This window comes from Dreissena polymorpha, chromosome 16, assembly GCF_020536995.1.
Source record: "Dreissena polymorpha isolate Duluth1 chromosome 16, UMN_Dpol_1.0, whole genome shotgun sequence".
NCBI lineage: Eukaryota > Metazoa > Mollusca > Bivalvia > Myida > Dreissenidae > Dreissena > Dreissena polymorpha.
In genome coordinates, this window is record NC_068370.1 from 10078105 (window position 1) to 10201121 (window position 123017).

At 35.4% G+C, this 123017-nt stretch overlaps 2 protein-coding genes across 2 annotated transcripts; one reads left to right on the plus strand and one right to left on the minus strand.

The window, feature by feature from the left end:
* Window positions 1–69959: 69959 nt before the first annotated feature.
* Window positions 69960–85361, plus strand: LOC127861886 (prolactin regulatory element-binding protein-like). The gene is made up of 9 exons (XM_052400601.1): window positions 69960–70100; window positions 73130–73322; window positions 73964–74214; window positions 75713–75796; window positions 76156–76271; window positions 78130–78306; window positions 78778–78850; window positions 80743–80902; window positions 81598–85361. The coding sequence occupies exons 1-9, from the start codon at window positions 69969–69971 to the stop codon at window positions 81681–81683; spliced, it is 1272 nt and encodes a 423-aa protein (XP_052256561.1). The 5' UTR covers window positions 69960–69968; the 3' UTR covers window positions 81684–85361.
* An 834-nt stretch (window positions 85362–86195) lies between these two features.
* LOC127862836 (tubulointerstitial nephritis antigen-like) lies at window positions 86196–117965 on the minus strand. Its single transcript, XM_052402094.1, has 11 exons — window positions 117647–117965; window positions 100632–100698; window positions 99166–99282; window positions 95085–95199; window positions 94446–94563; window positions 93058–93208; window positions 91813–91975; window positions 90159–90204; window positions 88941–89067; window positions 87215–87257; window positions 86196–86870 (listed from the first exon to the last, which is right to left on the minus strand). Exons 1-11 carry the CDS (start codon window positions 117963–117965, stop codon window positions 86613–86615), a joined length of 1524 nt encoding a protein of 507 aa, XP_052258054.1. The 3' UTR covers window positions 86196–86612.
* Window positions 117966–123017: the final 5052 nt, after the last annotated feature.

Below are 123017 nucleotides of genomic sequence, written 5' to 3' on the forward strand. Positions count from 1 at the left end.
GTAAATAACTGATCTGAAAAAGGGAGGTAATTCAAATATTAAAAAATGGCTATTTTCAGCTCGAATCCGAAAAAAGCTCTTACAGTGATTTCGCTGTCCGACATCCAGTTTGTTATTATTTTATCACGTTACTCTTACTGTAACATGTTATTTGAGTGTTTCTCATGTTCTTATTGTCTTATGTATACTTAAACAGTTGTATTAATGTAGGAAAAGGAGCCAAATAGACAAAAATCAAGGAAATTAGCACTCCGAAGGCTGAAAAATCAACTATTTTTCTCACAAATTAGGTCCAGACATGTTGGGAAAGGTATTGGCGGTGCAAGTAAGATGTATATAAGCATGAGCAGAGTGTTTAAATGGTTTCCAAAAGGTTCCAGGAGACATTTAAAGTGTGTCTCTCTTGGAACTCTGAAAGCATGAATTATCAGTGAAATAGGAGTAAAGTGTCACTTTGGGTTAAGTGTTTGGTGTGAAGAAAGACAGTTTTTTTTGCAAAACAGTTGATTGAAAACAGTCTGTTTTTGTTAGAAATTGTCTAAAATACTAGAAATAGATGCTTTAACAGTTATGAAAAAGAGTACTTGGTGTCCTTAATTGGTAAATGACAAAACAAATTTACCCTGGGAAATGTATTTTTTAAAGATTTTTCACCACCGTCCAGTCAAAAAATGGGCTTGGATGAGCTAAGTTTTCATAATTTGGATGTAAATAACAGATCTAAATAAGGGAGATGATTCAAATATTGAAAAATGGCTATTTATGTTCCCCAGACTATACTGGGGGACATATTGTGTTTGCCCTGTCTGTTGGTTCGTTAGTTGGTTTGTTTGTTAGCATCGAACTTTTACATTAACCATAACTTATGCAATATTCAAGATAGCAACTTGATATTTGGCATGCATGTGTTTCTCATGGAACTGCACATTTTGAGTGGTAAAAGATCAATGTCAAAGTCATCCTTCAAGGTCAAAGTTCAAGGTCAAAGGTCAAATTTTGCAATATTGAACATAGCAACTTGATATTTGGCATGCATGTGTACCTCATGGAGCTGCACATTTTGAGTGGTGAAAGGTCAAGGTCATCCGTCAAGGTCAAAGGTCAAGTACAAAGGTCATAAATATGTGGTGGGTGTACATAGTGTTTCACAAACACATCTTGTTTCAGCTGGAATCCGAAAAAAAGCTCGTAACAGTGATATGGCTGTCCGACATTTAGTTTGTTATTATTTTATCAGGTTATTCTTACTGTTTCATGTTATTTGCTAAAACAGTTGTATTAATGTAGGAGAAGGAGCAAAATAGACAAAAGTCAAGGAAATTGGCACTTCGCGAGCTGAAAAATCAACTATTTTTCTCAAAAATTAGGTCCAGACATGTTTGAAAAGGTATCTGCTGTGCAAGTAAGATGTATATAAGCATGAGTAGAGTGTTTATAAAAAGTAAACATGTTTGAAAGGTGTCTTAAAGGTTCCAGAGGAGATTTAAAGAGTGTCTCACTCAGAACTCTGAATGCATGAATTCTTCGTGAAATAGGAGTAAAGTTTGCACTTTGGTTTAAGTGTTTGATATGACTAAAGACAGTCTATTTTGCAGTACAGTTGAGTGAAAACAGTGTGTGTTTGTCAGGAATAGTCTACAATACTTGAAAAAGCTGCTTTTGTAGTAATGAAAAAGAATAATTGGTGTCCTTAAGGTAGCAGTACACGGTAGGAAGCAGAAATATGCGAATTGGCCCCGGTCAAAAAGTGATATATTGGGAAAGGGTAGGTTTCCATGTCAAATTCGAGGGTAATAGGTCCCCAAATTGCATTTAATCCTGAGAATATGACCATTTTCAAATGGAAAACTGTGGGGTCATGACCTCTTGTTGTTGTTGTGTTCTTTGTTACTCAGGAAGGAAAGCTGCGGTAGGCATCTTGTATTTTGGGTTCTTTTAAAGCTGGAATCGCTAGTAAGGTCACGCTGCTAAGTGTTGCGCGAAAACCACCTGGTAACGTGGTATTTATTCATGGTTTTATGGGTTGTGCTATGTTTTGCGTGTAAAAATATCATTCCAAAGGCAGGCTATCATTTCCATTTCATTCGTCCCCAGCCACTTTCGTACATGGTAAAACGTTTATTTTGAAGCCACTGTTTGCGGCCTTGCAAATCTTTCACTTTTGTCAATAGTATCACCTGTACAGGTTCCATATGCCTTTTTTTATCTTAAATGTAAGTTTCAGACTACTTGTGTGCAGTGAATGTGTTTTTATGTCTCCCACTATAGTAGTGGGGGACATATTGTTTTTGCCCTGTCTGTTGGTCTGTTGGTTGGTCTGTTGGTTGGTTGGTTGGTTGGTTTGCGCCAACTTTAACATTTGCAATAACTTTTGCAATATTGAAGATAGCAACTTGATATTTGGCATGCATATGTATCTCATGGAGCTGCGCATTTTCAGTGGTGAAAGGTCAAGGTCAAGGTCATCCTTCAAGGTCAAAGGTCAAATATATGGGTCAAAATCGCTCATTTAATATACACTATTGCAGTATTTCAATATTCAAGATAGCAACTTGATATTTGGCATGCATGTGTATCTCATGGAGATGCACATTTTGAGTGGTGAAAGGACAAGGTCATCCTTCAAGGTCAGATGTCAAATATATGTGGCCAAAATCGCTCATTTTATGAGTACTTTTGCAATATTGAAGATAGCAACTTGATATTTTGCATGCATGTGTATCTCATGGAGCTGCACATTTTGAGTGGTGAAAGGTCAAGGTCATCCTTCAAGGTCAGAGGTCAAATATATGTGGCCCAAATGGCTTATTTTATGAATACTTTTGCAATATTGAAGATAGCAACTTTATATTTGGCATGCTTGTGTATCTCAATGAGCTGCACATTTTGAGTGGTGAAAGGTCAAGGTCATCCTTCTAGGTCAAATATATGGGTCAAAATTGCTCATGTTGTGTAACTTCTGCAATATTGAAGCTAGCAATTTTATATTTGACATGCATGTGTATCTCATCGAGCTGCACATTTGGAGTGGTGAAGGGTCAAGGTTAAGGTCATCTTTCAAGGTCAAACGTCATATAGGGGAACATTGTGTTTCACAAACACATCTTGTTATGATTGCAGGTTCATTGTTTTCTGAATTGAGCGTGGTGGAGATCAAGAAGGCGTCCGCGGCTCCGAGAGAGTGTGTGTCTACCGTGGTCTGCTACCGAAACAGTACACAATGCATAAAGCGATCGTTTACATCTGGGAATCTAATAAAAAAGATCAGGCGTTGGGGCATGCCTCAATGTCTCTCAGCAACGGGACTCACACAAGCTGGTGGCCAAACCGTGAGATTGGAAAATGGGAATTATTGAAAAGTTTTTTTGTGGACGTAGATATCCCTGCGAATCCTCGACAAACATTGGCAGACGACATCTCTGGTGAAGAGGACAACCTACCAACAACATATGTTCTTAATTTGAGTAACAAGCAGTTGGACAATATTCAGACTTGGTGGATTGGTTTTAAAGCTACAAATAGCAACTGGAGTCTGAAAAAAATGAACTGCTCTACAGTTGTTTCTTTAGCGTTAGATATTGCGTTTCCGGGGATGTCGCGATCCCCCTTTAAAGTTTGGACGCCGTCATTGATTGAGATGCTGATGTGGGCAATGAACGCTAGTCCTACTATGAGAAAGTTGCTCGTCGCTAAAGTTCAGTTCCCGATGGACCTCTTAAGGCAAGGCGAAATTGATAAATTGTTCGAGCATTTAAAAAATCAATTGGAACCTAATTTGCGTTAGATAAGTTAGGCATGGACATTATGTGCACTACAAAGTTTAGATGAATGTTTTCAACGTATCGGGTATATTTAAGAATTGTTGTTTTCTTACCTATTTTAAAATTAATTTACAATAATTAACTGCATAGAGGAAATATAACTCATGTAAACAAAATAATGATTTGTATGTGTATTAAAAAAAGAAATTCAAGAAATAAAGTTGTCCCTGAATGCCACACGGGTTTGCAATGATCACGTTGCTTGACGTCATTGGCGGAACTTGTTTATATTTTCTTTGATCGCAAAATATTGCTTTATAAAACATCAATATATCTCAAGAGTCCTCAAACATATTTCTTATAAGATTTTTTAATTTTAATATTATCCTTAATGTACAATACTTGATGTCATGTTTTGTGAAACATTAAAGAATGAACTGAGTATGTTTAAAATGTATAATTTCAACTAATGTCAAAATGCAGTCGTATTTTATTGATATTGTAATTTGTAATAAACTTTATATAAGTTGTCGCAGTTCTTATCATAAAAACCATACAAACGAAGTCGTCTCTATACCTTGAGACTGATGAATAAAAAATGAAACTATAAGTTAAATTTAAAGAAATGTATTTTGATTTCAAACTAAAACAAGAGATGTGTTTGTGAGAAACACAATGCCCCCTAATGCGCCGTTTTTGTTGTTGTTTTTTTACCTTTGATCTTGAAGGATGACCTTGACCTTGACCTGTCACTACTCAAAATGTGCAGCTCTATGAGATACACATGCATGCCAAATATCAAGTTGCGATGTTCAATATTTCAAAAGTCATTGCAAAACTTTATTGTAAGGTTCAAGTTTTGGGACAGAATGACAGAATGACGGAATGACAGACAGAAAGAAAGACAGGCCAAAAACAATATATCCCCGATCATTCGATCCGGGGGCATAAAAAGCAGCGGTCATTGCTTGACACGCTACGTATCATTTAAAGATCCCAGAAATGTACTTCCCGATTATATGGTGTTCGTATTGTACTATTATTATTTAAACACTATTCATGGCTTTTCATTTTGTCATATCTTCGTCTCTTCTATCTCTGCCTGTCTTATCTGTTGACCAGCAATAACACTCATGATAAGTCGCCACTTTGAAATTGCTTTTTTTGTCATTGGCCGCCCTTTCATATGGAACACTTTCAACCTCGGCAGTACTAACAGGTACAAAACAAGATGTGTGACATACTTTTTTAATTACTGGAAATATCGTTCTAATAGTAGCATTTTACTCAATGAATGCGTTATACCAAATTATAATAAGTTTATATAATGTAGAAAAACAAGAGGGTCGTGGTGGCCCTGGTCGCTCACCTGAGAAGTATTAATAATGAGTAAGGGTTGTAAAACATCAATTTGTCAAATTCAATGGTTTTTCATTGATTTGTAAACGGTAAAATTTGATATGATTAGTAATGGAGGAGCAAGAATAAGAAATTAAGACTTTTTCAGAAAGTGAATTGAACGCAGAACACAATGAAGTTGTATACATTTTATGAATAAAAGAAATGACACTGCATTATAGTACCGTGCTTAACTATGTTGAATATTTAAGGCATTTCGAAGAATTTCTGGATATATTGCACATACAGCAAGTTCTGTTCAAACAGAAACTTGTTTGAACTTTTAAGCATACTACATGTGTAGTAGCAAAATGTTTTTGTTGTTGAACGTATATATCCATGAATATCAACCCCAGAGACGTTAGACCTTGTACATTTCCAATAAATATTGTTGAGGTCTGTTATAGTTTCCTAAACTGAAGGTAGAATGTACTCGTGTCCAGTATAAATCGATGTTTAGAAATGTATGTTTTGCAACATGAAAACCAAACCATATACTTGTCAGATAACAACTGATTTCATTTTTTTGACACCAATATGGCAAATAACATTAAAATAGAATGATTTGTATAATCAGTAAAGCGCATTTGGGATCCAATTGTGGTGCAAGATAGAATTAGGATTTTGTATTGGTCCATAGGATCAAAATACAAAAGCTTTTTCCAGCCTATTATACAAATGTATATTGATTGTAGGGAATCATGCAATATTGGCTCCTTCCCTGAACCTGTCAACATCCAAAGCGAAAGTTTTGATCTTAAAGGAATATGCCACTAGTTCTGAAGTGATATTCAGAAAAAAAATCAAAGTACTGTTGCTAAATAACCCTACATATTTTTATCAAATAGTATCATGATAATAAACTTTCATTTTGTTACAATTAGAATTGCGTATAACCATTTGCATTGTATAAACGGCATGTCCTATTATTTGATTAGGGATGGCATGTCCTATTATATGATTACGGAAAATTTAAATATAATCCAATAAGGTCCTAAAAATACGAAAACAACTACAGGACTGTATGTTTGTCCATGAATTGATAAATATGCAGAATGATGGGTATTGAAATAAGAATGTGTAGAAATTTTAGCAACAGCACAAGTGGAGAAAAAAACACTATAAGAAATAACAAATGGAACATTTTTATTTTACATATGTACATATGCTACCAATAAATGTTAAATAATGAAAAAACTTTTTTTTGAATTCAACAAATATTTTCAACAATAAAAACATAATGTAACAAAATAATTTCATAAACTTCAAAATACACAAACTCAAACACACTCATACACACACACACATGCAAACACGCATAGTTTATTTGCATTGGAGAAAGTGAAAACAGTATATAGTGTTGGCTTAATGGAAAATTGTTTGTTTTCAAAGCTGACAATTATATTACATCTTGGTATCAAATTGTTTGTTTTGTTGAATCTGATTCGACTTAACTAAAAATGATTATTGTATTGTTGATTTCGAGTAATTTGACCCTCCTCCACACATGACTGATATAAGAACTTCCAGCTGTTGACCATGATATAAATCAAAGTACTGACAGTACTGGTGTGACGATGCTTTTAAAGAGGATGGATATAAAACATCAATTTAAGTCTATCTATATCACCACAATTGTGTATGTTGATACGAACATTTGGGTACGATAAAAAAATTGGGTACGAAACTTTTGGGTACGAAAAAAAATTTGGTACGAAAAAAAATTGCGTACGAAACTTTTTTGGTACGAAAAAAGTTTAGGGGTACGGGGAAGTAGTACCCGTGGGTAACTTGACCCATTGAGCGAAACTGGGAGGCGGGGCACATTCTTGTTCATTAAGTATGGCAATACCTTCATGATGATTCTCGAAAGTAGGTATGAGCACATAGCCGGACCATGTGAGCTCAATCGTATGAGCACTTGACTATCCGAGTTCGCCCACGAACATATGGATAAGTTAACTAATAGCGAAATGACCTTATACATGTATATGCTGAAATCTAACAATCGAACGAAATATCAAACATTATATGTACAGTTAGGTGGTTGTGTAATTTCTGTTAGAATATCGTATTCAATATGTAAATTTTAAATGATTGTGCCCGCACTTGAGTGTGTTGCCTTGTTTGAGTCTATACGCGCCTAGGCTGCACCCAGTCTGTGTCTTTGTGTTTTCCAAGGTAATGAGATACCTCCGCGCTGAGGCTGCATAATGTTGGGACCCGGAGTGTGTCCAGCACTCATACCTAATAAGATTAGATTGACGACAGTTGGGACGAATTTTGAATGATAGCTGCAATTTCCAGCTATTTGTTTTGTACTGAAATACTTTTTAATTTTTTATATGGTCAAATGCTCCGGGGGGGATGAGATTATCCGGAAAAAAACACCTGTCCGGAATGGTGACCACAAAACAGACAAAATATAACATTGCGCCGGGAGCGGGAATCGAACCGGTGTCGTAAAGGTGAAAAAGCGAATGTCCTTACCACTGCGCTAGCGGGACGGACAATTACGCAAAGAAATGTTGTTATATCTATATATATCATAGCAGTGCAGCGTTTACAATTTGCAGGTTCGAAATTGTTCGCATTCTTTAGTTTTGTGATCACGTAAAAAGTTAATATTACATGTTTTATTCGCAATTTATTTACTAAATCGAGAACAAATATCAAACAAAATAGAGAAAATATATAGTTGTTTCATTGGTCCATAAAAATAAAATGGATGTAAAATTACTAATTTTAAATTAACGTTCTGATACACTTATTGAATCTGTTTCCCCAGGATATGCTGTTCTATTAATATTTACCTTTATCAACACGAACGACAACTCTGCTAGGAGAATGTTATCAATGAAAAATCCTACGCAGTGGCGAATGCCAAGGGAAGTAACTGAAAAATCGAGTTATCTCAATCGGACTGGCTCGGTCTTTTACATAGGTTCCCGTTGCGAAGAATTTTTTTACTGGTTATCAAACCTTAGACGACGCTGTTCCAGCATCGTCAAAAATATATCAGGCAACGTTATATCAGGCAGATATCAATGCGGTGGTATGATCAATTTTCTATATCAGGTCAACAAGAAGTTTATGTATAAGTCATTTTTTTAGGTAGGTCATTCTACACGCAATCAACTATAAAGTCATCATTTTTGGTTGTTTATAATCAGTTAAAAAAACACAACAAAAATAGGTTACTGCCCTATCGTTGTAAAAAATATCAGGCTAATGGCATGAATATAGCAATGGCTCAGCAAGTCATTATATTGTAAGACTCACATGATATATTACACAATGATAGGGCAGTAACCTGTTTTTCTCTATATTTATTAATCTTGCTTATTTGATTGCAATGCAGTTACACGGTTTCTGGTTATAACATCTTCTAGCTCATCGATGGTGAGCTCATTATTGTTTGGTATAGCCTTATCCATAACAGCTGAAGGAACGACAAATTCCTTTCCTTTGCATGTCACTTTTAGATTTCTGTTCCTGATTAAGGATGAAACTTTATTTTTTTGACACATCTTACAGTAGGAACAGCAGCATTGATTACATCAATCCTTTTGTTGCAAACAGGGCAGTTCGTTCCTTCATCAACTGCTACCGCGTCAATGGGAACTTGGGTGTCATCGTCCTCAGGGATGACGACCTGGCCGATGTCTGTTGTGGGACATACAACTGTGTTCAGTGAAGCAGATAGCATCACCTAATTGCCAAAAACTCGTGTCGTGACGTTCTTAAACAGAAAGGTTGAGCCTACCTCTATTAAGTGTTTTTGTTCATTCCACAGTATCAGAGTCATTAAGCCTGTTAAGTCAGCCACCGTGACTTCCGTTTTGTCTAAGTTTTTTACTTTTTCTGTAAAGTGCATTTTAACAATCTTGCAGGAAACAGACGCCTGGAATGAGAAGACAAAAAGTGTTGTTAAGTTCTGGATGGTCAATGATGTTTCAGGAGTTTCTTTGTGAAAAAACCTGATGAGCTTGTGTAAAATGACAGGCATGGTCCAGAACTGCTAATGGAGCATGATGAGTTGTGGCTTATATTAAAAAGCCACAAACTATAAAGTTGGTTCCAAATTGTAGTTTGACAGATAAGATAGCATTATTTGTACATGGTAGACAATAGAAAAAACAAATTATGAATCTCTGCAAATGACAGAAAGACTTGAACATGACAGAGATTACAAACAAATATAAACAGACATCATACAATTGAAAGGGAACATTGAAATAATTATTTGTCCATTCAGTGATCGTTTTGTGCCAATTTTGGGAAAACAATTGTCTCATTGCCCTGCTTAAAGGTATATATTTTCTCCTATAATGTTTTTAAATTTCTTTCCATGCAGTGCTTTTGTTGAAAAAAAAACTAAGATAGAGTCATATGAGTACATAAGGAAAATTGATATACCTGTTGAAAATTTTGCAGGGAGTCCAGTATTTCCTTCAAAGTCTTGGATGTCGCTGTTTCCTCCAGCTGTGCCATGTAGGAGAAGTTCAGTTTTTTGGGGCGCCTGATAAGGTGGATGTGCCAGAAAATTGACATCAAAGCGTCCAGGTATTAACTTGACATTTTTTAATGTCACTGGTGTCCTGAAAAAAAATATTCAGTTATTGCAACTTTATAGAATTGCACTTTTGATGTTTAAAAAACGTGTCATTTTGTGTAAGTTCAAAAATAAAGAAATATCCCTCAATTCATTCAAAATTGTAATTTATATGTTTATTTTTTTCACATTATTAGTTTAATTGGCATTGCAATGATTAGCAGCAGTATTTTGTTGTCATACGCATGACATTTTAAAAAAGGGAACCATTCCATATACAGTAGGGGAAATGTCAATTTTAAATAAAATAATTGCTTGCAAAGTGGGAAAATGATTTTGTTTTGAAGGGGGAAAAAAGTAAAAATAGACAAATAATATGCTTAATAGTAGAAAACAAATAGCCAAAGGAAAATACAATATTATTGTAGCCTATTTAATTGATATACATGTTTTCTTAATGAAACTGTGCATGGTCATTAATGTGTTAACACAAATATTAAGCAAAGTTCTGTACATAAAAATGTTAACAAAAGCATGCGACTGCTATATATTTATAAATACTTGTTTGATACACATACAAATTTACAGCATTTACAGACATACTGCCTTGCAACAAAGTTTAAGCTTATTTGACATGATAAAAGAAAATGTCACTAATATTAATTATATTACACAGTTGTTGTTTTTTGGTTTGAACTTTTCCTTTTCTATTGATTAGTATAAAGTAAATCAATTAGTGTCATTCAAATAAATGACATTAAATATATTTAAATTTGTATTTCACAGTACTTTATTGACTGATTTTGTGTTTTACCAGAATTGAGTTGTTTCCCTTGTAAAAATCAATTATAGCATCTAATGGGAAGAAATTCCATGCACAATAAACTGCCACAAATTTGGAATCATTATAGGAACCATTTTACATATAAAACTTTCTCAGATTAAACAATTTCCAAACGTTCAGAGGATAAACCTACTGTTTAGCAATTAAATTATTAATATTTATAAATGGGAACTTACTTGGCTTCAGCCATGCTGCCAAAGTGTCCGTTCATATCCGCCTTGAAGCAGACAATTTTCTGGTATTCCGTTGCTGTCTGGATGAGCGCATTAAAGTATTCTGTGTTCGATTTCATTCCCCGCTTTGTGAGACTCACGTTTTGAAGATAACCTTCCAACTCTAAATGTTCAGCCATTTCACTTTATCAATTTTAATTCCAGAACAAGTAAATAATTCAAGTTTATGTGGTCCTGTGGGAAGTCTGACTCTTATATACCTTGTCCTTGTCACGTAATTACGCATCGTTCGTGGAAAACACACAGTAACAACCAAAGTTCATTTCTGTTTTCATCGAGATTTATTTCTGTTAAATAATTTCTAACACAACGCTTCTAATGTTCATGAAGTACGATTTTACAGCGCGGCGGCCAATTGGTCGCCACGTCAAGAAAGCGTGACTGCTCTACTCGATTGTCAAACTAGGACTCTAGAATTTCTTCTTACAACAAAGCACAGCATTTTATTCCAAGGTACAAAAACATAAAATTTAGATATTTCCTATCTCATTCTTGGTTGGTTAACTGTTCTCTTCCCCCGATATTCTAAACCCACCCCTTTGAATAACCCTTGTTGATTGGATGGATCGCTTATACACCTACCACATGTCACAGCAGAAGAGTGCAATATACAATTATCACTTTGGGAACAGGAGTGTGCATACCTGTCACAAATTTTCTGATAGCACGTACGTAAACTACCGAGAGGTTGTTTAATGTTTACGGGAGTGATTCGATAGTAATCGGGTAATAAAGGTTGTATTTACTTAGACTTCATAGTAAGTTGTCATGACGATATTTAAGAGGAACTTAAGGGGATATTTATAAATGTTTGCCATGATACTTGTATCACCACAACGCAGATAAAATATCGAGATTTGGAGACAACGCAAAAGAAGAAGACATCGCGAAACAACGCCTTTCACAACGAATTGAATAAACAATCAACGTGGTGAGCATGGGACATCACGGCGTTTACTCTCAAAGTGAATACCTGATTCTATCGCTAAAAGAAGACCAACGCAAAAAGTTTTCAAAGGACAACAAGTGACGCAACACTGGACAAAATACTTGTGACGTTTAACACTATAGAGCTAGATGCAGCCGTTCAACTGTTTGACATGCGTAGATAACGTATTCGGAATGGTACTTCCGAGGCTTAAGACATCAAATGGAACACTGCTATAGTTAATACCTTGTGAGCATTATGGCCAATAGAAGATCTTAATGTCCCGAGAGAAAAGAAGAAGACGCTGGAACCAACAACGAAAATACAACAACAACGGAAACGAAAATAGATGACGCAATATGAACAGCAGAAATAAAATCAGGAACACCAAACGCACGCGTATCGCCAAGGACGACCTAACGATCGGCTTATATTAATCATCACAGCAACAGGGATAGACCCGATTCGCCTACACGACTTGAAGACGGATCGATCTTAATCTCCGCGACGGCAGTAACCGGTCCGACTGCAAGCGACTTCATTCGCCGCGAGCCGCAACTTCAATACTACATGGACGACAACAGATGTACTTAAGACCAACGATCAACAGATGATGTGCTCCAATACATCCCGATTGACATTGACATTGTATAACAATAACTAATATATCTATTTCAGCCGAGACGCTTGTAAAAAAAAATATTATTGTTATCCGCATATTTGCCATCATAGATGTGTTTATATGAATTATGTTTTCAAGTACTTCGTAATTCGATAATTAAATTTCAAAGATTTTTTTGGATCATAAAATGAAAAAAAATCAAAATAAGAGGGAGGGTTGTGTGACATAACCATATTGTTTATTCTTATGATAGAAATTTAAGCACAGATAGATTTAATAATAGGGAAATATTTTAATAATATGTTTGAGTAATTCATTAATAACTGTTATAATTACTGATATGTAAGAAAATGTTGAAAGGTTATTTACATCAATATTTCTATCTTATACGTAAACAGAAGTTAAAAGTTTAAAGTGATCAAACTATTTGAGAGTTCATCTTGTAAAGTAGCTGTATGTTGTGGGCATTTAGGAATAAACATAACAGATGTCTTTGGATGGGGGGGTATGTAATGAAGTTTGAAAAATTGATTATGGAAGTATGGTTTCATTTCTCCAATGTAGTTCATTTATCGGAAACACATGTTGATTTGTCTTGAGTCCTTGATTAACAATTCGGCTCGTACAAAACAAGCCCCAATTCAGATATGGTATATAATGAAATTTAAATAATTGAAATATCCAATTTCCCAATGTACATAACAAATGTAAGTTCGGATTTAGTGTGTATCTTATGGGTATCGGGGTTTACGTAATCGATTATAGGAGTGTTAGGTTTCACACTACTAATGTGGTTTGTCCATAGAGAGCATCTGTTTGTATGATCAAGTATGCAAATGAAATGAGGTGTCCTGTTCCCAAAGTGATAATTGTATATTGCACTCTTCTGCTGTGACATGTGGTAGGTGTTTAAGCGATCCATCCAATCAACAAGGGTTATTCAAAGGGGTGGGTTTAGAATATCGGGGGAAGAGAACAGTTAACCAACCAAGAATGAGATAGGAAATATCTAAATTTTATGTTCATGTACCTTGGAATAAAATGCTGTGCTTTGTTGTTAGAAGAAATTTTAGAGTCCTAGTTTGACAATCGAGTAGAGCAGTCACGCTTTCTTGACGTGGCGGCCAATTGGCCGCCGCGCTGTAAAATCGTACTTCATGAACATTAGAAGCGTTGTGTTAGAAATTATTTAACAGAAATAAATCTCGATGAAAACAGAAATGAACTTTGGTTGTTACTGTGTGTTTTCCATGAACGATGCGTAATTACGTGACATCCTTTCCCCTAAAATGCTGTTATATGCCTTATCGACAATGCTTACATTGTTCAGGTTATAGTGTTTGATGCATTGTTTCATGGTCTTGAGATAATTGTTTCATATTACATTTACATCTACTAATTGCTTAAAAATCATAAATTAGGTATCAGTGATGGTCAATACACACTGGGTCTGAACATGATGCAGCTCAGGCGTGAATGGACCTCATAAACTTAGTAATACACACACGTTGAGATCAAAAAGATCAAACAGACACATTGAGATCAAAAAGATCAAAGGCTTTTGATGCCAACTGCACAATTGATTTACTTTCCACCAAAATGCTTATTAATTAACGGATTAATGGACAGTGCTTGAAATATAAAGGTGTTAGCGACTGATGCATTTTCAATGCACATGTGATACTTGTGTTACATCATACAACTACAAACTTCTATAAAGTGGTTCCAGCATTCTATTGTGATGCAACAGATCAAAGGCTTTTGATGGTAAATCCACAATCTTATATGGACGATTGTTTGACAATTTTAGATATTGCTGCAGACTCATTTTCATGTTTTTGTTTATCAACACATTTTTAACTCGGCCCAGATATCATAACAAGAGTATTAACATGTTTTTTCAGCCGAGATTTCATTGGAACAAATGTTCCGACTCATGAAGATTGGCAAATAAATGTGGCTTATAAAGTGTCAACAGCCCCCAGCATCCATGTTTTTCAACAAAGCAGAAGCATTTTCATGTTCTGATCAAGTTTCATAAAGATTGCATAATAAATGTGAGTTCTAGAGTTTTAACAAGGTTTTACTATATAGCCATATAAGGAAAAATGACACGCCCCCTTGCAGCCATGTTTTTTTTTACGGATCTCAACCATTTTCGAACTCAGCCCAGATATCATTAGTACAAATATTCTGACCAAGTTTCATGAGCATTGGACCACAATTGTGACTTCTAGAGTGTTAACAAGGTTTTACTATAGCCATATATGGAAAACTGCCCCGACCCCTGGCAGCCATGTTTTTCAACAGACCAGAACCATTTTCAAACTCATCCAAGATATCGTAGGAAAAAATGTTCTGACTAAGTTTCATGAAGATTGGACAATAAATGTGACTTCTAGAGTGTTAACAAGGTTTTACTATACACTAAAGCCATATTAGGTAAACTGCCACGCCCCCTGGCGGCCATGTTTTTCATTCAACTGGAACCATTTTCGAACTATTCCAAGATATTATTGGGACACATGTTCTGACCAAGTTTCATGAAGATTGAACTAAAAATGTGACTTCTAGAGTGTTCACAAGGTTTTACTATAGCCATATTAGGAAACTGCCACGCCCCCTGGCAGCCATGTTTTTCAACCAACCAGAACCATTTTCTAACTCGTTCAAGATATCATTATAACAAATGTTCTGACTAAGTTTCATGAAGATTGGACAATAAATCTGACTTCTAGAGTGTTAACAAGGTTTAACTATAGCCATATTAGGAAAACTGCCCCGCCCCCTGGTGGCCATGTTTTTCATCCAACCGGAACAATTTTTGAATTTGTCCAAGATTTTATTGGGACACATGTTCCCACCAAGTTTCATGCAGATTGGACTAAAAATGTGACTTCTAGAGTGTTAACAAGGTTTTACTATAGCCATATAAGGAAAACTGCCACGCCCCCTGGCAGCCATGTTTTTCAACCAACCGGAACCATTTTCGAACTCGTCCAAGATATTATTGAGACACATGTTCTAACCAAGTTTCATAAAGATTGGACAATAAATGTGACCTTTAGAGTGATAACAAGGTAAATGTTGACGACGCACGACTCACGACGGACAAAAGGCGATCACAATTGCTCAACATGAGGACGTTGTGCTCAGGTGAGCTAAAAATGTGCTCGTGCGTGCGCGCGCGTATACTGTTTTTTTTAGAAATCGTGATAACAAATCAAAATTTACAGACGATTAGGATTTATTCAGGTCGAGGCTTTACACAAGTTACATAACAATGACTAACTTAAAATTACTGACTTAAGTATCCTCCCCACAAGTGGTTCATTTAATGGACCCTGCCACTTGGCGTTCGTCATCTTAACACATTACAAGGAGAGGATAATACATATGATTTTAATCGAGATAGAAACGGGGATTTGCCAATAATAATTAACTGCCCAAAACGACCAACTGCAAATTCTACAAAGAAACGTTACACATAAATTATATCTGTTAATAAGAGTGCATCATATGATAACGTTTCAAAACTACATGTAAGTTATGAATTGAAAAAACGCATATTGCCAGTGTCAGTGTGTTGTGCGTTCTTAGGTGTTTCTTATTACTTTGGTCTTCCGTAGACTTCGAATTACTGCGGTTCGAATGTATGCATATTATGAAAACACCGGAATTAATAATAAAAAAAATCAAGTATTCGCGGACAAGGCCCTAATAATTTGAGCATGTACATGCATCTGTTAACTATTATAGATCAATCGTAATATATTGCTTCCCTCGATATTTTAAGATGCATACGTTTAAATAAGTATGACAAATAAACAATCTCACTATACAAAGTACGGCCCAGCAAACAATCTATATGGGTCCGATGTGGGCACCTATATGGGCCCCATGTGAGCTGCCAACATGGGACCCAGATGCGAAGTGCAACCGGGCTCCACATGGGTCCCATCTGGGCTGCCCCATGAAAGTATATGGGGCAGCCCAGATGGGACCCATATGGAGCCCGGTTGCACTTCCGATCTGGGTCCCATGTTGGCAGCCCACATGGGGCCCATATAGGTGCCCACATGGGACCCATATAGGTCCAACATGGGCAGCCCTTTTACTTAATATGGGCTACATACAGGCAGCCTTTTTACTCAATATGGGCTACATAAAGGCAGCCCTTTTACTCAATATGGGCTTCATACGGGCAGCATTGTACTAAATATGGGCTACAAACTGGTAGCATTGTATTCAATATGGGTACACAGTGCCTGTAAAATTTTGGACAAAGCCTTAATAGAAATTCAGGTTATGTTAGAAATAATATGTAAGCTGCAAACATGAAATACTGTGTGTTCAAATTGAACATCAGACAAAAGATTCTTCTACATGTACTTCCATTTTCATTTTTTTAAATTTTTGTATATATTTCTTCTTGCTGGAACAGAGTAATATCAAAGGGTTTAAGCGCTAAATAGCATTATCCTGCAAGAAATACAAGGTTTGTGTTAGAAGACTTAACAATTTATTAAAGTACTCTCAACTTTTATTCACATATAGTATTACACACATATACATAAGACATAACTTCAAACAATAAGACGTTTTTCTATAACATTATATATGTTGACCAGTTATACGACTATAGAATTAAGAATATTATTTTGATATAAAATATATGTTACATATACAGAATACCTTCAAGTATTTTCCTGATGTACTACACATTACTCAAAAGCATACCCATGCATATTAAATCTTTAACCAGTACAAATAAGACATCATGTACTCAAAGAACATTCGTAAAAAACATACTTGCAAGACTAAACAAAACGAACAAAATATTTTATAAACTACAAATTTAAAACCCTGCAGAAAAATCCAAAACTCAAATAAATGGCAAATCCTTTTTCGAGAACAAGTCCATATTATTATCTTTGATATCTTCATACATTCTAGTTTGTTTCGTAATTGCACATGATATATATATATGTGTGTCTTTTAAAACCTGCGAAAACTGGAATGCTGTTTCTTCTTTTGCAAAGGAATATATACCATTTCATTTCAAAATATAAAATATTGTATGCTTTCTTAGAAGATGAGCCTTAAAGGAATGGTAAAGGATCAATGGAGAAAGAACTATCAATTACATTTACAACATTGCTTAATATATTTGACAAAAAAGCTTGAACTATGCAGCAGTCCTGGAAAAGATGGATCGTAGCTTCATCACCAAGATGCTCTTCAAACTCATCCATTTGCTCAAATGTTCAAATTGGAAGACTGATGTTCTCTGGCAGTTGCATTGTCTCGCCATCAGTAGCTGACCTAGCCAAGAGCCGTTGCAGCATCAGCTTCATTTCGCTGTTTAATCTGTGTAACTGCATCTGACTACAGAGTAAAAAAAAACAAATGTACCTAATACAAATAACCTAAAATTATGTTGACAATAATATATATCACAGCTGGATCGGATATAATTATATCGGATGTGTGCCGATATAACGGAGGCGGGCCCGATTTGTCCCAACAGCTGTTGTACGGCTAGGGCTGATTATAGACGTCTTGCACCGCTATGCCTGCCAAAGTCAATTTGTTTCTTTTATTATTAGAAGTATGTATTATTATAGATTACTAAATGACTTGTGTATTTTATATTTTTAAAGTTGGATTATCTGTTTACATCAATTATTAATGTAATTATCCATCGGGCATTTTATAAGCAGTAATTCCAAAACTGAAATTATTTTAAGTTTAAAGTTTCAAGCACAAAAATTAGTTACTTTGTCCTTAGTTGCAATAATCCAAATCCCAGCTATTGACCCTCCGGGTATGAGCTGTACGTATGTACTCATAAAAGCTCAGAGCATTCAAGAAGAACTAACTTTGTCCTATGAAATGTTTTTGGGAAGGCTCTTCAGCTGGACTTAATGGGAGTGACCGGCCTCTGCCATGCACTGCTGGACATTCCTTGTAAAGACGATGTTGGCAAACGAGGCAGTGGTGAATACTTTATTTTCTGAAATAAATTTGTACAATAAACATTACGAATTTAATTATTTCTTAATAGTTATACACAAACTTTTTTAATTGTCTGCAAACATGTGTTTAAATAACCATTAAAATTTGTCCACGGGCAAACAACCTTGGCTTGAGTGCACGTAATCAAAGACCTATAAAAAAAAACATTATATTATACGTCTTTGATGTAATACGTTTAAATTAATATTATCAATGTATGAGATAAGTAAGATTCTCGTGCATTAGCATGATTACTAATTTAGTGTTCCATTTTTTCAGACATGCGCCTGTCTGCTATAAATAGTTTGTATTGAATTTTAGGCAGAATCAAGTTGAATTAAGCAGTTTAACTAAGAGATTGATCTATGGTGACAAACGAACGTAACGACTTACGTCGCGAAAATACATTGTTTTTCCTTAGAATTCCTAAGATGAGTTCTTGAAGAAGGCCCTCAGCCTCTGACTCAAGCTCTTCATGTTCTTTATCTCTTCCGGTCGAGATTTTAGCTTCAAATTTGTTAACAATTTCTTGGTTTTTCCAATATTTATCAAGTCTTGCCTCAAATGACTTTATAGATGTAGCTGTAATAACGCTGTTTGGTAATGAGTTCCAGGTCTCAACAACTCGGTGGCTGAATGAGAACTTTCTGATGTCCAAACGAGGTCTTGTCTTATGTAATTTCTTATTGTTTCCCCTAGTTACGCTTTCTTGATTCAGTTTTAACAATTCCTTTTCATCAAAATAATATTTTCCATTCAGTAGTTTATAAAATTCTATCAAATCCCCTCTTACTCTTCCATAACTCAATGTTGGTATGTTCAATTTCTTTAATCGTTCTTCATATGATAGGTTGTTTAGTCCAGGAATCATTCTAGTAGCCCTAATCTGCATGTTTTCAACTGTAATAATGTCTTTTTTCTTGTAGGGGCACCATATGGGATGGGCATATTCAACGTGAGGTCTGATCAGTGCAGTATATAACTTTTTGAATGTTGGGATGTCAAGGTATTTAAAGGATCTTCTCATTGCACCTAATACTGAGTTTGCCTTATTTACTTTTTCAGTTAAATGTTGTCCAAATGTAAGCTTATCGTCTATGGTGACCCCTATATCTTTCTCTGCATGGCTTATCTCCATAGGTTTCAAGTCTGGTCTTAATTTGTATGTTCTTTCGCACAATTTCTTATTACTTATAGTCATTGTTTTACATTTGTCTGGATGGAATCGGAGCAGCCACTTGTGATACCATTTACTCATGCTAAATATGTCTTGCTGGAGCATTTCTTTGTCTTTTTCCGAGGCAATTTCCCTGAATATTTTTGTGTCATCTGCATATAAATACAGCTGGCTATCATTTTCTATGTTTTCAGTGATGTCGTTAATGGAAATTACGAAGAGCATCGGTCCGAGCACTGAGCCCTGGGGTATTCCGCTCGTAACTGGTTGCCACTTTGACTCACTTCCATTAACTATGACTTTCTGTCTTCTGTATGAGAGAAAGTTTTCGATCCAGTTTATAAACTTATTTCCGAAGCGATATATTTTCAGTTTGTGCACGAGACGCCGGTGTGAAACTTTATCGAAGGCTTTCATGTAATCACAGTATGCCACGTCGATGGAGCCTCCTCGATCAAGTATCTCTGTCCATTTATCGAGCACAGCTAGTAACTGTAAAACTGTTGATCGACCAGATATGAAACCAAATTGATTTTCACTAAACAGGTTATAGTTCTTCATATGTTTTACCATTTTCTCATTTACTATCTTTTCGAGCAGTTTACACAGAATGCATGTTAAGCTGACTGGCCTATAGTTACCGGCATCTTTTTTGTCTCCCTTTTTATAAATAGCAGTAGTGTGTGCAGTTTGCCATTCATCAGGCAGGGTACTTGTGTCTATGCTATTTTTAAAGATGATACAGATTGGTAATGATAATGTGCTACTAAGCTCTTTCAGTATTCTTGGGCTCAGCTGGTCAGGACATGGGGATTTATTGATAACCAGTTCCTCTAGTTTCTTTTGTACTAGTTCAACTGTGATGCCAATCTCATCTCCATAGGACAATCTTTCAACTGAATATCTGGTAGTTCATCATTGGGTTCTTGCGTGAATACTGACGAGAAGAATTCCCCGAGAACATTTGCCTTTTCGTAGTCTGTTTCAGTTAAAGACTCCTTCTTGTCATCTTTGTATAAATCTGAGATTGTGGACTGAGTCTTTGATTTTGATTTAACGTAGGCCCAAAACCGTTTTGGATTATCATTAGCCGACAAAGCTATATCTTCTTCATACTTTTTTACTGATTGTCTTGTTAATTTTCTAACCTGATTTCTTACTCTCTTGTACTGTTCAAAAGCTATTTCATCTCCAGTATTTCTATACCTATTCCATAATCTTTCTTTTCTTCTCATTTTACTTTTTAACTTTTTTGATAATTGTATTCCATGTTTCTTACTTGGTTTGTTAGCACTCGACTTTTTTCTTGGTATATGCTTTTGGATAGCCTCATTTACTTTCCGTGTGAAAAATTTCCACTGTTCATCTAATTTTTTATTTCTCAAGGCACTTTCCCAATCTATGCTAAGTGTCTCTTTCATTGCATCAAAATCGGCTTTTGCAAAGTTAAGTCTCTCTTTTGCATGATGATTTTGAGAATAACCGCAAAAGTTAAATGTTATAACAGAGTGGTCACTCTTCCCTAGTGGGTTTTCAATGCTTACACTATTTATCATTCCTTCCTCATTGCTGAATACAACGTCTAGAAGTGATGGATCTGCGTCTCCCCTTCCACGCGTTGGCTCATGTACGTGTTGATACCAGAAGCTGTCTCTGATGCACTCCACAAATTCAAAACTGAAGTCACCTGGTCCCTTGTCTGTAGACATATCACCCCAGTTGATATTTGGCATGTTCAGATCACCTACTGTAACAAAGTGTGTGTATTTCATAGCAGTGATTTCATTGATCAAACTACAAAGCTTTTGACATTCTTCTGTGTTCATACAAGGGCTACGATATACTGATGTGAAGAGTAACTTGTCACATTTATTCAGGCTAATTTCAACACTTAGATATTCCTTGTAGACTGTCTTAAATGATACCTCGGTGAATTTCAATTCTTGATTGACATAAATCAGTAGACCTCTTCCCTCAGAGTCTTTACTAAGGTTTTTATACACAGTTTTATACCCGTCCAGGTTATACTCTGCAATCAGTCTTTCATATCTGTAGTTTTTAGCGTTTACCTCTTGTAATGCAATTATTTTAGGCTTTTCTTTCATGTCTATTAACTTCATTTTCAGTTCATAAAACTTATCATTTGTGAACGTATCTACATTTGTGAACAGAACTGGAAAACTATCTACAATGTTAAAAACATTTCTACACTGGTCACTTTTTTCATTTTCTAACCCGGGCTGAGCGTTGGAGAGCCTAGTATGGGCTCGTTCGCCTCCATCCCTTTGGCCTTGAATGACTTTACCCTTACAATTTTTCTGTCCCACTGAGGGCCTCTGACCAGATACCGAAAATTTGGATCTTTTTCTGCCTCGGTTTTATCCTTCGCTTCTTTTCTCAGTTCATTTTCCTTTTGTCGTTCATCGTAACTCATGTCATGTTTCACACCAACTTTTTTAATATATGCTACTTCTGAAAATTGAAGTTTATAACAGTTTTTCATAATCGTTGCTTTAATGTTTTCGGTGAAAGTTGCGACTAGGATTCTTGGGACTTCAACATCTTCACCATGAACTTTTCTCCGTAAACCAGTTTTACCTATGCGCCGAACAACCAAAATGTCTTCAGCAAGAATCATGACACCCATTTCCTTTGCAATTTGTCTGATCTCGTGTTAATCATGTTCGATTTTTTCATTTTTGATATTGCCGGATCCTTCAGGTATGTTATAAAACGCTATATTGTTTTTCCTATCAATTCTTTCTTGAATTGAATTCATTATCTGCTCATCAGATTTTCCTACGATTTTCTTAGCACTAACCTTACTTACTCCAGCATCTGTCTCTGCACTGCTTACCGCTTCATCTGCACTGATCACCTTAGTGTCCTTAATCTCTTTCATTAGTTCTTCCCGCATAACTCCCATATCATCACGTATGCCAACCATGTCAGCCTCCATCTTTGTCAGCCTTTCTTCAATCTTACGTGAGAAGTCTGAAAGATAATCTGAACATCGATCCTCAATACTTTTTTGATCTTTGAGAGTTTTCAAAGTTTTTTCAAGGCACACTGTACAAAACCATGGCATATCAATTCTATTACCAACAGCTTTGTATGCAGTCGTTGGTATTCCGAGACATTTCAAACACCTATGGTTAACATCACAGTACTGACAGGTAAAAAGGCAGTCATTTTCATTTGAGAATTTTTCATTACATGTATCACAAGTCCAAACCGCAGATTTACTAGGGGAAACATTTCTGGAAGAGCTTTTCATGCTGTCCCTTGATGCTGATCTTTCCCTGTCCGCAGTGTTAACTGAGGCCTTCCTCCTTGCTCCCTTGTTTACAACTTTAGTGGGTGGGGGGTGGCCGGTGGCCGCCATCTTGTCCTTTGTGTTGCTTGAGTCAGATTGTTTATCGGACATTTCTCTGTGTTTTTGCAAAAAAATCTTTGCAATGGATCTTTACTAGTGGGTTTTATTGTCAATATAAACAAGGTTTACCTATAGTTTACAAGCTACTATTAACATAATTAATAATTTTCTTCTGCAGTTTTTCGTTTTACCAACCGGAAGTACGGGTTACACACCAAATGTCTCATGACAAAGGCAAAGCGAAAAAAGAAATCTAATGATTTGTAATTCAAATTATTAAACACACAAACATTCATTAAAGTAACAGATAAATAAATAATGCGTGATCAGCAATATATATCTGATTTCAAAAGAAATATATAATTACGTGTATAATATCACAATTTAACAAATTACCGTTTCGAGTATTTTTGTTTTGAATGTTTTCGCGAGGCGGAATTAACATCTGCGCATGCGCATATTATTCAAATGCTTTATTTTTCTGCGCGATTATTTAAATTTAAATTATCTCTTGAAAATAACTTCATATTAATCATAGTATATACATTATTTAAAACAAAGCCATATCAAAAACAGAATTTTCAAAATCTGTGCGCCCAATAGTTGATTTTGTCCTTTGTTGGGCGGCCCAAATGAGACCCGTAAGGGACCCATATGGGTTGCATATTATTTGCTTATGCATTGATTTTATATTTTTGGGTAAACTATTAGCAATTTAGATCAAGTTTGTCATACATATATTTTAAGAAATTAGTTTTAAATCAAATAAATAAAAGTTTATATCTTTTTCCTGATAGCGCAGTAATATGGGACCTATATGGGACCCTTATCGGCATTCCCACATGGGCAAGCCCATATAGGTCCCAAAAGACTTCCATGCTATGGGCTAACCCATATCGGTTTGCCCAGAAACAGCCCGGTAGCTGAGTTTGTTCTTTGTTGGGCGGCCCCAATGGGACCCGTATGGGACCTATATGGGCTGCATATTATTTGCTAATGCATTTATTTTCTACTTTTGGGTAAAATATTAGCAGTTTATATAAATAAGTCCAGCATATGTTTTGAGAAATGAGTTTTTAATAAAATAAATACAAGTTTACATCCCTTTCCTGATAGCGCAATAATATGGGACCTATATGGGACCCTTAAGGGCATTCCCATATGGGCTAACCCATATAGGTCCCAAATGACTCCCATATGGGCTTACCCATATGGGTTTGCCCAGAAACAGCCCGGTAGCTGATTTTGTCCTTTGTTGGGCGGCCAAAATGGGACCTATATGGACTGCATATTATTTGCTTATGCATTGATTTTCTATTTTTGGGTAAAATATTAGAAGTTTAGATCAAGTTAGTCCAGCATACGTTTTAAGAAATGAGTTTTTAATCAAATAAATACAAGTTTACATCTTTTTCGTGATAGCGCAATAATATGGGACCTATATGGGACCCTTATCGGCATTCCCACATGGGAAAGCCCATATAGGTCCCAAATGACTCCCATATGGGACACATTTGGGCTGCATATTATTTGCTTATGCATTGATTTTCTATTTTGGGGTAAGATATAAGCAGTTTAGATCAAGTTAGTCCTACATACGTTTTAAGAAACGAGTTTTTAATCAAATAAATACAAGTTTATATATTTTTCCTGATAGCACAATAATATGGGACCTATATGGGACCCTTGTGGGCATTCCCATATGGGCTAGCCCATATTGGTCCCAAATGACTCCCATATGGGCTTACCCATATGGGTTTGCCCAGAAACAGCCCATATGGGACCCACATGTGCATGTTTGCTGGGGGGTGTTAAGTGCACCCTTGCCCATTTGATAATTTGGAAGACAATAGCCATGAGTTCCGTTAACCTTCAGTGAATGATTGTTTAAAAAACAAATTTATCATAATAATAAAGTATGATATGGTTAAAAATGATTTTAATAATGATATTGCAATATAAATGAAGATATTGCAATATAAATGACAAAAGTGTCATTGTAAATCCTCTGATTTGGCGCTCTCTGTTAAGGTTCATGTAGAGGCTTCATTTTGAAAAATGTGGGACCCCAAGCATTGAACTCAAATTTGGCTAAAGGAAGAGTGCCAAATTGAAAATGTATACATATATGCTTTAAAGGATGTTTTTCCTTCAAACTGCTACCAATTTTGTACATCAACGTATCATACCATCCACAAAATCAATCAAAATACAAAGCGATTTTAACACTAAAATATACATTATTTTCAAAAATCTAAATCATGTTTATTCCACGTATTTCGGCGGAAAATTATATAACTAGTGAATAATATCGACATTGACGAGGGCAAGTTACGCTTAAATAGTAAAACAAGTTTACATATCTAGAAATATCAAAACTCGAACACATGTCATTTCATCACCATGGGGGCAGCCATTTGTAAATTCATAACATAGAAAGAAACATGCTAAAAACTAACTCATCGCCTAATTGACATTCCAAACGGTTGACGATGACAAATGCATTGGATTGTAATCTTTCCGTTGATGTTTGCAAACTGCACGATCAGACCTCATAAACTCTCAAAAGAATAACTATGTAAGAAGCATTTCACCAATGTTTACAATTGTTGTCGAATCACCATACTTATATTATTGCGCATAAAATAGTACGCTTACAGACTGACAGAAAGATCGATACGTAACTCCGTTAAATTCATCACGGTATACTATTCTATTGATAATATATAATAACACATCGCTTTAACAATCTAAAAAGAGAAATAATTCTTTTAAACAAAGTTTTTAATAACGAACGTGAAAACAACGGAAGTTAGATGGATATTCTGTGAGATGCACTTCGGCTCCAGAAAAAACAATACAAATAAACTAAAAAAGACGTGTGGAGGACAATTTTCAGCTGGAAAATATTTGAAATAGGGTAAGTGATGATATCTCTACGTGGTCATTTCTGTTATTGAGTGCGATCTCTTGCTGATTAATGTTAATAGTTGTTTTACTAGTTGCGAACCAACTGTCAAAATATGTTTGTGTTTTCTCAGGTATGTGTATACACATACCCGGTTTTCTCACTACTGAACGTGGTTTCGACCGATTTGTTTTGCACGTTTTTCTACGGAGCACAGCGAGGGCCACGCTTTCAAAATGGGTAGAAGTAATCGAAATATAAAATCAATCGGTTTGCCAATTTCTTTATAATTTTTTACAATTTTATATGTCGTCTGCAATCTATTTCAATTTTAGATGGTTTAAATTTGCAATTTGGTTGAGAGGTAAATAACAAAATTGTTAAGCCTTTGAAGAAGAATTGTGACTCTTACTATCCACCATACCTGGATTTTTAAAAAGTAGTTACGTTTTAGTTATTTTTAGAACTTTGTTTAGGAAATTTATCCAAAATAGGCAGTTGAATAAAAACTCATTTGTTGTTTTATGACAATAATTTTCTGTGAAATGTTGCTAACTTGACCTTGTATATGTATATAGCTTTGTATTTATTCAACTTAAGGTAGTGCATATCCTTCCTAACTTTAGATTGAGATTTTGTAAATTAGTGTAAAAATGTATTGGTTTTAAACCAAAATATGAATAAAGCACACAAATATTGAATGTCAAAAATGTGTTTATGTTATTCTATCCGTCTTTAGCTTTAAAATGATATATAGTTTGACCATATTGTACCACATTGAATGAAGAAAAACCAAAGCGAATTTTTAATGAATTTTATCCCCCCCCATGAACCTTAAATACGCCTGTAGGTCTTTTAAACTTAAAGGTCGGTCCTTCACGACTTATAAGGAGACTCGACTATTAAGCACGTATGCATGCTTACAATTTTCTCTATTCCATTAACAATTTGTTGATTGTTTGTTTATTATTATTATTATCTTCCTTTACAAAGTAGTCAAAGTGTTAGATGCGCGTACAGAAACGTATTGGTGTTTTTGGTAAAAGTATAGCGGTACAAAATATTTTCTATTAACAGAGACGTATTAAACTGGTTTCGTTAAAAGTTTACCATTTTGTGGACTTCATCAAATAGTGTAAACACTAAAACAAATTGCGAAGAAAACCTAATTACCAATTACATTGAATGCCCTACTCAATATAGGTCTTTTGTAAAGATATGTAACTAATAAAAAATGCTTGAAATGTGTGTTAAGGTGAATAAATGATAGCCTACTAGCGGTACAACTTATAATTATCCTATGTATGACAAAACTATATGTATCGCGTAACTCGATTTAGGAGTGGACACATATACCTGGAAGACGAGATACTCACCTATTAGTGTCCAATAAACATACATATTTTTGCAGCCACCAAGTGGCAATTGCCACTACACACCTGCACACATTTAAAGAGCATAACCTTAATCAAAATATGTACACTTTTAAATTGATGTACACATGTGCAATGTAACATCAAGGTCTTAATAACACGAGTGGCGGTTTTTACATTTTATTTTTAATTTAATATGTAACAAGAGGGCCCAAAGTCGTTCACCTGAGATTCAAAGGAACTGACCTGTTCTATGCAGCCCAAGATGTCATAAGAACAAATTTTCTCACCAACTTTAATGACTAGTGAACACTCTGGCAGCTACGTTTTTCTACAGGCAATAACCATTTTCATACACATCCAAGATATCATTTAAACAAACATTCTGACAAAGTTTCATAAAAATTCATGAAGCCATATTAGGAAAAATGCCCAACCCCCTGGTGGCCATATTTTTCAAGCAACTGGAACCATTTTCGAACTTGGGACAAATCTTCTGAAAATGTTTCCTGATGATCGGACAATACTTTTGGCTTCTAGAGTGTTAACAAGGTTTTACTATAGCTATATAAGGAAAATGCCACGCCCCATTGACGGCCATGTTTTTCCACCAACTGGAACCATTTTCGTACTCATCCAAGATATCATTGGGAAAAATTGTCTGACCAAGTTTCATGATGATCGGAAAACAAATGTGGCCTCTAGAGTGTTAATAAGGTTTTACTAAAACAATATATAGCCATATTAGGAAAAATGCCCCACCCCCTGGTGGCCATGTTTTTTTTGCAACCGAAACCATTTTCGAACTCATCCAAGATATAATGGGGACACATTTTTTCTGACTAAGTTTCATGAAGATCGGTAAATAAATGTGGCGTTTCGAGTGTTAACAAGGTTTTACTATAGCCATATAAGGAAAAATCCCCCATCCCCAGGCGGCCATATTTTTTAACCAACCGGCATCATTTTTTAACACGTCCAAGATATTGTTGGGATGAATCTTCTGACAAAGTTTAATGAAGATCAGATAATAAATGTGGCCCCTATAGTGTTAACAAGATTTTACTATAGCCATATTAGGAAAAATGTCCCGCCTCTTGGCAGCAATGTTTTTCAAGCAAACGCAACCATTTTTGAACTCGTCTAATATATTATTGGGATGAATCACTTGACCAAGTTTCATCAAGATTGGACAATAAATGTGGCCTCTAGACTGTTAACAAGGTTTACTAAAGCCATATAAAGCCATAAAAGGGAAAAGTCCCCGCCCCGTGGTGGCCATGTTTTTCAAACAACCGAAGCCTTTTTTTAACTCGTCCATGATATTATTGGGATAAATCTTCTGACCAAGTTTCATGAAGATCTGACAATATATGTGGTGTCTAGAGTGATAACAAGATTTTACTATAGCCATTCATATATATATATAGAATATAGAAATTCAAGACATAAAGTTGTCCCTGAATGCTACACGGGTTTGCAATGATCACGTTGCTTGACGTCAGTGGCGAAACTTGTTTATATTTTCTTTGATCGCAAAATATTGCTTTATAAAACATCAATATATCTCAAGAGTCCTCAAACATATTTCTTATATGATTTTTTAATTTTAATATTATCCTTAACGTACCATACTTGATATCATGTTTAGTGAAACATTAAAGAGTGAACTGAGTATGTTTTAAATGTATAATTTCAACTAATGTCAAAATGCAGTCGTATTTAATTGATATTGTAATTTGTAATAAACTTTATATTAGTTGTCGCAGTTCTCATCATAAAAAACATACAAACGAAGTCGTCTCTATACCTTGAGACTGATGAATAAGAAACGTGATTATTAAAGAGCAAATCAAATTTGAACAATCTTAAAATGAAACTATAAGTTAAATTTAAAGAAATGTATTTTGATTTCAAACTAAAACAAGAGATGTGTTTGTAAGAAACACAATGACCCCCTAATGCACCGTTTTTTTTGTTGTTGTTTTCGGCGTAAGCTGTATTAAGCCAGCTTTTCACCCTGACTTGACCTTTGTAAGTATCCAATAATATTCAAATAAAATTTCCCGCGGCTAGGTACGAATGAATACACTTCATTTATTCCATTGGCTGATTTGAGTATAACACCAGAACATTGGAAACATATCCGCGTCTTTGTAACACTGTTTTACTGCATGAAACAATTTTATCTCTAATGAAAAGGCTCAATAGATAGAACAGTTTTGCAATCAATTTTCGACATAAATACAGTTCACCTTTTATTTTCCGAGAATTACCAGCGCAAAAGCGTTTATACTAAAGGCTATATTCTCATATTTAGTACTTACTTGCATTGCATTTCAACCCGCGAGGTTTCGGGTCAATTCGCGGCCAGTGTGTGAAAGTCAGAGTTTATATACAGTTCATCACCGGAGTTCGCAGAAGGGGTTGCGATCTTTTCATTGAAGGAAAAAATTGGAATCTATGCTATTTTTGTCTGATGGAGTAAATAGTTCGTTTAGTCGCTTTGTCGATATATCAATATTTTAGGCACAGCTGTTGCCTTGGTCGTGTACAGTTGGCGTAAACAAGCCGTCGTTTCAGCAGCAGAATTGTTACCTAACTTAAATGCATTGCATTCCAATCCGCAAGATATCAAGGTCAGTTTGCGGTCAGTTGCAGAAATCTTTATACAAACGCCGTCTCGTAAACTTTGTGCACTTGAAGTCTGTTTTGATCAGAAAGATACTAAATAAAGATATTCGGCGATATTATTGTGGTATGTCAATCATCGATTTTTAATATGTTTTCAACATTTGCATGATAAGGACCAATTTTGATAAAATTAATTAGAAATATTTATCCATTTAGACCAGTTTATTAAGCATGAGAATAATAATTCACTATACTATAATTATGCAATTAAATAACATTCGAGTATTGCCGGCTGACCTATATGCACTCGTTTATTTTCATGTTTCTTGTGTTTTTCTATTCTGTAAATATAGATATCTGAGTAATAATATCACATAAAGCAAAATAAGCCACGAAATCTGGCGCAACACCCCGTAATTGATTTGCTTGTGATGTAGCTAAGAACTGCGCAGAAAAACGGCATCCGCTACTTTTTATCTCATAGAGATAACTTTTAATCGTTCATAAACATCGACCACAATCAACGCCGTATATCTTTTTTAAAAATATTTCTTGTTACCTTTGATCTTGAAGGATGACCTTGACTTTGACCTGTCACCACTCAAAATGTGCTGCTCCATGAGATACACATGCATGTCAAATATCAAGGTGCTATGTTCAATATTTCAAAAGTTATTGCAAAACTTTACTGTAAGGTTAAAGTTTTGGGACAGAATGACAGACAGAAAGAAAGACAGGCCAAAAACAATATACCCTCGATCATTTCATCCGGGGGCATAAAAAGTAGCGGTCATTGCTTGACACGCTACATATCATTTAAAGATCCCAGAAATTTACTTCCCGATTATATGGTGTTCGTATTGTACTATTATTATTTAAACACTATTCATGGCTTTTCATTTTGTCATATCTTCGTCTCTTCTATCTCTGCCTGTCTTTTCTGTTTACCAGCAATGACACTCATGATTAGTCGCCACTGTTTTTTCTGTCATTGGCCGCACTATCATATGAAACACTTTCAACCTCGGCAGTACTAACAGGTACAATACAAGATGTGTGAAATACTTTTTTAATAACTAGAAATATCGTTCTAATAGTAGCATTTTACTCAATGAATGCGTTATACCAAATTATAATAAGTTTATATAATGTAGAAAAAAATGTGCTTCTGCGTGCGCGCGCGTATACATACTGTTTGTTTTTTTAGAAATCGTGATAACAAATCAAAATTTACAGACGATAAGGATTTATTCAGGTCGAGTCTTTACACAAGTTACATAACAATGACTAACTTAAAATTACTGACTTAAGTATCCTCTCCACAAGTGGTTCATTTAATGGACCCTGCCACTTGGCGTTCGTCATCTTAACATATTACAAGGAGAGGATAATACATATGATTTTAATCGAGATAGAAACGGGGATTTGCCAATAATAATTAACTGCCCAAAACGACCAACTGCAAATTCTACAAAGAAACGTTACACATAAATTATATCTATTAATAAGAGTGCATCATATGATAACGTTTCAAAACTACATGTAAGTTATGAATTGAAAAAAAACGCATATTGCCAGTGTCAGTGTGTTGTGCGTTCTTAGGTGTTTCTTATTACTTTGGTCTTCCGTAGACTTCGAAATACAGTGGTTCGAATATATGCATATTATGAAAACACCGGAATTAATAATAAAAAAAATCAAGTATTCGCGGACAAGGCCCTAATAATTTGAGCATGTACATGCATCTGTTAACTATTATAGATCAATCGTAATATATTGCTTCCCTCGAAATTTTAAGATGCATACGTTTAAATAAGTATGACAAATAAACAATCTTACTACAATGTATACAAACTACGAGTGTTAAGTGCACACTTGCCCATTTGATAATTTGGAAGACAATAGCCATGAGTTCCGTTAACTTTCAGTGTTTGATTGTTTAAAAACAAATTTATTATAATAATAAAGTATGATATGGTTAAAAATGATTTTAATGATGTTTGCAATATAAATGAAGATGTTGCAATATAAATGACAAAAGTGTCCTCGTAAATCCTCTGATTTGGCGCCCTCTGTTAAATACGCCTGTAGGTCTTTTAAACTTAAAGGTCGGGCCTTCACGAATTATAAGGAGACTCGACTATTAAGCACGTATGCATGCTTACAATTTTCTCTATTTCATTAACAATTTGTTGATTGTTTGTTTATTATTATTATTATCTTCCTTTACAAAGTAGTCTAAGTGTTAGATGCGCGTACAGAAACGTATTGGTGTTTTAGGTAAAAGTATAGCGGTACAAAATATTTTCTATTAACAGAGAAATATTAAACTGGTTTCGTTAAAAGTTTACCATTTTGTGGACTTCATCAAATAGTGTAAACACTAAAACAAATTGCGAATAAAAATTAATTACCAATTACATTGAATGCCCTACTCAATATAGGTCTTTTGAAAGATATGTAACTAATAAAAAATGCTTGAATACTTAGAATTATCCTATATATGACAAAACTATATGTATCGCGTACTCGATTTAGGAGTAGACATATATACCTGGAAGACGAGATACTCACCTATTTGTGTCCAATAAACAGACATATTTTTGCAGCCACCAAGTGGCAATTGCCACTACACACCTGCACACATTTAAAGAGCATAACCTTAATCAAAATATGTACACTTTTAAATTGATGTACACATGTGCAATGTAACATCAAGGTCTTAATAACACGAGTGGCGGTTTTTTACATTTTATTTTTGATTTAATATGTAACGAGAGGGCCCAGTCGCTCACCTGAGATTCAAAGGAACTGACCTGTTCTATGCAGCCCAAGATGTCATAAGAACGAATTTTCTCACCAACTTTAATGACTAGTGAACACTCTGGCAGCTACGTTTTTCTACAGGCCAGAACCATTTTCATACACATCCAAGATATAATTTAAACAAACATTCTGACAAAGTTTCATGAAAATTCATGAAGCCATATTAGGAAAAATGCCCAGCCCCCTGGTGGCCATATTTTTCAAGCAACTGGAACCATTTTCGAACTTGGGACAAATCTTCTGACAATGTTTCCTGATGATCGGACAATACTTTTGGCTTCTAGAGTGTTAACAAGGTTTTACTAGCTATATAAGGAAAATGCCACGCCCCATTGACGGCCATGTTTTTCCACCAACCGGAACCATTTTCGTACTCATCCAACATATCATTAGGAAAAATCGTCTGACCAAGTTACATGATGATCGGAAAACAAATGTGGCCTCTAGAGTGTTAATAAGGTTTTACTAAAGCAATATATAGCCATATTAGGAACAATGCCCCACCCCCTGGTGGTCATGTTTTTATAGCAACCGAAACCATTTTCGAACTCATCCAAGATATAATGGGGACACATTTTTTCTGACCAAGTTTCATGAAGATCGGTAAATAAATGTGGCGTTTCGATTGTTAACAAGGTTTTTCTATAGCCATATAAGGAAAAATCCCCCGTCCCCAGGCGGCCATATTTTTTAACCAACCGGCATCATTGTTTAACACGTCCAAGATATTGTTGGGATGAATCCTCTGACAAAGTTTAATGAAGATCAGGTAATAAATGTGGCCCCTATAGTGTTAACAAGATTTTACTATAGCCATATAAGGAAAAATGCCCCGCCTCTTGGCAGCAATGTTTTTCAAGCAAACGCAACCATTTTTGAACTCGTCTAATATATTATTGGGATGAATCACTTGACCAAGTTTCATCAAGATTGGACAATAAATGTGGCCTCTAGACTGTTAACAAGGTTTACTAAAGCCATATAAGGGAAAATTCCCCGCCCCCTGGTGGCCATGTTTTTCAAACAACCGAAGCCTTTTTCAACTCGTCCATGATATTATTGGGATACATCTTCTGACCAAGTTTCATGAAGATCTGACAATATAATTATGTGGTCTCTAGAGTGATAACAAGATTTTACTATAGCCATATAAGGAAAAATACCCCGCCCCCTGGCACCCATGTTTTTCAAGCAAACATAACAATTTTCGAACTCATCGAAGATACTGTTGAGTCTTATCTTCTGACCAAATTCCATGAAGATTGGACAATAAATGTGGCCTCTTGAGTGTTAACAAGAGTGTTGACGCCGCACAACACACGACGGACAAAAGGCGGTCACAAAAGCTCACCATGAGCACATTGTGCTCATGTGAGCTAAAAAGCTATTATAAACAAGAGGGCCTAAAAGTCCCAAAATCGCTCACCTGAGACTCAAAGGAACTGACCTGTTCTGTGCAGTCCAAGATGTCTTAAGAACAAAATGTTCTTACCAACTTTCATGACTAGTGAACAACCTGGCAGCCACGTTTTTCTACAGACCAGAACCATTTTCATACACATCCAAGATATCATTTAAACAAATATTCTGACAATGTTTTATGAAGAATCATAAAGCCATATAAGGCAAAATGCCCAGTGGCCTGGTGGCCATATTTTTCAAGCAACTGGAACCATTTTCGAACTTGTCTAAGATTGACAATAATTATGGCTTTAAAAGTGTTATCAAGGTTTTACTATAGATATATGCGGAAAAATGCCCTTTGGCGGCCATGTTTTTTCACCAACCGGCAACCGGAAACATTTTCGAGGTCATCTAAGATATCATTGAGACAAATCGTCTGGCCAAGTTTCATGATGATCGGACAATAAATGTGGCCTCTAGAGTATTTATAAGGATTTACTAAAACAATATAAAGCCATATTAGGAAAAATGCCCCGCGTCTTGGCAGCTATGTTTTTCAAACAAACGTAGCCATTTTCGAACTCACCCAAAGATATCATTGAGACCAATCTTCTGACCAAAGTCCATGGACAATAAATATGGCCTCTAGAATGTTAACTATGTTTTACTACAGCCGTGTAAAGAATTTTTTTTAAAGCAACCAAAAACATTTTGTAACTCACCCAAGATATCATTGGGACAAATCTGACCAAGTTTCATGAAGATCGGAAAATAGTGGTTAATAGTGTTAAAAAGGTTTTACTATAGCCATATTAAGAAAAATGCCCTGCCCCCTGGCGGCCATGTTTTTGACCAACCCGAATTATTTTTGAACTCGTCCAACATATGATTGGGATGAATCTTCTGACCAGGTTTCGTGAAGATTGGACAATAAATGGGCCTCTATAGCGTTAACAAGATTGTACTATAGCCATATAAGGAAAAATTCCACGCCCCCCTGGCAGCATTTTTTTTTAAGCAAACGCCTCTAGAGTGTTACCAACGCAAATTTTGACGCCGCACAACACACGACAGACAAAAGGTGATCACAAAAGCTCACCAAGAGCACATTGTGCTCAGGTGAGCTAAAAAGAGAAAATACTTCCACTTTAACGTCCCTCTCTTGTGTCTCCATGTGTTATTCATATATGTTCATGTTTATATCTATTAATATACAGATTTAAACGTTTTTTTAGCAATTTTCTAATAATTTTTTTCTTCTTCCGAGTTACTACTTCTTTAAGAAGCGGATACGGTGTTTTTATCGCTCTCAAATGCTGGGGCCACTGGATGCTGATGTTCGGTAGTTTCCGCTTAGATTGTTGACGCACTTGTACACACCATTACCCAGTTAGTTTAGTTTAAACCTATTTATTTTAGCTCGATTGCATCGAAAGCCTAAGGCTTATATAAATGCTCTCGAGTTCGTTTCCTGGGCCTAGAACCAGTACTTGGTGTCTTTGGGGGAGATCTAAAGAACGCTCCCACGGTGGGGATCGAACCCATGACCTCCCGGTCGCTAGGCGGACACCATATCCATTACACCACGGCGACCCAGTTGATACATGTACCTATTGCAGGATCACAGTTGGTACCCACCTTATGGCCCTTTTGTGGATACGATATTTCCATGTTAGAACAAATGCAGTTGCACCGTCGGTTCGCACTTAATTACCCCAGTAGGCACACATTGCAGATCCAAAGTTGATGATCAAAATTTTAATATGAAATGAATGTTTTGGGAGCTAACATGGACAGTTTTCTCTCGCTTTTAGATTTCTAGAATGTCTGGAAATTATGGTCACCGGTATTTGCGTTCGTTCGTGTGGGAATTATAAGTGATTTTCAACTTGTCGAAGGCTTGATTGCATCTTACAAAACATTCACCATGTAAACAGTTGCAAAGTATAACGTTTGTCATGAAGACCGTGCGCTGATGAAACTGCACCTTAAGACACTTTATACTTGTCGCCTTCAGTACAAATGCTCGTCGAGTATTAATCGTGAAAATATAGCATCCTCTTAAGATTACATGAAATGATTTCATTTTCATCACAATAAATGATCAAATAAAATAATCGTTTTTTTTTTTGTTTTTTAAACATTGCTTTAAAAGTGCATGGGGGTCTGTTACAACAAGGTGATGCGCTCTGCCATATAGACCTTCCTGAAGCACTGCGGTACTTAACACGGACAGTCAGACCGCAGTCAGACCGAACCTTTGTAGACTATCCATTTGTATATTTTCTAGATATGAATTACCAATTCACATGGGGATTTCTGTCACTATATCATTTAAATCATACAATACAGTTATGATGGCCCTTTAGCGCTCACCAGAATTCATGAACACGAATTGTTGAAGACATGACCTGAAAATCTTGTCTTTGCCGAGATTCAAACATGGCCTTTATTTTGTCCAGATAAATTCTGACTATGTCTCATCCATACATAGTCGTCAATGTGGCATCTAGAGTGGCTACAAGGTGTTAAATAATTGATCATTTGACTATGTTTTGGATACACCTGACATGGATTTAAACTTGGGGTGGATATTGACGAGATACATTTTCTAAAAGTTTTATCAAGTTGATCTTGTTTGCCTCTTAAGTGGAAAGAAAATCAAAGATTTGACCACGTGAACTACTTCAAAGACTAACATGACCAAGATCCAAACTTGGTCTCGATATTATCAAGATAAACATTCTGACTTAGTCAATAGGTTTAAAAGATTTTACCTGGTGACCAATGTTTTGGACCCGCATGACTAAGATTTAAATTAAGCCAAGATTTTGCCAAAAATTACATCCTGAACAACTTGAATTAAGGTGAAGTCATGCATTTTAATGTGGTCTCTAGATGGGCAACACAATTCTTCTAATATTTGACATTAGGACCCAGTTTTTTAACACAAGATCCAGATTTGAACTTGGCCTAGAAATTTTCCAAACAATCAATCTGAACAAGTTTCATCAAGAATGGATGCAGTATATGACCTCTAGAGAGGTAATGAGCTTAAAGTCTTTGATGCATACCTGCAACTAAGGGGCGTGATGTATGAATCACCTCAGGGGAGGAAAATGCGGTATTTCCTCTTTCAGGTTTCAAATAAACTCTTCATTAGTAAATATATCCAGGAAAGTCAATAACTATTTGCAAAATTATTTTGACTTTAAACAAACATTAAAATGAAGGAAATCATCTGGAAGGAAGAGAAAACACACCCCTGAAACAGCAAGACACCGGACAAAAGAGATCACAAAAGCTCGCCTTTCGGTGAGCTTAAATGCATAAACTTCATTAAAGATGCAATGTAAATGAAAACAGCATTTAAAATAAAAGAAACACAACAAGCTGACGGATGTTTATTTAGGCATTTAAACAAGAAATGTCACTTTTCTGCTGCCTCCACAAACTTCTGCCAACCTGAAATAAAAAAAGATATAAGCATTTTATTCCTTCAATAAAAACAAGAAAATGTCTATGTACCTTAATTAAGCTAAGTTCAGACAATAAAATAATTTTCATTTGAAAAATCATGTGTAAACTAAAACCTTAAATTTAAACATTAATAGTTTTTGGAGGCACAAATGAAAACACAACCATGGTCAAATGCCAGCAGCTTGCATCAAATTACATATTTTATAACAGACATATAAAACCTCTCATGAGAAAAAATTATACAGAGACAGGGCTGGACTTGATTCCAATAGCCATGTGTAAGAAATTACCCATCTGTTCACATTGCTAAGAGTTGGTCAGATATAGTTATCACCACGCTTTTTGAAAAGCGTGGGGATATTGTGGTTATCCCCGCCGTCCGTCTGTCAGTCATGGCCACTATCTCCTCCTACACTATAAGCACTAGAACCTTGAAACTTACACACATTGTAGCTATGAGCAAATGTGCGACCCTGCACTATTCAGAATTTTGATCTGACCCCTGGGTCAAAATTTATGGGGGTTCGGGTGGGGCCGGGTAAGAGATTTTCACTTATTTTTATGCCCCCGGTATGGTGCATTGGCCATAACTTTTGCAATATTGATGATAGCAACTTGATATTTGGCATGCATGTGTATCTCATGGAGCTGCACATTTTGAGTGGTTAAAGGTTAAGGTCAAGGTCATCCTTCATGGTCAAAGGTAAAAAAAACAATCCAAGGGAAGTAATAAGCTTTTAAGGAAGGTAAGTAAATAACCTGCCAAATGATATAAAAAAATTAATAAATCAAAGTGGCGCATAGATTACACAGAAGTGGCGCAGAGATGTATTAAGTATTCAATTGTTTGTGTTAACTCATTTGTGAAATGGTTTAGCTCATCCATCTAATGTTTATACAAGGGATTATTAAAAATTGGTGCAAAGGGACACTTGTATATGAGAGTGAGAGAAGAGATAGAATGCAGTCAAGCATAAAAAGCATGAGAAACTCATGGAATAGTCTTAAGAATCTATAAAAGGGCTGAAACTTTTAACTTGTCCAATTAAAATTTAAGACTCATTACTGAAAATCTGTCAAAATGTTCAAGTGGGAAAAATGTGAGAAACAATTTAAAGCAAGATGGACATTGTTGTGTACAAGATTGCGATAGAAAATTTCTGAGACGCTACTATTTAGTCAACCATTTAACCTCAAAGATAACTTTTTCAAAACAGGAGCAAGAAGATTGGCTATAAGATAGCATGTTCAGCCATCTCATAAGTCATTCCAATTAGGATGACATGTACATAATTGAGTACAGTGAAGTTGATTCATTATTAGATTTGTAAGGAGAGCAGGATGAGGAGGAGAAATTAAGGAAGAAGATTGGCTATAAGAGAGCATGTTCAGCCATCTCATGCCATTCCAATTAGGATGACATGTACATAATTGACTACAGTGAAGTTGATTCATTATTAGATTTGTAAGGAGAGCAGGATGAGGAGAAAATTAAGGTATAGATTTTCACTCATTTTTTAGGTTATTTTATATTAACTTCTTCATTTCTACATTGAATTACTTCAAATTTATACTGAACATCACTTATGACAATACAGTCAATCTCAAGTATGCATGGCCCCATAACCAACCCTGGGGCGTCCCTGTGTCAAACATGCGGCGTTGGGATACGCGTCGGCCTCTGCAGCGCCATTTCTAGTTATTTTTGTTTTTGCTTCACATTGTTTGACTCACAACATAAAGAATAGTCAAACACCACATTTCTAAAAATCCTAGAGTCACAGGGTCAAAATTATAATAGAGGCCATCTTCAATATGATACTTGCCATGCTAGGAAAGCTATCGAAGTCGCCTGGCTTCTCTTTCAGACTCCAGGAGGGTGAGGATGTCTCCCTCTCTCACTGGACCCTTCACATTGCGGATGATGGATCGGTTGCTGTCGTCAATGAACTCAACACGTACCTATAATACAAAACAAAAGGAATGGTCACTGTAAAACCAATATTGTTTGTAATATTTTAATTTTCAATTGTCTTTTCACTGTTTTTAACCAACCTTTAAGCGTAATGCAATTCAAATTGGGGCACGTTTATTTCAACCATGTTCAATCGATTGACGTACAAACGTGAATAGACAAAACATCAATACCTTGATGTTGATATGCAGTCAAATACGTTTTAATTAAAAAAAATATTTGTTAAAAACACCATGGGCTTTCTCCCCATGTAAACAACAATTTTTGGCTTGATTCAAACATTTTTATAATCAGAATTAATCATGCATTCAGCATCAGAGAGAAATTCATAACATTTCATAAGTAGAATAATAACGTGATAGTAAAAACAAATTAACTTAAACTAGGTTGGCATGCTTCATCATAAAAATTCTGCTACTGGTACACTTTGTTTAACAGGGGTGTGATTGAGGCAAATTCAGAGGGGAGGAAAATTCTGTCGACTGATTTTGACTACGCGAATGGCACGCATAACACAATGACATACCTTAAAACAGACATTAAAATAAACAACTTCTTGAACTTCATAACAATATTTCTTTATAAAAACATGTTAAACTTTACATTTAACATACTGAGGATGCAAAGTAAACAGTATTTATTGTGATCAATAGCAGCAGTTTTTCAATGTATTGAATAACAGTAAATTGACTAAATATAAATAAACACACTTGAGTGTTCTCCTTGTGTTAAACTGAGTTAAATTAACATATTTATTTTGTTTACCTTTCAATATCTTGCATTTCACATCTTCAGTTCAATTATGCTATTTCAGTTAACTGAACAGTGTGACAAACATAATAAAGCAGAATATGCATATAATTATACACCGATTCACTAACATATAAATCAAATCATGTTTGTCTATTTCCATGTTCAAACGATACTCTTCTAAATTGTTTTACTTTGCGAGTAGACTGAACTCCAATTTGCAAACACTGGTTTCCGTGACACAAATTCACAGTGCACATTTCTAAACAAAATATGTGTTGCTTATTGTTTTTAATGAAAATTCAATACTGCTCCAGCAGCTGGAGTTTCACTTCTTTATATTGTATATAAAACGTAGTCTTTTTCGTTGCCAAACACATTTCATTATTAATATCAAACTATATGATGTCAGTCGTTAATTCGATTGCTATTTGTCCAGGGCTTTCCTTAGACCACAAATCTCAAGAGTCAAGGACTCTTGGAACCATATTTTCAAGAGTCAAAATCAAACTTCTGAGAGTCCTAATAATAACGCAGTAGAGTCAATGATTTTTTGCAATTTAAGCAAATTACTGAGATATAATATATAAAAAGCAACAACTGAAAAGATACATGTATGTTAACATTTATTTCTTGCATTTTACTGTCACTACAACACTATGCATTTAAACACAATATTTCAATGATTAATAAATACAAAACATGTATTCTAATACAACATTAACTTCATGCATACAGCAGAGTAATATGTCATATGTTCTTCTTTCGCACGTTTGGGGGTGTTAGGAGCACTGTCATTTAGATCTAAAGTACGCTTTGTCGTTGGCGTCTTACACACACTTTCAGAGTTACTACCGATTCCGAATTCGAAAAGGTTTCTCTGCGACATTTTCCGAATGCGCAAGCACAGTTACACTTTATCCAATAACTTTGTTTGACCGTTTCGCGTGGCTATTAAATTAAGAATGAAATACAAAATGTGAAAAAAAAAACATTTCCGCTGGCTATCACAAAAAAAACAACAAAAAAACATACGGGTGGTACCTAAACACAATAGCCTATATAAATCGGTAAACTATAAAAGGAAATTATTTCTACTCGCCGATAAAGGTGCCTCCGTATTTAATCCAATCAAAAATTCCGACGCCCTTAAATTATTTCAAATTGTGCCATCTTCACTGAAGACGTGCGACAAACACGCTGTTTTCTATGCCTTCTCAAACGGTCAATTATTACGCCTACATGTATTTTGTAATCAATTAGCTCATGCAAAAATTGTCACTTTGCCACAAGGTCAGTAATATCGGTTCTATAGTTATTTTTAGCAACTTTGATGCAAAGCGTGTAATTTGACGTTGTAGACAGTACATATGCCAGCATAACTTTCGCTCGTCTTTGAACTGAGCAATCATGAAGTAAAACAGTGATGGGTGCATTCAGCTTTGGAAATACATTCTGCCATTCTCTAGAAATATCTCAAAATATGCTTTACGGTGTTCTGTGGATATGGATGTTATTATTTTATATTGAATATTATTAACACTGACGCGGATGAGTCCATTCTGTTTTGCTGGGTTTATAGTTCTTCTTAAATGCTCTGAGCTTTAATGAGTACATACGTACAGCTCAGAGGGTCAATAGCTGGGAGTTGGATTATTGCAACTAGGTGGGTTTAATACACGTCTTTTCCGCAAACAGCTGATAACAAACGCTATGATAGATAACGGAAAGTTAATACACGCGTCATCGAACCAGCAGGGTTTTAATTGGTCAATACTAGATTTCTTTATAAACCAAACTCCGCCTACTGGGTGGACTTGTGCTTCGATGATTGGAAACAGGCGTTAACGATTAGCGTGTACTAAATGAGATACTCCGCCCCGAGCCAATTATCGTTTAGTCTTAACCAGGGTTCGCCAAAACTTGAAAACTCTGTCAGTCATTTGGACTGACAGACTTGACATTTTTGTCAGTCCGAATCAGTTTCTGTCAGTCCCACTGTCCGACTAAACTATAACAGCAAAACACAACAAAAGAGAGTACCTTTTAGGTGTTAATTGGTTTTTATCAAATTAAAATACAATAAAAACATGTCCAAAGTCGATATAATGAAACAATTATTATATTATTAATAACCCGCATATAAACCGAAGGCATGTCAAACTGTTTTTAGCCTCCACAGCTCTACAAATCCGTGTTCTTGAAAAGTTAGGGTGACATCCAATCAAGTTTGCCTTAATTGCACACACCCATTCGCACTTCTTTGGATGACTTCAATTTCTGTTTATTAGCCAATTTCCCAAGTTCTAAAACAACACCTATTGTTAAAATATTTTCTCTTAGCTGAGGTGGTTGATATCCAGGTTCATTTAAATTAATGTCTTTCACACCTATCACTTGATAGAAAGGCCCATGATAATTACCACCATCCATTCTTGTTGTCTGAAATAACACAAAACATAATGCTACAATCTATCAACAACAAATTAACACGTGTCCGAATTTTTAATTATCCGAAATATAGTACATTGGGTGGAAAAACTTCTTTTGATTTCAGAAATTGTTGGTTTGTCAATTAAATATGTTCTTCCCAGAACAATATAATAATGAAACTATTTAACAGAAATGCTCACAAATGCCTGTTGAAACAAGTTTTCATGCGGTTTTTGTTGCGGAGAAATTCAATAGACGAGTTAATTGTTATTGTTTACATTCGGGATTTTCCGCGCATGCGCACTGACTGGTTGGCAAAAACACTGGTTACAGTCACGTTAAACATGTATAAAGGGCTTTTGTTTAGTCAATTAAACGACAAAAAATCCGAAATAAACATTACAACTCTTAAACAATAGTGCAAATATATCATATTTAGTACCAAAAAATGTATATTCATATAATTTCCTCTTTATAAAAATACAAATTAGTTGTTAGCATCAGAGTAAACGTGGTCGGAAGACTAAATACTGACAATACCACACAACAAAACAATACATTAGCCGTATTCTTTTTTATAGTAAGACTTTAAAAAAGGATATTTCAAAACTTATAAAACATATATTAATTTGATTGTAACTATAAACGGTGTTGATATTGTTATTGTTCATCGGCGATCGAAAGTGTATTATAAGAGGCGCATTTAATCAATTATAAAACAAAGCCATAAAAAACGAAATACATGTACATTACAATCGTTAAATGTTGTGGTAATTTCTTTTCCATAGAATGAATTTTCGTTTCGTTTCCATTGAATTACACATGAAACCAAGCAACCAAGTACTGGTTCTAGGCCCAGGAAACGGACTCGAGAGCGTTTATATAAGCCTTGGGCTTTCGATGCAATCGAGCTAAAATAAATAGGTTTAAACTAAAAAACTAAACCAAGCAATCACAATGGATAAACAATATTTGCGTAAAATAAATTAAATATATATATTTATCATAAAATGCTAGATTGTTACATTTATCTATCCTTATTACTTGTTAAGAGATTTCAATATACATGCAAAGACAGTTCAATTTGCACAAGATGCAGGTTTTATTCCATTTGTATATTATTTTTTTAATATTGTTACGTGCACTGCGAGAACGTACAATCTTTACTCTAAATTGCCGAGTTTACATTTGCCGGTACCCGCGTTAAATACATCAATTGTTAGCAGTAATATTGCACAAATTTTAATTTAAAGTTGTAAAGCACTGTATTATTATGATTAAACTGGCTAACATATAAATACACATGTTCCTGTTAATCCGTTTCGGACAAATATCTTCTTTTTTTAATATTTTAAATTATTTATTAAAGCAAATGTTACGTATTTTGGCTTTAATATTTGGCTTGCTCAATATGACCTCTCAATATGCCAAGATATGACATGGAGGTATCATAAAGTCTGCCACATGTGGTCTATGCAGGGACCCAATTAAAGTATAGGTCCCTATGTTTATGACATCGGCATGTTTTCTGTGTAATTGTCTGGGCAGTCTCCGATCATAACGAGATAATATGCTTGTGACGAACAACGGTGCAATTAAACACCAGGTTAAAAATGCTGAAACAAAAGTGTCAACATTGGTGTGCACAATTAAATAAAACAATTAGATTTATGAATTTATTTGTTGTGTAACAAGGTAAGTTTGTACAGATATATTAAGGTTAAAATCAGTTACTATATGTTGCGAACAAAAAGCGATCTATTTGTTGTTTGTTTTCATCCTTATTTGTGTTCTTTCATTAAATTTAATTTATACTAAAAGTATTTCCATTTCTGAAATTGTGTATCTAAAATGGACGTGAAGGGGCGTTTAGTATAGATTATTGTGGTAACCACATACAGAGCTCGTTACGTAGATAGTGTTCCACTCCTGAGCTCGTTTTTAGTAAAAACAAATAATAACAACAATATAATCGTTTCAAAAATGAATTTCCACGCATGCTTATGTTTTATTCAGACATAAATAGTAAAATTATATTTGATACAGTTTATGATTATCAATAAAAACGATGATTATGTCAACCTTCTCTATATGCGCTTATATGGATTCCACCTCTTTTTGCCAACCAGTGGGCGGAGTCTAAACTTTGCAGGTGCGTGTGACGTCACGCGTTAACTCGTCTATGGAACAAACAAAATGGCGGACGCACCTGGTTGCTTTTTTAACAAAGACCGTTGATTTTGGACTCGCATGTGATAGTCAATTCTAATCCAACTTTAAACATCAAAACATCAAAATGAAGGTAACAAAAAAGGATTTTGACAGAAGTTGAACAAAACTCATTTACCTTCTATTAATTCAAAAGCACATTATACACTTTGAGTGATCTTTTCAGGGATCATCCTAGCCCAAAATTTTAGGGAGAAGTGACTTTTCCTTCCAATGGTATTGGGGAGAGTGAGCGGACCTTTGATCACACGCGTAAAGGTACTTTAATACTAATGTTTTACAATAATTATTAATAACCATACATATATCTGAAATAAAATATGCTGAAACACTAACTAAAACTAAACATTTTATTTTAAACTGCCATGATGTTAAAAAGATATTGCTCTCTAAAAAAACTGTAAAACGTGTGTTTAATTTGGCCAAAATACACATTTCATTCATATGTAATTACTACTTAAGCCAAGAGCCTGGGGATGTAGGATAAAGGGAATATAGGGCAGAGCCCTAGCATTTTGTTCTTTTTTTTAGTCCTTCTAGGTGCAATTTCTGGTTAGTACATTGCGAAATATTGTCAACAAGACCATCTGTAACATTGCATGTTTATTCGTCATTCTATTAAAATGTTATCACTGGGGGCTGACGAGGTCAAATCGTAGTCCGTTTCGCTACGACGTCGGGTATAGGTTTTACTACGAAAACATTGTGTAAATACACTACTTAATCAGGCGAGTTTCATCTTTTCTGGTGTTTATGGATTAGAGAACGGAACATCCAGTAATAGTAGGTACTTATTTTCAATAACAAACTAATAACAAATACGCGTAATTGCAACCTTTAAGTTTATTTTAAGCTAAAATCGAAATATTTTGATTTGAAGCAATGCATAAGGTGGTCATTCTGTTAAAATAGCTAATTACGGTTACTTAAATAAAATAAAACTACATGTTACTTTGATTCAGTGTACATAACACATTTTAAAGTGCAAAACAGGTTACGAACATATATTTTAATTATTCAAATGCTTTTTTTCGAAGGAAATTACAAGTCACTTTATGTATAGGTTTCGCACAGAGTAGGTATTGGTTGCGCAACGAAGTACAAATATAATGTATAGGTTGCTCAACGAAGTTTCTGTATCCATTTCAGGACAAATCACATGCAGTTTGCAGTTACTGCAGACTGCCATTTCCCAGTGCAAAAGATGCCGTGCTTCACTGTGCGCATGAACATCCAAACGAAAAGGTTGAACCCGGTAAAAGCCGGCAGAGTCCCGGCAGAGTCCTGGTATACCGTCACTACGCCGGCACTCACCGGGACTATACCGGCATTAGACCCCGGCAGAGCTGCGGCAACGCCCCGGTTTAACCGGGGACAACCGGGACTCCACCGGGAAAGTATTCAAATGTTTCATACCGGTTGTTCCCGGTACAGTCCCGGTTGTTCCCGGTGCCAAGCCGGTCGTTGCCGGTCCTACCCGGTGACTCCCGGTTCATCCCGGAGGTATTAAACATTTTAATACTTTCCCGGTGGAGCCCTGGTGGAGCCCCGGTTGTCCCCGGTCGTCCACGGTTCATCCCGGTGGAGCACCGGTTCATCCCGGTAGGGCCCCGGTTCAACCCGGTAGATGCCTGATCACGCACTGGGGCTCCGCCGGCATCATAGTGAGACTGGGCCTTAACCGCATTGTAACACGAGGTAAATTTACCGGCTGTCATGTACGCAGTAAACAATAACCTGTGACAGAACCCACTGCCACACCTTTACAACAATATATTGGTTATGCAATTGCGGATTTGTGCCATTGGGGTCCTACTTTCCACACCTTACGGCTGTTACAGGTGTGGATTTTACAGGTAAAATCATGTATACGAACATGAAATTCATCTCAAAATTAGTTGACGATAACCGATTTTCAAGAAAATCGCTTTGATATATATACAATGTAAAAATCAAATTCCGTATGAGATAAATAATGATCGAAGTTGGGACATGGGATTTACTTTGACATAAGCAGAGTTTTGAGATAAGCGAGTTGGGGATAACGAGAATCGAATGTTATTTGATAAAGAGTACCGTATGCTGAAAACCTATCGTCGGTCTGTATCAAAATGAACGTATAAGGGATTGTCACGAGGTAAAGATGCGTCATTTTTATTGAGACCGACGACATTAGGTTATCGACTCTCAACTGTCATCTTATATTATATGGATTTTCGAGTTTAATCGTTACATTTGGCCTAGTCGTGAATTTAATTATATCATAATAATGTGCAATACAATGTCGACTGTGCGCTTCGAATCATTTTGTGCCGTTGTTACTACCTCTTCCTCAAAGGAAACATCCAGCCACTCCATGACTCTGTATTAACTTTTTTTTCTTTATTTTGCCTTCGAGAGATAACCAATACGTCTTCTGTGAGAAACGCATACACGCTAAAGCGTTGTCGTAGCGAGGCTTATACGTATACTGTCAGAGACATGATCATGCTTAATAATAATATTTAGCCTTTATTTCTGATAACTGAGTCACCCTATACATTTCTAAACACACCAGTGGCTTAACGATACATAGATCAATATGGAAATTGTAAAATTGTGTCAATTAAACACAGTTGTAAACCTTAATTGCATTTTTAAAAGTGAAACTTGACTTTGCTTTGAAAATCAGCGGTATATTTCATGTTTAACCGCATAAACCAGACACATCTTTGATTATAATTTGATGTAACAAACCTATGAAATGTCATTATGCTTAAATTCAGAGTTTTGTTATTAGAAAAGCATGATCTTACATGTTTAAAACACAATTTTCGACTAATACTTTCTCGATGTCATATGTTTTTAAACAATGTTTTCGTAGTAAAACATATACCCGACGTCGTAGCGAAACGGACTACGCTTTGACCTCGTCAGCCCCCAGTGGTTATAAAGGAGGTAAAAAAATAATTAAAATCGACGAACCATTCGTATCCGAAAACGACTGTCCGAAAACATGTCTATATACGTCTTCTGCACATGCATATCGTTTGACAGCAGAAAATTAAAAGTTAAACCAGTAACCTGTAACCTAGCAAATACGCAATCAATATATTATTTGGTTGACATATTGCTTTAAAATACAATATCAGTCATTGAAATTGAGATGTTAATCTACAAGCAAGTGGGGCTAGTAATATGGGAATTTGAACTAGCCCGAGTCAGATTTTACTAGCCCAAACAATTTTGTTAAAAATGCAGATAAACATAACATAAAACATCCAAAGAAGCATTTATTTATTCAATCTTTAGAACACAATACAACTCTCTTATTAATTTCATCCTCATCCAAGTCAGCTTCCTCTTCATCTGAGCCAGCCTTTTTCGGATCCTGAAATAAGAAGAAATTAATTTCACACACGGATTTCAATTTAATCACAATTATTAATATATACATTAAGTTTAGGTAAAAAATTAGCAGAAATGTATCCCATATATCCATCTGAAAGAGAGAGCAAACCTGAACCACCAGATAATATATAAGCAATTTAGTGCTAGGTTATTCTACAAAAAGCCAGTTGACAAATGCGTCAATCACACTTACCTCAGATTTGCATTCCTCAACGACGTACTTCAATGACAACTGTTCGACCATTACTCTCTGTGTCCCGAACGAAACGCAAAAGATTTATTTTACATAATAATAATCCGGGAACCACAAAACCATGCGCTTTATGCGCAGTAATCCAATTATCGGCTGATTGCCCAGCACGTGCGCGCAGTGTGTTCAAACATAAGCAGCTGTTGATTTAAGCGGCTCAAAACTTCGTTTACAAATATTGAAAATGAAATTCGAACTTGTTTTGTTAAATGAATTGTACAAGCAAGTCGGGCTTGTAATATTGGATTTCCTACAAGCCCGAATTTTAAAAAACTAGTTTTTTGCTGTCGGACTAGTGCGAATTTCGACGACTGCAATATTGCAGTGCTTTACTTTGCTAATAGATAGTTTAAAATAGCAAGATTATGGACATTAGCAACATCCATAGATTGTACGGGTTTCGGACAGTACCGAAGAGGTTTCATCAGTTACTGCTCATGTCAGTACCAATCAGAAATCAATATAAAGAAGTGAAACTCCAGCTGCTGGAGCAGTATTGAATTTTAATTAAAAACAATTAGTTGGTCCTTTATTTAAGGCAAGTGACCGATTGCCCAAACAGTACAAAACAGCACAATACAGCACAATACAAACCAACATAAACACAAAATATGAATAAAGCTGGGGTCACCGCCTTGGAACGGTCAATGCAAAGCATTGGGGGTTTAAACCTGGTTATAGAGCGCTCAACCTCACACTTGGCCCAGCAATATTCATAATACATTTAAGTGTAAATAAAATTTAACGTCATAGCATTGTAACTCAAATTAAACAATAATAAAAGGGAATTAAAACGCATTCAATTTAATTACTATTTAATTACTCAATTGCATTGAAGATACAAGAGTAACAGAATTACAACTTTTTGACGAACGATCAAATAAAACTATTAACAATTGTCAACTACATTCCTTCTTTATAGAAAAGATTTGAGAATGTAGAATCATAGAGTTAATATCTCAGATAATCATCGCGCAAATACAGGAAGAAGCAGCAATAATGGGTGTAAAAATTCCATATTACATAGCTTGGTTGTTTATGTGACTGCTAAACAAATTAAAAATAATTAAATCAAACAAGAAACGCCTATCAGAGAGAAAATATAAACAAGAGCACCGCCTTGCGGGTGCAGACCGCTCATCTATTTTCTTTTTAAAGGTGAAGGGACTCTCATTTTCAATCACAAAGGAGGGAGGAGTGGAGTGAAGAGGGGTGTATAGTGTGGGGTTGTGGACATTTATTACATTATCTTCCAAAAAAAAGCGAAAAAAAAAAAAAAAAAAAAAAAAATCCGGGGGGGGGGGGGTGGGGGGGTTGGTGGGGGGGGGGGGGGGGCGATGGGGGGGGGGGTTTTGGGTGCGATGGTTGGACGGTATTTCAAACATAACCATTTTTAAAAAAAAAAATGGGGGGGGGGTATAGTGGTGAGGGTGTGGTGGTAATTTGTGAGGATGATCTTAAAAAAAAAAAAAAAAAAAAAAAAAAAAAAAAAAAAAAAAATTAGAGGGGGGGGGGGGGTGGGGTGGGGGGGGGGGGGTATAGTGTGAGGGTGTGGTGGTCATTTGTGAGATGATCTTAAAAAAAAAAAAAAAAAAAAAAAAAAAATAGGGGGGGGGGAGGGGGGGGAGGGGGGGAGGGGGGGAGGGGACGGCACGGGGGATGGTTTGGGTGGAGTCTATTGTGGTATGTCAGGTAAGAGTAGTTTCATCAAAGTATCAATCAAATCTAATCATAAATAAAGAAGTTATGGCAATTTTAGCAAAATTTAATAATTTGACCTTGAGAGTCAAGGTCATTCAAAGGTCAAAGTAAAATTAAAGTTGCCAGGTACAGTAACCTCATGATAGCATGTAAGTATTTGAAGTTTGAAAGCAATAGCCTTGATACTTAAGAAGTAAAGTGGATCGAAACACAAAATTTAACCATATATTAAAAGTTACTAAGTCAAAAAAGGGCCATAATTCCGTAACAATGACAACCAGAGTTATGCAACTTGTCCTTTTACTGTACCCTTATGATAGTTTGTGAGTGTTCCAAGTATGAAAGCAATATCTATGATACTTTAGGGGTAAAGTGGACCAAAACATAAATCTTAACCAAATTTTCAATTTTCTAAGTATAAAGGGCCCATAATTCCGTTCAAATGCCAGTCAGAGTTACATAACTTTGCCTGCACGGTCCCCTTATGATAGTTCATAAATCTTGCAAGTATGAAAGCAATAGCTTTGATACTGTAGGAATAAAGTGGACCTAAACACAAAACTTAATCAAATTTTCAATTTTCTAAGTATAAAAAGGGCACATAATTCTGTCAAAATGCCAGTCAGAGTTACATTACTTTGCCTGCACAGTCCCCTTATGATAGTTAGTAAGTGTTGCAAGTATGAAAGCAATAGCTTTAATGCTTAAGGAATAAAATGGACCTAAACACAAAACTTAACCAAAATTGTCAATTTTCTAAGTATAAAAAGGGCACATAATTCTGTCAAAATGCATGCCAGAGTTATCTAAATTTGCCTGCCCAGTCCCCTCATGATAGTAAGTAAGTGTACCAAGTTTGAATGCAATAGCATTGATACTTACTGAGAAAAGTGGAACTAAACGCAAAACTTAACCAAAATTTTCAATTTTTTAAGTATAAAAAGGGCACATAATTCTGTCAAAATGCACGCCAGAGTTATCTAACTTTGCCTGCCCAGTCCCCTCATGATAGTAAGTAAGTGTACCAAGTTTGAATGCAATAGCATTGATACTTTCTGAGAAAAGTGGACCTAAACGCAAAACTTAACCGGACGCCGACGCCAACGCCAACGCCAACGCCAACGCCAACGCCGACGCCGAGGTGATGACAATAGCTCATAATTTTTTTTCAAAAAATAGATGAGCTAATAAAATGGAACGTTATAAACCCAATGACCTATGCATGTAGATTACAACTGGGAAAGTCGGTCGTATGACGTCACAAAAATCATTAATGACATAATGACGTGAACAAATTACAAGGGCAGTACTAAATAAAAATATTAATGGGGCTGTGCTACTAATAAAACAAGTTTACGTGATTTAATATTAAGAAGCAAATGTATACAAATGGTAATTCCATTAAAGCGACATTATTGGAATCAAACAGTATATAGGTGTTTTGACAACTGAAGACAGAAATGATTTGATGTACGATTTGAGTCCAAATGTAGTTTACATGCAGATTTGTTCATACGACACAATGACACAATTTTATTCAACAGTGAAAAATGCCTATAATGTAGTATTCATGCAGATTTGTTCATACGACACAATGACACAATTTTATTCAACAGTGAAACTGCCTATAATATCACTAATGATTCCAAATTTTAAGGGAAGAAAGATATAGTGAATCGAAAACCATCAAACACATGTTTTTAAGTACATAAGCATCGTATCCTTTTGATAAAAACAAGTTAATTAAATTGAAAAGTTTAATATGAACATTTGGTTTAACATATTTTAATTTGCGGACACGCTTCAAAACATCTCCGTAAAATGATGGATGGGAGATTCCATTATTTAAATGCCATTTTAAAGAAACATTATATTTTGAAATTAAATCACCATACTTAGAGTAAAATCTAGCAAATTTATTTCTTAGGTTATGATACAAAAAGCCTTGTTTTAGCAATTTTTTAGTTAATATTAGATTACGATCATTAAAATCTTTAATACACGAACATGCTCTGGCATAACGTACCAACTGTGAAATGTAAATACCATAGGAAGGTCCTTTAGGGATGTTGCCATCTAGAAACGGATAATTTACAATTTCAAAGTTAAAATCGTATAAACTAGTTTTTATCAAATTATTATTAATAGTTAAATGTAAGTCTAAATACGCAGCGTCTGTATTGGATATACACGATCTATTTAAGACTAGTTCTTTTGGGTAGATTTTGTGAATATATTGTTCAAATAATGGATTATCTAAATTAAGTATGTCATCAATGTACCTACTAGTAAGGTTAAAACAATTAATCAAATCTACTTGCTTAGTTTTAGATAATTCTAACATAAATTCGCTTTCATAACAATATAAAACAAGAGCACCGCCTTGCGGGTGCAGACCGCTCATCTATTTTCTTTTTAAAGGTGAAGGGACTCTCATTTTCAATCACAAAGGAGGGAGGAGTGGAGTGAAGAGGGGTGTATAGTGTGGGGTTGTGGACATTTATTACATTATCTTCCAAAAAAGCGAAAAAAAAAAAAAAAAAAAAAAAAAATTGGGGGGGGGGGGGGGGGTTGGGGGGGCGATGGGGGGGGGGGGGGGTGGGGGTTTGGGTGCGATGGTTGGACGGTATTTCAACATAACCGTTTTTAAAAAAAAAATGGGGGGGGGGGGGGTAAAGTGTGAGGGTGTGGTGGTAATTTGTGAGATGATCTTAAAAAAAAAAAAAAAAAAAAAAAAATTGGGGGGGGTGGGGTGGGTGGGGGGGTGGGGTGGGGGTATAGTGTGAGGGTATAGTGTGAGGGTGTGGTGGTCATTTGTGAGATGATCTTAAAAAAAAAAATAATAATAAAAAAAAATTAGGGGGGGGAGGTGGGAGGGGGGGGAGGGGGAGGGGGGGGAGGGCACGGGGTTTGGTTTGGGTGGAGTCTATTGTGGTATGTCAGGTAAGAGTAGTTTCATCAAAGTATCAATCAAATCTAATCATAAATAAAGAAGTTATGGCAATTTTAGCAAAATTTAATAATTTGACCTTGAGAGTCAAGGTCATTCAAAGGTAAAAGTAAAATTCAAGTCGCCAGGTACAGTAACCTCATGATAGCATGTAAGTATTTGAAGTTTGAAAGCAATAGCCTTGATACTTAAGAAGTAAAGTGGATCGAAACACAAAATTTAACCATATATTAAAAGTTACTAAGTCAAAAAAGGGCCATAATTCCGTAACAATGACAACCAGAGTTATGCAACTTTTCCTTTTACTGTACCCTTATGATAGTTTGTGAGTGTTCCAAGTATGAAAGCAATATCTATGATACTTTAGGGGTAAAGTGGACCAAAACATAAATCTTAACCAAATTTTCAATTTTTCTAAGTATAAAGGGCCCATAATTCCGTCCAAATGCCAGTCAGAGTTACATAACTTTGCCTGCACGGTCCCCTTAGGATAGTTCATAAATCTTGCAAGTATGAAAGCAATAGCTTTGATACTGTAGGAATAAAGTGGACCTAAACACAAAACTTAATAAAATTTTCAAATTTTTAAGTATAAAAAGGGCACATAATTCTGTCAAAATGCCAGTCAGAGTTACATTACTTTGCCTGCACAGTCCCCTTATGATAGTAAGTAAGTGTTGCAAGTATGAAAGCAATAGCTTTGATGCTTAAGGAATAAAATGGACCTAAACACAAAACTTAACCAAAATTTTCAATTTTCTAAGTATAAAAAGGGCACATAATTCTGTCAAAATGCATGCCAGAGTTATCTAACTTTGCCTGCCCAGTCCCCTAATGATAGTAAGTAAGTGTACCAAGTTTGAATGCAATAGCATTGATACTTACTGAGAAAAGTGGAACTAAACGCAAAAGATTTATTTTTTTTTCAAAAAATAGATGAGCTAAAAAGGTCAGCTATAAGTGGCGCACAATTAGTACCCATAGGAACGCCAATAATTTGTTTAACTATTTTACTATTAAATTCAACAAACAAGTTATCCACAAGAAAAGTAAGTGCTGCACAAAAGTCAAGACCAGTCCAAATGATGTAATTATCTAATATCTGATTAGTAAAAAAAGCTGTTTTAGTGTTTAAAGCTAGATACAAACATTTCTCTCTAGCAAAAGTTTTTTCAATCAAAGAAACAAGTTTGGATTTTATTAAAGCGTGAGGAAGCGTTGTATATAGTGTCGAAAAATCATAAGTACTTACCTGTGACACCTTATATTTTTTATTTTCAATTTTATCAATAACTTCTAAGGTGTTTTTTATTGACCAAAATAGGTTAATATTACTATTTTCATAAACTTTATTACAAAATTTAGCTATATGATATCTAATACTAGCACTCAATGCAGATGTAAGATACACTGATAATTGTTTGGTGGTACAAGACACTGAATTAGCGATAAAACGACTTTTATATGGCGTCTTATGTAATTTAGGTATCCAGTAAAGTGATGGCAATTTCTTGTCAGTAATATTGACTATTACATTTAACTTTATGCATTGGGCAATATGGTCGGTAATAATTTCATTAGGTTGCTTATTGTACTCACAATATGATGTGGTTTGTGAAAGTTCTTGTGAAATAGTTTGAACATAAAACACTCGTCATATTATGATAACATTATTAGCAGCCTTATCAGCAGGAACTAAGACGAATTTAGATTTTAAGTCTTCAAGCAATTTACAGAGATTTTGTTTATTAAATTTATGTGAATGTGGTAGGGCCAAAGGATGTGTATCATAAAAACATATTTTATTCATGGCCATACTAAATATTAATGTTTTCCAATCATTGAGTGCAGTAATTTCAGCATTTTCCTTCCTGCACCATTTAGTGCAATAATCATGTAAGGATGTTACGATATTCTTAATGCAGTCATCAAAATCAACAGGAATAGGCAGTCTGTTAAGACCAGACAATGTCTCATGGCGATATAATAAACGCATAACAATAACAATACAAATAGTATATATTCGTAATGCTATATTTTATCCCCTTTGCGCACAATAAGTCACTGTTTAGCATTTGGTTATTTCTATTCGATTTTTATCGCATATGCATATTTTTAACTGAATATAAATTGGCAATTTATCCCAATTAATTCCGCATTATGCAGCAGTCTTAATTTGCAATTTGACTAACAACAGAGAGTAACTTGTACACTTAAAAACCTTCCAAACATTTCGTGGGAGATTCTTCAACAATACATGTTTATGTTCTATGCCGGCCATAGCTTAATTATTTCAAGATTTGTTGTGTTTTATTCGAGTATAAATACATAAATTGATGTAACACACCCGTACATTCTGAAATACCCCCAAATTGTAATTCTCCCAACTGAGTGTCGCGTGCAGGTAATTATTATGTTTAAATGGCGTCATTGACTTTTAATGGAATGTTCCCATGTGCTTGACTGCGTTTTTGGATTAAACTTTTAATGTGTAAGTCTGTTTCTCTGTTTGTGATATTTGTTAAGCTCAGTACTCATACATATTATGACTGAAATTTAGCAGTGAGATTCCGACTGTTTTAAGTTGTACAAATTGTCAAGCATAACAATAAATGACTATCATGTGAACAATGGCTGTTTTGGTTCCCGGCAGCCTTGACAAATAACAAGAGCCAATTGAAAAACTGTAAACGAGGTCGGGAGCCTGGCATTCTATACATAGATGGTTACGTCAATTACACTATTGTCGGTAAGACCGGCGTGTACACAATGCCTCAACTGGAATAAACCAAGGCAACTTGCATCAGCGGTTAGTGAAGCGTAGCAAATCCTCACGCTATCAGTAGATCAGATAACCGATAATTGCACACAGCAAACAATGGCAGTATTAGTGACGGCATTGCGCACACATGCGGCAGATTATCAAAGGATAAAATATAAGAAATGTCGGCGATTTTGTTTTCGCTTTGATGTAATCAGAAAGCGATATCGATATAAAGAAGTGAAACTCCAGCTGCTGGAGCAGTATTGAATTTTCATTAAAAACAATTAGTTGGTCCTTTATTTAAGGCAAGTGACCGATTGCCCAAACAGTACAAAACAGCACAATACAGCACAATACAAACCAACATAAACACAAAATATGAATAAAGCTGGGGTCACCGCCTTGGAACAGTCAATGCAAAGCATTAGTAAGGCGACAAAGTCGCCTACGTCGCCCTCTAGGATGATCCCTGCTTTTTGAAACCATTTTTCATCCAATTGTGTCGGTCAGTCGGACCAATTATCTTAAATCACTTGTCGGTCCTGAGAAAAAAATTGCCCGTCAGGACCGGCGGACCGACGGTTTTGGCGAACCCCGAGTCTTAACAACTTTTGATCTCGTTGACGCAAGTCGGTATATTCCCCCGGGTCAAATGTGACGCATGACGTAATTTTCTCAAGAGTCAAAAAGGGGTCTTCTGTAATTTTCAAGCATCAAAACCCGGGAGCTCGGGTCAAAGGAAAGCCCTGTTGTCATTTCAAGAATCTTAATTTTCGCTTCGCAATGGCGCCATTTGCAAGCGAATCAGCTTAGAAATACCAAACACATTTTAAGAAACCGATTTTAATTGGAAGATTGGGAAACAACAGCCAATTGTATCGCTCGTTTTAAAAATGATTAGGCAGAATCTACCAGTGTAAAATGCGGAGATAAGTCCGCCGAATCAGTGGTACCACCCACCCCCACACACACACACATTTTTTAAACGAATTCACGCGAATCTCTGAAGTGACCCCCGGGACAACCGGATCCGCGGAAATCCGCGGAAAAATTACACCCCTGGTTAAAGGTTTCCTCTGATAACCTTGTATCTAGCGGTTAGGGAAATAAGTAAAAGAATTTCTGAATTAATGCAAACAATGCAGTAATCAACGATTAACCTTTTAAGATTTATTTAATTCCCGTAATATCCGTGCCAAAATTGTTTAACCACCCTTAACCAATAGTTCCATACACACCCGCGCATTACATCCACTACGCCTGTTATTCACCAGGTATCAATAGGTCACATCCAAAAAGCGAGAGTACTCGATTGCAATAGGCATTAGGCAATAAAACTTCTAAGTTCGATTCAATAAACATATTTTTAAATCCAAAACAGTAATTTAACTTTTTTATTCCTTCTATTTTCAATTTAACAAGTTGCTGTTTTATCGATCAATCTAATTTTGAGCATCATTGAAACATGAAAGTGCTCAAGAATAGCGAAAACACAAACATTCGCAATTAGTCAGGGTTCGACATTAAAGGTAGTCTGACTGTCCGGGACAACCAAATTGTAAGTCCGGACAAGTAAATAAAGAAATTTGCTAGTCCGACAGGACAAGTGGTCATTATAATCGTTTAACTTAGAAAAAATGCCTTTAAAGCCATTATTTCTGTGGAGATATCACTCAACTTTTCCGAGTATATTTTGTATACGTTTAATCGTCGAAGCCCGAGATATTCTGATAGTTCCATGTGAAACATGTACTACACTGAACTGTTCACAAGGGAAGCAACCCTTAACATTTTTTTCTTTGCCAAGATAACAAGAATATTCTCCCTTGTAAAGAATATGCATTTTACGACATCGGTACACACCAATCTTACAGACAATTAACGTAGTGACGTCCTCCCTATGTATAGAATGATTTTTTTTTTAAATATCAGTTAAGTACTGTACATATACATCACTTTTAACATTTTCTGTTTGATGTTGGCAACACACAAGTTTTTGTCAGGTATTATGGCTTTGTATAATGTTTAAAAATCAATAATCTTGAGTTTTCCTGTTATTCTAGTCAGTTCTTTTTGTATTGAAATTGCCTACAATTATGTTTACATGTAATTTGAACCAGGGGTGGCAAAATCAAATGTCCGAGTTGCCCGAGTCGTACATTTGCTTGTCTGGGCAACTGATTTTGTTCAATTAAGTTGTCCTTGGACAACCAGTCGGGTCGAGGAATACAAAAAATACATTGTATTAAAGCTGTTATTAAGATTTACAAAACCGAATGTTGACACGCGATAACATTGTCAGTGCTATTTGCAGATCAATCAAGCTCAAATACGGGCACTCTCCTGCACAGTGATCTCCCATATTCTATAAGTGACCATGAGCATGCTGCATTTTCAACATTCGGCCAGACTGTTAGACAGTGTACAGGCTAGATTGCTCGTTCATTCGGTATCTAAATATTGAAAGTTCGTCTTAAATTTTAAAATGCATTAATAATACCGAATGTTTGCTAAATTCTAGCATCATTTTTTCCTCATGTTTTAATTCATAAAAATTTGAGCAAAGCCGGATAGTTACGTTGCATATGGCAATGGTTGTCATTAAAATTTGGAAGTGTTTGTCGGATTTGCCTATGCTCATTTGAGAATAAACAAAACTTTTACAGTTAAGCTGTGTGTAATTAATTCAACGAGTCTTTGTTAAAACGCTTAAAGTGATGAAAAAATGTTTTGACAATCTTACGCATGAAGTGCACAATTTCAACGATGATTACACAGTTGCCATCATCAGTTTTCTAAGTAACTGGCCATGATTTTATCGTGGAGGTGTACACCGTAGGTTCTGATTATAATGGTACATGTGTAGGTATAACAATAAATGCGTTTAAATTTATATAAACATAAATGGACAAGTGTAGTTCAGCAGCGGACAAGTTAAATTTCCTAAATGGTTGTCCGTGGACAAGTATTGTTTTTTGAGATTTCGCCACCCCTGTGAACGATTCAAGTCTTTATGATTTTAGCATTTTGTATTATTTCATTATTTTGCAAAGGACTGAGCAGAATAAAGATATAATGGTCAGGACAAGTTGCTTTTTGGTCAGGACAAGTGAAATTATGGTCTACTTGTCCGACTGGACAAGTGGCTTCAAAAGTTAATGTCGAGCACTGACTTAGTTCAAATAGATTTTAGGCATATATGTTACTATGAAAAGATTTGATAAAATTAGCATCCAATCGGAACAGGGCTTATCCACTTAACATGTGTATATGGTCATGTCACCTATTTTCGCGATGTGCGCACACATACGGTCCGTCTAAAATGTGTATATGACTCATTTCCGCAAATAAGAACAAAAAGTGCGAATATGAACGAAAAATTCACAATATGTGATAAATATGTTAAGACTGCCTCAAAATAGAGCAATTTAATAAAAAAGGTGGTCTGACTGGTCGTTCATACTCGCGGATATTAATTTGGAGTTACTGAAATTAAAATGCCAATAAAAAGCGCTTTTAAATTCATTAGATTGTAACATTACACATTAGCGATGTGTATTTTTGTCACAGAACGATTTTCATTTAACAAAAATAAAGGAAAATACATTGAAAAAGCCATTATCTGTTCATATCCGCACTTTTCAGTCATAAATAATTTTCTTTAAAATAAATCAAATACACAAGAGTGTTGTGTTTACACTAACGCAGTTGTCTGCCTCACTTTGCAAGTTATTTGGAATTTAAATGAATTTGACCGGTAAATTTGAATTGCACAGGTATTCATTTGGAATATTTCAGTTGATTTCAGATTTTGAAATGCAATTATACTTGTTTTTTCCTCAGGTTGTGTATTTATTTTCAAGCTAAGTATTGTGAAACAAAATCCTTGGAGCGCATGGCATCATTACGAGAGCCGCATTCTTGTTGTAAATAAAGTGATCGAAATAAGGCTACGCTAGATTTAAGGTTCATGTAGAGGCTTCATTTTGCAAAATGTGGGACCCCAAGCATTGAACTCAAATTTGACTAAAGGAAGAGTGCTTCATTGAAAATGTATACATATATGCTTTAAAGGATGTTATTCCTTCAAACTGCTACCAATTTTGTACATCAACGTATCATACCATCCACAAAATCAATCAAAATACAAAGCGATTTTAACACTAAAATATACATTATTTTCAAAAATCTGAATCATGTTTATTCCACGTATTTCGGCAGAAAATTATATAACTAGTGAATAATAACGACATTGACTAGGGCAAGTTACGCTTAAATAGTAAAAAAAAGTTTACATATCTAGAAATATCAAAACTCGAACACATGTCATTTCATCACCATGGGGGCAGCCATTTGTAAATTCATAAAATAGAAAGAAACATGCTTAAAACTCACCCTTTCGCCTAATTGACATTCCAAACGGTTGACGATTACAAATGCATTGGATTGTAATCTTTCCGTTGATGTTTGCAAACTGCACGATCAGACCTCATAAACACTCAAAAGAATAACTATGTAAGAAGCATTTCACCAATGTTTACAATTGTTGTCGAATCACCATACTTTTATTATTGCGCATAAAATAGTACGCTTACAGACTGACAGAAAGATTGATACGTAACTTCCAGGCTTTTTCCGCTCCATTTTGGGAAAACGCCACACTGGAATTTTGGGAATTTCGCGTCGTGAAAACCCCCATTTTGGGGAAAAAATTAATCGCAAAATTGGCTCAATTGGGAAAAATTATCGCATGTAAATTATTTAAAATAGTGTTTCTTATATTTCAAAGAAGCCGTTAACTGGTCAATAACGACTATTTTGATAACTTATTATTAAAATTTTACAAAATATTATGAACATGTGTGATTAGTGCAGGTTTTTTAATCTGAATTTGGGGAAAAGGCTTGGCCTTTTTGAGGTGAAAAAAATCGCGGGAAGCGCAGGATTTTGAGGATAAAAAGTTAAGTCTTAAATAATCATTAACATATTTTACAGTTCTTAAAACAAATTCAAGGCAACAGATAATTTAATTATGCAATACTTTCTATTTTCTACACCAGATCAGGTCAACTTATATATTTAAAGGTTAAAAAAAAAAAAAAAAATTTTTTTTTTTTTTTTTTTTTTTAATTGGGAATTTTTTTTTCAATTGGGAAAAAAACAACCAGATTTGCATTGGGAATGGGGCCGAATTTCGGACCCGTGGCATAGGGCGGAAAAAGCCTGACTCCGTTAAATTCATCACGGTATACTATTCTATGGATAATATATAATAACACATCGCTTTGACAATCTAAAAGGAGAAATAATTCTTTTAAACAAAGTTTTTAATAACGAAAGTGAAAACAACGGAAGTTAGATGGATATTCTGTGAGATGCACTTCGGCTCCAGAAAAACAATACAAATAAACTAAAAAAGAAGTGTGGGGGACAATTTTCAGCTGGAAAGTATTTGAAATAGGGTAAGTGATGATATCTCTACGTGGTCATTTCCGTTATTGAGTGCGATCTCTTGCTGATTTATGTTCATAGCAGGGTCTTCCACAGGCCATTTAAGCGCCCCTTGCCGGGGCGCTTGAATTTCGAAATCAGAGTCCCCGGGGCGCTTGAAATTTTCCGATCAGTGTATTCTTCAGTAAAAGAAAGTGGAGATTGTCCAAAAAAATCAAGGTTTCCCTATCAGTGTATCAATATTCCCTGTTTTAAAAGAGCACTCGGTACCTACTTTCACAAGTAATCGCCATAAACACCACATGGGGTAATCCACTGATAAGAGAATAGCATGACGCGCGTATCGATTATTCTAGCCACATTACACGGTCATTTAAATGCTGACAAGGCTGTATCTGGTACTTTCCAGTTGTCAAACTGTGAAGTTCATCGTCCAATCGGTTACGCGAATGCTTATGAGGGCGGGGTTAACTATCGTACCATTATTTTTGATTGACGTCGGGCATGAAGTAAGAGTTTATCGCAGCTTGATTAGTAAGAAGTTGTACCATTTGAGTAATATAAACCGGTAATTAGTACAGTACAGAACATTAAAGACGGTTTCGGGCATCATCATCACACCTTTTTACTGTAAACAAGTGTTACCTATGACTCATAATTAATACGAGAAATTAATTGCAAGTGGTAAACAATTAATTATTATAGCGAGTAAGTTGTGCAAATGACTCCCGGTTACAATTATGTGATAACAATTTATTTAATTCCAGTACATGTATATTTCAACATGTCCATTTATAGAACTGATTAACCTCGTTTTTCTGACATTTATTCGACCCGTAATGCGCTTTAACAAATTTTCGTTGAATAAATTACGCACACTTGTAAATGTTTCGTCCGATAATCGATAGTTAGAAGACTGATGATGGCAACCGGCCGTGATCCTCGTGGACAACGTGAATTTCATGCATAATTCCGTCAAAACATTTATTCGACTCGTAAAGTGTTTAAACAAATTATCGTTTAATTTATAACGCAACTGTTAATATTTGTTGAAATCACAAATGGGAATAATTAAATTTGTAATCCGAAACCCATTCCCGTAAGTCGATGTTAACGCGTTTTTAATCCGAAACACACTTCCGAATGTAAATGTTACCGCAACGTTAAATATTTTTGCTTCAAATTAGCAGTGCAAATTTATTTTGTGTCGAATCTTTTTCTCAATTAAAAAGAGCGCGAAAATTATGCAGCATGTACAACGTCGCGTCTATTGCATACAAATGGCGTGTATTGAGCGTTTTAACAAGCACACAACAGGTCAGGGGATTGACGCATATTCAGAGGCAATATTTCATCAAATCTATAAATAGTCACTTAAAAAATGGCATGGTTTGTGTTAAAGAAATAACTGAAAGCCTTTATCGTAAATATTTAGCAGAAAGAGATTGATAAAAACGGAATAAACGGGATTATCGGATAATAAATAGAAACTTGAAAAATAGTAGTATACAGTAATAGAGTCGGGTTGAAACGGATGTATTGGGGAATCGTTCGAGTCGGGATTTTACTATCTGTACTAAAGTTTTAAAACAATTAAACAATATAAAAAAATATCTTTATATGACTGGGGGATTTTTTTGAAGAGTCATAGCGCACCAAATGACGTCTTTTGACGCTGTTTTGCTTTGAGTTATAAGGCACCACAGAACGTGAATTGACACGTTAAATTAAAAAAAAAATCAACCACCCCCGATCGGCCCCGGGGCGCCTGAAAAAAATCCTGGGGAAGGCACTGCATAGTTGTTTTACTAGTTGCGAACCAACTGTCAAAATAACTTTGTGTATTCTCAGGTATGTGTATACACATACCCGGTTTTCTCACCACTGCACGTGGTTTCGACCGATTTGTTTTGCACGTTTTTCTACGGAGCACAGCCATGGCCACGCTTTCAAAATGGGTAGAAGGAATCGAAATATAAAATCAATCGGTTTGCCAATTTCTTTATATTCCTTTACAATTGTATATGTTGTCTGCAATCTATTTCAATTTGAGATGGTTTAAATTTGCAATTTGGTTGAGAGGTAAATAACAAAATTGTTAAGCCTTTGAAATAGAATTGTGACTCTTATTATCCACCATACCTGGATTTTTAAAAAGTAGTTACGTTTTAATTATTTTTAGAACTTTGTTTAGGAAATTTATCCAAAAACAGCATTTGTTGTTTAATGACAATAATTTTCTGTGAAATGTTGCTAACTTGACCTTGTATATGTATGTAGCTTTGTATTTATTCAACTTAAGGTAGTGCATATCCTTTCTAACTTTAGATTGAGATTTTGTAAATTAGTGTAAAAATGTATTGGTTTTAAACCAAAATATGAAAAAAGCACACAAATATTGAATGTCAAAAATGTGTTTATGTTATTCTATCTGTCTTTAGCTTTAAAATGATATATAGTTTGACCATATTGTACCACATTGAATGAAGAAAAACCAAAGCGAAGTTTTAATGAATTTTATCCCCCCCATGAACCTTAAGGGAATCGTTTGATACCCTTTTTTCTGCACTTGATAAAGCTTTTATCTTCCAGAACATAATTATTGACACATTTATCGAATAACTAACCTGTGTACATTGTCCTTGTGAGCCTGTTCGGCCAAGGATTTTCACAACCTGAAAATAAACAAGATAATCGATGAATAAATGAATGTTATTAAATATTACGGGCAAAAGCCCGCGAAGCGGGCGTTGACCGTTCATACATATGGGAATTTAGACATAAAAATACATAGGAATACCACATATGGATACGTCTCAAAAAAATTTGCCACGCGACATATATTTTCGCGATGCTATTTATGAACTTTAACAAATCAAAAACACTTTGACATATGCTAAATCACATGTAAATACATACCTCAGGAAAAGTTATATCAATGAAATCATAATTGTGTAGCGAATCGCACTAAATATTCTCGCATTATTTGTTTTTCTTCACAACCGTTCCAGAATTAAGTCATTACTAAATTATCTCCCCTGAATGCTCTTCTTCAGTGGGTATAAGCCGAAGACTGGTTCACTACATATAGTGACAGTCTTTACCAAACACAATTTAGGTGAACATAACCCGTCTTTCATCCGAATCTCAGATTTCTGTCGAATTTATTTGCTTTGATCTTTTCGATATCTTATTGTTATTATTATCCTGACAAATCACAAAAGCTTGTTAAAAAATTATTTGTTTTAAACATTATAGTTTGCATCTCTATTCTTCCAGTATTCTCGCGGTATTTCAATAACGACACCCTACTGTTTATTTGTCACGCATTTTCCATTCGCTCTCAGAAAGCATTCTATACATAGATGGTGACGTCACTTCGTTATTGTCAGTAAGACCGGTGTGTACACAATGTCTCAGAAAGAAGTTTTACGTGTGATTATGAGCAATATTCTGGCAAGTTGTCGTTGTTATCCACCAGAAACATATTTATTCACAAAATTTAAAGATATTCCGATATAACTTTTTAGTCTTTTAGCTTTAATTTTTAACGTATTAACACCTCGTCTGCTCGCACTTTACCGAAATCCCCGAATGGTTACATATCACTATAATAAGTTCATGCCTAAAACCACAAAATCCGATACCGTTAGAGGTTCGTACCACAATCTTACGTAAAAATTCTCCCAGATTCGAAATCAACAAAAAACAAGACATTTATAAATTGTCTGCATTATTGATCAAATTTTAAGATATTTGTTGGTTTTCCGTTTTTAGAAGCTGTTCTGCGAAGGCAAGAGCTGGGCATCATACAAGCCATTCTATCCAGCAAAACTGACAGTTTTGGTTTACAGAAATCAACAAAGGAGGGATTCCTGAACTATCAAATTTCCAAGCTATACACACAGTTATTATCTGTGGTGATCTTTATTGGTTCTGTTTGTTTACTTGGATGGAACATGTGTGAACTTTTATAGAACTTTGAAAAGTCTATATATGTCTATCTATAAACAAAAATCAGCTATTGTATAATAAGATCAGATGTGCAAACAATGTCAAAGGGTTGTTAAATTATTAAATTGAAGGCAATTATGCTGAAAAAAATATGAGAGTTCCCATGCAAATTTTGTCTGTGCCGATAATTGTCAAACTAGTAATACAAAACTTACCACAAGTATGTAAAAGCACTAAGTACCTGTGATCATTTTTAGTAAGATAGTGTAATTCTAAACAGTAGCAAATAGCTTGTTTAGTAAATGCATAATGCAATTAATATGATTTCCGTTCTATTGTGTAATTAATTAATTGGTTGTTACTTGTTAATCCATGATAAATGTTTTATGGCTAGTACAAAACCAGCAATGTTAATTTAGTAAAACGTAATACAATAACACCACTTTGTAATTTCATATACGTAAATATTCTTGAAATGTAGGTTGATGACAGTGTTTTAGTTTTACTTATTTTGTAACTATTATTTTATGTGCAAATAAATGATGTGAAGTGTTTTGTATCTCCACACAATACCACATACCTTTTTATATATGTACTGTGTTATGTGTTATTTGAATGTTCAAATAAAAAAAATATGGATGATATAACATGATGCATTCTAATATTTGCATTCAAATTGTAACTATAGAGCTAAGTGTATGCAGTTTAGACTGTGATTTTAGAATTGCTACAAAATGGCTATTTTTTTAGCGGCGACAAAATTTAAACTATTCAACAATAGTTTGCGAAAGAAAATTAGAAACCTGCAAGATACCTGTATTTATTAAATATTTTAATTGCGAATCAAGTATGTTGTTATGCTGTTACACATAATTATACATTGATAATAAATAAGAAGACAATTAGTGGTGTTAACGTTTCCCAACAGTAGAAATCATTCTTCTGATGAAGTCAGTGATATACAGACGAAAGCTCCAGGTATGGCTTTCAATACGTAGTGTGTGTTATTTGACAGTCAAAAACTTATTGGATTAAAAAAAAAATCCTGTCAAATTTGTCAATCAAAATTGATTTGACACATCACATAATTTTGATTATGTTAAATCAGTGTATTGTATGCTAAATGCAACTGCTTTAGCAAGCTGTCAAGTTGAATTGAGACATTTGATGAAACAAACTGTTTCCTGGGTAGGACCAGTACTTAGTGTCTATATGACGTACCATGATGTCGAAAGAGTACAAGACCTACTAAGTAGAACGAGAAATGAACTTCGACGTACAATTTTCACCGACCCTTGAGTGTTAGCCAATCAGGGGACACATTACGTCTGTTGCTTTTAGAGATTTTTGACATTGAACATTACTGTTATTATTATTTATACCGAATTATGCGACTATCGACCGCTTACTCATAGATATTGTGCGTATTTATTAAACATTATTATTATTATAATTTATAACAAATTATGCGACTATCGACCGCTAACTCATAGATATTGTGCGTATTTATTGACCTGGCGTGGCGGAATTAACCTCTGACTTATGCTAGTTATGGTTATCACAAAATACGACCAACGGGGAGTTTATAATAAATTATTTATCCCATTAATGCTTGGTAACTGGTTACCGTTGGGAATTTCCTACACAGTAATGCGCTGGACAGTCGTGATACTCCGCCCCGCATGATCATTTCATACACACAATATGCTGAATAATTTTAATTTTAAAAAGGTAACAATTGAATCTTCCTCAAATTTGTATATAATCTATTTCAATGGATTAAATACTTGAAACTTCTATGTGTTGTTTTTTTTCCATTCTGATATTTTTATTCATTTTTTCCTCAACTAAAAAAGAGATTTTAAACATTTATTATGAATAAATCTGAAGGAAAAGCGGCTCAAGAGACTAGTGTTTTGATTGGCTGTTCAGAAAATGTGTACGTAGAAGTACAAACATGTATGTCGAAGTACAAAATGTACTTTGACGTACAAATATATACTTCGAAGTGTATTTTATATTCATGTCGACGTACAATTATTGTACTTCGACGTACATTTCTCTTTTTAACGTGTAGGTCTTCTTGACTTTCAACCCAAATGGTACGCCAAAGTATGTCTTTAGGGTTATTTAAAGAATGCTCCCACTTAAAGGATCAATACAGAGACCTCCCAGTGACTAAGCCAGTTAGCAGACACCCCATCCACTATACGACAGACACCGAACCAGCTATAAATTCCTGTGGCTAGAAAAAAAATATAAGATGCTAGATCTTTAAGCTTGGAGCATGTAACTCGTTTTAAGATTGATTTGTTTGGATGCATTACTCAATTATTGCAACAATTATCATATTTTGAACACAATCATGTCCATATATTTATTACAAATACATGGTTATCAAAAAAACTTAAACAGCTTTTGCCCGTAAATTAGGTAGCACCTATAATCATATTAAATAACATGTCGCGAAATCTTATTAAATGTTCAAAATATTCATTTAATACCGATTGAAAAAGCGCGACGGAACAGCTCAATTTTATATATTTAATAAAGAAATAACTTTTGCAACATAAGGCGCAATATATATCGTCTGAATGCTTACTTTAGCCAATTTTATGGGTTGAAGTTTATCCATGGCGAATACTTAACGGAAAAGGAAGTGCTACGGGGCCTACACGAGGACATCGATTAATGGCTACATTATAGTAAATTATCAAGCTTGATGATGGCGATTGAGAAACTAAGCATATCTCAGAAAGCTGTTTCTTAGAGCTTGTATGAGATGTGGTCGTTAATAGATTTTATTTATACTTGACTTAGACTCTTGTGCATTGCTGTTTGTCAATATATTTAAGAGCCAAAATGTATAGTAAGCTTCACACCTGAATGTTAACTATGTGTATATTTGTACCAACAACCAACAAATTTATATAAATGCAAGAAGCGTGGAACGATTGTTTGAAAACATAAATCATCGCACTAATTTTAAACAATTTGCTTTGATCTAGACCCGTCGACATTATTGTGGTTGTCATAATATTTAGCCATAAGATGTTTACTAACGTGTTAAAATGGTTAAGATGCCAGAACTATGCTCATTAAAAATCATTAAGCTAAATGGAGTGCAATTGAGTCAATTCGTGATTGTTCAAACTTGGATGAAAGCATAATTTATAACGCATATAAGAGCATAAATTATTCCTGATAACAATTCAATATACAAAGACGCTCGTGCGAAAAAAATCCAGACTGAGGCTTTATCACACAATTTCAATGAACTCAGTAACGTACGAACAATAACATATTACAAACTAAATTTGTTTACACACGTAGAATTTCATCAACATTACACGACCTTATGACTGTACAACAGATTCATGACAAAAATTTCGCTGGGACGAGCATCTTTGAAATAATGGTCGAGGGGCGAGTCATTAAGGGTCCACCTTTTAATGGGGCGAATTATTACATTACCAGTGCAATTATTCACATATATGTTACTTCATATTCCGTTTTAAGTAAATAAAACTGACAAGGAAATTTAAAATAACATATTAAAGGCGCCAGTATAGTATTGAATCGACCATAATGTGATTTTTATATAGTGGGATATGGGTCTGATAATCTATGTTTGCAACTACCGGTAGTTACATTAATGTATATTCAACTCAATGTCCATACCACATAATTGGTATTGAACATTCAAGACGCACGGATGCAGTGGTCCTGATCAAATCCATCTGGCTCCAAACTCATACACGTTGCGAATAAAAATCCAATAGAGCGTCACGCTGATTAGCTGATTAATAGTAAATAATTTGAAGACAACACACTGAGGCAATTTGTAGGCTTACATTGACTACCAGAACTTTAGGTGTTCATTGAAGTTTGCAGACTGTATTAATATCAGTGATAGGGACAATTTTATGAACAACTACTATAAAAATACTATATTCAAAATTTCAATGTATTTTAAAAATCATCTGACTAGAGTCATAGATGTCAGCAACCGACTCCAAGGATATTATGTAAGGCCTTTCGCGACCTGTTAGCACAGTTGCATGTGCAATGTGTCTTCAAGAATTCTTTCGTAGAGAAGATTTCGACATACATGTTGTATGCATTAATTAATTTTCGTAATCGAGGCTTTTTAATTAACTTTTAGTAAATACTGGTAGTTTAGTCACTATTCCAATTTGTTAAATCATCTACGAATGGGTAAATCTGGAATTGATAAAAAAAACGCTTTACTTAAACACATGCATAGGAGCTATACGAAGAAACAACAGATGGCATCACATTAACCAAGAGCCAGTTAAGTTAAGGTTAATTAGAACACTCACAATAATGACATCAACCGTGCGATACAAATCGGAAAAAAATATAACGAGTTGCATACATTATTGTTTGCCATTATTCATTTTTTTAAATTCAGACGGTTAAAAGAAGTCGAACAGTTTAGCTTTTAAACATTGCCAAGTCCAAACTGATCTTTTTTGCAACTTTGAGTCGGTGTAACCGCAATTAATAAGTGTTTTTTAACCTTTTGTTACTTTTATAATCAAGCCTGTCAAATCTGCCAACATGGCTCCGAAAACGGGAATGTTGCTAGCAAAATCTGATTTTCCGATGTATACTGTAAAATCTTTAGATGAGAGACATTTTGTCGTTGCTGGTGGTGGTGGGCAAGCAAAAACCGGAGTGGCAAACTCAATTGTAAGCGCGTCTTATTGTTGGCTGGTCTCAAACAGTTGACATCTGTCTAAATGATGCCTGTGTACTTTTGCTTAAGTTAAGTTCTTAAAAATATCGCGGTTGCTCATATGTATAATACAAAGCACCACGTTTATGGGAAATACGCTTAAAGGTGACAGGTCATACAGAGTGGAAATTTTTAGTATATTCATGTAATGATGTATCTTTGGTAGTAGCCTGTAACACAGTAGTCTCACGGTTCTTAAGGAGTATTCACTTGCGTCTAGAAACTATTTTAATATATCAGATAAATAATTTAAAGACAATCATATTCAAATTAACTTTATTGGATGATTGCCTTTTTCTGTACCCCAGTTACTTTGTAATACACATTTAACTTTAAAGCTTCAATGAACCTAAAAAAGTCAAAACGGCCCCAAGTCATAACGGCCCCTAGTTAAAATGACCGAAAACTTGGTCAAAACAGCCCCAAATTTGGTCAAAACGGCCCCACTTTGGTCAAAACGGCCTCAAAGACAGTTTTTAAGTTGGTCAAAACGGCCCACATTTGGTCAAAACGGCCCCACATTTAGTCAAAACGGCCCCACAGATAGGCAAAACGGCCCCACATTTAGTCAAAACGGCCCCACAGGTAGTCAAAACGAAATAGAAAATCAGAAGAAAAAATATATACGAAATGTACTTCTGTTATTTTCTTAGTTAAATCTGCAATTACAACTTTAAAGGATTTCGTTAATTTTACGTACATACAAACATATCATACAAATATTGATTGCGCCTTATTATATAATAATTCTAAATTGTTCAACTCACAAATAACTGATTGCGTCGGTTCTTAATTGAAAATAATTTGTTTGCCGGCGATAATGAGCGTAAGTTAATTATGACAATAAATTATGTTTATTTGAGAAATTAGACTAATTGTAAATATACTATAATTATCACATGTTTATCACAATCAAAAGGTTATTGATAACTTGTGATCTTATTTGAAGTCGTAATTGAAGTTAACTAAAAAGGAATTAAAGGTGCTTTAAATGTATTGTTTAAAGCAAACTGTTGAGCATAATCTGCACAAGTGTCATGTTCATTGTATCAGTATTGGTATAGACCAGTGGTACCCAAGAGACCAGAGGAAGTTGAAATGAATGAGTGATGAACTTATTAATGACAGAAATCAATCAAGATATTGATTTAGCTGGGCGTTTGTGCGTTTGTTTTACAGTGTTGCTAGTGTGAAACACTGAAACATTTTCGTTATTTCTTGTCAATTATTATGTTCGACAACTATTAGAATGTAATTGATACAAATAGAACATTTTTTCACAGAAATCATACTTATATATCTCTTTTTTTCTTCCTGTCAATTATAATGTTTGACAACTATTAGAAACTATTTGATAATTATTATGTTTTACTATAAAAAAAATACTCATATTCTTACTCATAAATATCTTTCTTGTCAATTGTTATGTTAGAATGTACTTGATACAAATAGAATTAACTCATTTTTTTAAAGAAATCTTACTTATATATCTCATTTTTCATACTTTCTTGACTATTATTATAATCTATTTGATACTTATTATGTTTAACAACAATTGTTATGTTTGATTATTCAACATGCATATCTTCAAATAAACACAATGTTGAACAAAGTTCTTTGTTACACAGTGGGGCCGTTTTGACCAACTTAAAAACTGTCTTTGGGGCCGTTTTGACCAAAGTGGGGCCGTTTTGACTATTTTTGACTAGGGGCCGTTTTGACTGGGGCCGTTTTGACTAGCTCCCGATTACAAGACTGAGGTATTAAACTTATAATAAAAAATAATAAAACTTAATGGTGTATATTTATAGTCTGCAATATTTCTCCCACCAAACTGCCCCTAATGCGCTTTAATTTCCCCCTAAACAGGCTTTTTGTGCTATTTTTGCTCTTTTTTTATTAATCAACCACATGTAAAAAAAATTTCTAAGAGTTGACTTCACTATGCCCCTATGCCCGTATGAGTAAAAAACAATAGTATATTATGTACTTTCATGCATATGCCAATATGTCAATGATATGAGTGTGTTGTTTTTTTCTTTATACTCATACTTGATGGTTCTTTTCTTAAACACTTAGATAATTCAATGCACATAATTTATTATTTACATTTTGTATACAATATTTAAAAGTGGCAAATTGTTACAAGATATATGTATCATATAACCCAAATCATCACTTCTCCTTAATTTCTTCCCACTTCTCCTTAACAAAAGACATGGGAGAAGTGACCTCTCAAAAATGTGACACTAGACTGACCCTTGTCCTGTAACCCACTGTTTGCCACACCTTGATTATGTTTGTATTATTATATGTGATTCCTGAATTAGAATGAATAAAGATGTGTGTTTTCCCAATGTCAACTTTCACCTTACCCCCAGGAGATTGTTAAAAACTTAATTGATATTACAGTGTAGTCTTTGAATGATTTTCAGGAAACGTCAGCTTTACAAGCCCCAAAATTTAAAATTGCTAAAATTCATCTGAACTTGCTCAACGGGGACAAAATTTTTTACTGATAAAGAAATTGTAATTAAAAAAATAAAAAATCATCTGTTTAGTACCTTTCCTTTTGGCAGTCAGGAATTTTGTCATCTTGCCCAAATCAATATATTCTCATCACAGCCTTTTGGCATTTGGGCCAGTTTAAAAGCAGTACATGTAAGTGAAATAATGTATTTTTGTAAATTTTTGCAAGCAAAACAATACAATAATCATGATGTATTGACATAAAAAAGATTAGTGTATGATTCAAAGAACACGATGTGTATTGACATAAAAATATTAGTGTATGATTCAAAGAACACGATGTGTAATGACATAAAAATATTAGTGTATGATTCAAAGAACACGAGTCATAATCTCATAACTGCTTTAGTTTTTCATGTCTTTGTCTCAGTAAAGCAAACTTTAGTTGGCACGAGTGCTATGAAGTAAATTAAATTGCATAAAACGTTCTGATGCATGTACTTCTTTTTGATAGGAAATATACGAATTAAGAGCAACAGAAGATGGATACATGGTAAGCAGTGTGTGTCGACATGATGTGGGTCCCCAGGCTCCCATGAACAGCGCTTGTGCCTTTGATGGACGAAACCATTTGTTAGCTGCTGGCATGGATGATGAATGCCATCTGTTCTCAATAAAATATAAAGTCATAAGCCCTTCTAAGAAAGGTACTGTGCAAAATTTACTTTTTATACCCCCGGTAGGGTGGCATATAGCAGTTGAACTGTCTGTGCGTCAGTCCGTCTGTGCGTCCGTCCGAAAACTTTAACATTGGCCATAACTTTTGCAATATTGAAGATAGCAACTTGATATTTGGCATGCATGTGTATCTCATGGAGCTGCACATTTTGAGTGGTGAAAGGTCATCCTTCAAGGTCAAAGGTAAAAAAACAAATCCAAGGGAAGTAATAAGCTTTAAAGGGAGATAATTATCTGTATCTGCAAAATGATAAAAAAATGAAAATAAATCAAAGCGGCGCAGTAGGGGGCATTGTGTTTTGAATGTTTTGTCAATTTATCATATAGAATGGCTTTGATTTTTTCGATAGGTCAAGTATATTATAGAATTTCAGGTCAGTGAACCTGTCTGTAAGTAATAAATAGGATATTATAGGTTCTGTACATGATTCAAAGGTTTAAAAATTCCATAAATGACTATAACTGCTTAACAGTAAAAAAACAAGAAGTCACACAATTTAGAGAAACGTGATGTTTGCTTCAGAGAAATGTTATTATACAGTTGCTTACTTTAACCACATGATTGTAAACAGGTGTTCAGCCTTTGTTTTTTTTCATATCTTTTTTTCAGACCAAAAGACAACAATAGACTCTTTAAAAAGAAGAAATCAACCTGATGATAAAAGTGAGACACAACCTAATGGAACAGACACAAACACTGAGTCGGATAGTGCCAAGCATATCTCGTTTGAAGTTCTTAATTTACGGACAGTAACAACAGATTTTTTAAAAGGCGGAGGTTTTCAGAAGTGTGTTCAGTTTAGTCCTGATAGAAGCATTCTGGCCACAGGAGGCGGGGATGGACATCTCAGGGTGTGGAAGGTACATGGGCTGCTTTTATGAAGATTTAAAGGCTTTTAAATGAGTCGGTCTGTTGGTCCCTTTGTTGGTTGGTTTTGTTGGTTGGTTTAAGGGATTTTGTGGGTGTATTTTTTGTTTGTGTTGTTTGTATTGGTTTGTTTGTTGGCTTTTTTCGAATACATAAAAAGTAAGGGGAACGAACTTCTTAAGAATGTTTCAATCCATTAAATTGAAACTGAAAATGTGTAAGCACAATTTAGTGAAGATTAGGAAACATAATTTTCCATCACAATCCACATATTTCTGAGTTAAAGAACATAATAACTCAAAATCAACCAATATTTCGTACAATATTTCAAAAAATAAAGTTGACACATACAAAATCAATGTTTTCTATAGCAATAGCCAAAATTTAAACGGTAGACGTGGTCTGGTAACAAAGATTTAACGAGAAACAAAATGCTCGTTTATATTTTTTGTTCAACAATATATTTCATGTGAATTTCCGGCTACGATATCTGAACATTTTCAGGTGAATGCGACATTGGCTTCGGGCAGCTTTGGGAGCGCGACGTAGTTCTTATGAATTTTTTTTATGTGTTAACTTAATTTTTTTAAATGTACGAAATATTCGTTTACTTTGAGTGTTAATGAGCTTTTAATGGCACTTGGACTGAGTCATTTTTTATGCTGAACATGTTTAAACTTTGAGGAGCCACCTACTTTTATATTTTTTAAGGTATTCAATTGGAACTTGAAATATGCCATCACCATAAAATGTAGATATGCTTTCATATGCAGTGATCAACACTTTCCTGCGTTTTGTTGACTTGTTGTGCAAAACACATTTTTCATGAGTTATGTGCCCTTGAACATGGCCCATTCTATGGCAGAGGCATAAAATATTCTAAGCTTTCACATTTCTCAAGTGATTCAATTAAAATTTAAAATATGTCATTACCATCAAGTGTAAATATGCAAGACTCAATTTGGATGTGCAATCAACCATACGCTATGGAGTTATGTGCCCTTCAATGTAGCCTTTTTATGATAAAGGCATACAATTGTCTAAGTTTTTAGACTTTCACATTTCCAAGGCAGTTTAATTCAAACTTACAACATGTTATATCCATGAATTGCACATGTACGAGAGTCAATTTTCACAGGCAGTGATCCATTTATTTCTGTGTTAAAACTTATACTAAGCCTAACAGCCATTGGCAGTGCTGATAATCATATGACGAAGCAGTGTGGGTTAAGTTTTAGTCACGTTTGTGACTAAGGTCTTTTTAAACTTATTCTTAAATTGAATTTTTAAGTTAAGTTCAAACTTTCTGAAAACTAAAATTAAAACGTATGTTTGAACTTCTACATGACAAATAATAAGCCTTTATACTCACACATTTTGGTTGCAGCTTTTGTGTTAATGTCTTTGAAATTGCTTTTAACTGTCTTTTTTTGTTAACATGTTATATGCCTGTTATTTGTGAAGTGTCTATTTTATTGATGGGGTTTTCAGGTCGACGATTTTACAAAACTTCACGACATTGAAGCTCATAAAACAGAAATAGATGACATAGCATTTTGTCCAAAGGGTAAAAGGGTAAGTTTTTAACTGTTAAGGAATTTCTAGATATTGAAAAACACTTTATACAAGAAAAATGTCAGTGGTATGTTGTAAAGAATTAAAAGAGGATAAGACAAATAAAATATTTGAACACATCTTTTATTAGACTTTAACAATAAAGTTCAGAGAAAATGACAACCTATTGTAACTAAACATGTTAGTAATCAATATCGAGTGCTTTTGAAAGAAAATACTTGTTCAACTAATCAATTGATATCTCATTTGTCAGAACATTGACAAGAAATATTATCTCTGTTTGTTGTGAAGAAATACTACAGAACCTACATGTGCTGTATTTTATCCCAGTATTAGTTTTTGTTCCTGTTTTCTCATAGATAGTCACAGTATCACGTGGCAACACGTTCTCTGTGTGGAACACTGCTGATGGCAAGAGGCACATGGATGTGGAATGGCCCGGCAAGGCAGGCATGCATAGGTTCAGGGCCTGCAGGTACACGCACCTTCTAGTTGCATCAATGTGTCTATGTAACATGTGCTTTACATCAATGTGTCCATGTAACATGTGCTTTACATCAATGTGTCCATGTAACATGTGCTTTACATCAATGTGTCCATGTAACATGTGCTTTACATCAATGTGTCCATGTAACATGTGCTTTACATCAATGTGTCCATGTAACATGTGCTTTACATCAATGTGTCCATGTAACATGTGCTTTACATCAATGTGTCCATGTAACATGTGCTTTACATCAATGTGTCCATGTAACATGTGCTTTACATCAATGTGTCCATGTAACATGTGCTTTACATCAATGTGTCCATGTAACATGTGCTTTACATCAATGTGTCCATGTAACATGTGCTTTACATCAATGTGTCCATGTAACATGTGCTTTACATCAATGTGTCCATGTAACATGTGCTTTACATCAATGTGTCCATGTAACATGTGCTTTACATCAATGTGTCCATGTAACATGTGCTTTACATCAATGTGTCCATGTAACATGTGCTTTACATTAATGTGTCCATGTAACATGTGCTTTACATCAACTCTAAATTGAGTCTTGCTTTGGGAAAATGAAGCCTTATGCATGTATAAAAAGTGTCGTGCCTAATTAGCCTTAGCAGACAACAATTCACCTTTGGCAGGGGATAAACTGTCTTTGATAGCTTTATGCTATACCACCGCAAACAAAGTTTGCAATATGGTTTATAGGTTGTCATAATGTTATTTGGAGCGAACCTCTTCCACATTTCATAAGGTAATGAATTTATTTGAACTTTGATATCACCATGAAGTATAGATATGCAAGACACGCTTTTCATGTGCAGTGATCTACACATTATTGTCACCTGCCGGTGAAACCGGAGGGGACATGGTTTGCGCTCTGTCTGTCAGTCAGTCTGTCACACTTTTCTGGATTCTGCAATCCTTTAAAAGTTCTTCATATATTTTTCATGAAACTTGAAGCACAGACAATATGGACATTATGCACATCATTTCATTTTGTTCCTACGTCAAGAATTCTGGTTGCTATGGGAACAAATATATATTTTTTTAAATCTGAAAATGGTTGAGTTTCACCTTTAGGGGTCTTGGCAATAGTCTTGTTGAGTTATGTCCCCTTGTGGTTACCATGTGTCCAGCATCCATCATCTTGTGTGGTTCATTGTGCATTGTCAACCTTTAGTTAATTAACACTTTAAAGGCCACTTATTTTCCAATGTTAATGAAAAAAGATCATTATGTTTATTTTTACAATTTCTATGCTGAGTTCCAACTTTGGTGATATGACATGCGTCCTAATCTAAGTCAACAGGTTAAATCTTAGAAAGACCATGTTAATACTCCAGAAGCCACTTAAATAACTTAATCTTAATAAACTTGGTCATAAGCTAATCTTAACATAACTAGGCTGAGTTTAAATCTGGTTTATGTTTGTCAAAAAATAAGGTCACGAGGTTAACCCTTACAGTGCGGGAACCGAGTTGTGAAGGCCTTTGCAAACAGTTTGGATCCAGATGAGACGCCACAGAACGTGGCGTCTCATCTGGATCCAAACTGTTTGCTATTCTGATAGTATTCTTTGAAAAAAAATCGAAGAAAATGCTAATTTTAGAAATTTAGCAGACGACATTTTAGCAGACGACAAATTTCCCAGCATGCAAAGGGTTAAATCTTAGACTTTGAATCTGGATCACAATGCTCTATTCAAGTATGAGCAAATGTACAATTATGTAATATTTTCCATGTTAAGTAATATAACTGTTGTCAATATAAACCATTCTTGAATAAAAAAAGTCAGCTGAGTGGCATCATATCGTGCCTATTGTGGTTACAGATTTGGTGTGCGAGATGGGAGCTTAGAGAAGGGACACAACCTGTACACCATTAACATTCCTGTGCAGCGTAGCAGCAAACCAGACCCGTGCTTCCTGGCCCAGTGGGATGGCGAAACGTTCAAGCCACGTCTTATCATGAACGCTGGAACTGAGGTCCTCTCAGCCATGGCCGTCAGGTTGGCGTAATTTTTACAGTGATTGCCAATAAGTTCCAATTCTAAATTGAAATTGAAACACGTTATAGCTTCACTAGAAAGAGAACCAGTTTATATTTTCCAAAACGCTTGTCTTGTCAGTTTGGTATTTCTTCAGGGATTGCTTTTTTAATTGTTTTTATGATTTCTGTTTGTTATTTTTATGAGAGATTTATTAACATGATTTATTTCTAGAGCTATCATTAATTTTCTTTAATAATTAAATTTTTGAACCATGGATGAATATTTCAGTTATTTTAATATTTTTTGCATTGCCATTTGACAGATACTAAAAAGTGAACTCTTGGTTTAAGCCCTAATTCACTTGTAGACAAGAATGAACACTTACTTAGGATAAGTTCTCAAATAGACCTGGAATTGACATAGGATTTTATTTCACTTTGCCATCCTGTTGACTGTTGAAAACAATTGTTTAACCTTTTGTTGTTTCAGTCCAGATGGTGTGTATGTTGGAGTTGGGATGATGTCAGGCAGTGTGGCAGTGTACATCTCATTCAGTCTCCAGGTATGGGCTTAACTGAGCCTATATCAGGGAAAACTGGGCTCGATACATGTGTGTTAAGTGTTGTTCAAGACTAGCCTGTGCAGTCTCCCAAGGCTAATCAGTGATGACACTTCGGTTTTTTATGAAATGCTTTGTTTAACGGAAGTCCCTTCTAAACAAAAATCCAGTTACGGCTGAAAGTGTAGAATCTGATGGGCCTGTGTGGACTGCACTAGGCCATTCTGGGACTACACTTTACACACATGTATTAAGCCCAGTTTTCTCAGAACAAGACTATTCAGTAACAAAGATTACTTGGTGTATAATCTTGAGAACACAAATAACTTTCAAGGTCAAAGTAGGATGCAGGCAACTTTATTGCCCTGTAATAACCATATTCGTTATAATGAATGATATGTATAAGATGTGTCATTGGATAAGATAGCTCATTGATCATTTTCTTGACAATAAAACCCAATGCTCTTTAAGTTTCAAGTGATAGGCATTCTTCAAGATGTGCTGATATTTCACATTCAGAAATTTGTTCAATGCCGTTTATAAAATGGTCCATGCTGTGTGAATAAGGGGTTTAATGCATGTTTGTTAAGTGCTGTCCGTGATGATATTTTTCGTTCAAAGAAAGTATCTTTTTAGAAAAAATCAAGTTTAGGCAGAAAGTGTCGTCGCTGATTACTATGTGCAGACTGCACAGGCTTATCTGGGAAGACATTCTACGCACATGCATTTAACTACTTTTTCACAGAGCGTGTCTCAGATATTTTACATGTGATAATACCCCACTCCCTTGCTTCAAAGAAGAGTTTTTATGCTCCCCCAAATTTTTTGGGGTAAGCATATAGTCGCCGCTTCGTCTGTCCGTGCGTCCGTCTGTGCACAATTTTTGTCCAGGCTATTTCTCAGCAATTAATGACCGGAATTCAATTAAACTTTATGGGAAGCTTCACTACCAACAGGAGATGTGCATATAATCAGCCTGTTATGGTCGGATTATTTTTCACAGAGTTACGGCCCTTTGAAATTTTCCATTAACTGTACATATAGTGCAATTCTTGTCCGGGCTATTTCTCAGCAACTAAAGACTGGAATTCAATGAAACTTTATGGGAAGCTTCACTACCAAGAGGAGATGTGCATATTATTAGTGCATATTATCAGCCGGTTCTCGTCGGATGATTTTTCACAGAGTTTTGGCCCTTTGAAATTTTCCATTGTACATATAGTGCAATTCTTGTCCGAGCTATTTCTCAGCAACTTATTACGATATTCAATGAAACTTTATTGGAAGCTTCACTACCAACAGGAGATGTGCATATTATCAGCCGATTATGGTCGGATGATTTTTCACAGAGTTATGGCCCTTTGAAATTTTCTATAAACTGTACATATAATGCAATTCTTGTCCGGGCTATTTCTCCCCAACTACTGACTGGAATTCAATGAAGCATTATGGGAAGCTTAACTATCTTGAGGAGATGCGCATGTTATTTGTTGGTTCTGGTTAGATTATTTATTTAGAGAGTTATGGCCCTTTGAAATTTTTTAAGATGCTAAACCATCCATCGTATTATTTTGTCCAAAGTTATGCCCCTCAAGACGTTTCCTTTTATCTGAATATATTGTGTAATATTGTGAAAAAAAAATCTTTGGGGAGCATCACCCGTCTCCGACGGTTTCTTGTTTGTTTTGAAATCATAATGAACACCTGTCTGTCCATAGAAGCACCTTTTAAGTAGCAGCCCTGTCCAAAAAAGTTCTTGCACACTTTTCATTATAAAAGGCTTGTGCATTTATATAAGTAAATCTTGGAGGATGCTGCATGCACATGGATTAAGCACCATTTTCCCAGAGAGTGGCCCATATAATAATTCCTGCTTGTTTTGTTCCCTCTCTCAGAAATTGTACTACGTGAAGGAGGCCCACAACATCTTCGTGACAGGGTTGTCGTTCCTGCCGGTGTCGGAGAGCGTGGCTGCTGTCAGTGACGCCCAGGACTTCAGCCTGCTCAGCATCTCCGCTGACAACACCGTACGCCTGCACCAGGAGCCTACCAGAGGTGAGACTTAGAGAGCATACGGTACCTGCTCTACATTTCTCTCACGAGGCTTATTCAATCTGAAAGTTTTGAAGTAATTTTGTGCATGTTAAATAGGGACAGTGAGTCATTTGTTATCATTATTGTTCCAATAATCATTATGCAATCTATTATTTCAAACACCAATTATGTCCAGTTTTTATAACTCGCCATGCTAATGTTAATGATAATGTTTATAGTGAGAGTATAAGTTGCCCTCACCACCCATAATAGTTCAGGCAATATATGATTCTTAAATAAATCGGCACAAATTATCATTATATCAAGATGTCTTGTTGCTAGAAAACAGCAGTTTTGCTTGTTAAAGGTCAAGGTCACATTTGACATTTGAAATTATGATTAGTTCTTTTATGGTAATTATGATTTTATGTGAACATCAGTTCTGTATCTTTGAGTTAATTTGCACAATTGTTATCATTTCAAGACTCCATGTTGTATGCACCAGCTATGGTGCCGGCTTGAAGGTCACTGTCTTAATTGTGAAATAATATATGTGTGGAGAAACAGTCGGGCCCATTATGCTTGGTTAACTGTTCACATTGAGTCCGTCACTCATTTCTGTGTCATATCAGGGTAAGGAGGTAATTAATTATGATGTCATTGTAAACATGCATGTTAATGCTCTTAAACTGTGTGATGGCCTTGTGTCATTTCAGCTTCCTACAGTGCAGTTGTTCTCATAGTGGGGTTGCTGTTCATGATAGCTGCACTCTTCTGGATATTGGCTCACATGGGGTTATGACCTCTGGGATTTCATGATAGACCTTTTCTTTATATGATGTCCAAGAAATATGCATGGCAAGTAGCACAGTGCTGGAAATTAGTGCTTTCTGATAAGATGCAAAAATTGTCTTGCTCCAAAATTTCTGAAGAAAGATGTAAATGAGATTGTGATTAGTTGTCATTTTAGTGTGAATTTAGAATTGAAAAGATGGTTATTAATTGTTAATAATTGGAATTTTGTAAATAATTTTTGATTGGTTGTTATTGAACATGATATACCGGTATCTGTACAGATATAAGTGGGGTTAGTTTTTCTGAAAATATTTTTTTCTTCACAATATGATGTTATCAAAGCTAATGCAATTATCGATACATAAACCGGTATTTGGGGTCTGTAATATGTTTTTGTTCTATGTTTTCAATTTTGTGGAATGTGAATCAACACTCAGTTTTCTGAGCCAACAAAGTTTGTTTCTGCCTAAAATTATAAGGACTAATGCAAATATCATACTCTTATTAAGTAGAAACTGTTCTCTACAAGCCATGCGAAAGACTTTCCTCGAACATATCTGATAAAATTTGCTGAGGTCCAATAATATCTCCAAAACTGTCGGACACGAGAAATTGACGGACCTTGTGTCCGACAATAAAAAACAATATGTAAAACTTTGGTTTAAAATGAACACAACACTAGGAATATGTAATTAAATAACTGTTTCACGTTCCTTTTACTTCGATAAATTTTTTAACTTTAAAATAAAATGAATTCGAACGGCAATCTTTGCTAGTACATAACAAACTCCAAGCGCAATTCTAAAATTACAGCTGCCGCTTAGAACATATGTACAGAGTAACGTCGAGATATAACGAGAATATTAATACGACATAAACACTAAACACGTTCTTTCTGGTATGGCTGGAAAGTGAACAGCAATTAAAAGTAAACAAAAGTAACAAAGGGTATGCAACGGGGAAAAGTACCTGTTTCAACACGGACGTGGCCATATTGATCATCACTATGAGAGTACTAGTGTTTTATATTTCTGTATAAAATTACTTGTAACGTATACACACAATTTTCTTCACTTTTAACTGAAAGTTGTACCATATGTTTTCATACAATAGGTTTAAATTAAGTTTTAATTTTATTGTATTTAGAATTGTTAAATATTGTGAACGTCATAATAATAATAATAAAATCTATAAATTTTATTTTATTTTGTTTGGTCAAAGAAGAACGAGGTCCAGTAAAAAGCCGCTTATGTCCGAAAATTTTATAAGTTTTTATTTTATATCGCACTTTATGTCCGGTAAGATTTTTTTGTCTTTCGCATGGGTTAGTTGTCTATATTTATTTATTTCAGGACCACTTTTGTAAGTCTAACCAGGTCTTGGTATATATTTTCAACATTTGAAATATCAGTATATATCAATTGAACTCTTTTTGGCTCACCTGAGCACAATGTGCTAAATGGTGAGCTTTTGTGATCGCCCTTTGTCAGCCATCTGTCGTGCGTTGTGCGGCGTCAACATTTGCCTTGTTAACACTTTTGAAGCCACATTTATTGTCCCTTATTCATGAAATTTGTTCAGAAGATTTTTGCCTATGATATCTTTGGCGAGTTTGATCATGGTTTCAATTGGTTGAAAAAACATTACCACCCTAAATTCACATTTATTGTCCACTCTTCATGAAACATGGTCAGAACATTTGTTTTAATGATGTATTGGATGAGTTTGAAAATGGTTTCGGTTGCTTGAAAAACATGGCTTCCAGGGGGAGGGGCATTTTTCCTTATATGGCAATATATAGCTATAGTAAAACTTTGTTAAAACTCTAGAGGCCACATTTATTGTCAGATCTTCATGAAACATGGTCAGAAGATTTGTCTCAATGATATCTTGGAAAGGTTTGAAAATGGTTTTGGTTGAAAAACATGGCTGCCAGGAGGGGGGCATTTTTCCTTATATGGCTATAGTAAAAACTTGATCACACTCTAAAAGTCACATTTAATGTCCAGTCTTCATGAAACTTGGTCAGAACATTGTTTAAATGATATCTTGTATGAGATTAAAAATGGTTCTGGACTGTTGAAAAACATGGTGGCCAGGGGGTGGTAAATGTATCCTTTTATGGCTATATTAAAACCTTGTTAGCACTCTGAAAGTTACATTTATAGTTCACTCCTCATGAAACTTGGTCAGAACATTTGTTCTAATTATAGCTTGGGCTGCACATAACAGGTTAGTTCATTTGTATCTCAGGTGAGAGACTTTGGGCCTTTGAGGCCCTCTTGTTTATTTAATTTCTTACAAAGACACTTAGTTGTGAGGCCTTCATATAATTGAATATTGGCTGGTTATTCAAGTCGTTCTCAAGTTAAAGAGTGGAAACCCAGAGTTTCCCCTTGCCTGCTGGGACAATGGCATACCCCAGTTGTAGAAATGAAATTGACTTAAAAGCCCACTGGCAAATATGTTATTGATAGGTGCTTCTGGGACTAAGAATTATTTTACAGATTGCAATGTTAATCTACAGATGTTAAACCAATGTAAAATGATGATTTATTTATTATTTTTACATTAAGGGTATCTGCTGTATTCATTATATAAAATGGGATTATAAATTACAATGGTTAAATTTAATTTTGTCAATTGTTACTCAGATATGATTATTGCGAATAAAATATGCACATTCATTAAACTAGAAATGTTTCTATAATTGCAGTCATTGTGCTTTGTATTTAGCTTATCCTTGGTTGTGGTGATAAACGCTATGAAGGTCACATTTATTGACTAATTTTCGTGAAACTTGGTTACAAAATTTGTGACAATAATATCTCAGCCAAAGTTTGAAACTGGGTCACTTGGGGTAAAAACAAGATCACTGTCATAAATTTAAAAAAAAGCTTGTGAACATACTCTAGGCCACATTAATTTACCAAACTTCATGAAAAAGTGTCAAAAGATTTGTTCCATTGAAATCTTGTGTGGGTTTAAAAACTGGGTCAGTAGGTCAAATTAATAAAAAGGTTTTTAACACTCTGGAAACCACATTTATTGCCCAATCTTCTGGAAAGTTATGTTTTGACCAACTAATGATTTTATGAATATTGTTTGGAATAAGTTTTTTTGTTGTTATGATATATGGAATGGGTTTAAAAATGATTGAAGTGTCTTCAAAAGCATGTCTGCCACGTATTGGGGGACGTTTTCTTTTTAAGTCTATTCTGAAAACTTGTGAACGCTAATTCCTTCTTAGAACATTCTAGTTCCTTGAGTTCTTTGGTGAGCGTCTTCAGGCATTTAGACCTCTTGTCCCAATACATTAATTAACTTTTTATCCTAATCCACGTAAGCAAACCTTTAAATGTACATGGTCTTGGTATAGACTATTTGATAGCTCTGGACATTCCAAATGGCCTTCTTTAACTTTCTTGTGTCTTGTTCAAGTCGTATACATGTATAATTATGTACAACATATGTTTGTTGATGCAATTCCTTTATGCTAGTGTCAGAAATCTTTTTAATTGTACCAGGGGATGTATATTATTCCTGATGCATGTCGCACATGTAAAGAAAGATGTACGCATGCACTATTTATTAATTTATTTGTTACATATTACATTTGTTGCATATATACATGTATGTATGTAATGCATTAATAACTAAATAAAATATACTAAGCTATAAAACAGTCAGTATTTTCTATCATTTTTCGGCTCATCAACATTTTCCAGTTTTCAGAAATATATTTTCCAAGATTCCAAGAGCTTTTCTGGAATCCAAAATGAAAATGAGTTCCAGGGGATATTCATGGGAAAATCTTAGGAAGTGCTTAATGGATGGACCATTGTAATCCCTTTACAAAATAATGACTATGTCGGATAACGCCTAACAAATATATTTTCTCCTATTATCAAAATGGTTCTATACCTCCTTAATCTTCCACAATCAAGGCCACTTAGGTAACATTGGAAAAGTGCTTACCGTAACATGTACGCGACAAGGAAAAAAAGTGGAATAAGGAACAAAAAATATGACATTAATTGCTTAAAAGGGTAGTTGCAATTAAGTGTGAATGTTACATTTGATAAAAAAATATGGTAAAAAGCTTGTTAAAATGCGTTTAACTGTTTGAAAATTTCTGAAAGAACGAGTAAATGAAAACACGCGATCAGAGATTAAACCTGAACAAATTGATCACATATTCGTCAGATTTGCCGCACATAAAATTCGTCAAATGCCATACCCGTATGCACATTTTTATTGCGACCGCATGGTCCATTGTTCCCCACAACCGTATTTTTAAGCAGAGTTTTTTGTAATTGTGTGTGTCACTTTGTAATTACACATATTATACGACATATACTGTTTATTTTTTATTAAACAGTTAATAAGACAAAATGGCATATTTAACAAGCTAAATGCGGTAGGCAGAATGTTTATTAAATATTTTCACATTTTGACGCATTGCGCTCGCCGCTGATTATAAGAAAAATGGAATAAAATATTTTTATATGAATTGCTCCTTTGCACAACTGATCACTGTTTTGTGGCCTTTACTAAGCTTCATTGCAATAACAAATATTCACTACTAAAAACTTTTGCTCAATCAGCACTCTTTGCTTCTAATTGCTTGTGATTACACTAAAATCGCTTTCTCGCCATTAATTGGGGGTAAACTGGATGCGACCATTTGAATACATTATTTGGTTAGTTAAAAAGCTTTCCCTTACTTGAGTTTCCGACCACGAAGATGATGCTTTATTTAGAATCATATTGGGTACACACTGGATTTATGTTTCAGTTTCGTTGAAAATAATGTTATGTAACTCTGTCATCTGACAACATTATAAATCAGGAATTAAGGTATAATAGTTCTCGTTTAGTAATGACGGCATGAATTGCCATTTGTATTGTCTTGAACCAAGCCGTATGCAGATTTTCACTTCTGCTTTTTGTGATTGTTCCGTCGCCTGCGATGACGTCTCAAGTGTCGTCTGCCCCTACTTCTGCCTTGTTCAGTGCTCACGCGTACGCGTTCTGCGCGGAATAAGTTGAGCAGTTCCCGTAGCTCCATGTCCGCTTCCACCTTACCCCAGACACCGAGCACGAAGGACTCGATCTCGCACTCGTTTGACCCCCTCTCGATCCGGAAGTAGCCACCTTCGCCCCAGGCCGTACCCCACGAGTTTGCACATAGCTGCAGACAAAGGTAAAATCTCGGGACTTCATTCCGCAATGTTATGTTATGTTCTTTGTTTTATTAACGGTTTAATTAAGTTTATACGTAATTTCTTTTCTGGTTCACAATAACAATACTTTTGCTTTACTAAATATAAATAATTATGTGCGATAATGAAGATAGGAAATTGAAGAAAATGATATAAATTATGTTAATATCTGAAAAACGACTTTACTGAGACCATGATAACGCTCGCTATCTGTATAATATTTTTGACAAAATATGTATGCAATTATGAAAGTATTTTCTACTAATACATTCCCCACCATATTGTCTGTTTTATTCATTTGATCACAGCTTACCCAGTATTTCACGAGTCGCTGACCTATAACTTCCTCGCCCCACCTGAAAACGTAAGAGCATGATGACCGTGTAACATTAACACTTTCGTGTCATTTATGATCAACAACAGACAGACAGACAGACAGAATGTTTTATTGACGTAAACTTTAAAGTTTTTTGTCATTCACAAATAGTTAGTCATACATCTACCTATACTTATATATATTTAATAATACATTATTTTTCTGTGATTTTACACAAATAACAAAATATGCAACTGTCATAAAGAGTTTGGTCCGACTAAATAATGATTTAAAAATTTAATATAAATAATAAATTCGACAAACACGTCTTTGCAAATTACAAAATATGCAACTACAATACTAACGTTTTTCGCGACAGATATATATATATAATTTAATTATTAAATTGTACATAAAATTTGGATGGTGAAACCATAAACATAGTACAAAAGTAAAAATGAGTTATGCAGCGTTTTGTTAGACAAACAAGCACGTGATAAATAAATTGAATTGAAATGTTAGAAAGTACAAATATTTGTGCTGATTTTTATGCATCTATACTATTAGAGACACGCTCGCTTAACATACAGACAATGAATAGAATGAATTGAATTGTTTAATTTCACAGAAATGTCGGAGGATGAAAACCATCAGCAAAATACAGTTATTAGAACGTTATAAAAGAGGAGTTGGTGAGAAAAAAAAAATCACTTACAGATGACGACTAATAGATCAATTAACATTTGAACAACTATGTCCAGGGTGAGTAATGTTGGGACATGTGTTAAGGCTATACATGTACACTTTCTCAGGTTTTTCATTTGTTTTTGTTTGACGTACCCATTATTTCAACACATTTAAACATACTTGGTTTTTTATAGTAGTACATTGATGCCTTGATACACTCTTTTCACAGTGAATGAAGGCTGGGCATATCATAATGAAGTCCTCGTCTACAATATCTCTGACATTACATTTTGTGTACAAGCGCTGAGGTCTTTCTATATTGTTATGTCTACCTGTTTCCAGAGGGGGTAATCACGTGATAGTCAAGATGGCGACGTCCACACCGAGACAGTTATTTTTCGCCGTTTTATACCCTTTATTACTTCTGATTATTTTTTTAAATGACGCTCACTTTCCTGCCATATCAGTAAAAAGTTGATTAGCATTTATTTCGTATTAAAATTCGCTTTAAATCTCGACTTAACTCCCCGCATATTTTCTTAGTGGAGCCTTAATTAGGTCATCCCGCAAAGAAATTTCGCACTGAGTAAAGTCGAGATATAGAACGAATATTACTATGAAATAAAAGCCAGTAACTTTCTTCCTAATATGGCTGGAAAGTGAGCGGAATACAAAATAATAGTTCATGTAATAAAGGGTATAAAACGACGAAAAATACCTGCCTCGGCATGGACGTCGCCATCTTGTCTGTCACGTGATTACCCCCTCTTCGTTTCAATAGCTAATTTATTGGACGAAAGTCGTACATGTGAGCGGCAAATTCGCATACAATTTCTTTGGCAAATACTACAGATAAGGCTCGAATTCCAACGTGCATTTAAATAATTTGTAGGTCATTAATGAGCTGCTATTATTTTAATTGAGTTGTACCAAAATTGTTTAAAAACATCTACATGTAGACGTCAAGTAGATGAAAGAAACGTTACAGAAGATATCAATATGTCGACAAAAAACAAACTCTGACAAGAGAACACACCCGATGATCCGGACGGAATGGTTCAGCCTTCTATCGTCCTCCCGGGAGGCGGAGACCGAGCCCGTGCGCGAGTACTTGTAAACCCCAGAGCGGTACATAAAGAAGTCGTCCTGAACACGGAACGTCGCTGTGGCAAGACACAATCATAGCTGTATACATGAACAGGACAGTGTATGAGTGCATGTAGTCAAAGCAATTCAGTGTAAATAACGGCTATATCCCCGCAAAGATTCTTTCAACTTGAAGCTGTCGCCTTGACTTAGGGCCCTGTGATATCGGCTCATGACTTTTCCTTCCTTTTACTAAATCAGATTAGTTTTGCATGAGAATTCTTCATTTGTTTTGGGATATTCAAAGACGATACAAAAGAAATAATGCTAAACGATTGAACTTCAAGTGTTGAGCCGGCTACTCGTTCCTCCTGCACATCGTCTCAATACCCAATCATTGTACAAATTTAATGAAAATACTTCAAGGGGTAAAGAATATCATAATGGGGACACGAACATGACTCAAAACTCAAATTGTAGAGATTAAATTGCGAACTTGACTTTGAGCAAGCGTAACTGAATAATGCCTGAGTGACTTTTGTCTTCTCCATGTTTAACCACGTTACATGAAAATCCTTTATCGAGTATAGGAGCTTTGGACCGGACACGAAAATAGCGGCTCAAACTTATGACTTTAAGTATAACCTTGATATTGAGCCGATGTGAATGATCATTGGTTCCACACATCGTGTTAATGACTTTAACATATTTTGCCTAGTTTCATGAACATGTTTCAAATGTTTAAAGAGAAATTGAGCTTGCACGAAAACGAGCCTCAAACGTTTGACATGAAGAATGACCTTAACACTGAGCCGACATGAATCACTCATGGCCTCTATTCATTGCCTAAATTCCCTTCATTTTTGCGGCACGTTTAATGAAAAGACTGAAAAAGATGTAGGAGATAAGAAGCGGACACGAACATATTAAGGACAGACTGAGAGACGGACGGACTTACGGACGCTGGGCCTTTCTATAAGCCACGTCCGATTTGCGTTGGAGTATTAAAATGACAAAAATAAGCCATCGATAACTTGTATTAGGGACAGCCAACGCTCCGAATAGGACTTGTTTTATACTATTATGCCTATGCGATTCACGTGCTATATATGTGGTATTTAATGTTCATCATACCATTGTTGAGACCTTCAAACAAAAAGATGTGTACCTTGTACTGGTCCATTCATTTGTATTTCTGACATAATATCCTTTTCCTGAAAAATAATATATCAAAATACTATCATAAGATTTATTTGTATTTACTTCCGTTATGATCAACAGAAGAAAAAACGCTATGTAAAGTTGTCTTAATAATCGTTTACTGAAGAAGGCCTTTGGCCGAAATATTTAATAAAAGAGTAAATGTATGAAGTTTAAATAATTTCCTCCCTCTCGTGATCCAATACATAGAGTATTAACTATCATAAGCTGTTTTATTATTAAAAAACTAATTTTTATGTTGACCCAGTTTAAATAATGATAAAATAAAATATAATAACTTTGCTTTTTATGTCTTTATAAAAAACGGAACATGTGAACAGAGTTTTAAGAACGGTAATTCCGAACTATTCCTATACTCATCTCAGTTCATACAGTAACTGAATAAAACACTATAAACGAAGCAAGGTGAAATAATAATGATAATAATTGCATTCCTATCAGGAAGTCATTACTTTAACCTTCTTATAATGCCAACGCCCCGTCGAAGAAGTAGGGCTATATGGCTTGGCATTTGTCTATTGGTCGATCTGTTTATCGGTCTTTAGAAGTTTTGTTCTTTTTAGCTACATGTACAGCCATGCAATATTGATATGAAAGTTATTCGGGTGAAAAATAAGACGCCTATCGAGTTTGATGTCAATGGAACAGCGGCTTTTAAAAGTTAATTGAGTCGCGTTCTGAGAAAACTGGGCATAATGCATGTGCGTAAAGTGTCATCCCAGATTAGCCTGTTCAGTCCGCACAGGCTCATCTGGGACGACACTTTCCACTTTTATGACATTTTTCGTTTAAATGAAGTCTCTTCGTAGCAAAAATCCAATTTAGGGGAAAGTGTCGTCCCTGTTTAGCCTGTGCGGATCGCACAGGCTAATCTGGGACGACACTTTACACACATGCATTATGCCCAGTTTTATCAGAAAGCGACTCGTATGACAATTTGTATACTGGTTATTGCAAAGAAAGGGAAGAGGACTATCCATTTCTTCATTTCATCGGATATAATGTTAAGGTCGCATGGTCATGTAACCGGAAATTTGTGTTGTCAGTTTTAAAAAGAAAAACTAAACTTTTTCACGTGCAATCGTGAAATTTGTATATTTGTTACATGGGCAGACATGAAACGACGCATTTAGTTGTCATGTTCACCAGGTCAAAGATCAAGGTCAAGCAAGTAATGTGTCTCTTCGTGATGTACAGAGAATGCGTTGACCACCGATAATCTAAGATGGTATACATATACTTTGAGGTAAACATGTCAATGATAAAGGTAGCAAAGGATCGTTACAGGAAATTCGTTCCCAAGCAATAACTTGAGGATAATTTGATCTATGATCATGCAAATGGATTTAGTGGTTACTTTGGTGGAAAGACGGTATTTCGCAAATGTATTTTTTATATTGCTTCATTGCTGAGAGTTGATTACCCCGGTATATGTCGCTAAATATCAGTATTATAGATAGCATAAATCATTCAAGACTAATTCGTTAATAGTCTGTATAGTTTAGAATGTCAGTATGGGAGAAGTCAATCGTCAAAATAAATTGATAGTTCCTGTATCCAATATAAGGACGGAATTACGATTTATGACACGCGGCGGTTACCGAGGATGAGATTCTGTATGGGGGCGTAGCCTGATAAATAAGCTTTTCACGGCTCTGTCGCCCGGCCGGGCACAAGCGATCCCGCTGCAGGTCCCGTGCAAGACATGTGCCGTTATTGCCGGTTGCACCACTGGTGTAGGGGTAGCATGCCTCCGTCGTCACCCTGGTAAATACAGGCCGTACTAATTTACATACACAACTTAAAAACTATATAACAAACCACAATCCCAACCTCAAAAAAGTGAAAAAAAGCATCATACTTGAACTCTTAAAATGCAAACGTTCCATTTTGTACGCCAATTGGCTTTTTAACACTAAATGTTTCTCCTTTTATGCATTATCCTATTCTCCTTTTTGCCCAATTTTTAGTACGCCTTTTAAGCGTTATAATGCCTTTTTAGCGTAATTACGCCTTTTGTAGCGTTAATACGCCATTTTAAGCGTTTTAACGCCTTTATTCGGGTTTGCACGCCTTAAAATTTGGATTAATAACCCTTTTTAACGTTAGTTCGCTTTTTTACACAGGAGGAAATTCTGTGGTTTATAGCGTTATTACGCGTTTATTAGCGTTTTATTTTATGCTTTCCGGTGGTTTGTAGAGAAATATCAGTGAATTTCAAACAGTGAAAATTATCAGTGAAAATTATCGATTATTTTCACTGTTTACTGTGAAATGACGTCATTTTTTGAAGAAATGACGTCATTATCCCAGCGAAATTCTTTAGTTAAACTCTTTAAAAATGTATAGACTCTATAAACTGTGAAAAAAAGCATAAAATAAAAAGAAAATTTGTTTGATTCGGTGGAATATCTATTTTAATTCACTCGTGATCATAGAAAATATTAATTTTCACTCGTGGCTGCGCCACTCGTGAAAATATTATTTTCTATGATCACGAGTGAATTAAAATCGATAATCCACCGAATCCAACAAATACCCTCTATAAAATGCGTTTGTTTTTGTTATTGGTGTTTATTTGCGTAGAAACGCCTTTTACACGTTAAAACGATTTCCAACTGTTTTATGAACAGTTTCAGTGGTACTAATAGGCTTTCGTAGATATGTTAACATGAAGATAATGCGCTTTTTTAAAAAGAAATTTACGCAACTTTAATTCCCTTTGTGTTTTTTTTCGGACGGCAATTTGGCATTTGATTATTTTCCCGATTTGAAAAAAAGGTCTTTACGGGTACTATACATAAAAAAAGAAAATACAAAATGTAATCGCTCAGTAATAAAGTTACCCTCGATGTCTAAGGAACCACCAGGCCCTATCCAAGCTGCCGCCTAGACACCCTTCCTGGTTGTTAAGACTACACGAGAGCAGGTTCTGGGGGGACAGGTTCAACAGCATGGCGCCCCGCGACTCGATAGACAATCTGTCAGCTGCCAGTGCTAAGGCGGTTCAATGATTTATACAATTTTATTGATGGTGTTTGATCATATGAAAACAAAATTGTATGAATATATACTAAAATACGCACAATTGACTCTGGAGTCAAATGTTTGATGAAGAAAAGCACCAATGCAATATTGTGAAAAAGTTTCACAGCATTCTGTTACCCACCTAACCTGACATGTTCGGTCATACCGAACTGTTCTCTACTCTTTAAATGGGAATATCAATACTAATAAAAATAGCAAACATGTAAGAAGTACTTATTTGAAGGTATGATATGAACTGTTTACATTCCCATAGATTCAAAAGAAGAACGTGCGAAATATCACACAAATATATTCGTCTATAATAAAGATAATAATTATTCGGAATATACACAATACTAAAATTGTAACGCTTTTGTAAATTCTGGAAAATGCATGCATTACTTAAAGGGACTGTCAACCACGACGACGAAGAAAAGAAAAGTTGTTAAATACCGTATTTTTTACAATTATTAGTTTATATTGATTAAAATATCACGACTGGTATATTGCATTACTTGAAAAAAGTTGTTAAGATTTCATATTTTCAGTATATTCGGTAATAAATTTTACTGGGTATGTCTACCAGGTTACTACCAGTTAACTATAAATAACGCCAGTAGATTGATCATCATCGTCACGTGGTAAACCCATGAATGCAAATTATGCATGCGTAGTTAATTTTATATATTTTGTATATAAAATGATCAATCTACTTGCGTTATTCATCGTGTGTATATCGTTATGTCACCTATTTACGCGATGTAATTTCGATTTCACATCGCAAAATTTTATTTCCGAATATACTGAAAATATGAACTTTGTTCAAGTAATGTAATATACCAGTCGTGATATTTTAATCAATATAAACTAATGATTGTAAAAAATACGGTATTTTAGAACTTTTCTTTTTTCGTCATTCGTGGTTGACAGTCCCTTTAAGGTACATTTAAAATACGCTGCGACTGCTAAAGCCTGAATGGCCCAATTGTTACCAGCTTTATTCAACCATAAAAGGTCCCGGGTTCGAATCCTCTGTTAAAGCAAAGATATTATTATTCCAATATATGTCTTTATATTAATCGTATAATCATCATTAATAACTAAAACAAGTATAGCTTTCTTGTTAAATATACGCCAATATTGACTTTTTCAGAATACGACCACATGTGAGCAAGCAGTAAAGCTTGTATTTCTGTTGTTTCCTGACCGGTTGTAGAGAATGCCCAAGATGCTGCACAGTTTCCTTGGTCACGGATCCCGTGTACCCAACCAGGCCACTTCTTCCGGGAGTCGAACTCGCGAGGCAGACTTTCCTCGTTCAGTACCTGCATTTTGTATCCATTAGAACCCGACGTTACCATTTGGGGTAAATTGACTATTCTTGTTAATTTTGTATATATCCAACAGTTAAATGAAATTATAGAAAGGCAATCGCGAAATCGGATAAACTTGCGCTTTACATGCCTACAAGCATTTACATTGCTAATGCATGTACCTAGCGGATTACTTTTTGGTCTTTCTTTTTCGGAAAAAGGTCAAAAAGAGGCAAGACTTGTAGACGGTTTAAGTCGTTAAAAAGTATTAACATGTACAATCATTTGTTTTTACATTCCAACAGAATGAAAATACATTAATTTTAATGTCACTTTAATATATCAAAAAGTTAACACAAAAACATTAACTGCAATTATTCACATGTTTATGCGTTTTTCATAGAACAAAAAACACAATTTTAAACGCACTTCGTGTTCATAATCATATCAGTAGGACATTAGATCACTTGTGCAATGATTTTAGTGTACTACATAAGTATATCCATTGTTTTACTTGTCCTGAACCATCTCACCTCAAGGTTCGACATCTTCATGACGAGCTCATCCGGTTTGTTGGTTCCCAGCCGATATCTTCGCCCCTCTTCCAGCGTGAGGCCCCAAAACTGAGAGTAGTTGCTCGCCTGCCATCTGCAAAAGCAAACTCAATTCAGAGTTTACCTCCCTAGCGATACGTGCAAACTCGATTCAGCGGGTACTTCTAGACAAAGGTGCAAACTCGATTCAGCGGGTACTTCTAGACAAAGGTGCAAACTCGATTCAGCGGGTACTTCTAGACAAAGGTGCAAACTCGATTCAGCGGGTACTTCTAGACAAAGGTGCAAACTCGATTCAGCGGGTACTTCTAGACAAAGGTGCAAACTCGATTCAGCGGGTACTTCTAGACAAAGGTGCAAACTCGATTCAGCGGGTACTTCAAGAGAAAGCTGCAAACTCGATTCAGCGGGTACTTCTAGACAAAGGTGCAAACTCAATACAGCGGGTACTTCTAGACAAAGGTGCAAACTCGATTCAGCGGGATCTTCTAGATAAAGGAGCAAACTCAATACAGCGGGTACTTCTATACAAAGGTTCAAACTCGATTTAGCGGGTACTTCTAGACAAAGGTGCAAACTCAATAAAGCGGGTACTTCTAGACAAAGGTGCAAACTCAATACAGCGGTAACCTCCCTAGCCATAGGAGAAAACTCAATACAGCGGCAACCTCCCTAGCGATACGTGCAAGCTCAATACAGCGGCAACCTCCCTAGCGATACGTACAAACGAAAAAAAGCGGCAACCTCCCTAGCGATACGTACAAACTCAATACAGCGGCAACCTCCCTAGCTATACGTGCACACTCAATACAGCGGCAACCTCCCTAGCGTTACGTGCAAACTCAATACAGCGGCAACCTCCCTAGTGATACGTACAAACTCAATACAGCGGCAACCTCCCTAGCGATACGTACAAACTCAATACAGTAGCAACCTCCCTTGCGATACGTACAAACTCAAGACAGCGGCAGCCTCCTAGACAAAGGTGCAAACTCAATACAGCGGCAACCTCCCTAGCGATAAGTCCAAACTCAAGACAGCGGCAACCTCCCTAGCAATACTTGCAAACTCACTACAGCGGAAACCTCCCTAGTGATACGTGCACAATCAATTCAGCGTGTACGTCCTAGACAAAGATGCAAACTCAATACAGCGGTTACTTCCTTATCGATACGATCAATCTCAATACAGTGGCGATCTCCCTTGCGATACGTGCAAACTCAATACAGCGGCAACTTCACAGGCAAAGGTGCAAACTCAATTCAGTTGCAACCTCCCTTGCGATACGAGCAAACTCAATAAAGCTGTAACCTCCATAGCGGTACGTGCAGATTCAATGCAGCAATAACCTCCCAAACGATACGAGCAAACTCAATACAGCGGCAACCTCCCTAGACATACGTGCAAACTCAATACAGAGACAACCTCCCTAGCGATACGAGCAAACTCAATACAGCGGCAACCTCCTTAGCGATACGATCAAAATCAATACAGCGACAACCTCCCAAGCGATACGAGCAAACTCAATACAGCGGCAACCTCCCTAGCGATACGAGCAAACTCAATACAGCGGCAACCTCCTTAGCGATACGTGCAAATTCAATGCAGCGGCAACCTCCCAAGCGATACGAGTAAACTCAATACAGCGGCAACTTCACAGGCAAAGGTGCAAACTCAATTCAGTTGCAACCTCCCTTGCGATACGAGCAAACTCAATAAAGCTGTAACCTCCATAGCGGTACGTGCAGATTCAATGCAGAAATAACCTCCCAAACGATACGAGCAAACTCAATACAGCGGCAACCTCCCTAGACATACGTGCAAACTCAATACAGAGACAACCTCCCTAGCGATACGAGCAAACTCAATACAGCGGCAACCTCCTTAGCGATACGATCAAAATCAATACAGCGACAACCTCCCAAGCGATACGAGCAAACTCAATACAGCGGCAACCTCCCTAGCGATACGAGCAAACTCAATACAGCGGCAACCTCCTTAGCGATACGTGCAAATTCAATGCAGCGGCAACCTCCCAAGCGATACGAGCAAAATCAATACAGCGGCAACCTCCCTAGCGATGCGTGCAAACTCAATACAGCGACAACCTGCCCTTGCGATACGAGCAAACTCATTACAGCGGCAACCTCCTTAGCGATACGAGCAAACTCAATACAGCGCCAATCTCCCTAGCGATACGAGCAAACTCAGTACAGCGGCAATCTCCCTAGCGATACCAGCAAACTCAATACAGCGGCAACCTCCCAAGCGATACGAGCAAACTCAATACATTGGCAACCTCCCTAGCGATACGTGCAAACTCAAAACAGCGACAACCTCCCTAGCAATACGAGGAAACTCAATGCAGCGGCAACCTCCTTAGTGATATGAGCAAACTCAATACAGCGACAACCTCCCCAGCGATACGAGCAAACTCAATACAGCGGCAACATCCTTAGCGATACGAGCAAACTCAATACAGCGGCAACCTCCATAACGGTACGAGCAAACTTAATACAGCGGCAACCTCCCTAGCGATACGAGCAAACTCAAAACAGCGACAACCTCCCTAACGATACGTTCAAACTCAAAACAGCGGCAACCTCCCTAGCGATACGTTCAAACTCAAAACAGCGACAACCTCCCTTGCGATACGTTCAAACTCAATGCAGCGGCAACCTCCCTAGCGATACGTTCAAACTCAATACAGCGGCAACCTCCCTAGCGATACGTGTAAACTAAATACAGCGGCAACCTCCCTAGCGATACGAGCAAACTCAATACAGCGGCAACCTCCCTAGCGATACGTGCAAACTCAATACAGCGGCAACCTACCTACCGATACGAGCACACTCAAAACAGCGGAAACCTCCCTTACGGTACGTGCAAACTCATTACAGCGGCAACCTCCCTAGCGATACGAGCTAGTTCCATACAGCGATTAATCTCCTAGCGATAAGTGAAAACTCAATACAGCAGTTACCTTCCTAGTGATAAGTGGAAATCAATACATCGGTTGCTTCCATAGCGATAAGTGCAAACTTGATGCAGCGCTTACATCGCAAGCAATAAGAGAAAACGCAATCCAGCGGTTACCGCAATAGCGATAAGGGCACACTAAATACAGCGGGTACCTCCCTAGCGATACAGGCCAACTAAATGCAGCGGTTACTTCCATAGCGATACGAGCAGCAAACTCAATCCAGCGGTTAATACCCTAGCGATACGAGCAAACTCAAATCAAGCGTTACCCATATCCCTATTGATGCGAGAAAACTCAATGCAGCGGTTACTTCATTTCCAATGCGAGCGGTTACCTCCTTAGCGATGTGAGCAAACTCAAATTCAATGCAGCGGTTACTACATTAGCGAAACGAAATCGCAGTGGTTGTTTAACCAGCGTTTACCTCCTAACGATACGAATAAAGTTAATACAGAGGTTACCTTCCTATCGATACAAGAAAACTCAATCCATCGGTTACCTCCCTAGCGGTACGTACAGACTCAATGCAGAGATAACCTAATAGTGCAAACGTAATTCAGCGATTACCTTCCTAGCGGTAAGAGTTATCTCAATGCAGCGGTTACCACACTTGCGATACGATCAAACTCAATGCAGCTGTTACCAAGCGATGCGTGAAAATTCAATGCAGCGATTACTGTGCTAGCAATACGAGCAAACTAAATGCAGCAGTTACCGCCCAAGCGATACCAGCAAACACACTGCAGCGATTACAACGATAGCGATACAAATATGCATATTGATTTGTTTTAGTTCCGACACAAAAACAGTCGAATCTGTGTATCAAATACGCGGGACTTATAAACAATTCACATACTTGTTTTATTTTAACAATTATGATCAAATATCGTGTTAGAGTTTTACGTAATTGTAACAAAATGACATGGGCTTTCCACAAAGAGAAAATTATAATTCGATATCCGGCAGTAGGGTTAATATCAAGAGATTTGCTTTATTGAGCAGAAATATAAAATTACTTGCAAACCACATTCCAATATCTCGGATATCTTTACTAAGGTAAAATTACTTAATACCTACCCGTACCTGTTTGAGTTTTTGTTGATGGTGTTTATCACATTCTCTTGTATCAGGCATACGTTGTTTTCACACTGAAACGAATAGCCGCTGGCACTGCGGATGTCGCTCACACATCGACTGAAAGATAAACCAAAAGGCATTCGTGATGCATGCGATGTCATCTTGGAGGGCATTAGATCCATTAGATTAGTTATCCAAGTCCACTTGGATAACAAACCATTTGAAAAGGAGGTGTCATCTGGCCGGAAATTTTTACATTCGCCTTTTTATTAAAAAAAGTCAACTGTACGACTGGATAACACATACTTTAGAATGACAAATAAAGAAGTACGGCGAAAATCGCGGAGGAGGTGGTATAAAATACTAGCTACTCTTTATGTTGCAGTATGCTGTCCGGTGGTTTATAGATAAATATCAGTGGATTAATCTCGTGATCTGCCACTTGTGAAAACAATATTTTCTATGATCACTCGTGCATAAACATCGCTATTCCACCGAATCCAACAAATATCCTTCATCTCTATTTTCAAATACTGTTGTTCTTTCAATATAATATTCGAGTTCTCTCATATGTATAAATTTATTTTGTTGCACAAACGGACACATAAAAATAACTTCGTTATATATTTATCGTCGCATATTCGTTAACAAGGTGTGCTTGTTATTTTTAGATTTTATATTTTATGCTTTTCGGTGGTTTAAAGAGAAATATCAGTGAATTAAAACTGATAATTCACTGTTTAAACAGAGAAATTTTTTGGATACGGTTGAATATCGATTTTAATTCACGAGTAAACATAGAAAAAAGTGTTATCGATCGAGGTCGCAGGTGTTTAGTGGATGTGATGTCCGCCTAGCGATCAGGAGGTCATGGGTTCGGTTTACGGCTCCCCACTGTGTGAGCACTCTTTAGATTTATCCTATACACACCAAGTACTGGTTCTAGTCCCAGGAAACGGACTCGAAAGCGTTGCACTTGAGCCTAGGGCTTTGTATGCAATCGAGCGAAAATAAATAGCTTTAAAGTTAAACTAAACAGTGAAAAATTATCATAATTGTCATTGTTTTACCGCACCTATTTTTAGATATGTTTGGTTTCCTAATTGTGAACGACAATTTTACCAAGGGGGAGGGGGGCTACTCTGCATTTAACATTTCGGGACCCCCAACAGGGAATATCATTGTCCACAATTGCAAAAATACAAAATTAATCATTTGTAAGCATAAAATAACAAGAACATGCATAAGATTCGATGATGATTTAAAAAAAAAAATCTATGTTCACTCATGAATTAAAATCGATATTCCAGCGTATCCAACAAATATCCTCTATTTATTTAAGATGCTAAACACAGTTTGAATACAATTCTAAAGTGCTATAACATTTATGTGAAACAAATTGAGAGTTAGCTCATTAATACACTTTTACATTTTATCTTTTCTCACGTAATTAGTATATAGCTCACCACAGGTTACAGTTAATCTTCACCTGGTCATTCTGTTGGAAGTATCTTCCATTGTACTCGCAGTGAGCTGAAACGATATAAACAACATTGCATGATGGAAATGTTGACCACTAAATGCTTTTACTACTACAACAACAACAACAACTACTACTACTACCAATTCTACTACTACTACTACTTCTACTACTACTACTACTACTACTACTACTACTACTACTACTACTACTACTACTACTACTACTACTACTACTACTACTACTACTACTACTACGACTACTACTACTAATATACTACTACTACTACTACTACTACTACTACTACTACTACTACTACTACTACTACTACTACTATACTACTACTACTACTACTACTACTACTACTACTACTACTACTACTACTACTACTACTACTACTACTACTACTACTACTACTACTACTACTACTACTACTACTACTACTACTACTACTACTACTACTACTACTACTACTACTACTACTACTACTACTACTACTACTACTACTACTACTACTACTACTACTACTACTACTACTACTACTACTACTACTACTACTACTACTACTACTACTACAACTCCTACTACTACTACTACTACTACTACTACTACTACTACTACTACTACTACTACTACTACTACTACTACTACTACTACTACTACTACTACTACTACTACTTCTACTACAACAACAACAGCCCGCCACCAAACTCCGCCTATGATGTTTAAATGCATGATTGCTAACAAACGAGACCAGTTGGATGGAAAATCAAACGTGCCAATTTAAGGTCATACGGATTTTGAAAATGTGCGAAGGATTGCTTTCACAAATGTCATGGTTGACGTATACATATAAACTACGCTTGAGTTTAGAGATTAACACGACTTCGACACTAATACCCATAATTAATCGTCATTCAAATATTGTGACCTCTTAAACTTTCCGGTTAGCCCCAATTATGGCTTCCTCGACCACCGTGAGTGTCCATTGAGAAGCCATGTAATGCATTCATTTTAAGTAATTATGCACCTCTCCCGCTGCTTAAACTGATCGTTAACCTCTGCAGTGGACTTGTTTTATTCCTACGAACATGTTCTGCCTAATGTATGCTATCTAAGGTCAGCAAACGGTCTCAGTACGTTTTGCCTTTTTTTTGGTATATTTTATTTTATTTCAGTCTCATCCATTTACAGCATGTACAACATAGTATATACAAGATATAAAGACACATGTATAACAACATCTGTAAATGGCCATTCAAATTTGAATTATAAGAGACTATAAAAATAGTCTATATAATACAGAGAACACATTTATGGTAAAAGATAGTACATGTATTCCGTGAGTGAATGAGTGAGTGTGATTGTGTAAATAAGAGTTTTATGAGTGGGGCTTAGGTAGGTGATATGAATACGAATAAATGAGTGAGTGAGTATAAGTTAGTAATGGCAGTAGAGGGTTTATTGAGCTATAATGAATACGTTTTATTCAGTGACAAAGCCAGTGGTTGACCACTTAAGAAGTTAAGTTGAGAATGAGTGTGTTGATTCAATTGTCTTGTTGGTAACCTAGTGTATTGGTAGATCAACTATCATGTAACCTATGTATGCAATATAAATGTTTTCATCTTGATATATGTATATGTATCTGACATTTAAACAAAATGATTACTGAATTACTGAAGAGATTATAAACATAATGCATTCAAAAATGCAACAACTGTACAGTTAACTAAAAGCCGTATCAGTAGTGCTAATCTTAACTTTCATTTTATATATGATTAAACACTGCCTTAAAAACAAACAAAAAATAAGATACTAAAATGAAATATTGTGACTATTGCCAAAATTGTAAAATGTAGATAAAACACATATCACCTCAGATATGTATGTAAAACAGTAGTATCAAGTAAGACTAACAGAAAGAAGGTCGCCGTGGTGTAATAGATATGGTGTCCGCCTTGCGACCGGGAGGTCACGGGTTCGATCCCCACCGTGGGAGCGTTCTTTAGATCTCCCCCAGAGACACCAAGTACTGGTTCTAGGCCCAGGAAACGGACTCGAGAGCGTTTATATAAGCCTAAGGCTTTCGACGCAATCGAGCTAAAATAAATAGGTTTAAACTAAACTAACAGAAAGAATAATCTAAATATCTGATAGTATGCCAGTAATCAAGAAATAAAGGCATAATCCATGGCATGTACACTGGTGGTGATCACAGGGGGTTGCAACACAGACCAATTTACCAAGACCAATACACTGCCAGTGTACGTACAACAGACCACCCCTACTGTCCAACTACACTATCTATACAAATAGTTATTTCTAGACTGAAGTATTTTGTAACAGGTTTGACAGTCTCACACATAACACTTTAATTGGAAAAAAAGAAATATACGTTTATCCTGGTCTGACATATAATAAAGTAGTTGTCTATATCTGTGGCCTTACGTAATAAGACATTTCTATCGTCAATATACGCAGAACATTTACGTATTACATGAATCTCATTTTCGATTGATAAATTGCAAATTTCATATCTTCCTGTTTCTAGTCGAATAAGTGCCACACGCACCGGAATTTAGCAAAAGCAGATCTATATTTTATGGTCATTTAAGATTTAACCTAACTTTCTGTATCAAAATCATGCTTAAAAATACGATATGTTCTAAGTTTGTTTCTACCAGTAAGGAATGGACCTTGTTCACTATGTATTGAATCTTTCCAATGTTCTATGTATTTATTCATGGTTACATATTCTACAAGATAAAATAATTGCTTGGATGTAATTGTTGCACATTCATCAAGATAATTCAACATATCAATACTTTTGAAATAAGATTTAACATACAATTGCCAATTTCTGCAGTTATTATTACTTCTATGACAGAATATTGAGAACACTTAACTATTAATTATATTGTCATCCATACGTTTCAATCTATGCCATTGCTGTACAACAGATATCCATTGTTTCACATGTGGTGGTTGGTTTCCATGATAATTCACCATAGAGAGCACTGTTTGGTGTATATTTGCCCAAGCCCCCCCCCCCCCAAAAAAAAAGAACAAAAAAGCGCATCGCTCGACTCTGGACTGCATTTATGCAAGAGAATGATCGTATGTACCCCACACTGAGGCCCTATAGGATATGACTGGCCAAACAGTGCTATCGTATTGTTTCTTTAAAACGTTGTATTGCACTCCGCCTATAGATTTACATTTGGCAATGAGAACCCTTGGGCCCTGCCTGCACTTTGGGAGACACTTTTAGCATTAAGATCATAATCAAGGAACTCATTTAATAACAGCCCCAAGTAAGTATACCTGTCAACCACTCTCAACTCATGGGGTCCACATGTGAAATTATATGAAGCTCTGCTGACAGATTGTGATCTGAAGTGTATACTATTACTCTTTTAAGGGTTAACATTCATATGATTCTCAGTACACCATTGATATAAATTATCAAGCATAAATTGCAAATCTTCTTCCTTTTCTGCTAATAGAACAATATCATCTGCATATAATATAATACATATTTTACTACTATCAAGAGTAACACCTTTATCTAGGTCTTTAATACGTACAACTAAATCATTTATGTACAGATTGAATAAATGGGGAGATAACGAGCACCCCTGCCTCAAGCCACACTCAACATTAAAACTATCTGTACATAAACCATTTATTCTAACACATGATGTAACATTACCATAAAGAGACTTTAAAGCATCTTAAATCTTTCCTCCTATACCAATATCTGGCTGAGATAGTTTAGTCCATAAACTATTTTTATCAATAAAATCATACGCCTTTTTGAAATCAATTAAAACACAAAACGTTGATAACTTTAACTGCTTTCGTGTCTCAATAATATTAGTAAGGGTCGTTTTGGTCGTTTATGTTTGGCTTGACCATAGACGGCTGCTGTGTATACGTTTTTGCGAAAACAAGAAACAGTAGCGGGCATCGCCCGCGTGTATTGTTATACACTTCCAGTCAGTATCAAGCAATGTGCCTATAGTCAATACAATTTAATAATATATTTATGTTATATTTTCAACTTATAAATAATACAGCGTTTCAAATAGGTTAAATCGTGTACAGTTTTTGACATTTTATTTGAATAAAGACAAAGTTCAGCAAATATTACTTATAATGGTTAGTGTTCGACTTATTGTTCTACCTTAAAATTGTTTTTAACAGAAAGAAAAAAAAATCTGTGCACATTGCACCAACTCTTTTCTTGTAAACGTTTAGTTTCATGTGAGGCAAATAATTATGCCATTTAAAAACAATATGGTATCGCAATTTAATAACGAATACTACAAAACCAAGAACCATCTCTGAAGTATGGTACAGTCACTGGTTATGGAAAATATAATCAGGTCACCTACTTAGTAAGTACATGACTATTAGAAAGTGAGTGGCAGAAATATGCCACTAGATACGGCAGATAAAATATAAAAATACACACGAAAGTATCATGTGCAGGCAATCTAAACAGGTGCATCGATTTGTTAGGAGGTGTTTCATTCCCTATTTTATTATGATCACCGAATTGTTGTCGAGTAGAGTTCATGCAAGAGTTATTCGAATTGTAAATGCTAGTTCTCGAAACGAAAACCATTCATGAAAGATGGACTGTATGCCATAATGCTGCTGTGGTAATTTAGGGTACTCACGGTTATCAGTATAAGCATCTGTAGGAGTCATGAGAATTGTGTTCATTATATTATGTACATAGTTATCCTAATGAATAATGAAAAATATTGCACAATAGAGTTGCAATTCGGAATCTAACCATAAACCTGGCCACACCAGAGAACATCTGATACAAAATGATTACTGCTTTGACAACACAGATGTAATAAAACCAAATTTTCTCGCTGAGCAAAACACATTTATCATAAATCAACGCTTCTATGTATGAAATGTTTGACATTTCAAAGCACCGCCTACAATGAAGCCTAAAATGTCGTGCACAGCATGCAATTCGCAAATTATAAGCAATTTACGAATAAATCGAGCTTTTGGTAATTGGATTTGGTTCTTCGGTAATGGGCTTTTTCACGGGCACAAAATATGATAGACACAATTCTGGCATCGCTTCTTGATACATGTATAATATATCATCAGCAATAGGAAGAATCCATTAGTAAAAAAATAAAAATCATTTTACATGATTACTATCATCATGTTTGCATTTGTATTAACAGTTTAAACTCACTCCATGAATAATATAAGTATATTTTAAACATATTCCCACACGTCCACCACATTTTCACCTGGGAACGATATGTGCAAAATATAGATGACAAGATCACGTGATTTTATTCAATTACTCACACGTTTACATATTTCAATAATTAAAACAAAAAACGTGACGTGTTTGTACGATTTTTTTTTTTTTTTTATTTTAATAATTAAAACAGTAATAGAAGAAATATATATCATTGTGCTTTATGGTATCCCTTTCAATTTCATTCACTCTTGCCAACTTGTTAATACAATTACAATATAATATAATGTATAATATATGTTAAGCTCTTCTAAAAATGTAATACATGAATATGGGCGGTTTAGCATCAATTTGATTAATCAAATAATAAATACTGTACGTTTAATGTGTTAGTGCGATTCCTTGGTCAATGCCATAGGAACAATGTTCCCTTATATCTGCAGGTCGTTATTACCATGAATTGTTGTCACTATATTGATAGTCAAGGAACGTTGATAGGTATGTCGGTGGATACACTATGGATAAAATAATATTACTATGTATTAATAACGAGTTTAATTTATAAGTTGGTATGCAGAATACTAATTAATTTGCCTTTTTTTCAAGTTAGACTTAGTTGTAGCTCGATTGCATGGAACACCTTCAGTTTATTCTGATAATCTTGGAGTCTTAATGTGACATAGTAAGAAATCTTCCGCATGGATTGAACCCGCTACTTTCTAGATATCAATGCGGACCAATATTGCGTGGGCGACCACAGCAAGTATTATCCGGAAAGCAATCAACGAAATTATATTGTACAATATTGTTACGTTTACGAAAGTTTTCGTCTAGTTGTATTTTGTTTGTTATACTAATTATTAACAACAGGCTACAACATTATTTCATAAACTGGGTCTAGATTTGATTTAGTACATTACTTTGAGTAATAATACGTAACAGTGCGTTGGCGGCTATATTTTGAAAGGCAAAAATAATAATTGAAGAAGAAATGTATGTGCATTAACATTTTGTTTGACATAGCATTACATGTTATACGATGTTATCGTTTTGATGGGCTCTATACTGTAAAAAGTGAACAGAGCAAAATAAACAACCTCGTGCTTTACTTATCGAACACTTGTGTTATGTAGTAAAGACCATTAGTTCTTTGATAACGAAAATACGTGTACATGTATGCCGTCATAAACTATCCGAAATATTATACAATGTATACAATTTATGAGATAAACAGATAAAAATCTAGAAACAGACACAATAAATAATACGTTTATCCAAGCTTCACGAAGCTCTAAACCGTAAATATCGTCTTACCTTTTGAAATGGAACGCACTTAATTGCGACAAAAGTACTGCAATATGACGATGTGTTTTATTATTAAAAAAAAACAACAATTTAAGAATTGTTAGCGCTAATTTTCTAGTTTCGCGGTCATTTTTCTGCCCCTACCCCTTCTATGAAGATGGGGTATATTGTTTTGCTGGATGTCGGTCGGTCTGTCGATCCGTCGGTTTTTCGGTAGACCAGTTTGTTTCCGATCAATAACTCGTCAACGAACTTACCGATTGGCTTGATACTTCACATGTGCATTGACCTTGAACAGTAGATGACCCCTATTGAAATTGGGGTCACTAGGTCAAAGATCAAGGTCACTGTCACAATAAGTGTACAAATCGTTTCCGAGAAATAATTGTTCAACAAATTGACCGATTGGCTTGATACTTCACATGCACATTGGCCTTGGACAGTGGATGACCCCTATTGATATTGGGGCCACCAGATCAAAGGTCAAGGTCACTGTAACAATAAATGCGAGAATCGTTTCCGACCCATAATTCGTTAACGAATTAACCGATTGGCTTGATACTTCCCATGTGAATTCGCATGGGACAGTAGATGGCCCCTATTGAAATTGGGGTTACTAGGTCAAATGCTAAGGTAACTGTTACAATAAGTGTGAAAATCATTTCTGATCAACTCATCAACGAATTGACCGATTGGCTTGATACTTTATATGTGCATTGGCCTTTGACAGTAGATGACCCATATTGAAATTTGGATCGCTAGTTCAAAGCCCTGTTTGAGGGGCGGCATATGTCTCCGACCGCGGTTCTCTTGTTTATGTCTGTTTATATAATCATTGTGTGAGTACACGATTAAATATTATTTATAAACGATGTCATAACGAGAATTTTTCAAGTAATACGTGTGCAACGATTGGTACCAATGGGCGGACATGCAGGCCGTCCAGAACGGTTAAGAACGGATATTCGGCACATTTAGAAAGGATCCAAGCTAATTTCATCGCAAAATCTATTTGATCTACTAGTATTTTACCTGTTGCTTTATAATGCGTTTGGTCCAGAACCAGACACGCGTCATTTTACTTATAAATATGCTTGCTTTAAGTTAAAAGAACAGCGGTTGGTTTTCAATAACTAGCACCTTGTTTCTCAATAAACATCAATGTCGCCTTATTAAAGAAAAACAACAGTATTGTTTAAAAGTAAACTTACAGTCGAAACCCGATGGCTCGAACTCGCTTGGCTCGAATTTCCGGTTGGCTAGAACTCGCATCAAAGCACCGATTTTGTACGCCTATATATTCATATAAAATTTTGTCGGATGGCTCGAACTCGCTTGGCTCGAATTATCGGATATATGTATTTGTATTTGATTTGACTTCTTAATACATGTACTTGCCTATTCCGGAGCAAATTTCAAAGAAAAGCAAATCAACTTCTAAAAATAGTGGTTAATTTCTTATAACTCTGGCTTTTTCACTTCAACTATTTACAGCCAAAGATGAAATGCATTAAATAGAACATTTGACAAAATTGCACAAACCGTCAAAAACCGTGGCTTATCAGCAGACAGCGCCCGCAAAGAAGTGACAAACGTGTGCAATTTCACAATGCAAAATATGGCATATAAATATATGTATGTATGATCAATTTGAAGATTGTAAAAATGATTATATATTCAAAGCCAATCCGTAGTATCTGAAATGTTGTTTGACAGTGAGTGTTGTAAAACATAAATTAAATATAAACAACAAGAGGAACATCTGGCAAACTTAATCAATTGTTCTAAAATCTGGGTTATACGAGAGTTTTGTGTTGTTGTTTTTTGCAACATGGAAACTAACATTTATTGTTGCGCCTTATCATAAGTATTATTTCCTTCTCATATTAACTGTAATATATTGTCATAAATTTTGTAATGACACTTGAATGGTCTTCCACGCATTAAATGTGACATTGCGGGTCGTGTTTTTGTAATTTATTGTTAAAAAGACAGCTATAAATCATTGTTACATACTGAAGGCTGTAACCTGAATTCAACACCGTAAAATGATGTCGGTGTATTTATATTGCTGCTTGTTAAATATAAATCCTTATGGAATAGTGTTTGAACCGTTAATGTATTTTCCACACAATACATTTTGTAGTCACACAAACATATTCACTTATATGCTGAACGGGCAGAGGGATTAAGCTGAAAGCAATTTATTCCAAAGAAACTGGTCGAGATTTTTTACTCTTTTAGTTTTATACAATTTATCATAATTTTGATCTGATTGTCGCACTATTTTTAGTTCCAATGCTTAAATCTACCAAGCTTAACTATGAATTAAAAACATGGACGTATGCCGAATTCTGAGACCAGCAGGTCCCTTTAAGCAGTTTTATTTGTAAAGCTTTAAAGCATGTTTATTGCATGTGAATGTAAACACGTAGACGTACACACTAAATGCGATAAATACCGCCACATAAAACTCGATACAGAAAATAATTAAAATTAGTTATTAATAGTACAATTTCATTTAGCAATATTCGTTTGAAGGAAGTTATCTGTTTGTAATATTCTTTCTACATTGTAAATGTACAGCATTATGTTATGCACTCCTTTCAATAATTAAGTGTAAACTATAATCTCGAGATTATTTATTGCAAGTCTTGGAAAAAAACATGCGTTTATGCAACATATGAAACATATAAATATATTAACGTAGCTAAACATGGATAAAATTCGAATCGAAAATATTTAATTGTTGTATAAAAAAACAACATAAATTTCTGTGAGTCGTGTTCTGAGAAAACTGGGCTTACTGCATGTGCGTAAAGTATCATCCCATATTAGCCTGTGCAGTCCACACAGGCTTATCAGGGACGCAACTTTCTGCCTAAACTGGATTTTCTGTAAGCAGTGACTTCATTGAAACTAAAAATACCATAAAAGCGGAAAGTGTCGTCCTTTATTAATCTGGGATGACACTTTACGCACATGCATTATGCCCAGTTTTCTCAGAACGCGAAGCATATAAAAGCAAATGTTAATACAGCACATTAGTAAGGTTATATGCAAAAGTCTAGAACTCAACTCTAAAACTAAACACAGTCTAAAATGTGCATGCATACGGCAACAACGTAAGATGAGAAAGCGAGTGGTCACATCATCCCCGATAGTGATGCCGAGTAATTACACTCTTGTTTAACGTATGCCATATGAGGTATGTCAAATGACGTATTATTAAGTCATACGCAACAAAAACAGGCTACCATGCCTATTGGATTATCCTTTATATCTATGCACTTTTATAAATGGATGATAGTTTCAACTGCAAATTGCATTTTTTATGTCCGATCTATTTATGTTCATCAATTCGCAGAAAGATGATCGATAACAGAGAATCTAACTGATTCTTGTGTTAAGCGCTAAAAGATATCTAGATTTACTGACTCGTAGCCTGTAGAATAAAGAAATAGTTCTCTCAAGAATAGTACCACTACTTATCCTGATGACTTGGGCTCGAGTGCGTGTGTGCTTATAATGCCAAAAGAATGCAAATGATAAATGTCATAGACAATTGGCCTGCAAAAATTAAATGATCCAGACAATTTAAATTTTCCTTAAACTGCGACATTGCCCTTTGACAGACAAGAAGTGTTGTATAAGCTTCACTGTCTACCCATATCGATTATACAACCAAAGTCACAATTATTGTGAGTGTTTTTTAAGTTATAACGATATGGAATTAAACCTTAACTATCAACTATATCCTTTAATTTCAGCAGACATATGCTTACTCCTGGCAATAAAGGAACTAACATCGTTTTGCAATACTTAAATCAACGACATTACTAAAATTTGGATCGGAAAAAAAAGTAATTATTTTCATTTACAATTTAATTTTGACTCTCGTATGACGACCAGTAACGTGAAATTATCGAGTCACATATCTGACTTTTTATTAAACCCTTCGGGTGTTGAGGAGTTATGTTGAAAGGTATGATAAATATGTTTGCTTTTGTTTATTTCAGTACATAACATGACATTCTGAATTCATGTTCATTTGAGAATTGTATTATTCCTGTTATTATGCCCGCATGCTCCCAAAGACATTTAAACAGTTCAAAATCAAGCGAAACTGACAAATACACCTTTTACAGAGGTCAGTAAATTACGAAACAAGAGGGCCTGAAAGGCCCAAAGTCGCTCACATGAGATAACAACATATTATTGGGACAAATCTTCTTACCAAGTTTCATGAAGATCAGAAAATAAATGTGGCCTCTAGAGTGCTAACAAGGTTTTACTAAAGCCAAATAAGGAAAAAATGCGCCCCCCCATATGGCAGCCATGTTTTCAACCAACCTGCATCATTTTTGAACTCGTCCAAGATATTATCGGGATGAATCTTCTGACCAAGTTTCATGAAGATCGAACAGTAAATGTGGCCTCTAGAGTGTTAACAAGATTTTACTATAGCCATATAAGGAAAAATGTCCCGCCCCTTGGAAGCCATTTTTTCAAGCAAACATAATTATTTTCAAACTCATCCAAGATATCATTGAGACCAATCTTCTGACCAAATTTCATGAAGATTGGACAATGAATGTGGCCTTGAGAGTGTTAACAAGGTTTTACTATAGCCATATACCGGTATAGCCATATAAGAAAAAATGCCCCGCCCCTGGTGGCCATGTTTTTAAAGCAACCAAAACCATGTTCAAACTCATCCAAGATATCATTGGGACAAATCATCTGACCAAGTTTCATGAGGATCGTTAAATAAATGTGACCGCTAGAGTGTTAACAAGGTTTTACTAAAGCCGTATAAGGAAAAATGCCCCGCCCCCGTCGTGGCCATGTTTTTTTTTAACCAACTGGCATCATTTTTGAACTCGTCAAAGATATTATTGTGATGAATCTTCTGACCGAGTTTCATGAAGATCGGACATTAAAATGTGGCCTCTAGAGTGTTAACAAGATTTTACTATAGCCATATATAGCCATATAAGGAAAAATGCCCCGCCCATTGGCAGCCATGTTTTTCAAGCAAACGTAATCATTTTCGAACTCATCCAAGATATCAATAAGACAAATCGTCTGACCAAATTTCATGAAGATTGGACAATAAATGTGGCCTCTAGAGTGTTAACAAGGTTTTACAAAAGCCATATATAGCCTTTTAAGGAAAAATGCCCCGCCCCCTGGTGGCCATGTTTTTAAAGAAACCAAACCAATTTTCGAATTCATCCAATATATCATTTGGACAAATCTTCTGACCAAGTTTCATGAAGATCGGAAAATAAATGTGGCCTCAAGAGTGTTAACAATGTTTTACTATAGCCATATTAGGAAAAATGCCCCGCCCCCTGGCGGCCATATTTTCGACCAACCGGCATCATTTACGAACTCATCCAAGATTGGGATGAATCTTCTGGCCAAGTTTCATGAAGATTTGACAATAAATGTGGCCTCTAGAGTGTTAACAATATTTTACTATCGCCATATTTAGCCGTATAAGGAAAAATGCCCCGCCCCTTGGCAGCCATGTTTTTCAAGCAAAGGTTACCATTTTAAACTCATCCTATATATCACTGGGATAAATCTTCTGAGCAAGTTTCATGAAGATCGGAAAATAAATGTGGCCTCTAGAGTGTTAACAAGGTTTTACTATAGCCATATAAGGAAAAATGCCCCGCCCCCTGGCGGCCATGGTTTTCAACTAACCGGCATCATTTTCAAACTCGTGTCCAAGATATTATTGAGATGAATCTTCTGACCAAGTTTCATGAAGATTAGACAATAAATGTGGCCTCTAGAGTGTTAACAAAATTTTACTAAAGCCATATGTAGCCATATAAGGAAAAATGCCCCGCCCCTTGGCAGCCATGTTTTTCAAACGTAACCATTTTCGAACTCATCCAAGATATCATTGAGACCAATCTTCTGACCAAATTTCATGAAGATTGGACAATAAATGTGGCCTCTAGAGAGTCAACAAGGCAAATGTTGACGCCGCACAGCGCACGAAGACGACGGACAAAAGGCGATCACAAAAGCTCACCATGAGCACGTTGTGCTCAGGTGAGCTAAAAACCCTTGGATTGGTCACTTCAGGACTCCAATGTTTGTTTTTGCGGTTGGCCAGAAAGCATACAAGTTATAATAAAGTTTCCCAAGTCCAAGTCCAAAATTGTATTGCATAAACATTATACAATGTTAGAGCACAATAAATAATATCGACATGGAGAATTACAAAGAAAACAGAACATACAACAAAGTATTTAGCATCACAATGCTAACTGAAATGACAAAAGTGAAGCATTATACATACAGTATTTGTAAATAAAAAGTGATAATGATTCATACTAGTGAAAAAGTATATATTAAAAGGGTGTCTTTACAATAAATCAGTGTCTATTCTTAATTTCTCGGCATTATGCATGTCACTCGATTTCCCAGGAGATACGTCAAGGTTAACATGTTAAATTGTCCATACAGACTCAAACTGTCTGCGATATTGTCGTTGTTGCCTTGCATTTCTCATGTTAATTGCAGGATTGATACTGAGATAACCTGCACATGTCAAGTACTACGAGTGTCTTGAGTTAATCTTCACCAGATTACAAGGCCTGTCGCAATCGAAATGCAGTCATTATTCGTCGCACATACTTTTGCAAACAACCATCGTTATGGATATACATGTCCTTAAATGTTTTGTAATTTTTATTAATATAATTATATATTATTTAATGATTTAATTCGTCCCATAAAAACAAGGTGACAATGAAATTTCAACACAACTCAACCGATTAATTTGCCCTATAGTTGTTGCTTGATCTTCTTGGTTTATCTTGTAAGAAAATTGACATATGATAGGTCTGTCAGACGCTTAGTGTGAAAGGAAATGTGAGTCGCGTTCTGAGAAAACTGAGGATGAAGCATGTGCGTAAAGTGTCATCCCAGATTAGCCTGTGCAGTCCGCACAGGCTAATCAGGGACGACACTTTCCGCCTAAATTGGATCTTTGCTAAGAAGAGGCTTTATTTAAATGAAAAATTTCATAAAAGCGGAAAGTGTCGTCCCTGATTAGTCTGTAGGCTAATCTGGGACGACACTTTACGCACAAGCATTATGCCCAGTTTTCTCAGAACGCGACTCAAATATTGTTGAATGGACAGTTTTGAAATTTATGGATGTGAAAAAATCTTTTCTAAATTCAGTTGTTGTTTTTGCGTATTATAATACTTTTTGTTAATAATTGAGTAGGGAAGTAAAAAACTTATGCAAATGTACTTTTCTTACGGATATCTGTTATATATTGAAAAACATCTGCTTCATGGAAATATACATTCGGTATTTTTTTTTTTACTTTGCAATAGCAAATTTATAATTTTAATCTCTTTGACTACAATAATAGGGCATATAATGAATATTATACGTAAAAAAATCGGAGAAGGCCGTTCTCAATTGGAAGAAAGCTGTTTTAAATAGCGAGTATATGTTATCATTATAGCTACAATCCGTAAAACATTATCAGGTGAAGTTGCAACAAAATCTGGTCGTGTAACTGCAATTCGTAACGTGATATAAACACACACATATATTTTTCTTTGAAGACAAAACATTAATTTCTTTTTAATAATGGCGTCTTTTCACTACATTTCAGTTGTTAATTTATTGCCTGTATAATATGTCATATGATACAGCTGATGAAAACGCGACACAATTATTTAAATATATTGTGTATCGTATTACAACAAGTACTCGGACTGCATGCTTCTCATGAATCCCCGTTTATTATTTTTCATGTATGTATAATATAGATATATCATGTCTTTTTTTCAGAACATATTATTGTTAACACTCAAAACATATCTAGTTTATTGTAACAGAACGATACATGGTTTTGACAGGATAATGTAAAACAACACGTTGCTTACAGTTTTTAACAATAAAAACATATATTAAGGGCAAAACAAATGCATACAAATGCAGAGTTTGATTTTGTTTTGAAGATTCGTCGTAATTTTTTGCCAAAGTATAATACAGTAAAAAACAATTGATTAACTCGATTAGCCATCTAAAATATTAGAAAAGCTTATATCTCCATAATTGAAATTTGCTATACAATTCATGTGAAGAGTTCGCCCAATGTAGAGTTTTATATCATTCCATAATTGTTGGATTACTGACCGGCCCCAAAATAAATGAGAATTGTTCTGAGAAAACTGGGCTTAATGCATGTGCGTAAAGTGTCATCCCAGATTAGCCTGTGCAGTCCGCACAGGCTAATCAGGGACGACACGTCCCGCTTTTATGGTATTTTTAGTTTCAAGGAAGTCCATCCTTACCGAAAATCAAGTTTATACGGAAAGTGTCGTCCCTGATTAGCCTGTGCGGACTGCACAGGCTTATCTGAGATGACAATTTACGCACATGCATTATGCCCAGTTTTTTCAGAACGCGACTGAAATGAATATTCAACGGTTTGATCAACAACTGAGTTGTGCCAACATTCAAGAAGGACAAGTTTCCAATTGTGGTTTGATTTAGTGAACACAGGGCATTTTATTATAATAAACTTTACGTATATTAATTTGAGTATTGTGGCTGCTATGTCATTCATGAAAAAATATATTTAAGCGGAATTGATGAAAATATATATTTAAGCGTTTATTATCCGATTTTTATTTCGGATCAAATAGTTTGTTTTCCCGAAATGTGACATAGTTATTGAAAATGTTTGTGCGGTACCCTGTGATTTATGCTCACATATAAAAATGCATGTTTTAATTTGTGTTGACTTTCTCGGATACAATTAAAGCTTAACGAGTTTTTATCGCATTTTAATAGAAAAAAACTAGATAGAAGAACAAAATTCGCACGTTAATTTCAGTTCATAATGTCTTATTTTCGATTATGATATGAACACCACTTATATACACTAGTACATATTGACACACTTTATAAATTATATACACTATTGATTCAATTTTTGAATTATAAACACTATTGATTCACTTTTTTTTTAAATGAATTACGAGCATTGTTGATTCACAATTTTTTAAAACATGAATTGTATACAATATGAATATTGATTCACTTATTTTTTGAAAATGAATTATAAACACTTTTGATTCACTTGTTAAAAAATTTATTACCAACACTGTTGATTCACTAATTTTCAAAACATGAATTGTATACAATATTGATATTTTTAATGAATTATAAACATTTTTGATTCACTTTTTTTAAAATAAATTATTAATTAATCAATTAATTATTTATTATTTATTTATTAATTAATCATATTTTAACATAAATTTCAGTCTCCATAGACCCGCTATTTTGCCATCTACGATGGAATGCAAAGCTTCCTGTGTAACGATTGAAATTAACATTGCTAGTATTTGTTTGTTGTAAGAAGACATCATTGAGATAAAAGTTATCGGTTTAAGTGGGTTAATGACCTTTTGAATTTTGAAAAGTGGATATTTTCTAAACAAATTAGTCTGTTTAAAGCCAATGGTACGTACATTAAGAACCGTCACTTATACAGGGGTGATTTTATAAATTCGTAGACTCACTTTTCAACATTTCTTTAATAGTGCAACTGTATCATAGTATCATAGTATGTGGAAGCCCCTTTAAGACTTTCCCAAAATTGATGATATTTGTGAACTTAGTCCTAAAACCCTACAAACACACTGTCGCCTCGTGCCAAATTTAATGTCTGTTTCCTTTATGTGTTAACATCTTAAAAACCTTTTGATTTGATATGCAATCAAAAACATTTAATTAGGGTTTGCGCGAATGTAATGTAGCATTCATAATGTACAATATTCAAATTGAATCTCTGCGGAGAGGTATGCAATATTTTTGTATAAAATTGTGTGGACTATATCAGGTCATCTGGCTCGTTAACAAGATTAAGATAAATGACATTGAATGCATGTGACATGCTAATAATTAGTTAAATCAAGTAAGATGATGTGAAATCAGACATTTGAAGGAAAAAGCCCCATTGCATTTAGCTCAGCTGTCACATATGTAAGTACGTGCACATGATCAAATGGTAAAGAAGAGATTTAACTGTATTGTTGACATCATTATTGACAAAAAGGCATACATACTCATCAAAATAGTGTTTACTGTACTTGATCTAATACAATGCAAAGATAAATTTAAAGTATCAAAATTATGCAAAAACTCAACGACATCCCTTTTCAGATTTCTACTAGCGTATTGTCCTAGTTTACATGCACACGTACATTCGTGTGGATTTCGAGCAACTTGCTGTGTATCTACCACGAATATAAGCCTAATAAACAAAGACGTTTAACATTGAGAAAACGATCCGAATAAAACATCAACAGAAGCGTTTCTTTAAAAAAAAATCCCGACTGGAGGAAGGCGAACGTCGCGAACAAGCGCGATGGAAGTTTACTTCGTGGACTTACCGCGTATCGGGGATGGTGTGACCGGCCGACGCCGGCAGACGGATTGGAAGTCCGGGCAGCAGTCGCTACGGTCCCGGTCACAAAATTCGTCGCAGTAACAAAACGTATCCATTACGGGCACCGAGCACTCGTCCAGTCGGTCCGGGCAGCACTGTGGTGCCCGTTTGGCGCAGAATGGACCGGCGATATCCGGTCCCCATTCAATAGCGCGCTTTCGGCGGTCCAAGCGACTGTCGTCCGTTAATTGTTCCGAAAAAGCCAGTATTATTTTAAAGAACACGAACACATATATAATTCCACAACCAGTCTTTAAGGCCATATTCATACACTGTACAAATACAAGAAGGTAAATTCACTTAAACTTTTTACACATATGAAACTATCTATGATAAATTCGAACGCAAACAAGCACAGATATATAGTCAATATCCACTTTAGCGTAGCCAAAAAAGCCTCATATATCCTTTTTATTTGAAGTAAATTTGGCACACGCAATGTAAAAAGTGTCGCTTTTTTGTATGGAGGGCGCTTTATACACGTGTCAGGTCAACAATCCATTATCTTTAATAAATACTTTCGTTATTGTCTTTACCTCGGCTTAACGTCAAACCACTATTTTACAAAGGCCTCGTGTACTACTATTAGTATTATTGGTTTACCAATCACACGCTTATGATTTACCGTTAGGGCCATCGTGATTTCACATTAAAATCCAGAGGGCGACAATGCGATAGTGCGATAGTACGATGGCGACGATTCTATAGTACGATGACGACAGTGCGACAATACGATGGCGACAGTGCGATAGTACGATGGCGACAATGCGATAATACGATGCCGACAGTACGATAACGCGATAGTACGATGGCGATAATGCGATAATACAATGACGACAGTGCGACAATACGATGGCGACAGTGCGATAGTACGATGGCGACAATGCGATAGTGCGATAATACGATGACGACAGTGCGACAATACGATGGCGACAGTGCGATAGTACGATGGCGACAATGCGACAATTCGATAGTGCGATAGTACGATGGCGACAATGCGATAAAACGGTGACGACTGTGCGACAATACGATGGCGACAGTGCGATAGAACGATGGCGACAATGCGATAATACGATGACGACAGTACGATATCGCGATAGTATGATGGCGACAATGCGATGATACGATGGCATCAGTACGATATGACTATCGCAGTGTCGCCATCGTACTATCGCACTTTCGCATTGTCGTCATCGAACTATCGCGTTGTCGCCATCGTACTATCGCATTGTCGACATGGTACCATCGCACTGTCGCCATTGTACTATCGCATTGTCGCCATCGTACTATCGCATTGTCGCCCTCTGGACTTTAACCATGATGGCACTAACGGTATTCCGTACTATTAGTGGCCCAACGGAATTCATCATCCTACAACAACACTGTCTCGGCGATGACCCACCCTTTGCAGCAAGAATGATATAAACGGGCGATTAAATCAAATTCTCAAAAGGATACAATCACACCACGCCATCAGGATTTTGAAAAGCGAGTTAATGCCCATTCATTTTTACAAGCAAACGACAATTTGGGATGATGGGCAACTTCCCGCTAATTTAATGCTATGTTTTGAGAACGGTTTGTATTCTATTTAAACGCTATATACAAACAAAATCGTATTTTGAATGTACACCATAAGAGTTGACATGTTTTAATGCTTATACAGAACAATCTTCTTCAAAATTAAATATCGAACCTTTTTAGTGTATGAAAACGGTAATCATTAAGTGCATCTTTTGATTAAATTTGGCTACACCTTACCAATGTAATGCAACACTTGATACAAAATCATAATGTGTACTGGCTTATAATAACATAAAGTTGTATCGGCATTAGCTCTAATCACTGCTCCGCGATACGCACTAATATATCAATTACTTTCTCGCATTCTACACAGTTAAGAAGTAGTTCTTATAATTCCGATTTCTGAATACCACCCAAATCCTGTTGGCTTGCGCAAACAGTCTAAACTCATCTAGAATATCATGCTTATAAAAATAACCAAGATATATTTCATATCGCTCGTACATCTAAGTCTATTTATTCAGAACTTAGTCATTAATTTAAAACATAGTTTGAGTCACCTTCGTATTAAAAGAATACCCGTTTATACGTATATATACATGTATGTTTTAACATCAAGAGAATGTTTCTATCAGTCATTCAGAAACAAATTGATTTGTTAGCAATGTGTTACCCAGTTATATAGATGTATACATTTATTAGATTAAAGCTACCACAATTCACAATGGGACATAATTACGTCCACATCTTTTACATTACAAAGCATGAATTAATTGGTTTTTAAGTACGTGCTCCTTTTCATAAAAATATTATCGAAATAGTATCACATTGTAAAACTGTTTGTTCAGCATTTTATTTCTGATTCAAATGACATTTTCGAACTATGTGTGTGGTTCGTTATTAATTTAATCCCAATTTAATATGTTCTGACTGACACACATAAAGTAAAAACAACACAACAGACTAGATGTTACGATAGAGTATTTTATAAATTTGCACAAAAGTGTCTCGTTGTCACATGATGTGTTTGGGGTGAATAGATTTTGCGGTTTACATTAACACAAAAATACCATGGGTAACTGTACGAGTGATCACTATTGAACATTCTAAAAGATAATATAGCATCGAAGCCAAGGGTGACATTTGATTCAATCATTAGTTCTATTAAAAAAAATATAAAGAATTCTAGTAGGTTGTGTAACCTGGAAGCACCCATAAAAAATACACTGTTTTTTTTTTATAGATTTCGAAACTATCTTAAACTAAAGTTGGCATATGATAATCACAATGTTACGGACACTTTTTATTGGTCTTCTACGCATGAAGTGTGACATATCGGTTAATAAATTGTAATTTAATGTTATACGTGAGCAATTATTATTTTTGAAATACTGTAAGGTTGAAGTAGTGAGTTAAATACCGTATCTTTACCTTGACATAATATACTTCTCCCGGTTAACATCCACATCAACGTAAATCATTGTTGGGTGGTTTAATTTCAGTTTAAGCCTTGATGTATTTTTTCATCATTCTGTTTGCGTTCACACACATCATATATATTTTAATAAGTGTATTGGGCATTAGAAAGTACGACCAGTTTTCTAAGTATCATGTGATACTTTATTTACGATATTATGCAATAAGGGTGGAAACATTATCACACATTGACAATTTTGTACATTTTAGAAACAGATTTACAAAATAAAAGAATGTGGAAAATAAATAACCATATGGAAATAGTCATTCATTAAAAAAAACATTTCCTTATAGTTATTCATCAGTTAAAGTTAGAAAAGTATACAGCATTTCATGTTAGAAAGGTAGAGTGGTTATAACCAGTAATTTTTAAGAGCAGTCGGTTTCAAATCCCGCTGGGTGCAGCTTTTTTCTGGCTGCTTCTACTACTTGAAATTTGAGTTCCCATATAATATATATCAAAATGAGCTAAGAACAGTCTGTTTTAAAGAATGTGTCCCTTAAAGCAGTATTTTCTGCACATCTTTATAACATATTCAACGCATGCGCATGTATATTAGTACGCATTTGAATAAAATAATATATGTAATACAATCCTTATACAAACGCCATTACGAAGCTATGGAGCGCAATATGTATATCAGTATTTGAAATTAAACCTTGAATTTTTATCTTGACGACCATGAACGTGACATTGTTTGGTCACATATATAAGTATGATAAGTATGGTTTTATAAGTATGATGACGTGTACCCCAGTACTGAACAGTACTGAACAGAATTGCAAGTCCGCGTTCAAGAGTGGAACACGAACTTTTTGTCGTCTCAATACATTTTTTAATTTATGTGACATCCTAAAAATAAACAATACCCAACCTTAAACAATACGGTATTTGATAACAATATTAATCCTGATCAAATATATAGATAATGTGTCCATATACTCTCACAAACATTTAAATAATTAAGAAATATGCGAAACTGACAACTGGACATTTAATAGAGGTCATTGGACGTCGGACAAACCATGGGACGGTCAGTTTGTTAATGGATTGTTTATTTTAGAGGTTGGCCAGACACCCCAAAGTTCAATCATGCTTTCTCTAAACGAATTGTGTCGCGCAGTATCAACTTACAAAGGTGATAAGCCCATGTGACACATTGCGATGTCAATCGGTAAATGAAACCGTATTTAATTTAATGAATATTACACTACCATGTAAAATGGGTCGGTCGAAATCCGCGCCAATACATAAAATACATGTACAATATATCGGATTCCATATCTTACTGAAAAGAAATGTTCCTTTACATGTGTTTGACCCTTACACTCATAAGTTGTATTCCCATAATTGTATGTTAAACAAAATAATTATACTGCTGTTAACTGAATGTGTTCGTAATCACCAAATGCGGCGTTGGAAAAGTGGGCTCTAGGCGCATGCGTCAAGTGTTGTCCAATGACGATGCATTAGCGATGCATTATTACTGATAACAAGACATTTAGTTGTAATAGACAATACAAGCGAAGTCCTGTACTGTCCTGGTATGGAATGCCCAGACTTATCAGGGACAACACTTTCAGCGGACACATTTCGCTCGATTTTCCTGCGACAAATTTCGTGGTAAACTAGTACACGTGTCCACACAGAATCCAATTTTGTAGGGATTATTTGGAAAGTGTGAGGTGCTTTGCATCTCTTACGTCAATTGCACATGGACACCTAGATAACTTACTCTACATTTACACGTGAAGTTAACGACTTTCTTGATTTATATTTACCAGATTCCTAGGCCTACTTAAATAATTATGCCATTAATATAATTTCATATATTATCGCTATGCACTAGAAGTGCTAAAGGTTTGGAAATTGTATTGATTAAGTATACATGTATCAATAAACTTGTTTATTATTAATGAATAATATAATTGGTTACATAAAAACATCTCCTTTCTTTGCATTCATACTAGCAGTACATTCTGACTAAAGAGTTTAATTTTTGTGAATTGTAATTTTAAAGTCCGGCATGCTTTATTATAAATTGTATATGTAATGTAAATGAACGTTTCTATAATATCGTCTAAACGCCTTTAGTTTACGTCTAAACGTTAATTCTGACAGTACTTCAGAACAACACGATTTAATATTGACACTCATAAAGTGGAAAACTGCAAAACTCAAAACAAATCGACTGGGTATCCAGTTCATTACGATTCTCCGATAAAAACAATTTTCAAATAGCTTTATCTATTATATGGCACCTTTCTCAAAGCTTCGAAATATTCGCGAGACTTACTTGAAATGCTTGTTTTAT

Excerpts from the sequence above, each read along its gene's own strand:
- LOC127861886 (XM_052400601.1), top strand. The coding sequence starts at position 69,969 with ATGGCTCCGAAAACGGGAATGTTGCTAGCAAAATCTGATTTTCCGATG. Across the intron at positions 70,101-73,129 it reads CCGGAGTGGCAAACTCAATT|GAAATATACGAATTAAGAGC; the intron begins GTAAGCGCGTCT and ends TCTTTTTGATAG. Across the intron at positions 80,903-81,597 it reads GCACCAGGAGCCTACCAGAG|CTTCCTACAGTGCAGTTGTT; the intron begins GTGAGACTTAGA and ends GTGTCATTTCAG.
- LOC127862836 (XM_052402094.1), bottom strand. The coding sequence starts at position 117,965 with ATGGCCTTAAAGACTGGTTGTGGAATTATATATGTGTTCGTGTTCTTT. Across the intron at positions 91,976-93,057 it reads TGGTTCCTTAGACATCGAGG|GGTGACGACGGAGGCATGCT; the intron begins GTAACTTTATTA and ends TGTATTTACCAG. Across the intron at positions 87,258-88,940 it reads CATTCCGTCCGGATCATCGG|GTGGGGCGAGGAAGTTATAG; the intron begins GTGTGTTCTCTT and ends TTACGTTTTCAG.